A 129,953-nucleotide genomic window follows, 5' to 3' on the forward strand; every position below is an offset into this window, starting at 1 on the left:
GGGCCTGGGGCTCAGCCCTTCATTAAACCCACATTCCAAGGGAAGGCTAAAATTTATCTTTAGAAAACACAATGTGGGAAAGACCAAAAAATTTCATGATCAGAGAATTAACGCTGCTACGAGTGTGAGGAAATAGGCACTTTCACACATTGCTGAAGACGCTGTAAATGGTACTGCAGTAACGATGGCTCCTCTTCATAAGGGCCCAGGAAAGAACATTTTCTAACATCTCAGTACTAGAAACAGTTGTGCCTCACCTGAGAAATTGATTTGTTTTATCAGACATGCATAAATAAAATGGCATGCTTTGAAAAAATGCAATGAAGGACCATTTTAAGGTATGAAATTTAGGTAAGATATAAAATTAAATCAGGAAAATCCAGCCAAAAGCCAAATAAAGCTGTATTTTTATACTGTACAAAAGAAAATTTACATTCTTAATGTAACTAGATACATCTAAGGAAAAATTACACATCTCTCAAGAAAGCACAATATTTAACATCTTAGATATGTTTCTGCATTGCAGACTGATAATGAATTTATACATCTTTATTTACAATAACTTAAAATATTTTTTTCATCGCTGGCAGATATTTACAAGGTCAACAGTGACTACATTTCACATTTCAACAATCAACAGCGTTAACCAGTTCAGTAAGACAATTAAGATAATGGCTTACATGCACCAATAAATATGATCTTAATTGTGCGTTTTTTTTCTTCAGCTCCAAAAAAATGAAGGTTTTAACTAGTCCTAGGTTGACAGGACAGCAGTCAAAAGAGACCATATTTTCTTCATGCCTATCTTATTTAATAATTTTCACCAGCACTATTCTCTGAACACTTGGGAAGTTTATACCAAGCTATAGGTTGATGCTGTTAAGAAAAAAAGAAGAGCTGATCTATACATTCTATATCCTTTTATGAAGCAAACACATGAAAGTGGGATATTTTCTGTTTACTTGTCTATTGTGACAGAGATCAGACTACATAATGTTAAAGCAGTAAAAACTCTCAGAAATTGTCGCTCAGAAGAGCCAAATTATTATGAGAAAAGTAGTGTGAAAATAATCTTTGCACCATTAAAAACTGTTTCACTTAACCAGTTAAACTGCATGTAAAGCCAACATAATTTTTAGAATAAGAATCAAAAAAGATTCACTGTTAAGCAGTTGATGAACTTATTACAAATATTTTAAAACAACATACGGAGCACTGAGCCTATCTCTCGGTTCAGTTTGGATGATAAAACTTTTAAAAACCCCAAAAACCTATATTACTAATTGTTAGAAAGCCAATCTTCTCTTTCCAAGATACCTGACCAATACATTCACTACTTTTTAACTACCACCTGATAAGAAAAAAAATAATACATAGAACCTGTTTGGACCATCAGTTAATATACAATTACACTTCATGTTTTCCAAAAAAATCATTATTTAATAGTTTATGCAAATCCTTTAGTTCTTATTGGTCTATACATTTAAAAAATGAGTATTTCAGCTTTTCTTAACCCAATCGTGTTTTTCTGCAAAGGAATAAAACACTCAGAGTGATCATAAATTATGTAAACAAACATACCATTTTAGCCAATATTATACTTAGTAGAAATAATTGCCATTGCCCATTTAAAAGTGTGCATTTCCATAATTTCCCCCTCACTTTTATTTTCAAAAGCCACAATATCATACAGTATACCAATTTTAGGAATTTCCCTCCTTTTTTATTCAATACTGATGAGAAGAATCCTTAATTTGAGTTAAGGAGACATGAAATTGTGCCATAAGGAATAATATTTGGACTTAACCTTTAACTGGTACTTGTGCTGGAAGCATAAATATTGACATTTTACTGACATGGTAAGAAAACTCAAATGGAATCTTGTAGGTACAGTATATCTATGTTTTAGATCAAACCATCTTTTGATATTCATTTCCCCCAAGGCTAGAAAGCAACCCTTTATGTTAAAGGAGCCTCATTCCTTAACAGTTAGATACCTTAAAAATTACATTTGGTTGATACATTTTCTTTGGTAAGTTTTGTAACCAATGAAGATGTAAAGAATTTCCTCGGATATAAGTAATACTGAGCTGTTGACACTCAAATACAGCAAACCAGATTGATTTCAATTCTGTAGTTGGGGATGGATTGTCCAATTAAGGTCATTTCTCTTTGAAAATAAAAGAATTTCTTTATTAAACCTCCAAATTGTGGTTTTTATAATTGTATACCTCCAGATACACAATTTTAAAAAAAGACTGATTTATACTTTAAGCTACACCTAATTCTATTTTTTTTTGGTAAAATCTATATTAAACATAATAGCATAATAGCAGACATCTGAATGTGCCTTAATTTGTAAGCATTTTCTCAAAGTCCAGAAGCAAAACATAGAAGCTGCATTTCTGTACTATGCTGCCAGCTATTTCACATCATTCCCAGCTTTCTGCGAATTTCTATCCTGAACTGTTTGCTCTTGTACATATTTCTCATGTGACTAATGGCTAAGACTACAAAAATACTGAAGAAATTAAAGTTACCAAAATTTTGTGGTTGTGTGGTCAGGTTTAGAAGGAATGTGCCTATACGGGCAGGGAAGGTTGAGTGATGATGATGACTCTAATTCTAACGGCTTGGGATCACCACACAAATTTCTGGCACTGCCAAAAATCTAATATAGTTTAAGTGCATGTTGGTTAATTCTATGGATAGTATTTCCCATGTATGTTCCATGCTATTATGATATACCCATTAGGTACACAACACAGGTAATACTAAAATTTATGTCTTACATTATCAACATGACCACCCTGGCAATGGAAAACTGGACCAATCTGGTGACTCATGATTTTATCAGCACTGTTAACAAGTTTACACTGCATTCCACCTTCTTGATCTGGCAAATATTCTCATATTTAGAGTTTAAGCTATCACTAATTTCTAGTTGGTTTTCAAACAACTTGTTTCTAAAAAGCACTTTAAAAAAATTAAAGTATTACAAGTAAGTGTCTCAACCGACTTAGTGGTTTGAAACATGACAATAATCATTCAACTTGAAAGATAAGAAGTCTCGTGTTCAGACTGTTTAACATAGCCATAGTATAGAAAAGTTGCTCTAAAACTCTCATAGATTTTCCAACCACTGGCATGACCTATTAAACATTTTTAAACTGAAAAACAAATATGTAATTGAAATACTGATTTTGAAAAAAAGCTTAAAACAAAACTTACTTCGTAATCCAAGATCAGAAATAGAGCCTCCTTGACAGTGTTTGTATAAATAGTGTACTATCCCCTAAAGACAGGTACTAATTATTTTATTTACAAATGAACATGCAGAGAATTAAATGAGACAACTGATTGTCAACAACTGAAGTACTCAAAAATGGACCCATACAAACCTCACAAAGTGAGGGAGGAAAAACACCCCACCCACTTCACTAAAATATTCACACAAATAGTGCAAACGAAACAATCAAAGAAGTTATTCTCAGTATTCCAGTGTCTAATAAATAATTATAATTAAAGTTACTAAGTGGAATTTGAGAACAGAGGTTGGAAATATTGAGCTTATATAGCTGAGACTACTGCATTTAAGATATTTTATATGGTATATACACTTTAAATTACATCATGGTCACCATTCCATTATGGAATCATAAGTTTCACACTATGAACCTTTTTCATTCACATAAGGAAATATTGCTTTTATCTATCTGCTCTAAGCACAAGTAAGGTTCAGTCTCCTTAGAAATTAATGAAATCAAATTTACTTAATCTTTACTTTGCAATACTCCATTGTGCAATATAATTAACTTGCCACCTAGGTGACTGTGAAAGCTGGCTGATTCAAAAATTACTTTAAAATAGCTAGAAACACTGATCAAAGCCATTTCATTGGGTTTATTTTTGCATTTAAATAAATCCTCAGAAATATAATCAACTAGGAAACGGCAGCATACAACTGTTATGTGGCAGAAAATAGTAAGGCATAAATTAGAATAAAAAAAATATATCCTGACGTGTGGTATAGATACCTACATTTCTAACACTTCCCCATCTACGTTTATTACTCTACATTTTTTCTGGATTTAATACTTTTCTGAATGTGCTGTATTCACCAACTACCAGACCAGAACTGTAAAGAAACTGCAGAAATAGAAAGTGTTACATACCACATTTACCATAGTAGAAGTAAAGGGAGGCAGTGGGGTGTTAATATGTATTTGACAGGGGACAGGAGTTTGATTCTGGCTCTGCTTCTTAGTTATGTGACCTTGATCACTTCACAACCTTTTTGAACCTCAGTTTCCTGAGGATGGATATGAGAGGGTGGGTGTTGGGAGACTAGCTAGATTATCTCTAGGGTCTCTTCTAGCACAAACATCCTGACTCTATATTAAACAGGCACAGAGAAGTAATCAGGAGGGTAAGAGTGGAGGTAAGGGTCAGGACTTCAAATTACAACCATTTCCCCCCCAGCTTCACAAAACATTTTTATATTTAAAAGTCTTACTTCTACGTTAGCTTTTCACTTTACATTTTAGTTTGCTTTCTAGTAACATGATTTCAAATTAATGTCACAGAGAAGAGTTCTCAAAACCTTCAGATATTTCTTTGTATTTCTTAATCCAACCTGGCATAGATGGCATCAATTAAATTGTTTTCTTATAGAAAGCAAGTATTTTCTCCCTAACTGGCTTTTCCATAGATGGAAGGTCTTTTTTTAATGTAAGTTAGGAAGTATAAAACAAAAGGTTGTTAAAGGATAAAGTATGAATATTGCTGGCATATATTTGTAACAGCTGTTGTATAGCTGAAAAGTATTTTAAATTAAATGCCAATAAATAATGCGAAGGAATATCAAAAATTTCTTAGAAAATATGACTTTTGGTTTGTTAAACTCATTCCATTTTAACCAAATCTTGCACAGGAAATCTCTTCTAAGACCCTGAATGCAAAAGTTGAACTAAATGAAATGTTTCTTCATTGGGGCCAAATCACATCACTTAAAAGAATGGAACACAAATGTTACAAGGGTCATGAAACATTAATGGGTATGCATACGTACAAAATATAAACATATACACATACACATATACAAAAGAAATCCTCTCAATTGAAAGTTTTTCAAAACCAACTTTTCAGGTGTAACATAAGATTTCTAACAAACCAAAGGGAGATCTTATATTTATTACAGCTTTTGCTGTAATTTGGTATTATTTGGTATTTTTTTTGTGCTTTAACTAAAACGAAATCATGCTAGATTTAGATGCCAATAAGTGCACAACTTGTTAAATTAACAACAACCCCTCAGTCTCCTAAATCAACCAGGTATTTCTGCCATAAACTGACTGACCTCCAGCCATGGCTAAGATCTCACTTCCTGGTAAGTATAATGCTCTTTTCTTCTCATACCTGAAACTTTGCTCTCCTTAGTATGTTATAGATCTTTATACCTCATTTATTTTGGCTGCTTTTAATTCATTTATCTGACATCCCTTAGCTAAATTAAAAGAACTAAGGGATATCTAAAGTATGTCTTTGTGATATATACATATACACACCATATACATATACACATCCACACACATATTTATACAAATCAATAAATCTCTATTTATCAACTTTTACCTTTACCCCAGACTTTGGCAATGCTGTAGATACTAGTTCAGGTTCTAGCTTTCCATTTTCCTGGGAGCTGAAAAATGTTACAGACTACCAAATTCAACCAAGCAATTCATTGTTCTTATAAAGATTCTAACAGAAAGTGCATTAAACAAACAAACAAACAAAAAAAACCTCTTAGGATCAAAAAAAAGAGGAGGGGATTTTTAGATGTGAAAAAAACAAGAGGCATTTTTCTGGTTATTTTATTAACAAAATCTATTGTAACTTTTATTGGTAGAGAGAAAATTTTAAACTTTGTTAATTAGGAGAATACTTTCTATAAATTCAGTATATTTCTCTTTCACGATATTAAAATAAAAATGTCTAAATGTACAAAGCACTAATAGCTCTGATGTCTTCTGTGGAAGGATAACGTATAGCAGTTCAAGTCACAACATTGATTTCAAAAATCAATATATTCTCCTCTATTTCAATCAAGCACTAGAGCCTGAGACCCAGAAGAGGTCATAATGAAATCTTATCCAACCAAATCAGAACTAAAAAATTTTTTTTTACCAATAATGCATTTTTGTAGCCTCTTAGCACAGTTACCAATTATTACTTACACACATTCAACATCTAGCTTACTGGCATGATTTCAAAGTTTTATAAAAATGAGAAACTTTTGGAGATATATGATTAGAAGGTACACAAATTGCATTACATTTAAACACAAAGGCAGTGTGGTCCCTATAGGAGAAATCAAGTCAGTACCCCCTGGTAGAAATGTTCTATAAAAATGTGTCACATTGAAGCATCAGTGTTTTCAGCCAATTATCTGTCCCTGATGTATTTCCTTGGAGTATATGATCTATTAGGAGTTCAGGTCTCTTAATTCAAAATATCTGACTGAATTTAGGTACATCTAGAAAGCAGCTGAAAGGGCTTCTCCAATAGTCTGACATCACAGAAAGTGGGTTGAGAAATCCCTCTCTTTACCTGAAGACGTACTTGTTCTACTTCAGTCATCATCAGCTCACAAAGGAAAAGAAAAAAACCAATCAAAACTTGCTCTCACACACACAATCCCACACAAGATAAACAAAAACCACCCCTTCCCGCCCACAAAACCCCAGCACCAAAGTGTCAATCATTCCTAGGAAATAGAACATGCCCCTTGGATTCTCTGATTTGTTAGTTGTTCAAACTTAAAGGACAAAATGACGTTATGTCCTTGTGGGGAGGAGGGAAGACATGTTAATAATGACTACAGAGCCATTGAGAAAGTGCATTATCAATTACACAATCAATTTAGAGCCCTGCCCTCCGATGGAGGTGGCCACCACTTGATTTAAACACCTCAGTAATTGAACAACTGTGTCCTCGAGATAAAGGAGATGGGAGAAAAAGAGCCACCCTCATTTTAATGAAAAAGTGCAGCAGTCTACCACCTTTCCCCATGCTTCTCAAGAAAACGATTGCACAGACTCAGAGAAGTCCAAAGTCATAGCAGAATCTCTGAGGCACTCCTGGTTAAGAGAGAAAAAAATATGATCCAGTAATCTTCATAGTTCTATAGATTATGAGAACAAACCCGTTTTGTTTTGTTTTTTTAAAAGAAAGCCAAAGAATCATTTCATAGGGATCATATACACCATTTCCTCTAACATATCCTCAGTCTCACAGTGTTGAAACGGGACCGATCAGCCTACGATGGATTGCACATCACCCAAGGAGAAGAGAAGGCATGGAAAATGCAAACATTTTATACTGCTTCACAAACACATTTACAAGGAGTAGGCGAAGGGAAGATATAGGAAGGAGGGAAAAGAAAACCTTATTGCTGTTTCCATACAAAATACAGGATGAAAATACCTAAACTAAATCAAATCTGATTATGATGACCAATATTTTCACAACGTGGGATGAAGTGTCTTTTTGCACAATGAAATGTTCAGTTTAAAAGGTAAGCAGAAAGATGAGAAAGGATGTTAAACTACACCTGGGATATTAGCTGCATATTGAAACTTGGGGATCGAGATTGCTTGTTTAAGGGAGCTCCTGGGCTGAGGAGCTCTTTACCTTCTCCAGCTTGACCTAGCCGGTCTTCCTGTAGACTGATAGTTGAGTATCGATTAGTATTGTTAGCTGCTAAATTAGTAACTCCCTCAGTGCCAACCCCAATGCTGGTACTTGCTTGACTGCCATTTACATAGTCAAATGATTTACTTGAGGAAGCACTGGCTGTCCGGATTAGACTTAAACTATTGTTTTTTGGCACCACCGAGCCAGCAGGCAGGCTCAGGTGTTTCTTCATCGGTGTCAGCTCAATTGAATCTACACTAAGGTCAGCTGGTTGCTGTACATACTGCCTGCGAACTACTGAATCTCGAGGGCTCTCACTGGATTTGATGACAGAGGCTGTTTCTTTATCCTTGGCTGAACGCCCAGTTGCTACTTTCCTTAAGCTTCCCCTCTGAGAAGAGAAGGACGGTTTGGTCCCAACTGGCTGACTGCTGAGGGAAGCCCCTGACGAAAATCCTTCATCTGCATCATTCAGGTTTACCGACTCCTCTCCTCCATTTACACCCTCAGCACCTAAAAAACAAATCAGACAGACTAAGCAATAGCTAAATTAAATAAGCAGCAGCTGTGAATAACAACTCAACTAACTTCATCTCGGGCATTTTTGCTATAGGTTGGCAAAGGCCCTGCTAACAACATTTCCCGTAAATAATTTAGGAGAAGAAACCATAATCTACACAGAATTCTAATGTGTTATTCATTCTGTTCATTTAGCTTTAATTAGTTCAGCTTTTGTAAAACTATCCACAAACGAACTTAGTATACTATCAATATTTAGGCACATAAAACAATTTTAGGTAAAATACAACATTTTGTTATCATAAATCTTTATAATACATCGTTGTCAATTTGAGGTAACCACATCTATTTAAAAAAACAAAATTTTGTCCTCATCTTCCTTAACCCACCATAAAATAGAGCATGCAAAAGAGACTCCCTTTTAATTTCAGCTACCGAGAGTAATGCCCAAAACACATTTATCCCTACAAGCCAAACCCTTTTTAACTACAATAAAATTTTATATTCATTCAACAGCTAACTGCTTCTAAATGGCTTTAAAACCTTTAACATGGAACTAGTAAATTTTCTAACTCTAAACTGAAAAACTCTACATTGCTTCCAATAACTTCATAATTGTATCCTATCTAATGGACATATCTACTCACTGGTTTCCATATTTTCTTCTTCAATCAATGTGAAGAAAATATTTGATTATCAGAGAGCAAGGGTAAGGGAACCAGCAGGAATATTTAAGAAGGATTTTTACTTTCTATATTATGTATTTCTGTAATACATTAGATTTTTAGTGTCGAGATTTATAATTGTTGTCACAAAATACTATAGCGTTCCATTACGTTTCATACAGAAACAAGTTAACAAAGGAATCCTTATCTTAGGATTTTGTAAGAAGGGGAGAAGCATACACAATATATTTAGTTTGGGGTTTCCAGGAAACAGAAATGTTTCAACATAATCCCACACCTTCAATTCTCTTACTGCAAGTATGATCAACATTCTCTTAGAAACTAATACATTTGCTTCTTTCAAAACCTGATAGTGGTTTGCTACCTCATTAAATATGTTTACCAAACTGCAAACAGTTTAATCTGGATCTACATAAAGATATCAATATTACAGTTAAGGTAAAATATTAGGAAAGAATTCTAAACAAATATTTTGAGATAACAGGTTACCTAAGTAAAATACATATGAAATATTTAAATACAATCTTTATTTAACATAGTTCCTGGAAAAATAAAAAGATTTTCTTAGCTATATTTTCTCATATGGATTAGTTATTTCTTTCCTTCAAAAGAATGAAATAGGCTATCCTTAAAGCAAAAGGCACCTTGTTATTATATCTAGCAGTTTAATAATCTTTAATCATCATGCAAAGCCATATGAAAATGCAGCTGACACCATTTCTCTCAACACCTTCTTCAAAAGAAAAGTATATGATGTATCTCAAAATAAAAACTTTAAATTATATTCATATGATATCATCTTAGCAATTTACTTACGATTAGTATAAAGAACTCCAAGATGCCCAAGAAAAGACAGTTACTGGTTCAGAATTTATATCAGTAACATGAAACTGGGAGTGAACAGAATGTATCATTGGGTACATATATAATTAGGAAAGGAGACTGAGAGACTTAGTGCTAGCTTCTGCGTCTTGCCACATGCAGATCTGATGCCCAAGCAATATGGCCATAAAAGAGAAGATGATAACATAAAAGTCACCATGCAAGAGAATCTACTGATATGTTACACACTAAGAAATGCTTTTCAATATAGTAGAACACTGACTATACTTTCATTATAGGTGTTGTCCTCAGTTTAGTAATAATTTTAAATCCAGCTTTAAAAGTCACAAATAAAACATTACTTGACAATCAGGATAAGGGCAGGCAGGTGATGGGCTCATATTCTTCCTTCAATTTCAACATATAATAAATACAATTTTAAATATAAAACTATTTAAAACCATCATACTAGAAAACATGTTTTCTTTTTTTAAAGGTCAATTATTGATGTTAATCCAAAAGCTCCAGCAGACTTCAGAACTACCAAACTTTTCAGAGGTTTTGGTAATTTCCTTCATTCTGTTTAAAAAAACCTCAAGGAATAATAAGGCGATTGTGTGTCCCTACTTTTTTCCTATCTAATTTTCTCCCTGGGTGATAACAATATTCATGATCCAAAGAAGAGACAATCAAAAAGGATTTTTAATGCACTTTTCTGTTCATGTCTGCTTCTCCTTATAAATTTAGCTTCTATTAATATATATATTTTTTACCTTGTTATTAAAGTGGTTTATTTATTTATTTTTTAATTTTTTGTTTATTGCAGTAACATTGGTTTATAACATTGTAAAAATTTCAGGTGTACATCATTGTACTTCTATTTCTGCATAGATTACATCATGTTCACCACCAAATCTTCTATTAATATTGATTTAAAGCTACAATTAATCTAAATTAAAAGGCAAAATAATTTCTGAGAAATTTCAAACACACTGAAGGAACTCATTCCTCTTTCCTTATGGCTACAACCCACGCTCACAAACTGAAATTTTTACCAATGACAGGAGATATTAAAATAGGATATTTTAATATTTAATAGGATATTTAAAAGGAACTACTATTTTGGTTCCTCTTTCCATGTGTATGACTTTTGATGAACAGAAGAAATGTTTCAACCTAATCCCACACTTGCTAGAATTTCATCAAGTGTTAATTAACATAGTATTACATTTATTTATTTATTTATTTTTTTGTGAGGAAGATCAGCCCTGAGCTAACATCCATGCTAATCCTCCTGTTTTTGCTGAGGAAGACCGGCTCTGAGCTAACATCTATTGCCAATCCTCCTCCTTTTTTTTTTTTTTTTACCCCTCAAAGCCCCAGTAGATAGTTGTACGTCATAGTTGCACATCCTTCTAGTTGCTGTATGTGGGACGTGGCCTCAGCATGGCCGGAGAAGCGGTGCCTCTGTGCGCACCTGGGATTCAAACCCGGGCCGCCAGTAGCGGAGCGCGCACACTTAACCGATAAGCCACGGGGCCGGCCCCATAGTACTACATTTAGCACAAATACTGCAAGATTCTTTTTTTTTTTTTTTGTGAGATCAGCCCTGTGCTAACATCCGCCAATCCTCCTCTTTTTTTTTTTTTTTTTTGCCGAGGAAGACGGCCCTGGGCTAACATCCGTGCCCATCCTCCTCCACTTTTATATGGGTCGCCGCCACAGCATGGCTCGCCAAAGCAGTGCGTCGGTGCACGCCCGGGATCCGAACCAGCGAACTCCGGGCCGCCGCAGCGGAGCGCGCACACCCAACCGGTTGCGCCACCGGGCCGGCCCCTGCAAGATTCTAACAATGGTAGTAGGTACACATCAAGTGGCTCATTTAGTCACCAAGAATGTTGGGAAATAGGCTGTTGTTCAGTTTAGGCCCACTCTGGGTTTAACATCTACTCATATACTTAGTTCTATGCCTTTATAGAAGATAAAACTGACTCCTAGGGATAACATAAAGAGATACAGGAAAAATGATAAGGGAGGGCTGCATCTTTCACAGCCATTTACACAAGGATGTCTGTCAAACAGCACCAACTTCTCTGGGTTCCTAGATCATGCACATGCAACACTGTTAAACAAAGTCAGGTCAATCTTGGCAAATGGGCACAGGAACAGAGGGCAGATTTAGAGTCTTACTGAGCATGCTCAAATTTCTAATGCACTAAAGAGCAAGAGACCTCCCTAAGTGGAAGGTAACTGCTTCCTTTGTTTGGTCTTTAAAATACATAAAAATATGTAACCTATTTTAAAAATACTTGCTAAATTTCATGAATTAGTATAAAGGTTCCACAACAGCAATACATTAAATAATTAAAAAACTATTAAGCTACAGTTCCCTCCTTCACAAAGCCAACTCCTATGGCATCACATGTAAAACAGCAAATCAATACTTTCCTATAAGAAAGAATTGTTCTTTTATGGATAGTGGTGGCGGGAGGGGGGGGGGACGGGGGGGGGGGGCTGGCGGCGGAGTGTAAAAAAAAATTTGCATTTTGAGATACCAGCGTTGTAGAAACAAAGATCTACTAGGATACTTGACCTCTAAATAATACATTTCAATTCTGTTTGGGAGCTATATAAGACAATCATCATTATTTACAATAGATGATAAAATGTAGTGTGCCCCAGGATAGACCATTTATAGAGGAACAATGTCAGCAGTTCACTAGTTAGATCCAGGCAACTTGACCCAAAGGTTATAAAAACACAATCAATACCGTTTTATTCTGTCAAAGAGATAAGAAATTCTCGTTAATTGACCACCCTAGGATTAGAGATATATCGACCAGCTCCACTTTAGTCCAATTTCTCAAAAATAATGTATTAATGTTTTAAAACTCCCCTCATATATTTGTAAAGAATAAATTAATATATAAATGAAATCAATTCACATTGGCTGATAAGGCTCATGTCCATTGGGTGCATTCTTCTTTCCTTTCCTAATGTTAGAATAAACATGCTCAGTAATGAAAAATCCCAAGCATTTGCAGACCTGTTGGAGACAGGCCTCTGCCTTGTTAGTAGCCATGCCAAGCTGTTCTTTGATTACACAGGGATGCAGACTCCAGGCCAGCACAAATGGTAACTAAAGATTGTACCTGACCTGGTGCTAGGCATATTGGCAGTGGGTGGGAGGGGTACGCTTTGCAAGGAGGAGCTAATACACCCTGGGGTAGTGGTAACACACACTAGAATGGAAAGATGTTCTGCTTGGGGATAGAGAGCCAGGATCCTTCTCCAGCAACTGCCTCACTGACTTCTGCCTCCTCATCTCTGTCCTACCCTCTGTTGTGGCTGCTGCTGAGTTGGGCTCCGGTGAGCCATGCTCAGGGGTCCTGCGCACCAGCACCTCCCCCTCTTGCACACGTTTGATCCCTAGGTCAGTGGAGCCGTGTTGGATCGGGGAGCCAGGAATACTCGAGTCAGCCTCGTTTGAGAAGTCAAAGCCATCTGGGATTCAACATATAAAATTTTAGTGCTTTTGCGCTGCTCTATTCTTTTCTGAGCATTTGACCCAGGCAGATAAGAGAATGTATATATGCGGATATGATATAAACACAAATGCTATTTATATAGTTACATGTGTGTGCACAGCATGCACACACATAAGGCAGCAGATGAACAATGTGAGGTTTGCAAATGAATAGGACAGAAAAATAGGGATAATTAAAATGGCAATTAATTTCTTAGGCAAGACAGCTTGACTATTCAAGTACTATATGCCTGTGAAATGCTGCTGGATCCAGCACTTATAAAAAAAAAGAAAAGCAAAGATAAAAATTTTAAAAACAATAATCAAAACAATAATCAATTATTTTAGATAGCTTGTATTACACCATTAGTTTGGCCATTTATATAATTTTCTCCCACAATGCTCATACATGCACCTTTTTTTTCCAGCATGGTAAGAGGCCTAAAGAAACTTCTTTCCTATTGTTATTACTAGTTCAAAAAAAGACAAAAACTAACTTGGTCTTATTTTCTATTTGAACATTCATAAAGCAGTCTAAATAAAATCTACTTTATAAAAAAAATACAGATATTTATATTAAAATAAATTCAGGCACTTAAACCACATTTTTAGTGCTATTTTTAAAAACTAAACAATTTTAATTACATAGCGTACTATAATATCACGTGTTAAATATAGTCTGTAAAAACAGTGATAAATTTACTTGAATCCATGAGTGAACAATAGGCATTCTGTACTCACCTTCTCTCCTCCATCTATGGCGACGGATTGAAGCTGTTGTAATTGCAGTCCGAGAAATCCTCGGCACTGTTGGAGTGACTTCCACTTTAAGTACTTTCTGGCCTTCTTGTGAAGAATCGGGAGCATCAAATGGTAATGAGTTTTTCATGGCATTGGCAACCTAAAATGATAATATAAGTCTATACATATTTATACCTAATATACAATTTATGCTTATTCTACACTTCATGTTTCCATCATTTTTTGAATATGTATTTAAAACTTGTACTACAACATATAAAAGTACAATGTGTAACAAATGTTTGTATCTCCATAGTTCTGTATTCTTTTAGGCAGGCATTTTTTTTTTTTGGTGAGGAAGATCGGCCCTGTGCTAACATCTGCCAATCCTCCTCTTTTTTTTTGCTGAGGAAGACCAGCCCTGGGCTAACATCCATGCCCATCTTCCTCCACTTTATATGGGACGCCGCCACAGCATGGGTTGACAAGTGGTCTGTCAGTGCGTGCCCAGGATCCAAACCGGCAAACCCCAGGCTGCCGCAGAGGACCACGAGCACTTAACTGCTTGCGCCACCAGGCCAGCCCCCTAGGCAGCCTTTTTTTTTTTTAATTAATTAATTACTTAATTTAATTAATTAATTAATTAATTTTTTGTGAGGAAGAGCAGCCCTGAGCTAACATCCATGCCAATCCTCCTCTTTTTGCTGAGGAAGACCAGTCCTGAGCTAACATCTATTGCCAATCCTCCTCCTTTTTCTCCCCAAAGCCCCAGTAGATAGTTGTATGTCATAGTTGCACATCCTGCTAGCTGCTGTATGTGGGACGCTGCCTCAGCATGGCCGGACAAGCGGTGCGTCGGTGCGCACCCGGGATCCGAACCCAGGCCGCCAGTAGCAGAGCGTGCGCACTGAACCACTAAGCCGGGGGGCCGGCCCCTAGGTGGGCTTTTTAAATGAGAATTTACCACATTTTAAAAATGTGAGTCACACATCCTATGGATTCTTTGAAGTTTCTGACTTGCAAAGAGAACAAATATTCCAAAGGAAGAAAAACTGTGTAACATTTGAACTGATATAAGAAAATTTAGACTAAGTTTCTGATTCTTCAGATGATAAATAACATGCAAAATTTAACCTCTGACTGAACAAAAAGAAATCTTTAGTCCTTTTTCTCTACGTCTTTGTTTCCACGAGGAGAAATTTTCCCTAAACACATCTGGCATTTTGTCCCACCACTTTCTGCCCTCCACGGAGGAGAGTGAAATATCTGGTTGGAGAGTAACTGCCACTGATTGGTCCATGTTTCTTAACCGGGTAGTGCTAATCTAGCAAAGATTTAAGCTCAAAGATTCTCTCTCCCTTTCCCTCCACTTGGACAAGGACAAGTGGAATGCAGCAACCTGGGTAAGTGTGCCTGCTCTGCCAACTCAAACCTTCTCTCCAGTGGGCTGTCCCAGAGTCTAGACTGAGGGGTGGGGAGTTAAGTCTCTCAATTTAGCCTTTATCAGTGATAAAGATGGTGCTAGTTTCTCTACCTGCCAAGCATTTTATCTATTTATCACCTGGCTCTAGATTTGAATAGAGAAGTGTTATTTATTGGGTTCCTCAGAGACCCCTAACAACAAAGGATTATTCTAGCACTAGAGAATATTAATCTCTTTATCTATATTGCCTTGGAAATGCCACCTCTACTTAATTTATAAGACAAGGAAAAAAGGATGAATTTAAAGAGTCAAATGCAAGCTATTATTATTCTGTTGTAATTAAAAAAATCTTGTTATCCATTTGTTTTAATGTAACCCTTAGAGTAAAATTAGGGATGCTGACGTGAAAAAAGTGAATATCAAAGAATTATTGTAAATGCTACCTCAATAAATTTATAGTTAGCTTAAAATATTAAAAAATGCTATCAAGAAAATGGCTTTAAAAAAAATTGTACTCTCAGGGCCTGGCCTGGTGGCATAGCGGTTAATTTTGTGTGTTCTGCTTCGGCAGCCCGGGGTTCGCCGGTTTGGATTCTGGGCGCAGACCTACTCACTGCTCATCAAGCCATGCTGAGGTGGCATCCCACATAGAGAAGCCACAACTCTACAACTATGATACACAACTATGTACAGGGGCTTTGAGAAGAAAAAAGAAAAAGAGGAAGATTGGCAACAGATGTTAGTGCAGGGCCAATCTTCCTCAAAAAAAAAATTGTAATAAGTATGGCAAGTGAAAAATACATAAGTAATATATTAAAAATACCATTACAAAAGTACTACAAAAAGCCTAGAAAACACAGACAATCGCAAAGAAATAAAATACACCCAGTCAAATCACCTAGACAATGATTAGCATTTTGTATGTTTCCTCTGTTATATCTAGATTAAAAAAATAGTTCTATACTGCTTTACCACTTATCACAAGCTAGCAATTTTCTTTAATATAAAATCTCAAATATATAAGTCCATCAAGTAAATATCATATAACTTAATCATTCTCTGCTGTGGAACATTTGGACTGTTTTGATTCCTTTGCAATTAAAAATAACACTAACGTTGCGCTTACAACCCATTTAAAAAGAAATTTTAAGTAGTTTCCTAGGATATGTTGCTAGACATGGGATAGTGGGTCAAAGAAAACACACACACATTACCAAAGCATTTCTGCAAGAGATGTTCAAAGTTGTGTTATACTGCTACTGGTAACATAAAGAATGTCTTCCTTACTCCACTACTTGATTTCTTTTTTGATTAATCATTTACCTTTTAGAGATAGTCATTCATTGCTTAACAATGGGGATATGTTCTGACAGGTGTCGTCAGGCAATTTCACTGTTGTGTGAACATCACAGAGTGAACTTACACAAACCTAGATGGTATAGCCTACTACACACCTGGGCTATATGTACTAACCTCATGGGACCACCGTTGTATACGCCGTCTGTTGTTGACTGAAACATCGTTATGTGGTGCATAACTGTGTATTTATTTTGTGGAAGAGTATGAAATCTTTTTATATAGAACAAAATATTAATGGACTTTCTTGTCATGACTGTTGAGGATATTTTTCTCAGTTTGTGCACTGCATATTAATTTTGTTTTTAAAAAACTAATGGTTTAGGATTTAGATGTTTATGTGGGAAAAAAAAAATCAATCTTTCTTTAGTGACTTGTCCTATCACTTAAGCTTAGAAAGTCCTCCCTTCTCCAGAAATTTGAGTAAACATTTATAACTTTTCCCCCTTTCTTTTCTTAAAGGATTTCAAAACATTTAGTTCTTTAAGTTATCCGAACTTCATTTTGACACGTGGTAGGAGGAGAGGATCTAAACCAATTTTGTTTTCTCTCCAACAGTTAACCAATTGTTACTGTGGAATAAATCTTTTTCCCTCAATGATTTGGATTGCCTCATATATTACATATTGAATTTTTTTACCCACTAGTGCCCTGTTCAGGCACAGGTGTGTTTAATAAAGAATAAATATAATAACTTACCAGTAGTGGTTGAGAAAAGAGTTCTAGCTGAGCTCTATAAATGATGTCATCAAGGACTTCTTGGCCAAGGTCCCACTGTCCATTATACCTACAGAAAAGCAGATCATTTACTGTCTTTTACCAAATATTTCTAATCTTCAAAAACCTTTTTATTGTTCCAGGTCCTACTCTTTTGGTTCTGAAACAAGATTTTCACATCAAATTTTGCATCATTTCATTTCTAAACTATCCCACTTTTGGTTACAAGAACAAAATGAAGATTTCAAACACTAACATTTATAATAGTTTATAGATGTCTTTTCACATAAATTGGTTTTTATCATGTGTTTATATTTAGGGTAATCTATTCATGAAAACCTGGGTTATTAACTATGCAAAGAGACACAGTTTTCCATAAAGAAAACCTGGCAATTTCTAGACTCTAATTTAATGACTAGTTATGTTATATTTTGGCTATTTTAAAAGTACTAAAAGTACTCTGAACAATTATGTACTGACAAATTGGACAACCTAGAAAAAATGGATAAATTCCTAGAAACATACAACCTACCAAGACAGAATCATGAAGAAATAGAAAATCTGAACTGACCAATAGTACAGAGATTCAATGAGTAATCAAAACTCTCCCAACAGGGCCGGTCCCATGGCTTAGCAGTTAAGTGCGTGCGTTGTGCTATTGGAGGCCCGGGTTCGGATCCCGGGCGCACACCGATGCACTGCTTGTCTGGCCATGCTGAGGCCGCGTCCCACATACAGCAACTAGAAGGATGTGCAGCTATGACATACAACTATCTACTGGGGCTTTGGTGGAAAAATAAATAAATAAATAAAATTAAAAACAAAACAAAACAAAACTCTCCCAACAAACAAAAGTCCAGGACCAGATGGCTTCACAGGTGAATTCTGCCAAACATTTAAAGCAGAATTAATACCAACCCTTCTCAAACACTTCTGAAAAACAGAAGAGGAGGGAACACTTCCATACTCATTTTACAAAGCCAGCATTACCCTGATACCAAAACCAGAAAAGGACATTACAAGAAAAGCAAATTACAGGTCAATATCCCTGTGAGAAATTATACAAAAATCCTCAACAAAATATTAGCAAATCAAATTCAGTAATACATTAAAAGGATCACACACCATGATCAAGCAGGGTTTACCACTGGGATGCAAAGATGGTTCAATATCTGCAATTCAGTCAACATGATATACCATATTAACAAAATGAAGGATAAAAATCATATGATCATCTCAATAAATGCAAAAAAAGCATTTGACAAAATTCAACATCCATTCATGATAAAAACTCTCAACAAAGTGGATACAGAGGGGCCATACCTCAAGATAATAAGGGCCATATACGACAAATCCATAGCTATCATCATACTCAACAGTGAAAAACTGAAAGCTTTTCCTCTAAGATCAGGAACAAGACAAGGATGTCTGCTCTCATCACTTTTATTCAACATAGTAATGGAGGTTCTAGCCAGAGCAATCAGGCAAGAAAAAGAAATAAAAGGCATCTAAATCAGAAAGGAAGAGGTAAAACTGTCTCTATTTGCAGATGACATGATATTATATATAAAAAACCCTAGGGGCCGGCCTGGTGGCGCAGCGGTTAAGTGCAGATCCTGGGCACGCACCGACGCACCGCTTGTCAAGCCATGCTGTGGTGGCGTCCCATATAAAGTAGAGGAAGATGGGCACGGATGTTAGCCTAGAGCCAATCTTCCTCAGCAAAAAAAGAGGAGGAGTGGCACTGGATGTTAGCTCAGGGCTAGTCTTCCTCACAAACATACATACACACATAAAAAACCCTAAAGACTCCGCCAAGAAACTGTTAGAACTAATAAATTCAGTAAAGTTGCAGGATACAAAATTGACACAGTCATGCACCACATAACAATGTTTCAGTCAACAACAAACCGCCTATACAATGTGGTCCCATAAGACTATAATGGAGCTGAAAAATTACTATCACCTAGTGACACGGTAGCTGTCACGACACCGTAGTGCAACATATTACTCATGTGTTTGTGGTGATGCTGATGTAAACAAACCTACTGCACTGCCAGTTGTATAAAAGTATAGCTTTGGGGCTGGCCCCACAGCGCAAGCGGTTAAGTGCGTGTGCTCCATTGCGGTGTCCTGGGGTTCGCCAGTTCGCATCCCAGGTGTGCACGGACGCACCGCTTGGCAAGCCTTGCTGTGGCGGCATCCCATATAAAGTGGAGGAAGATGGGTACAGATGTTAGCCCAGGGCCAGTCTTCCTCAGCAAAAAAAGAAGAGGATTGGCAGATGTTAGCACAGGGCTGATCTTCCTCACACACACACAAAAAAAGTATAGCTTTTAGTCTATACCATCTAGGTTTGTGTATGTACACTCTATGACATTCACACAAAAACAAAATTGCCTAATGATGCATTTCTCAGAACATATCCCCACGGTTAAATGATGCATGACTGTATGCAAAAATCTGTTGCATTTCTATATGCCTAATAATGAACTATCAGAGAGAGAATTAAGAAAACAATCCCATTTATAATTGCAAAAAAAAAAATACCTAGGAATCAATTTGACCAAGGAGGTGAAAGACCTGTACACTGCACACTAATAGTTTTCATATAAGACACTGACAAAAGAAATTGAAGAACATACAAATAAACGGAAAAATATTCTGCGCTCATGGATTAGAAGAATTAATATTACTAAAAATGTCCATGCTACCCAAAGCTACCTACACATTCAATGCAATTCCTATAAAAATTCTGGTAATATTTTTCACAGAAATAGAACAAACAATCCTAAAATTTGTATGGAACCACAAAAGACCATGAATAGCCAAAACAATCTTGAGAAAGAAGGATAAAGCTGGAGGCATCACACTTCTTGATTTCAAACTATATTACAAAGCCATAGTAATTAAAACAGTACGGTATTGGCATAAAATACACAGATCAATGCAACAGAATAGAGAGCTGAGAAATAAACCCATGCATATATGGTCAATTAATTTACAATAAAAGAGTCAAAAATATACAATAGAGAAAGGATAGTCTCTTCAATAAATGGTGTTGGGAAAACTGGACAGCCACATGCAAAAGAATGAAATTGGACCACTTATCTTACACCATATACAAAATTAAACTCAAAATGGATTAAAGATTTTAATCTAAAACCTGAAACCATGAAACTCCTAAAAGAAAACATAGGAGGTAAGCTCCTTGACATCAGTCTTGGTGATGATTTTTTGGATTTGACACCAAAAGCAAAATAAACAAGTGAGACTACATCAAACTAAAAAGTTTCTGGCCCGGCCTCGTGGTGTAGAGGTTAAGTGTGCACGTTCTGCTGCTGGCGGTCCAGATTTGGATCCCAGGCGCACAGCGGAAACAAACAAACAAAAAAGTTTCTGCACAGCAAAGGAAACCATCAACAAAATGAAAAGGCAACCTATTGAATGGGAGAAAATATTTGCAAATTATATATTTGATAAGGGGTTAACATCCAAAATATATAAAGAACTCACACAAGTCAATATAAAAAAAAAATAAACTATTTAAAATGAGCAGAGGATCTGAACAGACTTTTTCCCAGAGAAGACATACCAACGGCCGACAGGTACATGAAAAGATGCTCAACAGCACTAATCATCAGGGAAATGCAAATCAAAACCACAAGGAGATACCATCTCTTAGAATGACTATTATGAAAAAGACAAGAAATAACAATATTATGGCAAGGATGTGAAGAAAAGAGAATGCTGTACACTATTGGTGGGAATGTAATTTGGTGCAGCCACTGTGGAAAACAGTACGGAGATTCCTCAAAAAATTAAAACTAGACTACCATATGATCCAGCAATTCCACTTCTGGTATATATCTGAAGGAAATGGAATCACTATCTCAAAAGGTATCTGCACCTTCATGTTTATTAAAGCATTATTTACAATAGCCAAGACATAGAAACAATTTAAGTGTACACTGACAAATGAATGGATAAAGAAAATATGGCATATATATACAATGGAATATTATTCAATTATAAAAAAAGAAGGAAATATTGCCCATTTGCAACAACACAGATGGACCTTGAGGGCATTATGCTAAGTGAAATAAATCAGAGAAAGGAAGACAAATATGGTAAAATCTCACTTACATGTGAAATCTAAAAAAAAAAAAAACCAAACTCATAGATATGGAAAACAGATTGGTGGTTGCCATAGGCAATGGGTGGAGAAAAAGGATGAATGTAGTCAAAAGGTATAAACTTCCTGTTGCAAGATAAATATGTCCTGTGTATGTAATGTACAGCATGGTGACTATAGTTAATAATACTGAATTGTATATTTGAAAGTTGCTAAGAGACCAGATCTTAAAAGTTCTCATCATAAGAAAAAAATATGTAGCTATGTGAGGTGATGCACGTTAACTAAACTTACTGTGTTAATCATTTCACAATATAAAACATATCTAATCATGTTGTACATCTAAAACTAATACAATCTTACACATCAATTATATCTCAATTAAAAAGTTATCTTTGTTATATTGCTTTCAAATAAAAAGTGTATTATTCATTAAAAGAAGTATTAAAAGAAATTACTATTAGAAAAACAAGATAATGGGTCCATCACAGAACAAAAGATTCAGTGTTGTGCAACTGATAAGAGAAAAAAAGAGAGTAAGAGAAATATTAAATTTCCAAACATTAAGAAGAATTCACCCAATTTCACAGTCCACCTACTTACATGGCATAATAAACCCCGGTGAGAAGTTGCACCATAAATTCGGGATCCAATACTATTCGACCACAGAGTTCTTTCCAGTGTTTTTCGTGTTGCCGTGGAAACCCACTTACACAAACCCTAGGAAAATACAGTATTTATCATATGTGATTTCCTCATTCATTAAATATTTTTGATTTCATATATTTGTTTATTCAATTATTCATTCCTCAAGTATTTATTTATTCAAATTCCTCAAATAGTGACTATGTGCCAGTCACTGTCTTGGGCCTAGGCATACAGCTACGAACAGGCAAACAGATAATAAAATTTGTGCCCCCAAAAAGCATACATTCTGAAGGACTATACCAACAAAGCGACAACTTTTCTCAAATAGCTGTCTCTCTCATAATCATCCTTCTCCCTCTTCACAAAAGAAATGTGTAACTTCACACATCCCAAATTGTATCAGGATGAATTAGTAGGAGATACAGAAATCACAAAACAAATAAAGGAACATTTCAAAATGCTGATGACTGTGAGGCTGTTTTTTTTTTATTTTTTATTTTTGTGAGGAAGATCAGCTCTAAGCTAACATCCATGTCAATCCTTCTATTTTTGCTGAGGAAGACTGGCCCTGGGCTAACATCCATGCCCATCTTCCTCCACTTTATATGGGACGCCGCCACAGCATGGCCTGACAAGCGGAGCCTGTGAGGCTATTTTTAATCAAAGGACCATAAACAATCCTCTATCTTCCATCTCATTAAGAGATGCTTCCAGAAAAGTTATGCTTAATAATTAACAAAAGTTGTAATGTACCTATATTATTTTAATCAATTAATTTGTTAGAATAATTGTAATGGTAAGTGAGTCCAGAAGAAATTTTTCAGTGTTTAATGTATTACGATCTCAGGAAATTTTTAAAAAATTTCAATTTATATATATATATTTTTTGTAGCAGATATGTATAATCAGGTGATGAATAAAAGACCTGCAAGTACAAAATGGCATGATATTAGGATAAAATTATGTGGGTAAAGTAGACTGGAAATTCAAATTCAAGAAGGGCCGGCCCCATGGCTTAGCGGTTAAGTGCGCACGCTCCGCTACTGGCGGTCCGGGTTCGGATCCTGGGCGCCCACCGGCGCACCGCTTCTCCGGCCGCTTCTAGTACATACAGCAACTAGAAGGATGTGCAGCTATGACATACAACTATCTCCTGGGGCTTTGGGGGGAAAAAAAAAAGGAGGAGGATTGGCAATAGATGCTAGCTCAGAGCTGGTCTTCCTCAGCAAAAAGAGGAGGATTAGCACAGATGTTAGGTCAGGGCTGATCTTCCTCACAAAAAAAACACAAAAAACAAAAAACAAATTCAAGAAGAAAAAGGAATAAAATAATGTTAGACTATTAAAGAAAAGCTTGTTCATTTATTCCTCAAATGGCAGATGGTGGGTATCAGATCACTATGGTATTTACGTTATATACATTTAAAATATTGACCCAACAATTACTTGTTTTATTATGTCAATATTTATGTACTGGAAATCATATCATTTGCAATTATTTAAGATAGGATAGAAAATTTAAATATTAACTTAAACGTGTAACAGCCACATAGCTTCTCAAAAGTCTTTAGGGGACATGTGAACAAGAGTTGGAGGACTATCAAAGTTTGTCATCACTTATGTTATTAAGAAGCTATTGAATGTCACAATAATGTTGCCAATTAGAGATTCAGCAGATGTGCTTTAATGGATCAATAATAGTCACTTATAAATAAATTTATCTGGGCCAGCCCCGTGGCGTAGCGGTTAAGTGCGTGCGCTCCAATGCTGGTGACCCGGGCCAGCATTGGAGCTGATCCTGGGCGCGCACCAACGCACCACTTGTCAGGCCATATTGTGGGGGCGTCCCACATAAAGTGGAGGAAGATGGACACGGATGTTAGCTCACGGCCAGTCTTCCTCAGCAAAAAGAGGAGGATTGGCATGGATGTTAGCTCAGGGCTGATCTTCCTCACACACACACAAAAATAATAAAATAAATAAATAAATTTATCTGTAGATAGGCAATAAGTGCTAAAACAATGTACTCTCTTGATAATAGTAACTGGGTTGGAGACAAGAATTTTGTTAGTCATTAATTGTGTTTTGTTAGTCATTAATTGTGTTATCACAGGCAAGTGAAAATAATATACTTATTTTAAGATAATCTATAAAATCAAACTTGCAGCTAATTTAGATTGGCTTTCCCCCAATTAGGAAAATTGAGTTATAAACAGGACCACTTTCTATTCCCAGTAACACAACAGCATGAACTTGAGGAGAGCATTGTGGTGGACAGACCCTTGGGGGACCATGATCCCTATGGCCCCTCCTTCCTGGTACTCACGCCCTGTCTCATCCCCTCCTTGTGAGTGTGGGTGGGCAAAAGTGATGAGATTTCCACGATTCCATGTACATGAATATGTGATTATGTTATATAAGATTGTAGTGGAGGTCTTGCTGGAGTCTCTCTGTCACCCCTTCTCTGCTTTGAAGAAGCAAGCTGCCATGTTGTAGGCTGCCTATGTTGGGAGGCCCACGTGGCAAGGAACTGAGACTGGCCTTCAGCAGACAGCCAATAAGAAATTGAAGCCTTCAGTCCTACAACTACAGGAACTGAATTCTGCCAACAAACATGTATAATTCCTCAATGAAGCCTCAGATAAGACTGCAACTCCAGCCAACATCTTAACTCTAGCTTTGTAAAACCCTAAGCAGAGGACCCAGCTAAGTCATGCCCAGACTCCTGACCCACAAAAACTGTGAAATAATAAACGTGTGCTGTTTTAAGCTGCTAAGTTCGCGGTAATTTGTTATGAGGTGACAGAAAACTAATATAGCATTTAATCTCTTTTTGGGGCTCAGTTTCCTCAAGTAAAAATCAGTTGGACAGGAGGAACTCAGCATTCCTTCCATAATTGAAATTCTGTGATGCTAAACGTCCTCTGTCTCCAAGCATTTATATTACTTAAATTTTTTTTCTGTAGTGGAAATTTAAATTTCAGCTCAGATCTGTCCAAATTATTAGAAATTCTGATTTAGTAAAGATTTGAGGGCCTGGGCCGGCCCTGTGGCTTAGCGGTTAAGTGCGTGCGCTCCGCTGCTGGCGGCCTGGGTTCGGATCCCGGGCGCGCACCGACACGCCGCTTCTCCGGCCATGCTGAGGCCGTGTCCCACATACAGCAACTAGAAGGATGTGCAGCTATGACATACAACTATCTACTGGGGCTTTAGGGGAAAAAAAATAAATAAATAAAATCTTTAAAAAAAAAGATTTCAGGGCCGGCCCCGTGGCTTAGCAGTTAAGTGCACGCACCCGGCTACTGGTGGCCCGGGTTCGGACCCCAGGCACGCACCGACGTACTGCTTCTCCCGCCACGCTGAGGCCGCGTCCCACATACAGCAACTATAAGGATGTGCAACTGTGACATACAACTATCTACTGGGGCTTTGGGGAGGAAAAAAAGGAGGAAGATTGGCAATAGATGTTAGCTCAGAGCCGGTCTTCCTCAGCAAAAAGAGGAGGATTAGCACGGATGTTAGCTCAGGGCTGATCTTCCTCACAAAAAAAAAAAAAAAAGATTTGAACACACAGATACAAACGACACATACAGATAACTGGTGCTATTGCTAATCTTATCCAAAGCAGAGATAGTTATTTGTGAAATATATTCAGAAAAAGGTTCACATTTCTTAAGACTTTCTCTACATATGTCTATTTATTCAAAGCTCTTCAAGTGATTTATAAAAATTAGCATCTAGGCAGTGATTAGGTATATCACTAAACCACCCTAAACTTAAGAATCTTGGCTTAACTTGATGTTCAGCTAGAAAATACTTCTTCTTCTTCTTTTTTTTTTCTGGTGAGGAAGATTGGCCCTGAACTAACATCTGTGCCAATCTTCCTCTATTTTGTATGTGGGATGCCACCACAGCATGGCTTAATGAGCGGTGTGTAGGTCTGCGCCCGGGATCTGAACCTGTGAACCCCGGGCTGCGAAGCAGAGCACATGAACTTAACCACTAGGTCACCAGGCCAGCCCCAGAAAACACTGTAATGCTGAAATATTTTCTAGAAGTCATGATGCATGAGGGATGATAAGGATTCCTACAGGAATGAAAGCTCCCTAAGTTCTGTTTACTGCTATACCACCAGAAGTTAGAACAGATCCTACCATAGAGAATGTGCTCAAAAAACAACTGTCAAATAAATAAATATGAAAGTTAATGATAATTATTCTTCTCACCGGGAGCCCATCCGACAAAGAGACTGGTAAGAGGAAGCAGGCATATACACAATAGCAGAATTATAACACAACATGAGAAAACTCAGGACTTCAAACCTAGAAAAAACAAAAACGAGAGAAAAGGATTACAATTATTTCTACCAGAGACTAGTAAATTATTTCTTCGTTGGCTGGTTGTAACAACAATACCTTACTATTAACCTTCATGATTTCTCAATCAGATTACTGTAATATCTTCCTTAATTATTTCCCTGTTTCCAGGCTCCTTATTAATGAGTTTGGAGACAGAGGACGTTTAGCATCACAGAATTTTAATTATGGAAGGAACCTTGAATTCCTTATTAAAGGTCATATCCCTTACTGCCATCTGTATTTTCTTCCTCAAAAAATAAACCATCATGCTTGAACAGATGACTCCCCTATCTACATTAATCCACACTGTTCCTACTGACTGCATGATAAAATCCAAACTAATCATGGCATACAAGGTCCTTTAAAATCCACCCTCAACCTACCTCTCCAACCTCACTTCCCTCACTGCCTACCACAAACCCCATACTAGATAGTCTTCTTACCACCCCTTGAATATGCCATAATCTTTCATAACTCTTTGCTTTTATGGATGCTTCCCTTTCTTCCTAGAACATACTTTTTCACTTGGGAAACTCCTGCTAAGGTTTCAAGTCCTGGCTCAAATTTTTACCTTGGACATAAAGCTGTTCCTAATTCTCCCAGCAAAAGGAAACTATTCCCTTAATCTGTGTCACTCTAATACAGCATTTATCCTATTAAATCATAATTCTCTGTCTTTACCTCTGTTGTACCTATTTAATAATAAGCAACTTTAGGACAGAGACCCTGATTTATTCATCTCTGTCTCTAGTGTCCAGCACAATGTCTACTACAGATAACTGCTCAATAATTTTTTATTGAATGAATAAATGAATGCTTTCCTAATCTTTATAAACTCTAAGAAAGTGCCTCCTAAACCTGGATGCACATTACAGTTATTTAAGGACATTTTGCAATAATATATTCCTGTGTCTCAACCCAGATTGATCTAGTTAGAATCTCTGAGGGCAGGACCCAGGGAAGTTGTATTTCTTTACTTTTCTTTTCTTTTCTTTTTTTTTTGGTGAAGAAGATTGTTCCTGAGCTAACATCTGTGCCAATCTTCCTCTATTTTGTATGTGGGATGCTGCCACAGCATGGCTTGATGAGTGGTGTGTAAGTCCACGCCCAGGATCCAAACCCGCAAGCCCCAGGCTGCCGAAGCGGAGCATACAAACTTAACCACTACACCACCAGGCTGGCCCCAGGAAGCTGTATTTCTAAAAAGATGTCCATAGTTGATGAAGAGTATATGGAAACTCTTTCTACTATTTTTGAAACATTTTTTGTAAGTTTGAAATTATTTCAAAATGAAGTTAAAAACTGAGTTGCAAGTCTGACTCAGGAGCAGTCACATCTTCAGATCCTTTCTCTTTCTCTATGCTGCTAGGTTTATTAAGATTTATTTTCTGAAAGGATAAAAGAGAAAACACCACCTGGGAACCACCAGGCACATCTGTGGTTTGGGGCAGTGGGTAGGAGGGGGAAGATACCATACTGAAAATAGGAAAATTAAGTGAAACACATCTTATTGGATATTGAGACCTCAAGCTCTCCTTCCACACTTGGCCACCAGAATGCTAGCAGCCAGTCCTCTAATTAACAGACTAGAAGAGCTTTCTCTAGGGAATTTGACCACCTTAAGAGGAAAGACTTAGAGATATGGACTTGGGATGTTCCCCAGCTGAGTGGCTCAGTGAGAAGTTGTGAAGTTCAAAGTCAACTAGCCCTACTAATATGGTCAGAGATTCTCATTTTTTATTCCCCTACTCTTAAATATAAGGGAGAGAAAAAGGATTACCAGACATCTGAGGAACTCCACTAACATGAAAACAAGATCAAAATATAGGGGAAAAAAAAACACAATCTGAAGGAAACAGAGAATATACAAAGATAAAAAAATAACACTGAATAAATCAAATTATCATTAATATTCTCAAAAATATAAGAGAAGTCATTTTTGAAAACAAAAACAAAAACAGGATCTATTTAAAAATACCATTCAGAAAACAAAAACAGCTTTTTGATACATCATTGCAGAAATTAAAAACTCAAGAAAAGGACTGGTGGAAAAAGTAGAGGAAATACCACAGAAAGTAAAGCAAAAGGAAAAAGATATGGCAAATGAGAGAGGAAAGAGGACCACTCCAGGAGTTCCAATATTCAAATAATAAAGCTCCAGAAGACAGATGATAAGAGGCCAGATAAAATGGAGAAGCCTAACTAATTAGCAGGAATAATTCAAGAAAACTGAAAATTTCCTGGTTTGAAGGACATGAGTTTCCGAATCAAAAAGGTCGACTTTGTGCTCAGCACAATGGAGGAAATAAATCCACACCAAGAAATATCACAGTGGAATTTCAGAATACTAGGAACAAAGAATGAAGATAGAGGAGAAGGAAACAGATCCACACAGAAAAAAGACAAAGGGAATTCCCAGGATAAGAGTGAAGGGAAATCCCAAGATAATAAATGTACACCAGGCACAGAAGGCAACACAGTCTGGACTGGAGTAAGTCAAAGGCTCCAGGAGCTCCTTTTTCAGAAAGATGAAGTTAAGAGAATAATGGATGTGAATGAAGACTGGAAAGGAGATTTAGACAAGTGACAGAGAATTTGCAGGCACTGAATTACAAAGCACATGATAAACAAAGAAAAAAAAAAAGGAAAATTATGAACTCCAAGGAAAACAAAAAGGTATGAAGGACGAGTAATCAGTTCATCACAAAGCTCAGTACTGAATAGCTTTGAACGAACCACAGTCAATCATAAAAATGAGAAATCTGAACAATAAGTTTCCACAACTGCAACACACCTACGTTGAGAGGATGGGAGAATGAGAAAGGCAACGAGCTAAATCTTTATCTTTCATAGAGATAAGTTATTAGATAATACCCAAAACTGAAAAATTAAGAAGCAAGTTACTTAAAGATGTGGAGGTAAATATTAAGAGAGTCAGGTAAAAGCAAGATTTCTCAACCTCAGCACTACTGGCATTTTTTGTAGGGGGCTAGCCCAGGCATTGTAGGACGTTGAGCAGCATCCCCGGCCTCCATACATGAGATGTCTGTAGCAGTCTTCCCTCCCATCCAGTTGTGACAATCAAACGAGTCTCCAGACATTGCCAGATGTTCCCTGGGAGGCAAAACGGCCCTGGCTGAGGGCCACTGGTTAAAAGATGTTACATCTGAAAGGAGAATGGAAGGGAGGGGGAGCTGGAAATTGCAGTTTTCCTTAAAAAATTGTATACACCTAATGCATACGTATTTAACTTTGAAAAAAAACCACATATATATATATATATGTACGTGTGTGTGTGTATTCCTGACATAGTTGACTGTACAAAAAACTAAAACACACTGACATCAGCATCATGGCGGAGTGAGCTTTCCCCATTGAACTCTCCCCTCTAAGACACAACATAAAGGACATTCAGGGGCTGGCCCTGTAGCATAGCAGTTAAGTGCACGCACTGCGCTGCTGGCAGCCCAGGTTCGGATCCCGGGCATGCACCGAGGCACTGCTTGTCAGGCCATGCTGTGGCGGCATCCCATACAAAGCGGAGGAAGATGGGCACCGACGTTAGCCCAGGGTCAGTCTTCCTCAGCAAAAAGAGGAGGATTGGCATGGATGTTAGCTCAGGGACGATCTTCCTCAAAAAAAAAAGGACATTCATATTTCAACAGAAGTTATTCACACAACACAGGGGACGTCTGAGGCACCCAGGCAGCCGTACACCCAAGGACTGAGGTGCTGGAATCCCGAGTAAGTGGAAGGAGGTAAGAGGAGCTCCCTTCCTTCCCCAAGGACTGAGACCACGCGGCTCTCAGACGGGGAAGACGGTCGGCTCACTGTGTGAAAACCGGCACTCTCCAAGACCCCTCACAACCCGTGGGGATTCCCCTATGGAGGGAGTGGAACTGTTGCGAGGCTACTTTCAAGAAGCTAGCCCCTCAGGAGAGCAGAGAGTGACGGCGAGGTGAGAAACCTCTGAGATCGGGGAGGCAAATGTAAGCGCCCCTCCCCTACCCGGCCCGCCCAACTAGCACTTCAGCACAGCGGCACATCAGCTCAGCTCCGTCCCCAGAGGTAGCGGCCCCCAGGCGCCTGGGCCCCAACAGCAGGGGCAGCGTGATCGCGCCCTGACCCCACAGGCAGCAGCCCCCAGGCGCCTGAGCCCGACCAGCAGCTCAGGCCCCACTGCACCACAGCCCCCAGCTGCTCTGGCTAGACCAAGCCACGGCCTCAGCTTGCCCGGCTCCACCGTGCCACAGCCCCAGCTCCTTCAGCTGGACCATGACCCAGCCCCAGCTCCTTCAGCTTGACCTCCCCCCGCACCACAGCTCCAGCTGCTTCAGCTTGGCCTGTGCTCAGGCTCCAGCTGACTTGGTGCCAGCAACTTCAGCCCAGCCGCACTCCACTTCAAGCTTCTTTGGCCCAGCAGCACTCCAGCAGCAGCTGTTTCAACCCACCCACACACGAGCCCCAGCTGCTTTGGCCCAGCGGCGCTCCAGTCCCAGCTGTTCCCACACTCCAGCTCCAGCTGTTCCCAGACTTACCCCCAGCAGCCTCCACTCAGCCACACCTCAGATCAGCCAGGGGCCGACGAGAGTGCCCTCAGACTGAGGTGGGCCAGAATACACAGCCCTTGACTCCCACCCAGCGGCAGCAAGAGGAAACTACGACCATATATTTTCAATATGAGGAAAAGTAAGCCAACACCAACAAGTGCTATGCAAAACTATATTAAATCTCCAGACCAAAAGAAAAATGACAAGCAACCAGAAGTCAACCCGGAAAGCACAGAAATGTATAACCTTAATGACAGAGAATTCAAAATAGCCATCATAAAAAAGCTTAATGAAATACAAGAAAATACAGACAGACGATTCAATGAAATCAGGAGTTTCTTCACAAAAGAGACTGAAACTATTAAAAAAAAAATCAGAAATCGTAGAGATGAAAAACACAATAGAGGAGATAAAGACAAATCTGAAAGCTAAGCATCAGAGCTGACAATATGGAGGAAAGAATTAGCAATGTTGAGGAGAGCAATGCACAAATGTTCCAGATGGAGGAGGAAAGAGAACTAAGACTAAAAAGAAATGAAGAAACTCTCCGAGAAATATCCAACTCAATTAGGAAATCCAACATAAGGATTAAAGGCATTCCAGAGGGAGAAGAGAGGGAAAAAGGAACAGAGAACTTGTTCAAAGAAATAATAGCTGAGAACTTCCCAAACCTGGCGAAGGAGGTAGAAATACCAGTGAATGAAATAAATAGATCTCCTAAATATATCAACACGAAAAGACCCTCTCCAAGGCATATAGTAGTAAAGCTGGCAAAAGTCAATGACAAAGAAAAAAATACTAAGGGCAGCCAGACAGAAAAAAAATAACATACAAAGGATTTCCTATTAGGCTCTCAGCCGATTTCTTGACAGAAACTTTACAGGCTAGGAGAGAGTGGAATGATATATTCAAAACTCTGAAGGACAAAAACTTTCAGCCAAGAATACTCTATCCAGCAAAAATATCCTTCAGATATGATGGAGAAATAATAACTATCCCAGATAAACAAAAGCTAAGGGAGTTCATTGCCACAAGACCCCGACTACAAGAAGTGCTCAAGAAGGCCCCCATCCCTGAGAAAAAAAAGAGAAAGGGATTCAGTTTTGAACAAGGAGGAAAATAAGTCAACAAAACCAGAAAAACTGTAGTCCTCTATCAAAATAGATTAGCAAACCCTTAATTATAAAACCAAAGATCAAGGAAAGGTAAGCACCAAGAATAAATATAACCTCATCATGTTCAACACGAACTCACAACACAAGGAGGAGTAAGATGTGACAACAATAACTTAGAAGGGGAAGAGGAAACGGATTGACTTAGTCTAAGGGAATAAGAGGCCATCAAAAAACGGACTATCACATCCACAAGATTTTTTATACAAACCTCATGGTAACCACTAACCAAATAATCAGAACAGAATCACACACGATAGAGAAAGAGAAAACTAAGAGAACCCCCATACAGAACTACCAAACTGAACTGGCAGTCCAAAACATACAGGACAAAAAACAAAAGAAATGCAAAAGAACCGGAAAAAGAGTGATAAAATAACAACAACAAGCCCCCATATATCAATAATTACCCTAAATGTAAATGGACTGAACTTTCCAATCAAAAGACAGAGTGGTGAGAGGGATTAAAAAACAAGACCCAACAATATGCTACCTCCAGGAAACACATCTCAGCTCTAAAGACAAACACAGGCTCACAGTGAAAGGATGGAAGACAATACTCCAAGCTAATGGCAAACAAAAGAAAGCAGGTGTTGCCACACACATATCAGACAAGGTTGACTTCAAGATAAAACAGGTAATGAGAGACAAAGAGGGGCAATATATAATGATAAAAGGGACACTCCATCAAGAAGAATATCACTTTTAAATATATATGCACCCAATACAGGAGCACCAAGGTATATAAAGCAACTACTAACAAACGTAAAAGGAGATATTAACAACAACACGATAATATTAGGGGATCTTAACACCCCACTTTCATCAATGGACAGATTATCCAGACAGAAAATCAATGAGGAAATAACGGACTTAAATGAAAAATTTGATGAGATGGACTTAGATATATATAGAGCACTCCATCCAAACACAGCAGATTACACTCTCTTCTCAAGCGTGCATGGAACATTCTCAACAACAGACCATATGTTGGGAAACAAGACATGCTTATATAAATTTAAGAAGATTGAAATCATAACAAGCATCTTTTCCGACCATAATGCCATGAAGCTAGAAAGCAACTACAAGAAAAAAACCGGGAAAGTGACAAAGCTGTGGAGATTCAACAACATGCTACTAAACAACCAATGGATCATTGATGAAAGTAAGCGAGAAATCAAATCATATCTGGAGACAAATGAAAATGAAAATACACCATACCAACTCATATGGGATGCAGCAATGCAGAGAGGGAAACTCACAGCAATACAGGCCGAACTTAACAAACAAGAAAAAGCCCAAATAAGCAACCTCAAACAATGCCTAACAGAATTAGAAAAAGAAGAACAAACAAAGCCTGAAGTCAGCAGAAGGAGGGAAATAATAAAAAACAGAGCAGAAATAAATGAAATTGAAATAAAAAAAACAGTAGAGGGCCGGCCCCGTGGCTTAGCGGTTAAGTGCGCGTGCTCCGCTTCTGGCGGCCTGGGTTCAGATCCTGGGCGCGCACCGATGCACCGCTTCTCCGGCCATGCTGAGGCCGTGTCCCACATACAGCAACTAGAAGGATGTGCAGCTATGACACACAACTATCTACTGGGGCTTTGGGGGGAAAATAAATAAATAAATAAAATCTTAAAAAAAAAAAAAAAAAACAGTAGAAAGGATCAATGAAACAAAGAGCTGGTTCTTTGAGAAGATAAACAAAATCGATAAACCCTTAGCCAGACTCACCAAGAAAACAAGAGAGAAGGCTCAAATAAATAAAATTGGAAATGAAAAAGGAGAAAATACAACAGGTACCACAGAAATACAAAAGATTATAAGAGAATATTATGAAAAATTGTATGCCAACAAATTGGACAATATAGAAGAAATGGATAAATTCTTAGACTCATACAACCCCCCAAAACTGAATCAAGAAGAAATAGAGAACCTGAGTAGATCAATCACAACAGATTAAAACAGTAACCAAAAACCTCCCAAAAAATACAAGTCCAGGACCAGACGGCTTCTCTGGAGAATTTTACCAATCATCCAAAGAAGACTTAATACCTATCCTTCTCAAACTATTCTAAAAATAGAGGAGCGGGGGCTGGCCTGGTGGTGCAAGCAGTTAAGTGTGCGCGCTCCGCTGCGGCGGCCTGGGGTTCGCTGGTTCGGATCCCAGGCATGCACCGACACACTGTTCGTCGAACCATGCTGTGGCAGTATCCCATATAAAGTAGAGGAAGATGGGCACAGATGTTAGCTTAGGGCCAATCTTCCTCAGCAAAAAGAAGAGGATTGGCATCAGATGTTAGCTCAGGGCTGATACGCCTCACAAAAAATAAAAATAAAATAAAAAATAAAAAATAGAGGAAGATGGAACACTTCCCAACACATTCTACGAGGCCAGCATCACCCTGATACCAAAGCCACACCAAGACAATACTAAGAAGGAAAACTACTGACCACTATCCCTGATGAACATAGATGCAAAAATCCTCAACAAAATATTGGCAAACCAAATACAGCAATACATTAAAAAGATCATACACCATGATCAAGTGGGATTTATACCAGGGACACAGGGATGGTTCAACATCTGCAAATCAATCAACGTGACAGACCACATTAACAAAACGAGGAATGAAAACCATATGATCATCTCAATAGATGCAGAGAAGGCTTTTGACAAGATCCAACATCCATTTATGATAAAAACTCTCAACAAAATGGGTATAGAAGGAAAGTACCTTAACATAATAAAGGCCATATATGACAAACCCACAGCCAACATCATACTCAATGGGGAAAAACTAAAAGCCATCCCTCTAAACACAGGAACAAGACAAGGGTGCCCACTCTCGCCACTCTTCATCAACACAGTACTGGAGGTTCTGCCCAGAGCAATTAGGCAAGAAAAAGGAATAAAAGCAATACAAATAGGCAATGAAGAAGTGAAACTCTAGCTGTTTGCAGATGACATGATCTTATGTATAGAAAACCCTAAAGAATCCATTGGAAAGCTATTAGAAATAACAACTACAGCCAAGTTGCAGGGTACAAAATCAACTTACAGAAATCAGTTGCATTTCTATATATCAACCACGAACAGAAAGAGAACTCAAGAAGACAATCCCATTTGCAATTGCAACAAAAAGAATAAAATATCAGGGCCGGCCCGGTGGCGCAAGCGGTTGGGTGCGTGCGCTCCGCTGCGGCGGCCCGGGGTTCGCTGGTTCGGACCCCGGGTGCGCACCGACGCACTGCTTTGGCAAGCCATGCTGTGGCGGCGTCCCATATAAAGTGGAGGAGGATGGGCACGGATGTTAGCCCAGGGCCGTCTTCCTCGGCAAAAAAAGAGGAGGATTGGCGGATGTTAGCACAGGGCTGATCTCCTCACAAAAAAAAAAAAAAAAAGAATAAAATATCTAGGAATAAATTTAACCAAGGAAGTGAAATACCTACACAATGAAAACTATAAGACATTATTGAGTGAAATCAATGATGATATAAAGAAATAGAAAAATGTTCCATGCACACAGATTGGAATAAACATAGTTAAAATGTCCATACTACCTAAAGCAATCTACAGATTCAACGTAATCCCAATCAGAATTCCAAGGACATTCTTCACAGAAATAGAACAAAGAATACTAACATTCACTTGGGGCAACAAAAGACCCCAAATAGCTAAAGCAATCCTGAGAAAGAAGAACAAAGCTGGAGGCATCACAATCCCTGACTTCAAAACACACTACAAAATGACAGTAATTAAAACAGCATGGTACTGGTACAAAAACAGACACACACATCAATGGAACAGAATTGAAAGTCTAGAAATAAAACCTCACATCTACGGGCAGGTAATCTTTGACAAAGGAGCTAAGGACATACAGTGGAGAAAGGAAAGTCTCTTCAATAAATGGTGCTGGGAAAACTGGACAGCCACTTGCAAAAGAATGAAAGTAGACCATCTTCTTTTGCCATACACAAAAATTAACTCAAAATGGATCAAAGACCTGAAGGTGAGACCTGAAACTACAAAACTCCTGGAGGAAAATATAGGTAGCACACTACTCGTCATCAGCCATTAAGGGATCTTTTCAAATTCCATGTCTACTCAGACAAGGGGAACAAAAGAAAAAATAAACAAGTGGGACTTCATCAGATGAAAGAGCTTCTTCTACAAGGCAAACGACACCGGGATCAAAACGAATAGGGAACCCACCAGCTGGGAGAAAATATTTGCAAACCATATATCAGACAAGGGATTAATCTCCATAATATATAAAGAACTCACACAAGTGAACAACATAAAAACAAACAACCCAATCAGAAAATGGGCAGAGGAAATGAACAGACACTTCTCCAAAGAAGATATACAGATGGCCAATAGGCACATGAAAAGATGCTCAACATCACTAATCATCAGGGAAATGCAAACCAAAACCACACTAAGACATCATCTTACACCTGTTAGAATGGCTATAATCACCAAGACAAAAAACAACAAATGCTAGAGAGGCTGTGGAGAAATGGGAACCCTAATCCACTGCTGGTGGAAATGCAAACTGGTGCAGCCTCTACGGAACACCGTATGGAGATTCCTCAAAAAATTAAAAATAGAAATACCTTATGACCAGCTATCCCACTACTGGGTATCTACCCAACGAACCTGAATTCAACAATCCAAAGAGGCTTATGCACCCCTATGTTCATCGCAGCATTATTCACTACAGCCAAGACATGGACGCAACCCAAGTGTCCCTCGACTGATGACTAGATAAAGAAGATGTGGGATACATATACCATGGAATACCACTCAGCTATAAAAAAAACCAAAATCATTCCAGTTGCAACAACATGGATGGACTGGGAGCATATTACGTTAAGCGAAATAAGCCAGAAAGAGAAAGACAAACAGTGCATGATTTCACTCATATGTGGAAGATAAACCAACACACGGACAGATAGAATTGTTTGGTGGTTACCAGGGGCTAGAGGGGTGGGGGGTGGGCACAAGGGGTAGAGGGATGCACTTATATGGTGACTGACAATAATGTACAACAAAAATTTCACAATAAAAAAAAAAAGAATAAAAAAAAAATTCTCAAAAAAAAAATAAAAAGAAAAATGGACATAGGACATGCATATGTAGTTCACAGGTCAAGAAAAATAATTAGTGAATTAACATATTAAAAGAATTCAAGCCCAGTCATAATTAAAGGAATGCCAAATGAAACAATGTGACATCAATTTTTAATGATCAGATTGGCGAAGACTAAAAAAATTGAAAATTTCCAGTATTGGGGCTTAGTATGAGGAAACAGGCACTTTCAGACTACTAGTAGGACATTCAATTGGTGCACTTGTTTTGGGGAGGGTAATTTGGCAGTATCTACTCAAATTGAAAGAGGAGACATTCTTTAGTGTAGCAATTTCACTGCTAAGATACTTTGGTGCTCCTATGCAAATATATATACAAAAAAACATTGTGTTCCTTGTAATATTTATAGTAGCAAAAAATTGAAAACAATCTAAATTTTAGTCAATATGAGACTGGTTAAAAACTTACAGTACATATACAGAACAGAATACTAAGTAGTCATTAAAAAAGAATGAGATCTCTATATGCTACTAGGGAAATATGTCCAAGATTTATTCTTAAATGAAAAAAGCAAGTGCAGAACAATATGTACAACTGAATTCAGTGTGTATAGGCCTGCATGTGTTTAAGGTTAAATATATGCTTTTGTATGCATTAAAATTTTCTGAAACGACACATAAAACACTGCTAACATTTTAACTATTGAGAGTAGAAATGAATGGTTAGAGAGAAGAGGACGCATATACTCTTCTCTTTGTACTCTTCTCTATTTTCACTTTATACCCTGTTCTATTTTAAATTTACCACATGTATATAATGTTATACTTTGAAAAATTAAAACGAGAAAACAAAAAAGAAACCTGGTAACCAGATGATTTTAATGCAAACCAGTCTGCAAACTGTACTTATGAACCACTATTCTAATATAAATTTTATACTGTGAAATGATTTGAGTAAACCAACATAACTGTATAGAAAATAATTAAGTTGTTACTTTAAGTCAGGATAAGGCTTTCTCCAAGTATTATACAGCACCCTGCTGGCTAATAAAAGACAACCACTAATGATGAATTTCAAAACAGTTAGGACACAAGGGAAGCCACTGCATTTTCTACCATATATGTAATATTGGAAAGACCCATAAAAAGAACTGGAATTCCAGACTGAAGCACTTAATCAAAAGGTCAATGACTATGGCAATTCACTTGATCCTATGTTCCCTCCATAACTCTAACATTATAATCAATAAGATAAGAGTACTATTTTTTTTTTTTTTAAAGATTTTATTTATTTATTTTTTCCCCCCAAAGCCCCAGTAGATAGTTGTATGTCATAGCTGCACATCCTTCTAGTTGCTGTATGTGGGACGCGGCCTCAGCATGGCCGGACAAGCGGTGCGTCCGTGCACGCCCGGGATCCGAACCCGGGCCGCCAGCAGCAGAGCGCGCGCACTTAACCACTAAGCCACGGGGCCGGCCCTATTTTTTTTTTTTAAAGATTTTATTTATTTACTTTTTCCCCCCTAAAGCCCCAGTAGATAGTTGTATGTCATAGGTGCACATCCTTCTAGTTGCTGTATGTGGGACACGGCCTCAGCATGGCCGGAGAAGCAGTGCGTCGGTGCGCGCCCAGGATCCGAACCCAGGTCGCCAGCAGCAGAGCGCGCACACTTAACCGCTAAGCCACAGGGCCGGCCCCAAGAGTACTATTTTACTATGAACATAAAATATTACATAACAAATAATGGTATCACTAACATTTGTTACATGCCAGGCACTGTGCTAAGCATGTTTTGGGCATCACCTCAATTTATTCGAATTATAAATTGGATGAACTTTATTTGAAATGATCATGTGTCATTCACCTGAATGCATTACGGGAACGGACACTGTGTCTGTCTGGGGAACACTTTCCCTATCTAGTATTGTAAAACGGAAGGCATGTAAATCCGCCCTTCCTCCAATATTAACTGGACATGCTAAATGGGGACCATTAAATGGGGACCATTAAGATTGCCTAAACCCATGGGCCGGCCTGGTGTTGCAAGCGGTTAAGTGCATGCGCTCCACTGTGGTGGCCCGGGGTTCGCCGGTTCAGATCCCGGGCGCGCACTGACGCACCGCTTGTCAAGCCATGCTGTGGTGGAGTCCCATATAAAGTGGAGGAAGATGGGCATGGATGTTAGCCCAAGGCCAGTCTTCCTCAGCAAAAAGAGGAGGATTGGCAGATGTTAGCTCAGGGTCGATCTTCCTCACAGAAAAAAAAAAAAAGGTTGCATAAGCCCATGAGGTCATTAATTTGCTGCACAATAGGTCTGTATGGAGTACAGACTGAGACTTGTGGCAAAAGCCAGTAAATGCCACCTAGTGATGACTTCTGGGATTTGCGAACAGAAAATTTCCATTTGTGAGACAACCAGCTTGCCACTAGGCACCAACTGAGACTGCCCCTAAGACTGAAACAAAATAACTCTGAAATCTGTAATACCCATATCTTGGGTGATGTCAGAAAAACATGGCAGTGCCAGAAGAGTTCCATAATAAAATGGAAATGGTCTGTTCAGGAACATGCTACCAGGGCAATGCAAAGAGGTACTCAGAGTACTGATAAGAAGGGAGCCTCTTTTTCCCTAGGGCCAACTTTGGCACCATCTGCCAGATTCTACTGTCACCCAGACAGCACCCTATGAATGGCTCTCTCCTGACCAACAAAGAGCTGTTTGGTTTACGGATGGTAGTTCTAAGATGAACAGACTGCATCCTGTTTGGAAGGCTGCCACTCCGATTGAAGAAGGTAAAAACAAATCAGCTTGGTGGGCAGACTTAACTGCAGGCTGTTTGCCACTATGTTTGGTTTTTACCAACGCATGGGCGGTGGCCAATGGCCTGGCCATATGATCAGGCAGGAGGGCCGTGGAAATCTAGCCTATTAAAGGAGTGCCTGTATAGGGAATAGCCCTATAGAAATCACTAGGAATTTGAGAAGTGCATTAAAGCAGGACATGTCTATGCCCATCAGGACAAACTCCTTCCAGAATCGGAAGGTGACTGGTTTCAATGAGTAGACAGCCCACCGTGCTTGCTTGAGGTGGCCATCTGGGTCCATGAAATGGGCGGACATGGCAGTACTGTGGCAACGCAGATGGGCTGAATTTAGACATATTCCTTTTGCAACCTGAGGCACAAAATGCCAATGAGAAATGTTCTGCCAACAAGAGAGAGACAGACCAGATGGCTATGGGGCAGACTCCCCTGGGGTAAGGCCCTGCACACAGCTGACAGTGGACTGATGCCAGCAACCCCAGGAGGCTACAAATGGGTCCTGACAGGAGCAGACGCTTACCTGCACTGAGCTTTGTTTACCTGACGATAGATCAAATGTTCACAGTACTACAAAAAGACCAGAACACAAGATATTGCACTCGATTAGGAGTAATGGGTAAGGAGATATCCTCAGGGTAATGGTTTGATAAAGAAGTGGAACAAGCAACTGAAACATCTGTTGTCTAAAACAGGGCCGTAGAGGGGGGATAAAGCACAAAGGGCTGGCTTACATGCCTTCATGAGCATGTACTCACACTCAACATAAGGGGGACCAAGGGAGGGTCACTACTAGAGAGATTCCTCTGCTTTTCTGGGGGATTTGGAAAGAGACGAGTTGGGGGGGGACAACGCTGGTATGACTCTGCAATTCTTCCCACGGGGGTAGGATGGTGGCATAACTTTCTTCCCCACATCACCTCAATTTTTTTTCCTACCTAAAGCAGTGGTCTCAGGACGAGGGCTGCAACTGCAGATGTCAGAAGCAGAGATGATGACTGCTAAGCAAGAAACTCTAACTATATCTTTAAACCTTTATGTCAGAATTCCTAAGGGCCTGATGGAGTGGGTTGTGCCTTTACCCCATCCAATAAAATTGGGGTTGAAAGAGAATACAGATGTATTTCCTGATGGTGAGATAGCCCACTAGTTCTGTCCTGCATAAATCTACCCTATATGGATGGGAGTGGACCAAGGGGAGGCACATGTTGGACTACAGTGTATTGCTGCCAGCTATCTAGACCAGCACAGTGGCTGAACCTAATGTCCCTTCCAAAGGTAGAAAAGTTTGGGTACAAATGGAGAGAGGGAGGAATGGTAGCCGAGATAATGGAATTAATAAATGGATTATGCAATGAGGGAAATTCAATACTACACTGCTACCTTGAGAAAGGTGCAGAGCAAGAGACAATATTGTCTCTTGGCTCAATTATATCAGATTCCTGAAAGGGTGAAGCCATATGTTGGCGAGACCACTCCTGCTCTTAGAACCTTAGAAAATCAAACAAAAGCCTGCAAACTTGAGAGGCATTGTTCTGGGAGACACTGTGGTGCTATGATATGAGGATGAACTGGAATAACAGTTAATGACCGAGTGAGACTCTAGTAATAGGTCAGTATCTTTGACTCTTATTTTTCAGGTTACATCTACTGCCATCCTATGATATAGTGTAACGCTGGCATTGTTGGTAAGGTTATAATACTAATATTGATAGTTAAATGTATTACCAAATTGAATTAAAACCTCCTTATGACGAATACTAATGGGAAATGATTGGTCTGAGGGAAGAAGTGGATTTAGCTAATCATCAGCTAATTTCTATCATAAATAGTTCATTAAGTTTATCATAAGGGACAAATAGCAGATCGGGGTAGGGTGGGAAAGCATAATCAAATTGGTATAAAAATATGAAAATGTATGTAGCAGCTTTACGGAACAAATTAGTTATTTCTTCAAATATATCCCTAACTTACACTGGCTCTTCAAATGTTAGGCATATTCATAATGATTGTATTGCTATCTGTGTCTGTCATATAAATGCTATACTAAATGCAGATGCCCAGATAAACATGATTGTTTTTGTTTAAAAGAGCCTTGGCCAAAGGTCAGGGGATGGCCTGTGTAGTCAAGAATTTGGCCTTGCCCAAAAGGGTCTGGCCTTTGCCCCCTGCTAAGAAGTAACCTATGTCATACCTGATAGGATTGTCTTTGTTTAGGATGGGGGCTGGTGACAACAGATCTTAGGGAGAAGTTGGCCACATCTGACATTCTTCCGTGGGGGCTGGCCACACCAGAAAGAACCACCATGTGATTCAGGGTGGGGCTTTGGGTCACACAGTATCAATTGACCTGGAGGCTGAGATCAACCATGTGAACAATCAATCTAATCAATCACGCCTACATAATGGACCCAATAAAAACTCTGGACACTGAGACTCCCTGCGCCTGACTCTATGCATACTGTCACACACTGACGCTGGGAGGGTAATGCATCCTGACTCTGAAGCTTTGCATTTGTAACCCTCCCAGACTCTACCCTATGCCTTTCTCCTTTTAGCTGATTTTAATCCGTGTCCTTTCCTTGTAATAAACCATAACTGTGAATATAACGGCTTTCATTCAGTGAGTTCTATGAGTCCTTCCAGTGAGTTATCAAACCTAAGAGTGATTATGGATGGGAACCCACCAAACCTGCAGTTGGTGTCAAAAGTGAGGGCAGTCTTGGGGACTGTGCATTCAAACTTTGCAGTCTGTCTCAACTGCAGGTAGGTAGGTACTCTCATTAACCCATTCTACAATGAAGAAAGCAAGGTGTACAGAGCAGATAAACTGCAGGAGAGCACAAGCTTCTAAGGTGTAGTGCTAGAACACAAACCCTCATTTGGCTGACTTCATGCCCACATTCTTAGTTTTTACAGTACTTTATTACACAAGATGACCATAACATAGGACCAACCATTAGATAGATGGGTATTTCACTGTATGATGTATTTCACTAGTATGACATATTTAACTTTTTGCCTCTTCTCATACCAAACTTGAACCGAAGTAATTAGTTAACTGTTAAGCATAAATTAATAATTATTACTGTCTACAGTTTTGACCATTACCGGTTTTGTGCAGTGAATGTTTCCCTCTGAGGATGAAGATCACTATAAACAACCCTGATGAGATCATGTTGACACAATGCCCCTTCAGTCAAAGCCATGGATCCAATTGTCGAGGGCTACAAAAATAAGGTGAAGCATGAGACTGTGCCTCTAGAATGAAGTAAAAATCTATATCATGAAAAGATATTTAAATTTGTTTCAACAAAAGGCAGTTTCAGACCATTTCTTCTTCTCTTTCAAAACCTTTTCCATTTTTCAATTAGATACATTTTACAACTCTCTTTGGAAATTACATATATAATATATAAAACTAAAAATATACTGCTTTATTTTTTGAAATATTACGGAATAAATCTGTATTTAGGACACAGAAAAAGAAAAGTCACTGAAAAGACTAAAGGTTACAAATACATCAATTTTAATTTGTTTGTATTTCAGAACACAGAGCAGTCTTGGCAACTGTGTTCAAACTCTGCAGTTTGTCTAACTTCAAGCAGGTAGGCACTCTCACTAATCCCATTCTACAATGAAGGAAGCAAGGCACAGAGAGTTGTAATTATATAACAAACGATATTGAAGACTATGATCAAATGTCTTTTAGTAACATAAATGATTTCTTGTTTCTAAAGTTGGAAGAACTATCCATTCATAAATGTCTCACTATCCTCTACTTTATTTCATAACATCACACAAAGAACTTAATTAAAATCTATTACTCAGAAATATTCTATGCTAAAATAAGTCCTGGCTAAACAGGAGGCATTCTATTTCCAACACAAAACAAAGTCCCAGGGGAATTAATTAAGAAAATAAATAGCTGCATAGAGCTATGAGACAACAGGATATTGTTTGTTGGTAAGAAAATGGAATATAATTTTTAGGCTACTGGTAAACTTTCCTTAATTGCTTTCCTCACAACTTTATGCACTAAAAGCCACTACAGACCAGAAGCTTGATTCATAACATACACCCTTAAACAGAGCAGGCAGCAGGAGTTCAGCTCCACAGGAGTCGTCTGCCCACATGATTATCAGTGTTCTCACATTCTTCAACAAATAAATAGAAGCAAAAATCAGAGGTGTAATGTTACTGAACACCTAGAATGCATCAGATTCCTTTCAACAGAAATAAAATAATTAGTGTTAATATTCTTCTAAGTAGTCAATTTCCTAAAAAATAATAAAAACAAATTAACCTAACATAGATGATTTCTAATTAATACGGAAGACTAAAAAAATTAAAGAATATTTTTGACAATTGATAAAAGACCAATAAAAAAGACTGAAAATGATACTAGGAGAAGAATTAAAAAGAAACAAGAACTAGAGGAAAACTTTCCATTAATTACTTTCTGCCTCTCTTGACAACAGCTCAGTTCTGTATTGCTAATAACAAACATTTACTTTTAAGATGCAAATCAGTAAAGATATGTTGGGAATATTTACCTCTGGTAAGAAATTGACTTTTGTCTCTTACTCAATATAATTTTAAATAATTCCACCTTTCCAGTCTTACTTACCTCATGGTATATTGAAGGCTTGGATAAGGAAGGGATAGTAAAAGATAGAACTTTATTGTTTCCGTCTTTATCAGCAATTTCCTATAGTTAAGAAAACATACAAAGATAATGAAATATTCATAGGACTATAAGAAATAATAATTACTTTTTTTTTTGGGGGGGGAGGAAGATCAGCCCTGAGCTAACATCTGCCAATCCTCCTCTTTTTGCTGAGGAAGACTAGCCGTGGACTAACACCTGTGCCCATCTTCCTCCACTTTATATGGGACGCCGCCACAGCACGGCTTGACAAGCAGTGCATCAGTGTGCGCCCGGGATCTGAACCCGGGCCGCCAACAGCAGAGCGTGCGCACTTAACTGCCACGCCACAGGGCCGCCCCCCAGAATGCATCTCAACTAAAAGAAACTCTTACAATTATTCAGCCATAAACTAATGACCTGAAATAAGCTACATATTAACATAATTAATATTAGTCCAAGTGATTAAAAGTAAGTTCATATTTAGGTAATTTTTACTGAACTGCAAGAAAATTCTCGTGATTTTTCACTTTTTGAAAATCCTTTCACTGTGTCCTTTGTTTGTATCTAGAGTCTCTGACACCTCCTATCTTCCACAGGTTATCAATAAAACTCTGCCTACAGATGCCAGCTATTAGAGGGGTGAAATGCCAGCTATTAGAGGGGTGAAATGTTCCTTCTGTGTCACTCCTTTTCTCTACTGCCTTATTTTAGTCTGTATTTCCTTTACAACTCATATTAGTATACATGACTGGCATAAGATCCATAGAGAGAAGATTGCTTTTAATAGACCTAGAAGGAAGGTGGTCAGAGAGACTGAGTAGTCACACAGCATAAAAAGAAGAAACAACATTAAAAACAACTATCATTACCAAAACACAAACCCAAAAGAACTTGCCTATAGGGCTCATTTCTGAGTTCACTATGTCATAGGAGAATATCAATTATACGTGAACAATGGCCATACCTTTACTTTTGGCAGGAAAATGGGTTTAAAAATTCCCTAGAGAGTTTTTTAACTACTTTGTAGTCAAACTAGTTATCACCACATCTGGGCCACTGTGCCTCAGAGAATGTCTATGCTAAGATGAATGGACCTGACTTAAGTTAGGAAATAAAATTTTAATTTTTATTCCTAAATTTTAAATTAAGCCAAATACTTTTGATTTATACTTGTGTGTGTTTGTGGAGAAGAGTGTTCTGAAATTTGTTTAAGCTGAGGGCAATATACAACTCTCCCTGGAGCTATCTGAAGCAAGGGAAAAGTGCTCGGGAGGAAAATAAGAAAAAAGAGAAATGAATATATAAAAGAAACCCAGTGTGGTAAGAAAAATAGAGAACCACAGAGAAGAAAGAGCACAGGTATCAAGGGAATTAAAAGAAGGCAGAAGCCTGAGGTTATATTTCTGACATATAATTGAACATTTTTTTATAGTACACAATTTTTGAGATGCCAAAAGATAATTAAACCATAGCACCAACAAGTACTGCCAAGAACTTATCAAGCATTCTGCTACACAAAATATTTTTGCTTCATTTGTCCCACTACTGAATTTCATTACACTAAAAAAATTAATAAAAATCATAGCTTAAACATAATCTAAAACACTCAACTCAATTGTTAAATCAGCAAACATTTACTAAGTGCCTGTGCTAACCACTAGAGGAGACATGGTGATATATGGAACAAATTTTCTGCTTTAAAAAAAAAAACAGCCAGGCAAGCTTGCAAAACAGAGAACCTTATACCTAGACCAGCTTTTCATTTAAAAAAACTCAACTTTCATTATGATAATACTACTACTATTAATAATAATAATGATTAAATACCTCAGGCAACATGCTGGATTCTTCTAGTTGTTTTTAATCCTACTAACAACGTTTTATTTCTGTTTTACAGATGAGGCAACTAAGTCAAGATATTAAGTAACTTGCCCAAATTTACAACAGTCAGTAAGTGGCAGGGCCTGGTTTTAAACAAAATACAAGTGACTCCAAACGCCATGCTCCTTCCTTCAGATATATGTTCCAGTGATGGAAACGTTTTCTAACGATTTTTTTAAGAGATAACAGACGAATGAGCACTGGTGCAGACAATAATTATTGTGAGACAATGTTTTGTGAGGTACTTTATCACCTCTCAACTATAAAACTTAACTTTATCATGTGGAGTATTTATTTACGACGAGAACTAAATACACAGAATATAAGACTTCAGAGGGCAGGAATTTTAATACCAATGCCCTAAACTAGGCACCATGAGAAAAAAAACAGAATGTTTAAGGTACTCAAGAATTCCTTAGAAGAAAAGAGTTTCATACACAATATAGTATCAAATATATAATGTTATCAAGTGATTATTAAAAATAAATTAAAAATTTTTTAAACGCAAGACATTCATAAATATTGGTCACATAAAATAATTTGAAGAAATAAGTCATAAAATAGTAACAATGCTATGTTATAATAGTTTCAACTACTTTATAAAATGTATTATCAGCAATTACTTATTAAGCACCTCTGTACTCAATTTAACTAATTCAACTAAATTTTTCAGCAGACATTTCAATTTATTTTTCTCTAAACATTCTTTAGTATCATTTCAGAGGACTTTAAAAAATACTTAAAATTTCCCACACTATCATCTTCAACTTACCAAATTATAAATTCCTAACAGGAGTGCTTCAATGCAACCATTACTCTGTCTGTCTCGGCTAACTGTAAGCCGTAAATAAACCCACATCAATTCCGGCAAGAACTGCAGTGTGAACCTCTTAAGTCGAACTTCAGAGCTACGATAGAGCTCAAATAGCTGGTGGCAGACAGGCTCCAGGAGCTAAAAGGAAAATAAAGTGCATTAGGAAAATAAAGTGCATTAGTCATCTCCATTCTTTTGGCAGTAACTGTGTTTTTTTAAAGGCACACATACTTGTATAATATTTTTAAATAAAGTCTTAATATTAATTTTTGCATATTTTGAACCAATGCAACCACAACCTTAATCTCTATTTATGTACAGAGACTACATATGAAACTGACTAATCCACTAACTATAAGAGTACTTCGTGTCTATATAATATCAACATATCTTTCAATACACTGTACTATTAAATTTATTAGATAATTAGTTCTTTAAACAATGTATTACATATATATTTAGTGAGTTTCCTTTTCTGTTCTTACCAACCCTTACTATCCTCCATTTAAAAAAGTTTTGAGTCCAGCACAGAGGCGTCGTGGTTAAGTGCGTGCGCTCCGCTTTGGCGGCCCAGGGTTCACGAGTTCGAATCCTGGACACACTCCGATGCACCACTTGTCAAGCCATGCTGTGGTGGTGTCCCATATAATGTAGAGGAAGATGGGCACAGATGTTAGCCCAGGGCCAATCTTCCTCAACAAAAAAAGGAGGATTGGCATCGGATGTTAGCTCAGGGCTAATCTTCCTCACGAAAAATAAAAAAAATTTTTTTTAAATTAAAATGTTTCTAGGGCCAGTCCCAGTTGCCTAGTGGTTAAGTTTGGTGCACTCCACTTTGGTGGCCTGGGTTCAGTTCCCGGGTGCGGACCTATACCACTCGTCAGTGGCCATGCTGTGGTGGTGGCCCACATACAAAATAGAGGAACATTGGCGACAGATGCTAGCTCAGGGCGAATCTTCCTCAGCAAAAAAAAAAAAAAAAAAAAAAAAAAAATTCTATTGGAAAAAAATAATTTCAAATGATCTTGTTGGAAACAAACTTTGAATCTATGATTTAGACTATGATTTAAACAGAAGAGAAAGGGATTTTGCAATACATATTTAGACATCCAAAATGCTAGCTAATATTTTAAATACATACAGTAAAACAAACAGATTATTTTTAGGTTTTGGGACTAACTTAAATTCTACTAATCATACCTATCTGAAATATTTTGAAAAGGAGGAAAGTATATAGAAATAGCTTTTTCAATGTTTAATTGGATAAGTTTTCATATATCACACAATATGACTTATGAGGAGCTTGAGGACCCTGAAAATGGAAGAAAACCAACAGTTCAAATAAACCTCCCCCTTTTCCCTAAACATGTACTGCCAATTTAGAATGGTTTTGTTGGAATAACTGCAGACTACACAAAATTGGCTGTGATTTTAAAACGCAGATAAAACACTGACAGGAAACTATAAAATAATGTTAATTAAAGTTTAATGTTAGCTTTTTAAAAAAATGAATACTTCAGGAATTTATACACCTACTTCTATTCCGAATGATTAAAATAACACATACATTTGGAAATCTGCTTGAAAGTAGTTATACACATATGTAATAATCTAACACTCTAGAATAAAGTCACTACTTTCACAATTGTCAGTTAAAAGTCAACAAATCCTATGCTGATTGTATAGGTAATATATTCAGACAAGTTAAGCTTAGCTCTCTTAAGGAGCAACTCTGAAGCTAAAAAAATTTACACACACACACCCTCTAATCTAGTAACTACTAAGCCCTTTTTGTGAAATCATTATCTTAGTATTTAAAATTAAAAAACATTCCAACTCTCCCCTTACACTGAAGTTTAGACCAGTCAGACAATTTGCGCAAAGTCACAGAAGTTAGTGGAGGAGGAAGACACTAGAAGTCAGTCTTCAGACACCAAGGTGACGCTCTCACTGTACCACATTTCTTATACTAGAATGAAGGCGGAGTAGCAGGTGGGCTGTTTAATTACAAATAGTACATTCCATGTAATGTCAATAATGAAGTAATAAACTTTTGAAAATAGTCAACTGCTGGCATCTTTTTAAAGTACTGACATTTGAAAATAGTCAACTGCTGGCATCTTTTTAAAGTACTGACAACAATATTCAGCTCTTTTGGGGAATTAAAGATTGCTGCTTTCATAAATTTATTTATTAAAAATCTATATCCATGTTTCAAATCTACTTTCTTCTTTAGTAAAAGACTCCAAAATGGTCTTCTCTAAGTTTTATTGGCCATGGTACAATTACAATTTGTTTAGGTTATAATGACTTTAACTTTCCCTCCTCAGTAGCAAGAAGTACACTGGCATCTAGGAGAGTATATTTTAATTAAGCATAGCAAAGAAACACAGGGCTGCCAAAATTATTACTCTGTTTTTTTTTTTTAAAAAGTGGGGAGGAGGAGTGACTGGCAATCTAGTAACTTTTAATAAGATACCACTACAACAAAAGACTGTTAAAAACTGCCAATGCTGTTAAAATCTGTTAATTATAAGCACATGTATCATGCCATCATATTTTCAATTTCTCAGTATCATAAATGACTCTGATATTCCCTAAATGGCACTAGCATCACATCAAAATGTGTTAAAAATCACTATCCTCTGGTTAAAAAAAAAAGCTTAAGAATAACTGACACCTTTTCTAAATTTAGCAAATAGTTTTCACATAATTACTGAAAGACAGGCTATCTGATGAACACACTGAGAGCAGTCTGGGTGGACTAATGGAGACTGAAGCCCAATTTGAGTGGGTTAAAGAGAGAATGTGAGGTGAGGAAATGGGGACAAACAGGTTATAAATAAGCAATACTTGACGAATTTCATCTGTGAAGAAGCACAGAAAAATGGGGTAGATAATAAAATAGGAGGCAACCCAAAGAGGGTTTTTAAAAAGTAGAATATGGGGGGCCAGCTTGGTGGTGTAGTGGTTAAGTCTGTGTGCTCCACTTTGGCGGCCCAGGGTTCACAGATTCGGATCCCGGGCGCGGACCTACACACCACTCATCAAGCCATGCTGTGGCAGCATCCCACATACAAAGTAGAGAAAGATGGGCACAGATGCTAGCTCAGGGCTAATCTTCCTCAGCAAAAAGAGGAAGCCCCGTGGCTTAGCGGTTAAGTGCACGCGCTCTGCTACTGGCGGCCCGGGTTTGGATCCCGGGCGCGCACCAACGCACCACTTCTCTGGACATGCTGAGGCCACGTCCCACATACTGCAACTAGAAGGATGTGCAACTATGACATACAACTATCTACTGGGGCTTTGGGGAAAAACAAGGAGGAGGATTGGCAATGGATGTTAGCTCAGAGCTGGTCTTCCTCAGCAAAAAGAGGAGGATTAGCACAGATGTTAGCTCAGGGCTGATCTTTCTCACAAAAAAAAAAAAAAAAGAGGAAGATTAGCAATGCATGTTAGCTCAGGGCCAATGTTCCTCACCAACAAAAGAAAGCAGAATATGGTTGTTTACCATATTCCATTCATCAGGGAAGGACAAAAAATGAATGATGGAGGAAAGAGAGGGGATAATTGTAGAAGCAGTATTTGAGGTGGCTAGGGAAGATGGGCCTACATGGAAGATATGGTCTTTGACACAACCTGGGACACTCCATCCACTGAAGGGCAGCAAAGGCAGGAGAGTGTGGGTAGAGACAAGATGCTGGTATTGTGGTAGATTTGAATGGGAAAATAAGAAAGTTCCCAACTGTTTTTCTTCTTTTTTAACGACACAGAAAGCAAGTTGACAATGAGGAGGAAGGAGGGTAAGAGTATAAGGAAAGAGAAGGTGTAAAATGAACAGTGGGACAGTGTACCAAGGAAGTAAAGCAAGACTGCAAGGCAGTATTACGTGTCCATCTGAGATTTTTAGTCCTGCATTTAAAGTGGAGAAAGCCAACAAAACTATGTTTTCTCCAGGTATGGCCAGCCACTCAGGTACAGGCATGAAGTAGATGAAATGGCTGGGTTTTATCCAGCATTGAGATTTTGCCCAAAGAATATGAACTAAGGGAATGAGAGGCAGAGGAGCTAAGAATGTTTGCAAGGGAATGACTGTAATGATGGACCATAAAAATTTGGCTGGGAAAAGAGAAAAGTGACACACTTGAGAGGAGGCGGCAAGGCAACCAAATCATGAAAAAGTGACAGGGTTAATGGGTTTGACAGAGGTCTCCCCGAAGTAGAAGAACTGCCAGAGTGACTATGGGGTCTGGAAGGAGGGAAAGGAGAAAAATAAAGCAATATGTTGATCTAGAGATTAAAACTTAACTTGTAATACAGGTTGGCCATGATGTGTAATACTAAACTTCCAGAAAATATACTTTCTTAAGAACTTTTATGGTCTTTAAAGCAAAATTGTTTGTAAGATTGTTGTAAGTTTCAATTAATACTATATATGGCATGTGACAATTTTCTGAAATCTTTGTTAACTAAATAATACATTTGATTATGTTTCAGAATATAACAAAATCAGGACTGAAAGGGCTCTCCTTCTACAACTAAAGTCCAGAAATGCTTCGAGATTCTACAGAACTTAACGTTCTGTTTTTCTGAAGTATGAACACACGGTTAGAACCTTATGATATGACAGGATAAAGGAAGGAAAGACAGACCTGTTCTGGCACCTGGCTGATTATAATGAATGCTGGGTGTTGAGTTTGAATCTTGTAATATTTCCATTTCTAGCCATGACAAAGTCTCACACTGTAATATTATGAAGCATGACAATATAAAGTAATGTGAATAATTTTTTTAAATGTCATAGCTTGCAAAGTATAAAAGAAAAAAATGAAACTGATACTTTTATACACTTGTGAGTCCTAATGAAAACGATAGCATTTTAGAATCTCATTTTGTATTTCACTCCTCTTCTAATCAATATTTATTAAGTGTTCATCATGTATATGATAAAAATACTAGATTCTGGGGAAATCAGAAATACAGAATATATGACCACTGCCCATGAAGAGCTTACAATCTAAAGAGAAAGCATACAACAAATAAATCTTAATAAGCAAAGCTTACATGTTAAGACAGTGCAAAACAAGGGGTAGGGAATACACACATTCTTTATTTAAACAGAATTTTGAAAACCCTGACCAAGAAGGATATGCACGTATGTACAATACCACACGTAAAGTTATAAAACATCCATAAATACACAGCAAGAGAAAAAGAAGCAAATGAATCCTGCAATTGCTGCTACAAATAGCAACAGGTGCAAGCCTGACTGAGAGCCAATCCAAGTTCAGGAGATAGGGAAGAAAGAGGTCAGTAAGCAAGCTTTTAGTGACAGGACAAAAATGGAGATGCATTTTAAGTTAAGCTGCTGGTTAGGAGATGATTACCTGAACTTCTTCAAACTCACTCCAGTACACAGCAGAGGCACTCTTGGAGGCTGTATCTGGGAAGATAAGAAGCTACTTTCCTGTGTGTTCCTTTCATTTTCATTTAAAGCACACATGAATCCAGTGGTGATAAAACTGTATGTCATCCTATTGTGTTAATGGAAAGATGTGTGTATCTTGCATAAATTAACATATAGATTCAATAGCTGTATTTTTATCCTTCTATGACAAAGCTGAATAATAGGAAACTCTTATTCTAAGTTTATTGATCTTCACTATTTAGACAAAAAATTGCTTTCTATGATCATTTTCAAGCTAAATTTACAAGCAGCATCATTTCATGTTTGTTACCAGTTTGAGTTCACTCATTAGAGTGATTATATGTAGTTCTATATTGTCAGGAAAATAACTCAAACAATACTTAAAATAAATTTTAATCAGTGTATAATTAAAATTTGGCTTCCAGAAAAGGAAACATTCCAAAACAGGAAACAGAAAAATTTCAAAATTAAATAAAGACAGTCACTCAAAATCAAGAATCAAAACATACTGTCCTTGACAGCAACAAATTTGATCGAAACATTTAAAAAATATGAAGAGAGAGGGCATGGGGAAAGCCAAAGCAACTATCAGAATGAAAAGCAGCAGAAAGAAAGTTTTCCAGTCCCAAAAGGATTTAAAAAAAACAAAAAACAAAAAAAAAGAGGGAAAACTAAAAAACTTACATATATGTGTTTCAGTACACATAGTTCATTTTATTATGTTGAAATTCTTTTTCATATAAACTCTCCTACCTCATTATTCAAATCTTGAATAACTTTATAGAGGGCTGGTACCAGTGTTTTCTTCCGGTGTAGAGTTGCTGCATAATTGGTGATCTGAGTGTCAGGTAATGCCTGAAAGAAACATCAAAGGAAAACAAAAGTGAACTTAATACTTGAGAAGTCAGAAACTTTATTTTATGTTTTTGCTGAGGAAGATTCACCGTGAGATAACATCTGCTGCCAATCTTTCTCTTTTTTTGTATGTGAGGCGCTGCCACAGCATGGCCACTGACAGAAGAGTGGTGTAGGTCCAAGCCCAGGAACTGAACCTGAGCCACTGAAGCGGAGCGCACTGAACTTAACCATTAGGTCACCGGGGCTGCCCCAAGAACTTTATTTTACATGAGTCCTTCTTGAAAAGATTTATAATTGAGTCAACTAAAAAAAGTACAAATAATTAATACAAGAAATAACCATGCAAGTTAATAAAACGAGTTGGGATGTTATATTATACAATTCTTCTAACTATTCGACCATGAAAAATTATTAGAAATCACACATTATACTGAGATTTGTTGAAATGGGTCACCTTAAACTAGTCTTAAAAAAATAGTATAGGGGGCCGGCCCCGTGGCTTAGCGGTTAAGTGCGCGCACTCCACTACTGGTGGCCCGGGTTCGGATCCCGGGCACGCACAGATGCACCGCTTCTCTGGCCATGCTGAGGCCGCATCCCACATATAGCAACTAGAAGGATGTGCAACTATGACATACAACTATCTACTGGGGCTTTGGGGGAAAAAAAAAAAAAGGAGGAGGATTGGCAATAGATGTTAGCTCAGAGCCAGTCTTCCTCAGCAAAAAGAGGAGGATTAGCACGGATGTTAGCCCAGGGCTGATCTTCCTCACACACACACACACAAAAATAGCATAGGATATATTTTAATTCTTGCATTTTATGTTTACAAAACATTAATTTCCATAATGTTCATAAATTATACAGTTTTCAATCAAATCGATGTGATTTTTAATTAGAGCAAATAAAAACATAAGGCACAATTCTATGTCTGCCTTATTAAAGCTTGGAGGCTTCTCCTCTTATTCAATATATTTTAAAATTTATATATCCCCTCATCAATCTTAACTATTTTCATGTTTACATATCTTCTAGCCCTTATTCACATTGGTAACTTTTTTTTTTTTTTTTTTTAGATTTTTTATTTATTCAGTTTTTTCCCCCCAAAGCCCCAGTAGATAGTTGTATGTCATAGATTCACATCCTTCTAGTTGCTGTACGTGGGACTCGGCCTCGCGTTGGACGGAGAAGTGGTGCCTCGGGGTGCTTCCGGGATCCGAACCCAGGTCGCCAGCATCAGAGCGCGCACACTTAACCGCTAAGCCACAGAGCCGGCCCACATTGGTAACTTTTTAAAGAGTCATAATTATAGAAACATGTCATTTCAGATTTTGCCATTTCTACTTCATATCATAACATTTGCTTCAGTTTCTCCACAGAACACGTTTACTGTTTGAATTACTGACATACAGAATCAAAGGACACATTCTTATCCCCAGTCCAATTTACCTTGAATTCTGATAACCATTCTTCTACAACACCACGTTCAGATCCCAGCATCTTCTTTTACCTTCTATTCCTCTTTTATCTCTGAAAGGAATAAAGCACTGAACTTGAAGATAGCATTACTTACAGAAACTACCAAAGGTAAATGATGTGTGCCTTTCACTAAAGGAGAAACTCATCTAGTATATATTTTAGATAGGGAGGTTTACTTTTAGACTAGAGCTCAATTAAAACAAAATTGTTTTTAAGAAATAAGTTATATTTTTAATGATACATTTGAAACCTATTTTCCTAATGCCTTTATATTCTCCCCAACAACTATACTTCAAAGTGGCAAAAACAAGTTTACAGAGAGAAATCAAACTGCACGTTACCCAAGACAAATGCACATTCTATGCCTGAACTTTACCAAATATACAACTGGAATAAGTAACGCATCATAGAGCAAACCATGTGACAGATTATAAATCACAAAGATAGAAAAGCTAGAAATCGAGGGTCATATATTCAGCAAACTGCTTATAAACATATATATACTGCACAAAATAAGGCCTTTGAAGAAGGTAGATTTATATGTTTTCTAAAATGGAAAAATGTCTAAGTAAAAAAAACAAGTTGTACAATAGTATGTAAACTGTAATTCCACTAAAAAATTATATAAAATGTGAAAAAAGCCTAGAAGCATATATACACTAAACAATTAAGTGTTTGCCTCTGAGACAAGGATTACTAAGGATTACTTACCTTATTATTTATAAGGATTATTTATATTATTATAATTAGGTAACTTTGAATTATAAAAAAATAAAAATAAGCATATATTATTTTTAAAGTGAAAAAGACAATAAAAGGTTTTTAATTTAAAGCTCACAATGGGGGGCCGGCCCCGTGGCTCAGCGGTTAAGTGCGTGCGCTCCGCTGCCGGCGGCCCGGGTTCAGATCCCAGGCGCGCACCGAGGCACCACTCCTCCAGCCATGCTGAGGCCGTGTCCCACATACAGCAACTAGAAGGATGTGCAGCTATGACAGACAACTATGTACTGGGGCTTTGGGGGAAAAATAAATAAATAAAATCTTTAAAAAAATAAAAATAAAAAAATAAAGCTCACAATGTAAGAACAAGAGGAAATAAAGAACTTCTTGGGGGAAAGGTAAATGTCTTCAAAGTAACTGAAATGAAAATAATTTTATGAAAAAGACAGTATCTCCTAAGAGTGTGTCAAAATTCACACTAAATTTCTAACTAAAAAAGGAAATCAGATTTTCTAATTTTTCCCCTCAATTCCAAAAGGATTTTTAAATATCCCTATATAAAGCACTATACCAAGTACTATGTAAGCAAAGAGTACAAAAAGGAGTAAGCTATGCCCCTTGTTTTCAAACAGCAGAAGTTCTTAAGATACACTGATGGATTTATTCAAATAAATTGCAAGAGAAAAAAGAGATAGTAAGAAAACCTACAGATTAAAAGAGATGTTAAAAAAAAATTAGTAGCCAAAGTATGAATCTTATTTGGACTCTGATTCAAACAATTAAAAAGAACATGACACAACTGGAGAAAGTTCAACACGACTGATTATTTGATGGGTATTAAATTAAGGAATTATTATAGTTTATTTTTATATTTGATAATGGTATTATAGTTAGGTTTTGAAAAATAATGCTTATCTCTTTAGAGATACATACTGAAATATTTATTGGTGAAATGATGCCTGGCATTTGCTTTAAAATAATTGGAGGGGCAGGGAGCCAAAGGAGGAGAGTGCACTGGGTACAGGTGAAATACGACTTTCCATAAGTTGATAACCCCTCAAGCTGAGTAACCAGTACACAAGTTTCATTCCACTATTCTCTCTACTTTGTTAAAGGTTTGAAAGGCACTGTAAGGGAAAAAAAAAGGATTGATGAACTAACACTACACACAAATCATAATATACAAGACATAAAGCAACGGTTCTTAACCTTTTTTGAGGGAGGCAAAAGCAGAAGGTCACAACCTCCTTTGATATCTGAACAAAACTATGAATTCCTACTTCAGAAAAAGATAAATATGAAGCCCATACAAACATAATTTTGCAAACAATTTCAGAGAGTTCACAGATCCACTAAAGCCCATGAATAGACAGGGACTCCCAAGTTAAAAACTCTTGCTGAAGAAATGAGACTTTTAAAAGTAACTTCAAAAAGTAGAGTACAACTACACAACCAAATGATAATGTCCCTCAAAGAAGTCGTTTTGTACGGTTCCTATATTTATTACAATCACCCTTTTTTTCTTTCAAATACCAGTTAAGCGGTACTAAATACTCTTTAAAACCTAGTTCTTCACCTAAAAATGGATTCCATGATATAACTATGATTACTGTGCACCCTACGAAAATTACACCTCAATAAAAAAATTTTAATTACAAAAAATAACAAGCCTGGATCCATCAAACACTATAACTTCGTTAAGAACAACTGTCTAAATATCCTAAGGTAGTTGTCCCTGGAAGCTTCTCAGAACTCAAGAAAGCAACTGATCAAAAAGCAAAGGAGCGATTCAGTCAGAAGCTCATTGATCCATTCTATAAATATTTCTTAAGCACCAACTGCATGCCAGCCATTATGCTAGGAAATGGAAATATAATGGAAAACAAAATCAGATGAAGACTCACTCTCATGGAGCATTCATCTACAGGAGACTGAACACATCTTTGCTGAGATGAGGAATAAGAAGGAAAGGCACACAAAAGCATAAAACAAGGGAACCTAACATTGATGAGGGAATCAAAAGAGGCTTCTCTGAGGTAGCACCTAAGTTGAGATATCAAAGATCAGTAGAAGTTAAGGGGAGTCGGGAAAGAACATTCTAGAAAGAGGGAACAGCCTATATAAAAGTCCAGTGGCAAGAAAAAAAACCACAGGAAGTTGTTGAATCTGAAAGAAGATCCAAGTAGCCAGGAGCACCGAAAGCAAGGGGCAAGCACTGAGCGTTGAGAGGCAGGCCGGGACTGATGGTATCAACAGGACCTTCTGGTCCACATTAAGTGTGGAAAGTGACTGAGGATTTTAAGCAGATGGATAACAAGATTCAGGGTTTGAAAAGTTCACCTGACTAAGATGCAGAGAAAGGACTGGTACCCCTTTCAGAGTGAGCTACAACTTTCCCAAAAGTATGAAGACTAAAAAAATTCCAGGCTTGCTGCAGTATTTGTTGTTGTTTTTTTTTATATAATTTTATTTATTTATTTTTTCCCCCAAAGCCCCAGCAGATAGTTGTATATCATAGCTGCACATCCTTCCAGTTGCTGTATGTGGGACGCGGCCTCAGCATGGCCGGAGAAGTGGTGCGTCAGTGCGCGCCTGGGATCCGAACCCGGGCCGCCAGCAGTGGAGCACGAGCACTTAACCACTAAGCCATGGCGCCGGCCCACTACAGTATTTGTTCTGTGAGTTCCTACCAACTCTCTGGAAATTAAAAAACCTGAACAGCTACTTATAATAAAAATCGTTTTTATTTACAAAGTACCTGAAAAATAAGCAAGCTAGTTCCATTTTTACTAAGCTTCAAATAAAGTATAAAAAGTTAAAGTAAAGCCCACAGTAGTTTCTCAGGAAATAATTTTTTTAGGGATAAATTCACATCTTGATCTCCCTTTACTATTTCTCTTTCCTCCCAAGTCTCTTTTGAAGAAAAACAATAGGGGCTGGGGCCAGCCCTGTGGCCTAATGGCTAAGTTCAGCACACTCCACTTCAGCAGCACAGGTTTGGTTCCTGGGTGTGGACCTACACCAATTGTCAGCAACCATGCTATGGCGGCGACCCACACAAAAAATAGAGGAAGACTGTCACAGATGTTAGCTCAGGGCTAATCCTCCTCAAACAAACAAAAAAAAAGATGAAGACTGGCAACAGGGCCGGCGCCATGGCTTAGCGGTTAAGTGCACGCGCTCCACTACTGGCGGCCCCGGTTCGGATTGTGGGCACACACCGACACACCGCTTCTCCGGCCATGCTGAAGCCGCATCCCACATATAGAAGGATGTGCAACTATGACATACAACTATCTACTGGGGCTTTGGGGAAGAAAAAGGAGGAGGATTGGCAATAGATGTTAGCTCAGAGCCGGTCTTCCTCAGCAAAAAGAGGAGGATTAGCACGGATGTTAGCTCAGGGCTGATCTTCCTCAATAAATGGAAGGAAGGGAGGGAAGGCGGGAGGGAGGAAGAGAGGGAGAGAGGGAGGGAGGGAGGGAGGGAGGGAGGGAGGGGGGGAGGGAGGAAGGAAGGAAGGAAGGAAGGAAGGAAGGAAGGAAGGAAGGAAGGAAGGAAGGAAGGAAGGAAGACTGGCAACAGATGTTAGCTCAGGGCCAATCTTCCTCAGCAAAAACACCCCAAAAGTGGCTGTTTTGTTAATATCATTTATAACACCTCCTCCTTCTATCACCTCATCATCTCTGATGAGTTTGTGGACCACAAGATTAAAAGGAAAAACAGACTGAATTTTACGTCCTCTTTGAGAAGTTCTCCAGCAAAGGAGGTAAATACTTTTGATAAATTTATTACCATGTAAGGAAGAAAAGCACAATTTCATTGTAGTTGTGTCAGAAAGGACTTATTTTCCAAAATAAACAAAATAGGAACTTAAAAACTCCTATATCTCTATTGTTGTATATTATTTATTTTTATTTTTTATTTAGTGGAAAATTAAGAAGCTATTCCTGCTTTGTACCTCAACTGTTATCTCTATAATTTTATAAATATCTTTAGCTACAAATATGAATAGTTGATATTAAATTACTAATAATTTTAAAATATTTATTATAAATCATATATGTCTGTAAAAAAAGAAACTTAGAAAGCCCAACCACTGACCCCACCCACGAAGATGAACACAGTCAACCATTCTGTATGTATTTTTCTTCCATATATATATTTATGTATATGCATGTATATATGCATATGTGTATGGATATATATAGTTTAAATATAGTTGTGTGTTCACCATTCAGAGTATTGTACAACATGCTTTTTCAATTGTTAAAAATATATGAAAGACCTATACAGCTATCTCATTCTTTTTAACAGCCATAGAATAATTGCAAGTATAATCCCATAACTTATTTAATTACTGATACACACATAGATTGTTTTCAACTTTCTCATATTACAAAAAAAAAAAATGCTGCAATGAACATCGTTCTATACATTTAGGCATTTGTGCTGTTCTCTTCTGTAGAATAAATTCTAAAAATTTGTAATTTTGTATTTGAAATTTTAAGGTCACAGGATACAAATGTTGATAGCATATACAAACATAAATAAATTCTCAAACTATAATCTGTTATATATTTTTAAAAGAACATATGATTGTCACATGTACAGAAAATTTCTTCCTGCTCTATTTATAAAGCATAGCAATCTAAATAAATCTAAATATAAAAACCTCAGTTTTCCTATATTTATTACTATGATATATATAACTTTTAAAACTAGGACAATAAAAATCAGTATCAGAACATTTGAGTGAGTACCTATTGCCAAAACACTAAACATTTAATACACAGAATGCTATAACGTATTGGAAAGGGACATGACAAAAAGATATCACAATATATTTTACTTTATTTTAAAAATCACTTTGCTTGCTTGGTTAAGGCTGGAATCTTCTGAAGTTAAAAACCACATTTAAAGTTTACTCTTTAAACAATTTGGAAGCTATTTTAGAGTGTGATATGACATTAGTTTTCATTTGTTCTAATACATTGTTTGCATGTCCATTTTTTTCCTAACTTGAAATGCTATTTTTATCATCTACTAAAAGTCTTACTATATTTGTAACTATTTTTGAGCTATTTTTCCCATTGATTTTGCACCAGGACTACAATGTTTTAATTACTATGGCTTTATAATGCACTCCAACATATAATAGTTAAGTCCTATCTTAATTCTTTTTCCTAAAAATATTTCATTATTACTGCCTGCTTCATTCTTTCAGATGAATATAAGACTTATATTGGTAAGTTTCTTTCCCACACTCCATCCTCATGGGAATTAAATTTACAAATTAATTCCAAATAACATCTTCACAATATTGAGTTATCTCACAGAGAAGCATGACATTGCTCTTTATTAAAAACCCTCTTTTATTTATTCTATTTATTTATTTATTTTATTTATTTTTCCCCCAAAGCCCCAGTAGATAGTTGTATGTCATAGTTGCACGTCCTTCTAGTTGCTGTATGTGGGATGGGGCCTCAGCATGGCCGGAGAAGCTGTGCATCGGTGCGCGCCCGGGATCCGAACCCGGGCTGCCAGCAGCGGAGCGCACGCTCTTAACCACTAAGCCATGAGGCCGGCCCTAAAAACTCTCTTTTACATGTCAGTATAAATTTTGCATTTTCTTCATATAGGTCAACACATTTCCAATTAAGTTAATTCTTAAGTAATTTATATTTTCTTGCTGCAATTGTGATTCTTTTTCAGTATGTTTTCTAATTAGCTATTGTTACACAAACAAAAATAAACATTTAAACATGTTCATTTTAAAAATCAAAATGAACAAGCTTTTAGACAAATATTTAAAATACTGAAAATGGTTTAAATCAAGACTTCCATGTTTTGGGAAAAACTTATAAACTAATAAGTGATCTTTTTGCTAACTACAAGGGGTTGGAAGATTTTTTTTTGCTGAGGAAGATTCACCCTGAGCTAACATCTGTGCCGATCTTCCTCCGCTTTGTATGAGTGTCGCCACCACAGCATGGCTGACGAGTGGTGTAGGTCCACACCTGGGATCTGAACCCACAAACCCAGGCCGCCGAAGTGGAGCACGCTGAACTCAACCACCACGCCACAGGGCCACCTCCAGAAGATTTTTCAAAGAGAAATGGACAAGAGGGGCTGGCCTGGTGCCGTACTGGTTAAGTTCGCATGCTCCGCTTCAGCCACCCAGGGTTCGAGGGTTTGGATTCTGGGCACAGACCCACGCTCTGCTCATCAAGCCATGCTGTGGCAGCATCCCACATACAAAATAGAGGAGGACCGGCAACAGATGTTAGCTCAGGGCCAATCTTCCTCACCAAAAAAAAAAAAAAAAAAAGAACATCAGCTGCTTTTAAAATCAAAAAGAAACTCAAACATTATTTTTAAAAAGACACACACATCTTTTAAATCTGATACATATCGCCTCAGAATCCCCATCTGCTATAGGGCCCAGAATACATATTTTGAAAAAGCTCTCCAAGTCATCCTGATGACCACCCTTCAGTTAAAAAAAAAAAGTATCACAAACAAGTTAAATTTCTTATTTTAAATTCCTATCTGATCTCTCCTATAACCACAAATTTGGCACATCAAATCACTTTAGTTTCTACTAATACCATTTTTTAAATAACTGCAAGTTAAATACCTTTAAACAGAGAAATATAATGGTATTAATAATAATTATAATCAAACACTATCATGTTTCCTTAACTCTATGATGCTACTAATTTTAAGACAGTAATTTATTAACAAATTTAAGTAGAAAATAAGAAACAATCCTTTACTAAAATGAAAAAGATGTTTAACTAAAGGACGAGAGCATAAGCTTATCCACATAATCCCCTTACATTATCCTTTCCATTTCTGGCCTCCTTTGGTCTTTATACTAGCCACTTGGCACTCTGATTATGACTGGACTAGACTCAATTCAAATGTCACCTCATCAGAGAAGCCTTCCCTATCTATTCTACTAAATTGACTCCCCCTAGTTCCTTCTCTCTCTAACCCCTATCGCTCTGTCCATTTCCTTCATAGCATTTAGCAAAATCTGTAATTATCCTATTTACTTGTTTACTTACTATTGTCTGTCTTTTCCACTACAATCTGTACTTCACAGGGACAGGCACCGTATCCCAAGCGCTGGGCACACAGCAGGCACTGAAACATGTTGATTTAATTACTCGTGCTCATGAACTCAATTTATTTAGCACCTTTAGCAAGGTCAGTTTTTTTTTTTTGTTTTTTGGGTTTTTTTTTCCTGAGGAAAATTAGCCTTGAGCTAATATCTGATGCCAATCTTCCCTGTTTTTTTTGCTTGAGGAAGATTAGCCCTGAGCTAACATCTACCTTATACGTGGGTCGCTGCCACAGCATGGCCGACGAGTGGTGTAGGTCCACGCCTGGGATCCAAACCTGTGAACCCAGACCCCCAAAGTGGAAGGTGCCAAACTTAACCACTACGCCATGGGGCAGGTCCCAGCAATGGCAGTTTTATTTTTGGCCATAACAAAACTTTCTGCTGGCATTTTCTACTTAGGTTTAATAATTTTATTTTTCCAAATTAAATATAGATAGAAGTTAACAGCTTCTTTAAAATTCACCCAGAAACTTTTGACAGGTAGATATTCTCCCAGATGTATGAATCAGTCACACCAACTTCGCCCAGGTCTGAAATTAGAGACTGAGAGATCTGGCAATTTTGCTGTCTTTGAATTAACTGGCATGTCTTGGGCAAACTTCTGCTGAGACAATTGTTTAGTGCAAAGCTGTTTTATACCGTACCATTTTGTAGACATTTTAAACAATTAGGAATGGAAATTCAATTAAAAATTCAACCCCATGTGGTGCTACTAATATTAACTGAAATGACAACTAAATAAATGAATACACAAAGCTCAATTCTCAAAATACCAAATATTGAAGACTACTGATATTTCATGGTTGCTGAAACGTTTATTTGGATAAGACACAACCTGATTTCAAAAATGTTAAAATGTGAAAAAAAAAAGTGTCTTAAAAAGTGAGGGAAAATTAAGTTATTAGTGAGCCTATTGAGTATAGATACCATATTGGCTGTTTTCTACATTTTATCTGATTTAAATGAGAGGCAGTAGAATCTAATGGTTTATAACAGCAGCTCTCAACTTTCTGTCTCAGACTCCCCTTTCACTCTTACATTTAAAAAGTTTATTAATTCATTTACAAAAATAGTAAGTCCATTACATGTCAACACAAATAACATCTTTAAATTAAAACTTTATTTTTCCAAAACAAAAACAAATTAGTGAGAAGAGTAGCACTGTTTTACATTTTTTGCAAATGTAATAATTGTTTCTGCATTCAATCTGTTGCTGAAAAACTTCCCTGTATATTCATCAGAGATTGACAGTGAAGAAGGCAAATACTGTCTTAGTATTAATATGAAAAATAGTTTTCACCCCACAGACCCACTTCAAGGACTCCCATGACACACTCTGAGCGTGGACTCTGGAGCCAAATTGTCTAAGTTTAAGGTCACTTACTCTAGCTATGTTTAAAACCTTCTTACTCCCTTTTTAGCTATACTTAAACCCTCTGTGCCTCACTTCTCTCATTTCAAAAAGAGGGACAACAGCAGAACTTACTTCACGTAGTTATTGTGTACTAGAAGAGTTCTTCTCGCAAGGTAAACACTATATAAGTGTTTGCTACAAGTATTATATAATTAATCTTCACAACAGTATGTACTAAGAAGTAGCTTCTGTTATTCGCATTTATTAGATAAGAAAATTAAAGTGTAAAGAGGTTGAGTGATCCACACAAGGTAACACAGTTTAAGTGACAGAACTCGGATTTGAATTTAACGCCCACTCTAAAAGCTATGGTTGAAAAAGGCACTATGTAACCCAGCCCCTTTCTTATAGCTCATTCTACTCCTCCCACAGCTTTCTATGTTCTGGCCATACTCTCCTTTCAGTTTCTCTATGGCCTCACGCACACCTTCACCTCAGGGCATCTGTGTAGGCTGTTCCAGCCTGGAATGCTGCCCTACTCCTGCTGTTTAAATAGCTGGCTCCTTCCAATTGTGGTGGTCTCAGCAGGCCTTTCTTGATCACTTTATCTAAATAGCAGCCCTTTCTCCCCTCTCCAGTATTTTCCATTCCAACAACTATGATTCATTTCCTTCCTAGAGCTTTGGATTTTGTACCTTGTTTATCAGATCTTATTACTTATTGATTGTCTATCTTCTCCACCAGATTTTAAGTTCCATGAGAACAGGGTCCATTTCCGTTTTGCTCACATTTGAGTGCTCACTATGCACTCAAAGCTAACAAGCATACTATGATATCTGGACATATGGCATGTACTTAATGTATACAGCACCACATAATGACATTTTGGTCAACAACAAACTGCATATACAACAACGGTCCCATGAGATTAGTACCATACAGCCTAGGTGTGTAGCAAGCTATACCACCTAGGTTTGTTTAAGTATACCAATTGATGTTTATACAACAACGAAATTGCTTAATGATGCAATTCTCAGAACATATCCCTGTCGTTAAGTGACGCATGACTCTATTTACTGAATCATGAACCATACTGCTCATATGATCTTAGACAAATCACTTAAACCCTTTGGGTTTCAGTTTTCTTTTACAATGATAAGTTACTTTCTAAATCTAAAATCCTATAAATATATTTTAGTACATTCCTTTGAAAAATAGAATAGTACTGGTTACAGAGCAATTTTGTAAATATTTATTTCCTAACTAGGCTCAGTATCTTTTAGTATCTAGAGGTAGCTATGAACACAGTTGTAAATACACTGCAAGTTTTCTTTTTATTTAAGCAGACAACATAGAATTCTGAAGATAGCTGTATATTACACCCATCCCATCACCTGGTATATAATTATTTTATTTATTTATTTTTTTGTTGAGGAAGATTGGCCCTGAACTAACATCCATTGCCAATCCTCCTCTTTTTTCTGAGGAAGATTGGGCCTGGGCTAAGATCCCTGCCCATCTTCCTCTACTTTATATGTGGGACGCCACCACAGGATGGCTTGATAAGTGGTGCATAGGTCCATGCCCGGGATCTGAACCTGCAAACCCCAGGCTGCTGAAGCAGAGTGTGTGAACTTAACCACCATGCCACCAGGCCGGCCCCTAAAAACCCTATTTAAAAGCAAAAATCAAGCTGATATTCCAGGATGCAGCTTGATTCAGGCCCACACTGCCTCACTCCTAGGGTATGTTTAACAAAGTAAAGAGGATATCACAGAAAATGATTATCTTTTTGGTGACCATGGTAACGGCAACCTTTATTAGCAAGACTTGACTACAATGTAATGAACAAAATAATAAACTGTTGGAACATGATCTGAAGGAGGTCAATACCTATCTACCAGGAAGCAAACTCATAGTACTTGTGCAAGTACAATAACCTCTCCATTCTACATGGGTAGAAACTGTGTCTTAGCCGACAGTCAGCATATATCTTTTTCAGGAATTGTCCATTTACAGAGAATCAGAATATAAGAGGCAGTACAGCCTAATGGTTAAAAAGTATGGGCTCTGGCTCTAGACTGCCTGAGTTCAAATTCCAGCTCCCTGACCTACAAGCTATTGTGTCCTTGGGAAAAGTACCTAACTAATCTGTGGCCTCAAATTCCTCATTTATAAAATGGTGATGATGTAAGTACCTATGTCAAATATTTTTTTTTAAAGATTAAGTAAGTTAACATATCAATGAGAAAACTATGATAACTGCTTTCAAGGGTTTCTAGTGGAACAAAATTATTGGACAAACAAAGCTATACAATTACCAGGACAATATATGAGAGAGGAAAAAAATGGTTTCGCTACTGCAACTTTTCAAACTACGTCAAAAACTATGAAGATATTTCAAGGTAGAAGTCTAAAACTTAAGCACTTAAGACATGCTGTTATTATAAATACCAAATTCCCTAAGGAAAAACCTAGAGCTATACTGTACAATACAGTAGCCACTAGCCACATGTGACTATTTAAATTAAAATTAATTAAAATAAAATAAAATTTAAAGATTCAGTCTCTTACTTGCACTAGCCACATTCCAAGTGCTCAGTAGCTAGATGTGGCTAGTGTCTCCCATACTGGACGGCACAGATATAGAAGACAAGACACCATCGAAGAAATTCTATTGGACAACAATGATCTAGATGTAGCCAGATAATACAATTATGCTGAGTAAATTTGATAATTCAATAACTGTAAAGTTTAGGCAACAAAAAGGTTAAAAGACACAACTTTTAAAAAGGAAACACTTCCAAGAGTAAAATTCAAAGGCAAAATTAAGATGTGATCATCTGAAGTCTCCTAGGTAAAACTGCTTAATAAATAGAAGCTACCCACCAAAGATTACCAAAAATTCTAACATGTCTAACTGTATGGGAAATTCATTCTTTATCCTTTAAGTTAAATTCTATAATTTTACCTCTGTTCTAAGATCAGTTTTCTAAAGGAGGAGGTGGCACAGGAATGCGGCAGAGTTCAAGTGTGGAATTCATTTGTTGAGACTCAAATATTTTCCAACTGTATAAAAAATGAAAATGAAAAACTGTGAAATATTGAGGTAACATTCTCAAGAATATAATACAAAGGAGAAAAAACAATTTTGATGACATTTATAATATAGTTTAATTTAAAAAATAATTAGAGATTCAAAAAATTTCTATAATAACTAGTATATACCTGTGTACTATTATCGAACCTAATTTAAAAAACAATAGATTTGGAAACAGGAAGTCTGAGTTTTAGTTTCAAATTTGTCATTAATTATTTCTTTTTTTTTTTTTTTTAAAGATTTTATTTATTTATTCCGCCCCCCCCAAAGCCCCAGTAGATAGTTGTATGTCATAGCTGCACATCCTTCTAGTTGCTGTATGTGGGACGCGGCCTCAGCATGGCCGGAGAAGCGGTGCGTCGGTGCGCACCCGGGATCCGAACCCGGGTCGCCAGCAGTGGAGCGCGCTCACTTAACCGCTAAGCCACGGGGCCGGCCCTCTCATTAATTATTTCTAAGACTTTGAGCAGGTTATTTAAAATTTGCTGGAACCTCACTTGAATAATCTATAAAATTAAGTCCTCTACAGCCAAAAATTCTATGACTCCAACTTTTGAAACACGTTACAGTGAACACATACACACGTGCAAACAATTGTTAAAATTTTAATATGTAGTATACAACCAAGCTTAAATAATAAGTATCAACGGCTATAAAATCATTTTGGGTGAGTTTCACAGAACTGAAAATTTTATCGTTTTTAAAAAGAACACAGAAAATGCTATTACTTGAATTTTGGGCACAGAAATATATTAAAAGTTTTCTGATCCGAGAGAATCATTGCCAAATTGCTAAAAGTATACTTTTCTCATATAGTATACTATATACTGATATATGGTATACTATATATTATTATTACAATAGTAATAACTATTGTCATGCAGTTGCTGACCACATTACATTCTACCTCTTTGATTCAAAATTGTATCATGACTTTGAATCTAAAACACCAAAAGAAAATTAACATTTTAAAATATGTTCATTACAAAATGTGGGGTTTTTCTACTGCAATAAAATTCTCTTGGAGTTAAACTACATTATCATTATAAAATCTCCAATGTTTTTCACACTGAAGATGTGTCAGGACCTCCTATTCCAACCACAGCAGCTGACTTTTTCTCTCTTACATTGGTCAATCACAGGAGATTTTTTGTGTGTGTGTGTGTGTGAGGAAGATCAGCCCTGAGCTAACATCCATGCCAATCCTCCTCTTTTTGCTGAGGAAGACTGGCCCTGAGCTAACATCCGTGCCCATCTTCCTCCACTTTACGTGGGACGCTGCCACAGCATGGCCTGACAAGCGGTGCGTTGGTGCACGCCCGGGATCCGAACCCGGGCCCAGCAGCGGAGCGCGCGCACTTAATCACTACGCCATAGGGCCAGCCCCGACATGAGATTTTTATTTCATGAGAAGTTCTGCAGTAGGGGAAATAACTTGAAAAGGACTAAGAGAATATTTCTGGAAAGATACACAGGAAACCAGCAACACTTTGCAAAGGGGCACTTGATGTCAAGGAGACTGTGACTCTTTTTGTACCTTGGGAATTGTGAATGATGAAGACACTACCAGATTTTGAAGCAGTGCAGGCAGGCAGACTTCAAAGCTACACTGGGAACTCCTGTAGAGCTAGGTCTCCGAAAGTCTCTTAGAGCTAAAAATACAGATACTCACGAGGCTCTCCATTTAAGAAGAAGAAAAAAAAAAAACCAACAAGGCAAATGATAGGAAACTGAGTTTTATTAAATTTGAACACAGCTTTACAAGAGCTCAATCCCTGATTAATTGGAGGCAATGAGCCCCTCACTCATTTAAGCAGGAGAAAAGCAGGAGAAAAAAATGGGAACCCTGTTGGGAAGGTAACACTGTCGGAAGCCTCTACGGTTCTTTCATATACAAAGGGTGGCACACAATAAAAAATTACTAAACATGCAAAGTTATAAAAATATGACCAATAATTAAGAGAAAACTAGACAAGAGAATCAGATCCACAGATGATCCAGGAATGGAGTTAACACACAAGGACAATTATTTAAAATAATTCTTACATATTAAAGAAAACAGAAAAATGGACAAAATTGATAAAAGATGGATAATTGCATCAATGAATTAGGACCTATAAAAATAATTAAATAGACATTCTAGAACTGAAAATACAATACATGAAATTAAGAACTCAATATATTGGTTTTATAGTAAAGTGGACATAGCAGACATAGGATTAAAAGATAACTCAATAAAAAATACCAAAACTATAGCTTGATGGAAAAAGGTAGAGAAAGAAGACACAGGGCCGGCCCTGTGGCTTAGCGGTTAAGTGCGCGCGCTCCGCTGCTGGTGGCCTGGGTTCAGATCCCAGGCGCGCACTGACGCACCGCTTCTCTGGCCATGCTGAGGCCGCGTCCCACGTACAGCAACTACAAGGATGTGCAGCTATGACATACAACTATCTACTGGGGGTTTGGGGGGGAATAAATGAATAAATAAAATTATAAAAAAAAAAAAAAAGAAGACAGAAAGAAGAGTAGAAGAGAGAGGAAAGGGAAGCCAGGGAGAGGGGGAAAGATGAGGAGGAGAGGTTTAAGAGAAATGTGGGACATGCTCAGAATGTCTAATAGCCACGTAACTGAAGTCCCAGATGAGAGAAGAAAGAGATAAAAGCAATATTCAAAGAGAGAATGACAGATTTTTACAAAACTGATGAAAGAAATCAATTCAGAGATTCAAGACATTCTGTCAATTCCAAGTGGAACATATTCAAAGAAAACTATATCTAGGACATCATAATTAACTAAAAAAGGAAGAGAAAATTCATAAAAGCAGCACAGAAAAAAATACAGTTGATCTTCAAAGAAACAATAAGACTGATAGCAAATTTCTTAACAGAAAAAGCAGAAGCCAGAATATAACAGAATGACATAGTTTAAGGTACAAAAGAAAATAACTGCCAATCTAGAATACAATAACTAGCAAAAATATCCTTCAAAAATTAAGGGGGAGGAGAGGATTCTGGGAAGATGTCAGAGTTGAGGGCACCAGGAATCTGTCAACATCTCGATAACAACCACACTCACAGAATCTGCCTGATGTAACTATTTTGCAATCCTGGAGTCTACTGAACGCTTGCAACCTCTATGGAAGACTTGTGGTTTTTAATTTTAATTGCAATTAATTTTGGTCACTTTCAACTCTTAGCACAGTAACAGCTACCCATCCCCCATCCCCAGCCATGTGGCAGGCAGCTGTGCACATGTTCCTGGAGCAGCTTGCAGGCACAGGGTGGACAAAAAGAAGCCTGTCAAAAAAATATTGGAGGGCCGGCCCATGGCTTAGCAGTTAGGTGCGCGCGCTCCGCTGCTGGCGGCCTGGGTTCGATCCCGGGCGCGCACCGACGCACCACTTCTCCGGCCATGCTGAGGCCACGTCCCACACACAGAAACTGGAAGGATGTGCAGCTATGACATACAACTATCTACTGGGGCTTTTGGGGAAAAAAATAAATAAATAAAATTATAAAAAAAAAAAATATATTGGAGATGTGTGCTCTGATCGCTGACTGCTGATTCTGATCACAGAGATACAGACAAAAACGCAGGAAGCCACTCCCCTCACTGCTGCAAGCCCCACTGTTGCATCTCCCCTCACTGTTGCAAGCCCCACCTCTCCTGCTTAAGTGACTTCAGGGGATTTAAGGAGTCTGTGCCCATTTCACCCCTCTTCATTTTTCTCTTTCCCCTTTTGGGAGCTAGACACTAAAGATTAGGACATTAAAAAAAAGCTGTATATAGAGGGAAAAATAGAAAGTAACCACACATGCCCAGAATGCACATAGAAAAGACCTGAGAAGACCTCAAGTTTAAACCTCAGGCTTCCCTTTGGCTCAGAGACAGCCTACAGTAACAACAACAAAAAACAAAAACAGTAACAAAAAACAGCAAACCCTGGGGAAGCGCAAAAATCTGACTTCCAGAGTTACTACGTTATTAGATTCAAAAGTCCAGCACTCAATAAAAAAATCACAAGGCATATGGGAAAACAGTGAAAAAAAAACAAAACAAGAAAGCATTGAGGAAACTACCTCAATATAATAAAAGCTATATATGAAAAACCCAGAGGACATCACACACAATGGTGAAAGACTGAAAGATTTTCCTCTAAGATCAGGAACAAGACAAGGATGCCTGCTCTCATCACTTCTATTCAATGGGTATGCTTGACCTAACCAATACTGGTACACACATAAAAGAAAACTGATACATTCTGCTAATATGAGAGAAAGTAGAATTTAAGGCAAGAATCATTACTCCAGGGGCCGGCCCCGTGGCTTAGTGGTTAAGCGCGTGCGCTCCACTGCTGGCAGCCCGGGTTCGGATCCCGGGCGCGCACCAACCACCGCTTCTCTGGCCATGCTGAGGCCGTGTCCCACATACAGCAACTAGAAGGATGTGCAACTATGACATACAACTATCTACTGGGGCTTTGGGGGAAAAATAAATAAATAAAGAATCATTACTCCAGATAAAAGGAATATAACGTAGTGATAAAGGGATCAATCAAACATAAAGATATCACAATCATAAACTTGTATATACCCAATAATAACCTCAAAATAAATAAAGTGACAATTTACAGAATTAAAAGGAGGAACAGTGGGGCCGGCCCTGTGGCGCAGCGGTTAAGTGCGCGCGATATGCTGCTGGCGGCTCGGGTTCGGATCCTGGGCATGCACCGACACACCACTTGTCAGGCCATGCTGTGGTGGCATCCAATATAAAGTGGAGGAAGACAGACACAGATGTTAGCCCAGGGCCAGTCTTCCTCAGCAAAAAAAGAGGAGGATTGGCATGCATGTTAGCTCAGGGCTGATCTTCCTCACACTAAAAAAAGGAGGAACAGACAGATCCATAATCATACTCAGAGAGACCTTAATGCCTCCCAGTAGATGATAGAAAAAGCAACAAAAATCTGTAAGATCTGAACAATGCAATTAACAAACTTGACGCAAAGGACCTATACAAAACAGTGTACCCAGCAACAAAAAAATTCACATTCTTTTCAAGGGTGCAGGGAACATTAATCAAAACTGACCACATACTGGGCCATAAAGAAAGCCTCAACACACTTCAAATATGATGATGCCATTCAGAGTATGTTCTCTAACCACAACAAAAGTAAGCTCGAGATCATTAACAACAATAACTAATAAATAAAAATCTAGAAAAACACCAACTACCTGGAAATTTAATATTATACTTCTAAATAACCTATGGGTCAAAGAAGAAACCAAAACTGAAATTAGTAAATATGCTGAACTCAATGTTAAGGAAGATATAACATATTAAAACTTGTGGGATGTAGCTACAGCCTTAATTGCACGTGCAGGAAACATGTCTAAAGCAAAGACATAGTTCCTATATGCATATAGGAGTTTTAGTTAACCTGGTACCTTGCAAAGCTAAGACTGCCTGTATTAGCAGAGAGGCTGAAAAAAATCAATGGTCCAAGCTTCTATCTCAAGAAGCTAGAGAGAATAGCAAACCAGGAAATAGAAAACAAGCATACAATAGAAGAAAAAAATCAGCAAAGCCAAAAGTTGGTTCTTTGAAAAGATTAAGAAAATTGAGGGCCAGCCCCGTGGCTTAGCGGTTAAGTGCACACGCTCTGCTACTGGCAGCCCGGGTTCGGATCCCTGGCGCGCACCGACACACAGCTTCTCCAGCTATGCTGAGGCCGCGTCCCACATACAGCAACTAGAAGGATGTGCAACTATGACATACAACTATCTACTGGGGCTTTGGGGGGGAAAAAAGAATTAAAAAAAAAAAAGAAAATTGAAAAACTTCTAGTAATACTGATTAAGGAAAAAGAAAAATCATAAATTACTACAGAATTTTTAGACATCAAAAACAGAATAATACAATAAATTCTACACCAATAAATGTGACACTTAGGAGGCCAGCCGGGTGGCATAGTGGTTAAATTCACGCACTCCGCTTTGGCGGCCTGGGGTTCGCAGGTTCAGATCCTGGGCACAGACCTATGCACTGCTCATCAAGCCATGCTGTGGCAAATGTCCCACATATAAAAAAAAATAGAGGAAGATGGGCACAGATGTTAGCTCAGGGCCAATCTTCCTCAGCAAAAAGAGGAAGATTGGCAACCGATGTTAGCTCAGGGCTAACCTTCCTCACATGAAAAAAGTGACACTTAGCATGAAATGAACACATTTCTTGAAAAATACAAATTACCAACACTGAAAGAAATAGATTATCCAAATAGCCTCATAGCTATTAAGAAAAGGAATCTGTTATTAAAAATCTTTCCATAAAGAAAATCTCAAGTACAGCTGGTTTCACCAGTGAATTCTTCCAAACAACTAAGGAGGAAATAACACCAAGCTTGTAGAAAGTATTCCAGAGAACAGAAAATAATCGAAGACTTCCTAACTCTTTTCAAGAACCAGTGTATCCTTGATGTCAAAAAATGACACAGACATTACAAGGAAGGAAAATCATACACTAATCTTTCTCATGAACACAGATGCAAAAATATTAATGTATTAGCAAATAAAATCTAGCACTATGTATAAGAACATATATAAGAAAATAATTTATTTCAGGTATATAACAGAACTTTAACTAGGAGAAAAATATATGATCATCCAAAAAGGTACAGAAAAAGTACACAAAATTCAGTAACCATTCATGATAAAACCCTTTGGAAAACTCATAAAGAATAGCCAAAAAAATCCTACAGCAAGTGTCACAGTCAAAGGTAAAATACTGAAAACATACCCTCTGAGGTTGAAAACAAGAGAGAGATGACCATTATCACCACTTCTATTCAACACTGTACTGGAGGGCCTAGCTAGTACTTTTCTTAGTCAAGAAAAAGAAATAAGAATAAGGATTGAAAGGAATAAATGTCATTATTTACAGATGATATGATTATTAACAGACAATATGAATACATACCATGAAAATTCAACATAAACTAATTTTTAGAATTAATAAGTGAATTTATCTAGGTTTCTGGATATAAGGCTAATATACAGAAATCAATTAGATTTCTGTAAACAAGCCATAAATTTTTAAAAATACAACTCCCAACAGCATTTAAAAAAAAAATTTAATAGGGCCGGCCCCGTGGCATAGTGGTTAAGTGCGCGCACTCCACTGCTGGCGGCCCAGGTTCAGATCCCAGGCGCGCACCGACGCACTGCTTATCAAGCCATGCTGTGGCGGCATCCCATATAAAGTGCAGGAAGATGGGCATGGATGCTAGCCCAGGGCCAGTCTTCCTCAGCAAAAAGAAGAGGATTGGCATGGATATTAGCTCAGGGCTGATCTTCCTCATAAAAAAAAAAAAATTAAAAACTAGGAATAAATCTAACAGAAAAAGTGCAAGATCCCTATACAGAAAACTAGAAAACTTTTTTTTTTTTTGCTTAGGAGGATTCACCCTGAGCTAACATCTGTTGCCAATCTTCCTCTATTTTGTACGTGGGTCGCTGCCACAGCATGGCTGACAAGTGGTGTAGGTCTGCGCCCAGGATCCGAACCCGCAAACCCAGGCTGCCAAAGCGGAGCGCACCAAACTCAACCACTACACCAAGGGGTCGGTCCCCTAGAAAACATTTTTGAGAGAAATTAAAGGAAGTTTAAATAAATGGAAGGATATACCATGTTCACAGGTTGGGAGACTCATAGTAAAGATGTCAATTCTATCCCAATTAATTTCTAGTTTCAAAGCAATCTTAATCAAAATTCCACTCTTCTCCTTTTAAAAAGAAATCGACAAGCTGATTCTGAAATCCCTATGAAAATTCAAGGAGCCAAGAATAGCCAATGCAATCTCAAAAAACGACAAATATTGGCGGACTCATACTCCAAGACATTAAGACCTGTTATAAAGCTACAGTAATTAAAATTGTACAAGCATAGTAATTAAAACTTACCAGTGGAAAAAGAGAACCTAGAAACAGTCACATACAAATAGGATTACCTGACTTATGACAAAGGCAAATTGCTGTGCAGTGGGGAAAAGACAGTCTTTTAAATAAAAGATGCTCGGGGCCGGCCCCGTGGCTTAGCGGTTAAGTGCGTGCTCTCCGCTGCCGGCGGCCCGGGTTCGGATCCTGGGTGCGCACCGAGGCACCACTCCTCCAGCCATGCTGAGGCCGCATCCCACATACAGCAACTAGAAGGATGTGCAGCTATGAGAGACAACTATGTACTGGGGCTTTGGGGGAAAAATAAATAAATAAAATCTTTAAAATAAATAAATAAATAAATAAATAAATAAATAAATAAATAAATAAAAGATGCTGGGTCAAAGACATCTCTATGAAAAATAATGTATCATGATCTCTTTTTTTTTTTTTAAAGATTTTATTTATTTATTTTTTTCCCCCCAAAGCCCCAGTAGATAGTTGTATGTCATAGCTGCACATCCTTCTAGTTGTTGTATGTGGGACGCGGCCCCAGCATGGCCAGAGAAGTGGTGCGTCGGTGCGCGCCCGGGATCCGAACCCGGGTCGCCAGCAGCAGAGCGCACGCACTTAACCACTAAGCCACGGGGCCAGCCAATGTATCATGATCTCTAACCCTTCACAATTCACAAAAGTAAATTCCAAACAGAATGCAGATCTAAATGTGAAAGTAAGAAAAAAACAAAAACATAACAAAATATCTTTGTGTCCTTGAAGCAGATAAACATTTTTTAAGAAACACAAGAAACACTAACCATAACAACAACAAAAAATAGATAAATTGGACTGTATTAAATCTGTCATCAAAAGACAGATTAAGAGAGTAAAAAGGCAAGCCAAAGACTAAAAGAGGATATCAGTAATACATATGCCAAATACCTAGGGAGAGATCTGTGATTGCTTGAGGTGGGAGTTGGAGCAGGAAAGCTATGAGGTCCTGGCGCAAAAGGCCAGCCTAAGACTGAGATTGAACCCAGACAATATCCTTATCCTCAATCACGAGCCTCATACAGGGCAAAGAGGAAAAGTGTGAAGAGAGAACGGACTTCTACTTCTGGACAAGACAGAGTGATAGAAACTGAACTTAGTCTCTTGCTTGACATAATCAAAAAATGGAAAAAAAAAATATGATACACAGGTTTTCAAGATACCGGACACAGATAACGAAGAACAATGAAGTTGCCCCACTCCCTTCCTTGAGAGAGTTTCCAGGCTGCAGTGCAGAAGGGAACCGCAGGTAGAACCTGGCCAACTCCCCGAGTTAAGGAGGTAGAGCTGCGAGTCCAGGTAGATCAGCGTATTGGTCTACCACAGGACAGAGTAATGGAAAAGAGAGAGCAATACAAAGAAAGAACTCTGAAGATCTATAGAGGGTCCCCCTCTAATAGTCAGATGATAACTTATGAGCACATATGTGTGTGAGAAAACTACCAGAAGACAGGGAAAGAAACATCAAAAGAATTAGAAGTTGCAGTGACCGGAACTCACACAGGGCCACAAACAGCACCTATTCTCACCAACCAGACTGAGAATTGGGTCAAGTAGATAAAAGAATCCTTTCTAAGTAATGGGGAATAATTAGCCCTATAATGAACACAGCTTCAGTACTGCCTAATAAATCTTATTATCAAAACCTGAAAGGATCACACTGTTTTCCAAGAAGTTAACTGCATCCCAGCACAGAGCTCAAAAATATTTATAGCAATTCAAAAATATCCACAACATCTTAAGGTAAAACTCACAGTGTCAAGTAACCAATAAAAAAATTACCAGGAATGCAAAGAATCAGGAAAACGAGATCCATAATGAAAAGAAAAATCGATTACTCAAAACTGACCCAAAATTAACACAGATGTTACAATCAGCAGATAAGGACTTTAAAACAGTCATTGTTAACTATAACATTCAAAACAGATGTTAAAAACAAAAGGCCTAAATTGAACTTTTAGAAATAAAAACTATAATGTATGAGGTAAAAAATACACTAGATGGGAATAATGGCACATTAGACACTGCAGAAAAAAGATTAGCAAACTTGAAAACACCAACAGAAACTAGTAAAAATGAAACACAGAGAAAAAAATTAAAACAAACACAGCATCAGTGAGTTATGGGACAACTTCAAGCAGCCTAATATGTGTGCAACTGGATTCCCCAAACTAGAGGGGAGAGAGAAGGGGACAAAAAAAATTTGAAGAAACAATCGCGAAAGAAATTTCCAAACTGGATGAAAACTATTAACCCATAGTTCTAAGAAGTTCAATGAACCCCAAGCACAAAAAACATGAAGAAAACTACACCAAGTAGTTTTAACTAAATTTCTCAAAACTAGTGATAAAGAGAGTATCTTAAATACAGGTGTGGGGTGGGGGGGAGACACATTATGTACAGAGGCACTAAGATAAGGATGACAACATGATGCAAGAGAGAAGACAATGAAGCAACATCTTTCAAGTATTAAAAGAAAAAATCTGTCAACCTAGAATTCTATAAAGCAAAAATATCTCTCAAAAATAAAGTCAAGGAGGGGCCAGCCCAGTGGCGTAGTGGTTAAGTTCGCATGCTCTGCTTCAGCGGCCTGGGGGTCGCAGGTTCAGATCCCAGGCATTGACCTACGCACCACTCATCAAGCCATGCTGTGGCGGGTGTCCCAAGTAAAACAGAGAAAGATGGGCACAGATGTTAGCTCAGGGCTAATCTTCCTCACAAAAAAATTAAATTAAATTAAAAAATAAAGTCAAAACAAAGACTTTTTCAGATATACAAAAGCTGCCTTGCACTACCAGAAGTGTTAAAAGAAGCCCTTTGGGGAAAAGGAAAAGGATATCAGTTAGAAATATCGATTTATGCTAAGGATTGAAGAGAATCAGAAATGGTTACTAGGTAACAAGGATAAATATGTTATTTTTTCTAATTACTTTTTTCTTATTGTTATTTTCTACAGATATTAAGAGGAAACAAGAGAACCTTATGAACACTTTATGCTAAAACATTCAACAACTTAGTTGACATGGACAAATTTCTTGAAAGAAACATATCACCAAACCTCACTCAAGAAGAAACAGATAATGCCAATAGTCTTCTATCTGTTTTAAAAATGGAATTTGTCATTAAAAAACCTTTCCACAAAAAAAAAGTGTGAAGAGAGACCACTTCTGTGTCACAAGTGGACAAGAATGGCTGAAAGTTGAGGGTAAAGCATGAACACTGAGGAAATCCCTCTGAGAACTAAATTCTCACCCTAACACAACGCAACAGCAACCTACCATTCGAGAACTATGAAGTCTGAAGCGCACTGAAGGTAATGATAGCAGCAACAAACCCAAACCCAGCTCAAGTCCTGATCAGGCTGATGCAAATCCCACACACACTAATGGCCAGACAGAAGTGTACTCATTTTCAGGCATAAATACAATTTACCTCAGTCTCTACTGTTCTACACACAATATTTGGCACTCAATAAAAAGTTTCAAGACACAAAAACAACCACCTATAGTCAAGAGATAAAGCAATCAAGACTAGACTAAGAAAAGACCCAGTTCCAATGTTGGAACTACCAGACAGGGACTTTAGAATAACTATGATAACAAATTAAAGGGTCTAATGAAAAAGCTGAACAACACATATGAATATATGGGTAATTACAACAGAGAGATGGAAACTATAAGAAAGAATCAAATGGAAATGCTGGAAATAAAAAAAAACAACACTGAGTCAGAGATAAAGAATTCCTTCTCCAGGCTCATCAACAGACTCCAACACAGTTTATGAAAGAATTGATTTTAAACTTAAAGATAAGTCAAAAGAAATTATCAAACCTGAAACACAAAGAGAAATAAAATAGTGAAAAAAAATTTGCAGATCATCCAAGACCTATGGGACAATATCAAATTGTCTAACATTGTTTTATTTGAATTCCCAGAAAGAAAAGAGAGAAAATAGGATAAAAGAAACACGAAGGGAAAATGGGTGGGAATTTTCTAACAACAATGAAAGACATCAAACCACAGCTCCACGAAGCTCAGAGAACTCCAAGCAGGATAGATACTCTCCTATCAAAACAAAACACCAGCTAGATATGTTATAATGAAACATCTAAAAACTAAAGATAATGAGATGTGAGAGACTCAATGCAGTATTTGCAAAGGAGATGATTTCAACCCATTTCCACAAATCTTAACCCTTCAGCCAAAGTACAGAAATGTCAGAAGTTACTGGAGAACAGGAGAGGATGTTTTGGAAAGGGTTATTGAAACGCCATGAGTCCCATCTTGCACCAAGGAGTAAGTATAGGTGGTATTACCTCCTGACTCCACGTGTAATAAGAAGGAACTTCAGGGATACTACTCAGAGATCTTGACATATGTCACCAGCAGCTTGAAGGATACATTAGACTGGTGTGCCTCACATTTAGGAAATCTAAAGGGCAAGAGACGCTAGCTACCTACTTCATGTCAGAGTAAAAAGAGCTTACGGATATGTTGAAAGAGCATTCCCAGAGTGCGTCAGTGAAGACTGCACAAATGTTTACCGTGGACTAGACAGGGTCCAAGTGGAAGAGAGAGAGAACACTGCCAAGAGAGGTTGATCACAGAAAGAAGCAGATTTAAGCTAGCAAAAGAAAAATCAGTGAACTTGAAGATAGGTCAATTGAGATTATCTAGTCTAAGGAACAAAAGAAAAAAGAATGGAGAAAAATGAACAGAGTCTCAAACACTTGTGGGATACCATCAACCATACCAACACAAACATAATGGGCCTCCCAGAAGGAGAAGAAAAAGAGAACAGGATAGAAATAATATTTGAATAAATAATGGCCAAAAGCTTCCCAAATTTGATGAAAAACACTAACCTACAGATCCAAGAAGCTCAACAAACTCCACTATGGATAAACTCAAAGAGCTCCACACCTAGACACATAATGACCAAACTGCTGAAAGCCATTTAAGTGTGTACTGTGTAGTTTGAATGTCTGGCTAGTTTAAGATTTTTTTAAATTAAATCCTTCTGGATGGTTCCAAGAAACAATTTCAGATTTCATGGAAGGAAGTATGCTTTTTCTGAGGTTAATGATATGAGATCGAATCTCAAGAATGAGAAGCATACATGCAAAGAACGCAGCGGAGAAAGAATATGAAAACTGAAGTTGATGCCTTTATATCGACTAAGTTATTTGGGTAGAGCATAAGAATCAAGGCAAAATACAAGTAACTAATCTTTCTGTTTACCTCACATCTCTTTCCCAGTCCCCTTACTTTTCTACTCCCAGAAAACAGCAAGTAATTTATTCCCAAAGAGGATGAATAAAACATTAAATCCTTCTGAAAAATAGTCTAGTATAATTTCATCATACAGGAATTTTCTCTATGAACATATTCTTCTACTGATTTCACTATTATAGAAACTTGTGAAAATGTCTCTTTTTAATTGATAGATAAAATTTTAAGCATATGCATAAGTAAACAGTATAATGAACCCCCATATACCCTGAGCTTCAATAATTATGAACTCAGGCCGGCTCCGTGGCTTAGCGGTTAAGTGCGCGCGCTCTGATGCTGGCGGCCCGGGTTCGGATCCCGGGCATGCCCCAAAGCACCACTTCTCCGTCCAACGCGAGGCCGAGACCCACGTACAGCAACTAGAAGGATGTGAACCTATGACATACAACTATCTACTGGGGCTTTGGGGGGAAAAAAATTAATAAATAAAATCTTTAAAAAAAAAAAAATAATTATGAACTCATAGCCAATCTTTTTTCACCATATTCCCCCAGTTCCTCCTGCCCCCAATTATTTGAAGCAAATCCAGGATATCATTTTAACTGTAAATATTTTAGTACATATAGCTAAAAGATAATTGTTTTTTCAACATAACCACAATATCATCACATCTAAAGAAATTTAACAATTCCTTAATATGATCAAATATCCAGCCAATGTTCAAATTTACAATTGTGTCATTTTTAAAAAACACTGTTTGAATCAGGATCCAAATGAGGTTTACGTATCAGGATTGGATGATATGTCTCTTAAATCTCTTTTAATCTATAGGGGTGTGCATGTGTTTGTCTTGTTGTAATTTATTTGTTGATGAAACAAGAGTTACTTACATCAGCCTGAAACAAATTATGCTTGTTAAAGAAATAGTTATTTACCACTTCCACGTCTGGATTTTGCTGATTGCACCTGAATGGTGATTTAATATATTCCTCTGTCCTCGGTAGTTCTGGTCAAATTGTGGTTGGACATAGCAGTTTGACCAGATTAGGTTCATTTTAGGGGAGGAAGACCACTGGTGGTGTGTTCTTCAGTCAGAAGGCTCATGTCTTGTCACTTTTTGTGATATTAGAAGCTCCTGGTGATCAATGCTTAGGGATCTTTAGGGATTACAAAATGGTTATAATCTAATTATCATTCCTTCTTCATATAATTAGTTGGAATACTTCTATAAAGAGAAACTTCTCTTTATCTAGTATTTGGTTACTTAGCAGTAGCATTTTTATAGGAAAGATGGGATAAATGCTTAGTTTCTTCCCCTTTATTTGCCAGTTTTCAAATTGAGTTGGTTAACCAGCATTCTCTACAGATAACCAATTAGTTTTGCTTTAAGTATCATTATAAACTCATGGGCTAAACATACTCGATATGTTTCAACTCACCACAGTTATTATTCTTAGTAATACTCATATTGTCCCATCTTTGCCCAGTGGTAGCTTTTTCATGCTTGGCTTCTGTGCAGGAAAGAGTTAACTCAGCAAGCCTGGGTGTTCAAACCTTGCACATTACGAAGAAGGGCCTGTTTTTGTCGCCATTGGCTAGTGTATTAGTTTCCCAGGACTGCCATAACAAAGTACCACAAACTGCATGACTTAAAACAACAGAAATTTACTGTCTCACAGTTCAGATGGAGGTTAGAAGTCTGAAATCAAGATGTCAGCAGAGCCATACTTTCTCTGAAACCTGGGGAGAATCCTTCCTTGCCTTCTCTAGCTTCTGGAGTTGCCAGCAATCCTTTGTATTCCTTGACTTGTAGATGCTCTCTTCTCCTCTTCTTATAAGGACAGCAGTCATATTGGTTTAAAGGCCTGCCCTACTCCAGTATGACTTCATCTTAACTAATTACATTTGCAATGACTCCATTTCCAAATAAGGTCACATTCTGAGATACCAGGGGTTAGGACTGCAACATAACTTTTTGGAGGACACAATTCAACCCACAACAGGTGGCTCCTGGGAACTGAACTCTTGAAATATTCTGGTAAAAGTGTTTTGCATGCTTGGGGCCTTGAATCACATGTACCAGTTTGTCTAGATAGTTTGTGCACTGTGATTATGGTAAACATCTGCTTTCCTTTTGGAGGTCTAAAACTTCAGCAACTGTGGCCTGTGTGACTGACCACCAATAAAAACCCTGGACATCTAGGCTCAAGTGGTCTTCCCTAGCAGACAACATTTTCCATGTGTTGTCGTAACTCATTACTGGAGGGATTACATGCATCTTGTTCAACTCCCTGGGAGAGGACTCTCGCAAGCTTACACCTGGTTTCCTCCAGACTTTACTCCATATGCCTTTTGCTTTGCTGATTTTTATCACTTCACTGTAATAAACTATAACTGTGACTATAATGACTTATGAGTCATTCTAACAAATCACGAAACCTGGGGGTGATCTTGGGGACCCCCAACACAGCTCCTAAGCCCTTTGAACATAAACCTTGTAAATGATGATAGTCTCCCAGCTGCCCGCTAGAATAAGAAGTCCAGGCTCATCTTGTACATTTCCTGCCCTTGACCCAGGATCAAATATCTCTCCAAGAAACCCTGGTTCTTTTCAGTGGGAAATAATATTTGGAGACTGCATTCTGGATGCTAAAGAATGGGCATGCCTTAAATACAACATATTCCAGGAAAATACGCTGAATTTTAGAATAAATCTTTCAAATACTGAATAAACGTTTAACGTACCTACTATTCACAGAGTCGAGGAAGGCAGTAGCGACAGTTTGGTGGCATTTTTACCTCTAAAAAAGTTCTCTTCCTTACCTAGTTAACTGACAAAGTTCAGAAAAAGCTCTTCCTGAAGGCAAAAAATATTTGAGTTAATCATTTTTAACTATAATCCAGAACCGCAACGAGTAAAAAGTGAAAGCAGGAAACTAGATAGAGGGGGATGGAACAGGGGCAGGCATCTAAGTGCCTAAATATTTCTTCATTTCTTCTTATTGTCACCACTATTACTTTTTGAATAGTACTAGAAAAGTCCTGATGTATTGTTTCTAATTTTAAATACAATTAAATGTACATAAAAGAGCTTATCTTTAGAATTTAGATTTACAAATTTAAAAAATTGCTAGTCAGGGGCCAGTCTGGTGGGTAGTGGTTAAGTTTGCACGCTCTGCTTTGCCAGCCTGGGGGTTTGCAGGTTTGGATTCCAGGCACGGACCAGCACACCACATATCAAGCCATGCTGTGGCAGCATCCCATATACAAAATGGAGGAAGATGGGCACAGATGTTAGCTCAGAGCTAATCTTCCTCAGCAAAAAGAGGCAGACTGGCAATGGATGTTAGCTCAGAGCCAGTCTTCCTCACACACACCAAAAAATAGCTACTCAAATCTGTCGATCTTTTTTTCTTTATAGTATTGTACTTTTTGTTTTTTTAATAAACATCTTCCCTAGGCTGAGGTTATAAACATACTCATCTGTATTTTCTTTCTCCTTAAAGATTTTGTATTATTATAGGTATTATTTTATTAGCTAATACTTGTATAGCATTTATTATATGCCAGGCACTATTCTAAGCATTTTACATAATTCATCTGCTATTTACAACAACTCTATAAGGTAGGTACTATTATTATGCCCATTTTATAGATGAAGAAACAAACAGGCACGGATAGGTTAAATCACTTGCCCAAGGGTACACAGCTAATAAGTGGTGAAGCCACATCTCTGTTGACCTAGACCACAAGAACTCTGAACACCTTCCCAACCCACAGGATATTACACGTGTTCATTACGCTGAGAACATCATGCTTGTTTTACCTGGTCAGTAGAATACCTTAGAAAGATACATGCATGCCAGAGGGTGGAAGAATCACACAAAAATTTAGAAGCCTGCTATCTTGATGAAGCCTCTAGGGGGCCTAGTGGTCTGGAGTATGCCAAGACATTCTCTTCAACGTGAAGGACAAGCTGCCATAGCTCAGCCTGCTACCACCACTTAGAAAGAAACATGGTGCTTGGTAGGAAAAAACTGGTGGGAAATTCTGGAAATAACATAAACCATATTTTAGAGTGCTGCTCTGCCCCATCTCCTGAATAACCCATAAAGCCGCCAGTTTTAAATGGGGCCCAGGACATGAAAAGACAGTGTAGCAGGTCAATGCGGTAGTGGAAGATACTCTGCCATTTGGGCCTTAAGATCCACCAAACTCAGTGGTGTTTCCAAGTGTCTGTGGTGGATGATAAAGTAGCTGTATCAAGCTACCAGCAGGCCCTGCTAGGAGAATCACAACACACAGAGCCCTACAGCGAGCAGGATTTCCCAGCCTTGGCACTACTGGCATTTTGGTCACTCCTGACATTGTGAGGGGTCTGTCCTATGCATCACAGGATGTTTAGCAGCATCCCTGGCCTCTACCCACTAGATGCCAGTAGCACTTCCTCAAGTTGTGACAAACACAATGTCTTCAAACATTGCCAAATATCCCTGGGGAGCAAAGCTGCCCCTTGAAAAGCACTGCTCTAGAATAAAGTTATGCCCTCTTCTGCATATGAATCTACTTTTGAGCAAGAGCTCCTTGCTTGGCTTCTGGGCCCTGGGAGAGACTGACCACAGGGCATCAAGGTGACCATGTGACCTGATCTACTCTTAAGAACTGGGTGTTCTGATCCCCCAAGCCATAAAGTTGGATGTGCTAGCAGCATTCCTTCATTAAGTGGAAGTGATAGTGTGTGTCAGACATTAGCTTTTCCTCTCCTTCAGGGCACATGAGAAGACTATACTTCCCTACCTTCTTTAAGTCAGATGTGACCTCATGACTTGCTCTGACCAATAAGTAGAAATGATTCCTGTGAAGCATTTAATTGCCAATATGCACTCGCCAGCCTGTTCTTCTCTTGCCACTAAGATAATAGACGCAGAGACAAATATAGAGATGCAATGCTGACCCACCATATGGAGAACAGCTACCCCGGAGCCACCCAGCCTTCCAGCAGATCTTACATGAGAATAAACAAATCTTTTTTTTTTTTTAATTTTAAGTCATTATTTGAAGATTGCTTATTACCACTACATAAGCAGCTAATCTTGACTACAATGGTTATATATATGATGAGGTTAGAGGAGGCCCTAAAAGCACAAATAAAATGGCTCAGACACTTATGGCACTACTTCTACTGAACGTCAACTCTCTTTTACTCTGTGGCCTTGCAGAGTTCCCTATGATCAAAGAAAGAACAAAGAAAAATTAAGGCCCGGTTTACACACGGGTCCATATGATATGCTGGCATTACCCCTACACAGAGATGGCCCTGCAGGACAGGAGAAAAGGGAAATCCTCCCAATAAGCAGATTTTCAAGCAGTTGTATCTAGTTGTTGACCATGCCTAAAAAGAGAGATGACCAGTGGTACAGATCCATGTTTTGGCTAGACAGGCTCTGTCACCAGTACTTGCTCAATATGCTCATGAACAAAATGGCCCTGTAAGCAGGAAGGGTATTTATACCCCGGCTCTACACAGACTTCCCCTCACCAATGTGAATCTACAATCCCATGATATGCCAGGCTGTCTCACACCGCCATGCATTTTCTTAAGCTACTCTCCTCTCTGGAATGCCTTTCATCTACCCTCTGGCCTAGCGACCCTATTCTTCTTTCAAGACTCAGACCAACCAGTCACCTCCTCTAGAAAGCCTTTTCTTAGCATACCACCCTGTATCCATTCAAGTGATCCCCCTCACTCCCAAGTTCTCAACCTAGAGTCCATACCCCCAGGGATCTGTGAATAAAATTCATAAACTTTGATGGGAAGAAAATTATATTATTCTATTTTATAAATGAAATGTATAATTTCATTTGATTATGAATGTAGGCAAAACAAAACAAAAAACCACAGTACTTTCTGTGACTTGGTACACTGATAGATATCATAGGTATTTTCATAACAAATTACAATTATTGCAGACATCAAAATATCATTTATGTTCATCACTACTTCACGGCACATGTCTCTGGTTAAAAAGCTTCTGCCCCAGAGCCCAGCCCAGTGGTGTAGTGGTTAAGTTTGAGCTCTGTGCTTTGGTGGCCCAGGGTTCGCAGGTTCGGATCCTGGGTGCAGACCTACGCACGGCTTGTCAAGCCATGCTGTGACAGGCATCCCACATATAAAGTAGAGGAAGATGGGCACAGATGTTAGCCCAGGGCCAACCTTCCTCAGCAAAAAGAGGAGGATTGGCAACAGATGTTAGCTCAGGGCTAATCTTCCTCACCAGAAAAAAAAAAAGCTTCTGCCCCATCCTGGATAAAAATGTTGTTTCCAACAACAGTCTCTCTTCTTAAAGGCATACAAAATATTGAGAGTGATTCTTTCAGGACCTCTTTCTCTTAGCTTTAGAGAAGGGAAACAGCCCTCATCCCCTCCCTTCAGGAAGCAGAGAACAGCTGATGTCTTTCCAATGATATTGCTCTTCCAAAGGGGTCACCTCCTTCTCACCATCTTAAGCCTCTTATAAATGGATGGAGCTGGCAGAATCAAGTGGTAACTAGTCCCAACAGCCCACAGCACTTAATACCTTCTGTTCTCAGAAACCTGTGTACAGGTTTATTTGTTCTATTATTAAACCATAACTTCTCTAGGGCAGGGAGTATGTCTCAGTTGTGTTTGTATTTCCAGTTCCTAACAGGGCCTAGCACATAGTTAGCACTTAATTTGTGTCCACTGAATGAAGTGCCTAACAGCAACAACTGGGCAGTCAGCAGCAGACTCAGGAGAGAAGACAGGGAGCAAGCATGGCAAAGACTACCCATTCCTATCCAATATAGATCCTTATCTCCACCCCCACTAATCTAGTCTATATGCTCAGCTAAAAGCCATTTTTGAATCTTATTTATAGCTAAGTATGGCAGAATGAGTAAGTTCTGGACAATGAGATGAGAGGAAATACCATATGGGGAATTCTAGAAAGGATTCTTAAATGATGAGAGGTGTGCCCCTTTTGTCCTCTGCCTTTCTTCTTCCTTCCTTCTGCCTAGAACATGGATGTGATGGCTGGATTTCCAGCAACTATTCTGTGATCTTGAGAATGGAATCCACATACTAAGCATGGCAAAGGAACAAGTCAAGGAGCCTGGGTCCTTGACAACTCTATGGAGTTGCCATATGAGTCCTACACTGCCTACTTCTGAATTCTTTTTCATAAGACAAAGAAATGAACTACTATCTTGTTTAAGTGATGGTTATCTCTTATCTCTGTTTCTAGCAGCCAAACACAATTCCTAACTGATAAGGTAGGAAAGAGAAGCCAGCAACAAATCCATGCTCTAGCAAGACCAAATTATATGAAAATAAGAGGTTAGGAAAAATAAACATTTTAATGGAAGATGTTAAATCCGCTGTTTAAACCTGTTTAAATGAAAAAAAAAAAAAAACAGTCACCTTTCAACCTTTCTACTTCCTTCAGGTTTTCAGGAAACACTGCTGTAACACAACAATCAGATAAGGCTGATTCTCCCACATATTGTGCACACTATTCTACTTCATAAAGATTTTGAACCTGTCCTTCCTGGCTTGCCATTTAATTTTTTTTGTACTTATGGGTTTTTTTGCTTGCTTGCTTGCTTGTTTGAGGAAGACTGGCCCTGAGCTAACATCTGTTGCCAATCTTCCTCTTTTTTTTTTTTTTTCTCCCCAAAGTCCCAGTACATAGTTGTGTATCACAGTTGTAGAGTTGTAGCTCTTCTATGTGGGATGGCACCTCAGCATGGCTTGATGTGGGGTGAGGAGGTCCGTGCCCAGGATCTGAACAGGTGAACCCCGGGCCGCGGAAACAGAACGTGTGAACTTAACCGCTACGCCACTGGGCCAGCCCCATACTTGTGTTTTTATTATTTAATTTAATTTAATTAATTTATTTATTTTATTTATTTTTTTGTGAGCAAGATTAACCATAAGCTAGCATCTGTTGCCAATCCTCCTCTTTCTGCTGAGGAAGATTGGTCCTGGGCTAACATCCATGCCCATCTTCCTCTACTTGATATGTGGGCGCCGCCACAGCATGGCTTGACAGCTGTGCGTTGGTCCACACCGGGATCTGAACCTGCGAACCCTGGGCTACGGCAGCAGAGCACGCACACTTAACCACTATGACACCAGGCCGGCCCCTTATGTTTTTATTTTTATTTGTTAAGTCTCAGCAAAACTTTTCACAAATTCTTATAGTGATTGTGTCATTTTTTTGGAGTGTTTTTCTTTTTTTTTTTTTTTTAAAGATTTTATTTATTTATTTTTCCCCCCAAAGCCCCAGTAGATAGTTGTGTGTCATAGCTGCACATCCTTCTAGTTGCTGTATGTGGGACGCGGCCTCAGCATGGCCGGAGAAGCAGCGCGTTGGTGCGAGCCCGGGATCCGAACCCGGGTCGCCAGCAGTGGAGCACGCTCACTTAACCACTAAGCCACGGGGCCGGCCCCTGGAGTGTTTTTCATCCTTACATTAAGAAAATGAAAATCTGCTCCCTCTATGGACTACTGTTATGGACTGAATTTTTGTGTCTCCCCAAAGTTCATATATTGAAATACTTACCCCTAATGTGATGGGCCTTTGGGAGGTAATTAGGTCATGATGGTGGAGCTCACATGAATGGGATTAGTGCCCTTATAAAAGAGACCCCAGAGAGCATTCTCACCCCTTTTGCCATATGATGATACAGCGAGAAGACAGCCATCTCTGAACCAAGAAGTGGGCCCTCAGGAGACACAGTTTGCTGGCACCTTGATCTCGGACTTCCCAGCCTCCAGAACGGTGAGAAATAAATGTTGTTTAAGCCACCCAGACTCTGGTACGTTGTTATAGCAAGCCGACCTGACTGAGACAGAGGTCTTTTTCTATTTTTCCACTCCCTTGAATTTGGACTAGCTTGGTGAGTTGCTCTGACCAAGAGGATATAGTGGAAGGACCATTATATAAGTTCCAAAGCCTAAGCCTCAAAGAGGTCTTGCAGCTTCCACCTTCCCCCTTTTCAGAACACTATCCTGAGAATGCCATGTACAAATGCCAGACTAGTCTACTAGGGGATGAGAAGCCATTGAGAAGAACTGAAGCATTTTAACAGATGGCCAGGACCAACTGCAAACATGTGAGTGAGGACATCTTGGACCTTCCAACTCAGTCAACTCTCCAGGTAGATTCAGCTGCATGAGAGAGCCAAATGAAGCCAACAGAACTGCTCAGCCAACCTACAGAACCATGAAAAATATTAAACCTTTTTGTCCTAAGTCATTAAGTTTTGGGGTAGTGTTTTAGGCAGCAATACCAAACAAATAAACTTTAAAATAACAATACTTAAAATAGTAGTTTCTTGAAGGTGAGAAAACCACCTTAGATTTTTCTGCTTTTATCTTTGATTCATCTATTACCGTATCCTGGAAGTCATGCTGACTCCAATGCTTCATTCCACTATGATTAAAAAAAATAAATTAGTATATGAAAATCTAATGGAGAGCCATTAAAGGATTTTGTGTGAAGTGACTAATATGTGATAGGCACTTTAGAAAGAGCTCTCTGGCTGCGCTGTAGAATGGACTAGAGGGAGTAAAGACTGACAGCAGGATGACCAATAAGAAGACTGTTGGAATGGTCCTAGTGAGAGGTCTAGTAAGAGGTTAGAGGCCCAAAGCATCACTGCTGCTGCTGCTGCTACTGCTATTATATTATTTATATACGTATGATGCATCAAGTACTGTAATAAGAACCTTATTTAATCCTTATAACAACCCTTTTAAAAAACTTTTTATTTTGAAATAATTATAGACTCACAGGAAATTCCCAAACTATGTGCCAGGAGGTCCTGAGTACCCTTTGCTCAGTTTTCCCCAATGGTAACATCTCGCATAACTACAGTAAAATACCAAGACCAGGAAACTGACATTGGTACAGTCCACAGAGGTTATTCAGATATTATCAGTTTTACAAGCACTCGTGTGTGTGTGTAGTTTTATTATAATTTTATAACATATGTAGATTTGTGTAACTACCACCACGAGCAAGATATAGAACTGTCCCCTTGTAGTCACCCACTGCCCTCTCCCTGATCCCTAACCCCCAGTAACCATTAATATGCTCTTCATCTCTATAATTTTGTTATTTCAAGAATGTTATATATTGGCCGGCCCCATGGCTTTGCGCTTAAGTGCGCATGCTCCACTACTGGCGGCCCAGGTTCGGATCCTGGGCGCGCACAGATGCACTGCTTCTCTGGCCATGCTGAGGCCACGTCCCACATACAGCAACTAGAAGGATGTGCAACTATGACATACAACTATCCACTGGGGCTTTGGGGAAAAAAAAAAAAGGAGGAGGATTGGCAATAGATGTTAGCTCAGAGCCGGTCTTCCTCAGCAAAAAGAGGACTGGCATGGATGTTAGCTCAGGGCTGATCTTCCTCACCAAAAAAAAAAAGAAGAAGAATGTTATATAAATAGAATCATATAGTATGTAACCTTTTGAGAGTGGCTTTTTTTCACCTGAGACCCATCCAAGTTTTTCCATGTATAGATAGCTGATTCTTTTTTATTGCTGTATAGCAGTCCATAGTAGAAATGTGCCACAGTTTGTTTAACCATTCACTTGTTGAAGAACATTTTGTTTGCTTCCAGTTTGGGGCTATTAGGAATAAAGCTGCTATAAATACTCATGTACAGGTTTTTGTGGGAATATCAAGTTTCAATTTCTCTGGAATAAATGCCCATGAGTGCAACTGCTGGGTTGTACAATTCTGTTTTTAAAGATAAAGAAACTGAGGCTATAAATGGTGGAGCTGGGATTCTAATCTAGACAGTCTGCCTCTAGGTCCTAATTCTTCACCCTATTTCTAGTGGTTGTAGAAATTGAGAGAAGTAAATGAAATTAAAGAGGATAGAGTCAAGAGAACCTGGCATTGCTCAGATGAGGGGTATACGAATAAAGTGTCAAAGATAACACTGTGTTCCAGCTTCAGCACATTAGATGATAAAAGATAAAATACGAATTCAGTTTTAGACATACTGTAACTGAGAGATCTATAGGTCATTCTCATCTAGCAGGCAATTAGATTTATAGAATAGGAACCAGAGATCAAGAAAAAGCTCGGGATTAGAGACATAGATTTGAGAATCATCACGTTTAGATGTAATTGAGTAAATAAGATCAGAAGGACAGAGTACAGAATGAGAAGAGACTTGACAACAGAACCTTGAAGAACAGAAACATTCATTTCCTCTAGTTTTTTCCCATAAACAATAAAACAGTAGGTACTGTGATAGACTGCAAATTCACATTAACTTTAGATTTTACAAACACTTCATGTCTACTACATGAGTTTAACAATCATCTTATAAAGTAGAAAGGACAGCAGCATACTTTCCCCTCCCAACTCCCTTTTTCATTTAAAAAGAAAGAACTACAAAAGGAATACATGCTTATTAAAAACCCTCAATACTACTCTGTATGTACTTTACTGGTGGATACATGTCACTATACATTTGTCCAAACCCATATGATGTACAACACCAAGACTGAACCCTAATATAAACTATGGACTGTGGGCGATAATGATGTGTCAATGCAGGTTCATCAATTATAACAAATGTACCACTCTGTGGAGAATATGGATAATGGGGAAAGCTATGTATGGGGGAGGGATACATGAGAAATCTCTGTACCTTCCACTCAATTTTCCTGTGAACCTAAAACTTCTCTAAAAAATAAAGTCCAGTAAAAAAAAAAATGTAAGCCTCAATATAAAAGAATATGCAAAAAGCATAAATTTCACTCCTCACTCAGCATCCAACTCCCTCCACCCATTTTTCAAAAAATATATGGGAAAAGGAATTTAAGGAGATACATTGACAAATCTTAGTAGCTAACAATAGTCTATACTGATTAAGAATCAAGCTCTATCAAGAGTCAAGGATTATGTCAATTATACCTCAATTAAAAAAAAGTCAAGGATCCATAATGCCAAAGGTGATAAATTTGATTCCAACATTTTTTGGAGTTCAGTGTTTTACAAAAGAACAAAATTAATGGGCCGGCTCTGTGGCTTAGCGGTTAAGTGCGCGCGCTCTGATGCTGGCGGCCCGGGTTCGGATCCCAGGCGCGCCCCGAGGCACCACTTCTCCGTACAACGCGAGGCCGAGTCCCACGTACAGCAACTAGAAGGATGTGAACCTATGACATACAACTATCTACTGTGGCTTTGGGGGGAAAAAAATGAATAAATAAAATCTTTAAAAAAAAAAAAAAAAGAACAAAATTAACTATTTTGTAGCCCATGCTTTGCCATTCAACAAATTAGTGCCACTTACTATATGACTACATTTTTGCAGTTATATTTCAAACCTAGAAAGAACTATATTTCTATAAAAAATCAAAGCGACAGCTCTTAATATATTACATAATTGAGATTTTACTACTTTCTCCAAAATTAAAGTCTACCCATTTACTTTTTCTCATACTTGTCTCCATGGCAGACAGACAACCAAACAGAAAGTCTAGATTTCATAAAGACGAACCATGAATTTCCAAACAGGACCCGTGTCAAAGTCACCACGTTCACAATTCCAAGTTTTAATTTGTATTATTGAGTGAATGTTTACACAAAAGATAAATGTACATCTTCATCATATCATAGCAATGTTGCAAAAAGACCTCTTATCAAGAAAACCTCCAATTCTTATTTTCCAATTCTAGAACTAGATAGCTTTCAGAGACATTAAGAGAACAAGATATGAGTAAATATCTGTGTAAAGCAGGTCTGAATCAAGAAAGAAATTAGCCTGGTTTATGGAAAGCAGCTAAGTGCCAAGAAAAAAACTAATCCAAACCAAAACATTCAGCACAATTTTTATTTCTGGCAACTTTAGCTCCTGGCTAGAAAATTTATCCCAGCTATGACATTCAATGATGAAAATTTATTGAGCTATAAAAATATTGGTAGATTTGGCAGCCCTTTTTCTCAAGCTAAAACTACTGTTACTGGTTCACACAAGTGTGAGAGCCTTTAACTAGATCAATGATTCTAAAGCGGAAGCCAGTGGTGAACCACTTCACATAGGGGATTTTTTTTTTTCTTCAAAATATATCTACCTCCCTTCATATTCCCCCTACCACAAATATTCTGAAGGGAAGGGGAGATGATATAATGGATATGTGTGTGTGTCTTTTTTTTTTTAACTCCTAGATTATTCTGATATATATGTAACTCTCCACTTTCATGGAGAATTCCTGAATTATGGTCCAACTCTATTTTTTAACACTGTATTACAGCAGGCAAAAGGAAAAGAGCTACAGAGTGACAAGAGCTCAGTAGAAGGCTCTGCAGGTAAGCGGCTGTGAGCCACCTTCAGAGCTTTCTGTGCCAGCTCCCATCAGAATCCATTAAATTACAGTTTGGACAATGACAAATGGTCAGCTCATCATCCGGAGAAAAGCACAGTCTACTACCCAGATAAAAAAGCAAAAAGAAGCTATTTTGGACATCAAAAAAACTAAGAAGTCACAGAAAAAGGAAGACAAAAATTCCCCTGTTCTTGAATTGAAAGAACAATAACAAAGTATTATTTTGTGTGGCTGATAACTTGTTTGGAGACCTTCTGCCCATATTTTATCATTTTAGTTTTTCATTATGTAGCATTGGTTTTTCTATTATAAAGCTCAGTCAAGCTGAAAATCTTAATCATTCTAGAACTCAATAAACTACTATATGATGCCAAAACTGTGTATTAAAAATAATCAAACAAACCTAAACCCATATGCATGTCAAGACAACTTAAGAGTCGGATTAAAAACAAGCTTTCAAAGTCCATTTTAGAGCAAACAATTACACTTCTTTACAGCTGTTGTTTCAAATTCCTTATAAACAGCTCCAATACTGAAACGTATCAGAAAAGATGGCTTCTAATGATGTATAAGTAATCAGCCAATTATTATTATATTCTAATTTGGACTAGTGTTTCTTAAATCACTTGGTAATTTCCTGCTCAATGTTCAACTTCACCGAATTCTACAATGACACCTACTGGCCATTCAAAATCAGCCATTAGTTCTCTAAGACAGCTCTAGTAGGCTGGTTATATAAGAAGAAACATACATACACACATAGAGACAGGCAGAGACACACACACACCACCCTGCACGAAAGCAGAGATTTGTTCACAGGTACTCACACTATAGAATTGCATCTAAAATAGAAGCAGAAGTATTCTTTATGACTGAGATAGTATTATTCTTGCACAAAAATAAAAAGAAAGAATGAAACACCAAGTATCAAAATTTTTATCTGAAGCATTGATAAATATCTCAGTACTCTTAACACATTTCGGAACTAACAAATGCTAACGCGATCTACCTCTCTTTACCAAAGAATATTTAGAGAAAAAAATGAGTTTGTGATGCAGGTTCTGGGATATACTAATATAAATTATCATTAATAGAAAAAAATCACATCTTAGGAAGGTTTTCTGACATGCAGTATTAAAATAAGCTCAGGAAAATTATACACTTGCTAATACTACATTAGTCCTTATCGTCTAAGCTAAAGGCAACATTTCAATCAGCTTATGTTTTAGCAATTTATAATGCTTCTTTTAAAACTGTTTTCTAGGGCTGGCCCGTGGCTTAGCGGTTAAGTGCGCGCACTCCGCTACTGGCGGCCTGGGTTCAGATCCCGGGCGCGCACGAACGCACCGCTTCTCCAGCCATGCTGAGGCCGCATCCCACGTACAGCAACTAGAAGGATGTGCAGCTATGACATGCAACTATCTACTGGGGCTTTGGGGGGGGGGGAGAATTGGCGGTAGATGTTAGCTCAGAGCCGGTCTTCCTCAGCAAAAAGAGGAGGATTAGCATGGATGTTAGCTCAGGGCTGATCTTCCTCACAAAAAATAATAATAAATAAAAAAAACTGTTTTCTAGCAAGCTACAAAATCAAGTTTTTAATGTAGCTTGTCCTTCCATAACATATACTGAACGGAATTCCTATTTTAATTCTACATTTCATTGTGCAATGAATTATAAAAATTTAGAAAAAAATGATAATTTACAGTTATGTCTGTAAATATATTTTACCTCAGTCGGAGAGATCCAAAGAGCATACTTTTTAAACCTAAGAAATAAATAATTCATAAATACTTTCTCAGACTTACAGAGCAAATTACTTAAAAGTTGACTCCCCCCCCCCCCAATTCAGACCACCACCTTATTTTCAGTTTCTAATATCCACAATGACTGGGGGCGGGGGGGGGGGCAGGGGACGACAACTAATTTTCTACTCATTTTCCAACTTGCACTTACCTCCTACAATAAATTTTTGAGGCTCTCCACTTTCCTGAAGATCAAAAAAAAAAAAAAGTATTTGTAATCAGCCTTGACCCTCAAAACAAATAAATTCGTGAATTACAAAACGTGAACTGGCCACGCTCATCTCAAACTAACATCTCTCTCAACCCAAGTCCATATTTGGGATGAGCTCTTCGTGACTACTCTGTCCTTCATGCTCCTTCGCCCACAGAGCCTGCCGGGGGAGAAAACACTCAAACCAACGAAGAAACTACTCTGACACACCAATTGGTTGCAAGACCTCCTCTTCCAGGGGGGACAACCTAGTTGTTCGGGTAAATAGCCAAGGATTACATAATGGCTAGCCACAAAGAGTTTCAAGGATCCTACGGCCAGGAAATATCTTCCCTCTCCGCTCCCCCTGCTCACCCCAAGAAAACGCCCCAAGAAGCAACCCCCGGGGTCTCTCGCAGGTGCCTGCAGTGCCGCGTCCTCCTCTCTCGGGGCTCCGTCCAGGGAATTCCTCCAGCCCTCACGGCGCCGTCGTGCTCCCCCCTCCTCTCTCCGCCGGCGCCACCGCAGCCCCCCACGCCCCAGGCCCCCAGGGCTCAGCCTCCACCCGCCCCAGCTGCCTTCTCCTCCTCACGACCCTCCCAAGCTGCGACCTGGTGGACGAGAGGTTCCGGAACCGCCGACACTCGGCTACCGCCTTCGCGGCCCAGCCTCGTCAGAGCCCCTCTAGAGCTCCCGCAGCCCGGGAAGGAGGAAACCCCTCCTGACCTAGCACTCTGCGTCCCCCAAACACAGCGCCGCCGCCTACCTGTCACCTCGCTGCCTCCGGCTTCTTACCGCCACCGCCTCCCGCAGCAGCCTGCCAACTGCAGCGCAACAACCCGCCCTCCCATTGGGCGAGCCCACGCCCCAACAACAGCCTCGCCTACTGGCTGCAGCCTCTCCGCGGCCCTCCCCTCTGTGCAGGCTCTAAAGCTTCCGGTGTCCGAGCAAGGCAGACATCGTCGCTTCCCCGGCCTTCTGCCCTCCACAACTTGTCTTCCCTCAGTCAGACTACAGAGGCACAGATGTGCGGAAAAAATGCCGACTCCCAGCCTCCTTCATGTCACCTCCACCTGGTCCAGGAATCTGTGACCCAGTCCCGGAACGTTACGTGGCTTCTCTGCTTTCCTGCCGTAAGGTACTCGAGGCGACAGCTTCCGTTTCCGGTTGGCTCCGGCTGCCGGGTTGAACATTGAGTGTCCTGAGAGGTCAGAGTGCTGTCAGGTAAAGTAGAAAACTGGCGGGAGATCTTTGGGAATAAGAATGCGGCTCTATGCTGGGGCCTGTAGCGAGGGAGAGACTAGATGGAGAAGGAAGATGAGGGTGTGTGGCTCAGGAGGGCAGGAGCGCGAAGGACCGGCGGCAGAGAACTCGGAGTCCGGGGCCGCGAGGGCTGGCCGTGGAGGACGCCGTGAGCACCCTGTGCTTGAGTCCAGACGCCCTTCTCCTCCTCGGGCCCCGCGGCGCCCTCCGCCCCGTGCTCTGTGTACCTTTGGGTCGGATGACGGCAGAACAGCCCCCACATCGAAAGTTGTAAAATAGCAGTAACAGTGCTGTCTGTCTCACAAGCAGGTATAGTTTTAAGTAAGGTTTTTCTGGTATGAATGTTAATGACACGATGTTAAAGGGAAGAAAGCAGGGCACAAAGTCACATCCATTTTTAGAGTGGTTACTGTTTTTAAGTTGCACGTACGTGGGTGCGGGGACTGGTGAGGACGCTAACAGGGATCGAGGTCACTGTCTTTTATTTTCTAAGGCTCTCGTGGTATTCCTAACTTGAGAAGTGAGGGGAGGTCCGGGTATACACGTCAAAGTCCTGGGTAAACCGTAAAATTACGTGTCGTGTGAGTGGCGTTACCCTTTCGTTCCCTTCTTGGAGAAAACAGGCCGGCACCTCCCCTGTGCTGCAGCCGGCCGGCTCAGGGGAGGTCGACCCCCGCCAGGCCTGCGGGTTCGCGCCAGACGTAGGCAGGGAGCTTTTAAAATTTCGTGATGACACGTTCGTTCTCTGTCGAACTGATTTCCTTGCCGTTCCTGTTGGAACAGCTCTGACGCTGAAATAAACAGCCGATGCTGAGTCCTTGGCATGATTTGTCACTTTGTCTAATTTTAGTTCTTATTGTGAAGTGCGCGGAACAGAAGGGTGTACAAAACATAAGTACATTTTAAAGAATTATAATTAAGCAAACACTTGTGTAACCACCCTTCGGGTTGGGAAATAAAGCATTGCCAGTAATAGAATATGTGTTCTCGACAGAGGGATCACCCTTCAGGGCGGTGAAAAGTGGTTCTGGGGCCCGGGAGGGGGGACGGAAGACATCTTGGATAACACAGTGGTCTGTGCCCTCCAAAGAGCCGCAGTACGTAAACAGGTATACGTGTATCTGCTATTAAAATTTCATGGTGGGGGGGGCGCGGTGAGAACATGATTAGGAAAAAAAAGTCTAGAAAAGCTCCTTTGGGGTACAATAATTAAAAACAGGTTGAAAAACACTGCCTTAGTGGCTTCCCGTGTGTTTCTGTGATTCCATCTCCACGAAGAGGTAACCACTATCATGACTTGCGACAAGTATTCGCTTGTTTCACTTGAACTTTTCCTTCTATGATGCATTCTTAGCCATATTAAAAACATTTAAAAAATTAATTTAATAATATATTTCATCTAACTTAGTATATTCAAAATATCATTTCAAGATGTAATCAGTATTAAAAGTTAAGGAAATATTTTACATTTTCTTCATACTGTCTTCAAAATTGATGTATTTTTCATTTACAGAATATGTATCTGAGTTTTAATAAATATAAACACTTAATCTGTGTTTATATTTCATAAAATTTACAGTTAAAAAAGTAAATTTGTGTGCCCAAATTGTTTCAAACACTTTAAAATTTTCCAATAACTGATTTGAGAATCTGTTTTGAAATTCAGATTAATTAAAATTAAATAAACAGGGCCGGCCCCTGCCTTATCGGTTAAGTGCGCGCGCTCCGCTGCTGGCGGCCGGGGGTTCAGATCCCAGGTGCGCACCAACGCACCGCTTCTCCGGCCATGCTGAGGCTGCGTCCCACATACAGCAACTAGAAGGATGTGCAGCTATGACACACAACTATCTACTGGGGCTTTGGGGGGAAAGTAAATAAATTAAAAAAAGTTAAAAAAAGAAAAAGTTCATGTGATCATATGTATTTAAACAATAATACTGCATTTTAAAAGAATCTTCTGGGGAAAGCAGGTAACAAAACTGTACAACATTTTTGTTGTGCATATTTATGCATTATGAAAGGACTAAAAAGAAGGAAACAGCATTGCTTAGAAGTTAGGAGCAAGGGCTCTGCAACCAAACCACAGGGTTCAAAACCCAACTGTACATTTACTGTTTTTGTTACCTTCAGAAAGTTACTTAGCTGCCTGGAGCCTCATTGTTTTCGTCTGTAAAATGGAGATAACAATCATAATTTAAGTTCAAACAGTTGCTTTAAGAGTAACGCAGTTAATACATGTAAAGCACTTTAGTATAGTGCACCTGGCACATGGGGCGCAATCAACGTTTGCTCTTATTATAATGAAAGGAACTGGGGCCGGCCCGGTGGCGCAAGCCCGTTAAGTGCGCGAGCTCCGCTGTGGCAGCCCGGGATTCGCCGGTTCCGACACCGACGCACTGCTTGTTAAGCCATGCTGTGGCGGCATCCCATATAAAGTAGAGGAAGATGAGCAGGGATGTTAGCCCAGGGCTAGTCTTCCTCAGCAAAAAAGAGGAGGATTGGCATTGGATGTTAGCTCAGGGCTGGTCTTCCTCACAAAAAAAAAAAAAAGGAACCAAGTAGTAAATGGTTATCTCTTAGTGGTGGGATTACTGATTATTTTTCTTTTTACATTTTGTATATGTGTATTTCCTGACTGTGAACATATACTATTATGTAATAAGACACTTTTATAAAATCTCTTAACTCAGAATTTTCAAGTATTTATATTGGACTCTCTCTTTAAAACATCAAATGTTTTATCTTAAAACATAAATAGTAAATTTGTATTAGTTTACTTAGTATTTGATATCTACTATCTGCATATTTTCCCTTTATGTTAATCTTTTCCTATAGACATGGCCCATGGACACGAACATGAACATGGTCATGGTAAAATGGAACTTCCAGATTATAAACAATGGAAGATAGAAGGGACACCATTAGAAACTGTCCAGGAAAAGCTGGCTGCACGAGGGTTAAGGGATCCATGGGGCCGGTAAGAATAATTAAGTAATTTAGATAGAATTTTTCATAAAGCATAAGTATCTATGTTCCTTTTCAATGTTTTCTCTATTAAAAATCATTGAAAATGGCTTTTTACATTAGAGTTTTTAAATCATCTTTACTGAAGTATCATTTACATAGAGTAAAATTCACCCATTTTAAGTAGATAATTCCATGAATTTTGACAAATGTATGCAATTATGTGACCACCATGACAGTCATGATACAGAATATTTCTATCATCCTGAAAAGTTCCCTCATGCCCCTTTGCACTCAGGGTTATCCTACTCCTGGCTCCCAGCAACTATTGATCTGCTTTCTGTCTCTATAGTTTTGCCTTTTCTCCAATTTTATACAGTTGGAATTATACAATATGTGGCCTTTTGTTCTGGCTGTTTTCACTTAGCATAATGCTTTTGAGACTTATGCACATTGTTAACTTATATCCATAGTTTCTTCCTTTTTTATTGCTAAGTAGTACTCCATTGTATGCATATATCTCAATTTGTTTACTGTTCACCAGTTGATGGCCATTTGGGTTGTTTCCAGTTTTTGCCTATTATGAGTACAGTGGTTATAACCATTCAAGTACAACTCTTTGTGAACATATGTTTTCTTTTTTTTTTTTTTTTTTTTTTGAGGAAGATCAGCCGTGAGCTAACATCCATGGTAATCCTCCTCTTTTTGCTGAGGAAGACCGGCTCTGAGCTAACATCTATTGCCAGTCCTCCTCCTTTTTTTTTTCCCCCAAAGCCCCAGGAGATAGTTGTATGTCATAGTTGCGCATCCTTCTAGTTGCTGTATGTGGGATGCGGCCTCAGCATGGCCGGAGAAGTGGTGCGTCGGTGCATGCCCGGGATCCGAACCCCAGGCCGCCAGTAGCGGAGCGCGCACACTTAACCGCTAAGCCACGGGGCCAGCCCCAGAACATATGTTTTCATTACTCTTGGGTACTCCTAAGAGTGGGATTTCTGGATTGTATGATAAGTGTATGGTTATTTTCACGAAAAACTGCCAAACTGTTTTCCAAAGTGGCTGTACCATTTTGCATTCCCACCAGCAATGTATGAGAATTTCAATTGCTCAATGTCTTCATTAACACCTGGTATTATCAGTCTTTTAATTTTAGCCATTCTAGCGAATGTGATAGTAATATCTCTTTGTGGTTGTAATTTGCATTTCCACGAAAACTATGCTCATTAGAATCTTTTCGTGTGCTTATTTGTCATTTGTATATTTTCTTCGGTACAGCGTCTATTCAGATCTTTTGCTCATTTTGTTTACCAGGGTATTTGTCATCTTTTATTGAATTATAAGTGTTCTCTCTATATTTTTTTTTATTTATCTTTTATTTATTTATCATTATTTTTTTTGTGAGGAAGATCAGCCCTGAGCTAACATCCATGCTAATCCTCCTCTTTTTGCTGAGGAAGACCGGCTCTGAGCTAACATCTATTGCCAATCCTCCTCCTTTTTTTCCCCAAAGCCCCAGTAGATAGTTGTATGTCGTAGTTGCACATCCTTCTAGTTGCTGTATGTGGGACGCGGCCTCAGCATGGCCGGAGAAGTGGTGCATAGGTGCACACCCGGGATCCGAACCCGGGCCGCCAGTAGCGGAGTGCGGGCACTTAACTGCTAAGCCACGGGGCCGGCCCGTAAATGGTATTTTTAAACTTTAATTTCCAATTGTTCATTGCTAATAAATAAAAATACAATTGATTTTTATATATTGACTTTGTATCCTGTTTTCTTGCTACATTCACTTTTTAGTTCTAGCAGATTTTTTTTTACAGATTCCTTAGAGTTTACTTCATAGATGATCATTTTGTCTCCAAAGACAGTTATTTCTTCCTTTTAAATCTATAAACTTTTATATCTTTTTCTTGCATTATCACACTGGCTAACACTGCTAGTATAATGTTGAATAAAAGTGGTGTAAGTGGACATCTTTGCTTTGTTCCTAACTGGAGGAAAGCATTCAGTCTTTCACCACTAAGTATAATGTTAGTTGTAGGGTGGTCATAGATGCCCTTCATCAAGTTGAATTTCTCTTCTATTGCTAGGTTACTGTGAGTTACTATTCTTGTTATTTTTATTAATGGGTATTGAATTTTGTTTAATGCTTTTTCTGCATTTGTTGAGATGCTCACATAGTTTGTGTCAAATTACTTTTATTGATCTTCAGATATTAAACCAATCTTGCATTCCTGAGGTAAACCCTACTTCATGATATATTATCCTTTTCGTATATTGCTGGGTTCAATTTTCTAAAGTTTTGTTAAGAATATTTGCATAGGGCCAGCCCCGTGGCTTAGCGGTTAAGTGCGCGTGCTCTGCTGCTGGCATCCCGGGTTCGGATCCCGGGCACGCACCGACACACCGCTTCTCTGGCCATGCTGAGGCCACGTCCCACATACAGCAACTAGAAGGATGTGCAGCTATGACATACAACTATCTACTGGGGCTTTGGGGGAAAAATAAATAAATTAAAAATTAAAAAAAAAAGAATATTTGCATCTATTTTCATGAGGGGTATTACTCTGTAGTTTTCTTCTTAAGTCTTTGGTTTTGATTTCTAAATTAGATTTGATTAGCTCTCATATTTTCTAGTTAGTCAGATTTTTAGAGGTAAGTGTTTTTTGTTCTTCATAACATGATTTTTTCTACTCACTTATCCTTACCTGTGACAGAAGACTTTTTTCACTAGAGCTCGCTGACTTCTGTTCAGGAAATTCAGAAGAAAGATTGCCAGAACAGGAAATCAGCCTTCTTTTTTTTTTTTTTTTTTTGTGAGGAAGATCAGCCCTGAGCTAACATTGGTGCCGATCTTCCTCTACTTTATATGGGACGCCACCACAGCATGGCCCCACAAGCCGTGCATCGGTGCACACCTGGGATCCAAACCAGGGCCGCCAGCCTCAGAGTGCGTGCACTTCATGGCTATGCCACAGGGCCGGCCCCAGGAAATCAGTCTTCTAAAGTTTAGGCGGCTATGACAGGGAAAAGCCATGATCCTCTTGAATAGTAATAATAATATCAAGTGTTACATACTTTCTGTGCCAAAATAGATTATACATTACCCTGTTTAATCTTTATAATAACACTCTAAGGTAGATAGTAATCATCACTGAGTAGAAGAGGAAGCAGCCCTGACAGGTTAAGTAACTTGCCCAAAAGGTTGTGAATCTAATATAAGTGTCAGAGCAAAGGTTAATACCCAAGTCTCTAATTTCCTCTTTCCATGATGCTGTAAGGATTAATATGAGCAAAGCCACACCACTGACCTGTGATGGATAGGCCAAAGTGAGTCTTGCATTTGAGAATTCTGTAAAATCCTGAGTATTATGACTGAAATGTGAAACCATCAAGTATTTTTTCTTGTATTTTATATGTGAAATGTGGGCATATAGACCTAATTATCTTATGCCACAGAAAGATTTCTATTGTGGTCCACTTAGATTATCTTATATAAGGTTGCATTTAAGTCTATTAAAAAGATGAAAATTAAATATATTTTACTCAATGTATATAAGTCACGTGTGATTATGATTTTTCCCTTTTTTTCCTCTAGCAATGAAGCTTGGAGATACATGGGTGGCTTTGCAAACAATGTTTCCTTTGCTGGTGCATTGTTGAAAGGATTCAAATGGGGATTTGCTGCGTTTGTGATAGCTATAGGGGCTGAATATTACCTGGAGTCCCAGAATAAAGATAAGAAGCATCACTGAACATAATACCTGGAAGTATATTAGTGGCTTCTTAACTCGCTTATAAAAATAAGATTTCTTCACTGTAGCCTACTTGTCTGTGTGTTTGTCCCTTAAAGAATACTAGTAAAATTTAATAAAGTAAGAAGACATGTGCCAGTCTCTTTTTGTCATTCTTTAAAAAAAAAAAAGTGTCTCAAACCATATCAGATTTGGTTTGGAATACATGGGGGGTTGAGTACCAGCAGCAGTGCATTCTGCATATGGCAGACAGCCAGCATATATTTAAACAAATGGATATGTTCTAATAGGGTTTTTTGTTTTCAAAATTGTGATAAAATTTACCATGTTAACTGATTTAAGTGTATAGTCAGTGGTGTTAAATACATTCATAATGTTGTACAACCATCACCACCATCCATATCCATAACTCTTCATTTTTTAAAACTGAAAGTCTATGCCCATTAAACAATAACTCCTCTTCTCCCCTCTCCTCAGCCCCTGGCAACCACCATTCTACTTTCTGTCTCTATGATTTTGACTACTCTAAGTACCTCTCATATATAAGTGGAATCATACAGAATTTGTCTTTTTGTGACTGGCTTATTTCACTTAGCATAATGTCCTCAAGGTTAATCCATGTTGTAGCATGTGTCAGAATTTCCTTTCTTTTTAAGGCTGAATAATATTCCACTGTATGTATATACCGTGTTTTGCTTATCCATTCATCCATCAGTAGACGCTTAGGTTGCTTCCACATTTTAGCTGTTGTGAATAATGCTGCTATGAACCTGAGCGTACTTTAACAGATTTTTAAGTGGGGCTTGGCCTTGCTGCTTTTACCATCCTCTGCAGGTGGTTTAGAGGGACCTGGATTATACTATAAAATACTTGCTGCCCAGTTCTGGTTGACATATCGACATATCGTGTTCATTTTTCTTAAGTGTGATATTTTCTACTCTTGCCTTAGTCCTCATTGTTCCCATGTTGTAAAAAATTTGATATTTTCTTCTGTATTTCTAGCAATAAACTAGACTTTCCCCCCACGTCATTGAATTTTTAAATTTTAATTAAATCTAAAGTTGAGCCTTAAAACTCAGCTTGTTTAAGAGGGGTAATATTTTTGCTTGAATACAAAGCATATATAAGACTGCTGGGTGATTTGTTTCTTTGTAAGTTTCTTTGTACTATAAACTTGAGAAATCACTAAATAGATGAGACAGAGGAATTCCTAAAAAGCTGATAGTGGTAAATGGAATGTGGTGAGACTGAATCATAAAAAGGACTCCATGCAAAAGAAGATAAGGAAAGAGTAAGGAGGAACAGAGAGCAATAGGATAAAGAAATAGCAAGATAATAGATTTGACCTTAATCATATCAATAACTATATGAAATGTAAATGGTCTAATATGTAGACTAAAACATTACAATTAAGAGACAGATGTCAGCTTGGGCAAAAAAAGCAAGACCCAACTATAAGCTGTTTACATGAAAATCTTTTAAGACGCAGGGTAGGGGCCTGCCCTGTGGTGTAGCGGTCTAGTACGTGCGCTCCGCTGCTGGCAGGCCGGGGTTTGGCTCTCTTGTGCGCACTGAGGCTCCGCTTGTCAGGCCATGCTGTGGCGGTGTCCCATATAAAGTGGAGGAAGATGGGTACAGATGTTAGCCCAGGGCCAGTCTTCCTCAGCAAAAAGGAGGATTGTCATGGATGTTAGCTCAGGGCTGATCTTCCTCACAAAAAAATTAAGTAAAATAAAAATTTTAAAAAAGAAAGTAAAAGTAAAAGAACAGAAAAAGCTACACTGTGCAAACACTGATGAAAAGAATATTGAAGTGACTAATATCAGGCAAAAGAAATTTTAGAATAAAGAATATCATAAAGAGGGACATTTCATAGTAATAGAAGAGTCAGTTCATTAAGACACAAAAATCTTAAATGCATACGCACAGAGCTTCAAAATATATGAAGCAAAAACAAGTAGAACTAAAAGGAGAAATAGGTAAATCCACAATAATAGTTGGAGATTTCACCACTCCTTTCTCAGTAATTAATAGAAAAAGAAGAGAGAAAATTAGTAAGGCTATAGAAGACTTGCATACCACTCTACTAACTTGATAGAATGTAGACCAGTCCCCCCAAAACAGTAGAGCATTCATTCTTTTCAAGTGCACATGGAAAATTTACCACAACAGACTATGTTCTTGGCCATAAAACAATATATTTAAGAGGACTGAAATCACCCAAAGTATATTCTCAGATAACAAAGAAATTAGACTAAAAATAACATCTGAAAAGTCCACAAATATTTGGAAATTGTTTGCTTGATACATTTATGGTAGAGAATAACAATAGTTTTGCTCTCCCGTCTTAGAGCTGATATTTCTTTTTTTTTTTTGTGAGGAAGATCGGCCCTGAGCTAACATCTGCCAATCATCTTTTTTTGCTGAGGAAGACTGGCCCTGGGCTAACATCCATGCCCATCTTCCTCTACTTTATATGGGACGCCGCCACAGCATGGCCTGACAAGGGGTGCGTCGGTGCGCGCCCGGGATCCCAACGGGTGACCCCCGGGTTGCCGCAGCGGAGTGCGCACACTTAACTGCTTGCGCCACCGGGCCAGCCCCCAGAGCTATTTCTTATTCATCGTAATTTTTTGCTAGAAGCAAGGAGTGAAGTTTTCCTTACATTTTGTTAATTTGAAAATTGTTGCCTGAATTCCTTAGGAGCTGCAGTGCATACAAACCACTGTCATCTTAGCTGTTGCCGTTACTTGGACTAGAATCAAGAAAATGTGGTATTCGTTGTTAAAATGTATGACCAAAGTTCCATTGGAAATAAAGCTAATTGTGTGTGTGCTAGCCTCATAATAAGCACTGTAGATGATTATATGTTAAAGTATTGTTAGCTCCATTTTGTATGTCAGGCAAGTCCATAGGAAAGTAACAAAGCCTAAGATGGTACAGCTAGTAAGTTCCAGAGTTAGATTTTGAATCCAGGTCTGACTCCACAGCCCGTGCTAACCACTGTGTTGCATTACCTATCATGTTGTATGTGATAAGTACTGTAAGATGCCATAAAATTATCCTTTTAGATCTTTTCTCAGAGCTACTTTCTAATTATGCTTGAAGTAAACAGTAGGGATTTTTTAAAATCTAAAGTATGACATGTATTATTTCATGAAAAAAGAAAATAATGAATACAGTAATTTTACTGTATGCCTGTACTTTGAAGGGAACTCAGTTTTGATACACCCAATGGAACAGATTCAGACATTTTTTGAAAGTATCATGAGGACTTCAGGGGACAAGGTGGCATAGAAAATGTATACAAAGACAAAAACATGGAAAGAATAGGAATTTATCCATGTGAAGGGTTAATATGGTGGAAGAAACAAATTAGAAAAAAATGAAAAAGGAAAAGAGGTTGCAGGATATTGGCATGATGGAAGCCTAGAGACTCGCAGAACTTAGTGTACAACAGGGTGTATTTACAGTCATCCACTTGCTGCTTCAATTGAATGTAGACCTTAATGATACTGTGGAGAGGAAGGTACTTCATATTGGGTTTTAAAGGAAATGCACTGTCAGTCTGCATATTAATGTAAATTTGTTTAATTTCAGAGAGAGAGGACATTGGCAAGGCCTGCTTAATTAGGGGCTAGACAGAAATATTCTAGTAGAAATAAATTGAGTCTTACCCTTCATTTTTCTCTTTCTCTTCCCTATTACTGATCATATTTGCCATTTTTCTTCTTAAAAATTTGGTTATCAGAGAATAGTCTCATTTTCTAACATGATGGTCCCCCAAATGGGATACACACAACTCAGGGAATGTGCAAGACCATTCATTGGAGTGAAAGAGAAAAATATTTAAACATATATATATATATTTATTTTCATGTTTAATAAAAATAAAATTCAATTTTGCTAATTTTAAAGTACAGAAAGAAAGTGGGGTTTTCCCTCACTTGGTGGATACCAAGTAGTCACAGAATTTATGGTAATTAAGTTATCCTGAGGGGAAGGTGGGAGTTCTGCCCTCCAAAGGAGAGAACAAAGGGACTTTTCAGCAAATTGCTACAGACTGTACTTTATATGTACTGGGTTTGTGGAATTTATATCTGCTAGTTTCCACTAACCTTCGTGAAGTTGATAAGTGGCTTAAAAAGATTCTTACAAAGAAACTACTGATTGAAGTTAATACCCGATAATGCAAGAACAAGCAAACAAAGAAAATAACAGAGCTATGAACTCTTGTTACCAAGAGTTCAATGTAACTCTTGAACTTGGTTCAAGAGTTTCAAACTCTTCAAAGAAGAGTTTACTTTACAACACCAAGTAAATGCAATGATCTAATCATGAAAAAATTCAACCAAAAAAAAAATCAAGAAGACTGAAATATGGATTGGACCCACTGTCAGTACGATGAACCTTGCCCTAAGAGTGTATTGATCTGATATACTAACTGATAGCATGTGGTCATCATACTTAGCAAAACATTTAAAAATATGTTTCATCTTTGTCTTAATTTCTAAATTTGTGGGGTTTTTTTATGTGTGTGTGAGGAAGATCAGCCCTGTGCTAACATCCATGCCAATCCTCCTCTTTTTGCTGAGGAAGACTGGCCCTGGGCTTACATCTGTGCCCATCTTCCTCCACTTTATATCGGACACCGCCACAGCATGGCCTGACAAGCAGTGCCTTGGTGCTCGCCTTTGATCCGAACCCAGGCCGCCAGCAGCAGAGCACCTGCACTTAACCTTGACGCCATGGGGCCGGCCCCTAAATTTGTGTATTCTTAATGTATATAGCTGATAATATTTACATATTACATATAAAGTGTTAAGACAAAGATTGGGATTTAACGTCATTTCTCCTCACGATATTCAGCTGTCATTAAAAAATAGTATTCAAAGAACTCACCAGAGTTTTACAATGTTTTTTTAAATGTATAGTTTATTATATAAAACCCAGGTAATTTAGCAACAAAAATTACATGTTATTTCATGATGACCTCTTAGTTGCAACATGAATTTCAAAATTTGATATAATCCTTATGGGTCCTCAGGATCTCGAGAGTTGCAACTTATTCAAAGTAAATAGCTGTGCTGACGAGAGTGGGATCCTCCAGTTGAGTCCCAGTTTACCTCAGTATCAATTTGGCGGGTTGGCTGCGTTTGTTTTTATTTTTGTTTTGGGTCAGAAAATCATCTTCAGGGGCTAGCCAGGTGGCGCAAGCGGTTAAGTGCGCACGCTCCGCTGCAGCGGCCCACCCAGAGTTCGCCGGTTCAGATCCCGGGCACTCACCAACGCACTGCTTGTGAAGCCATGCTGTGGCGGCGTCCCATATAAAGTAGAAGAAAATGGGCAGGGATGTTAGCCCGGGGCCAGTCTTCCTCAGCAAAAAGAGGAGGATTGGCAGATGTTAGCTCAGGGATGATCTTCCTCACAAAAAAGAAAAGAAAAGAAAAGAAAATCATCTTCAGAAACTCAGAGACTAGTGCACCCAATGGAAATTGCATTTACCTGCCAATGATTCTATTAGAAAGGATCTACTGCAAAAAGGAGTTTTATTTTAATTTTATATATTATATAGAAATATATACTATATATTTTATTTTTATGTAGTATTACATTGTTATATGTTATAAATATTATACATATAATAATTATTCAAAATGCTAACTCATATAAAGATTAAATTATTAAATGCCATATGTTGTATTAGATTGAACTACCTTTGATACATATAAACAATTTAAAACACGGCTCCAGCCATCAAAAAAAAGACAAAATCCCTTGTCTCAAGATCAGTATTTTTTTGTTTAATCTCACATAAAAAAAATGAAGTAACTCTTTTGAAATGTGGCCGCAAATTACAAAACTAACTAAAAAGAATTTTAGTTCTTGCTAAAGACTTATGTTTCTGGGAATCCATTACGAAATAAGAACATTATGTACACTTAAGATATAAATCACAAGGTTTTGTGCCATTTGGAAACGTCATATATTTAAATTTCGTGTTTTAAAATTGAAAGAATAGTTCTTGGCAATGTTCCAAACAGTGCTCTTCAAAGCAAGTTATAGCTAAAGAGAAATGTTTTGCTTTTAGATTTTTACCAATTTTAATATTTGTAAATTATCAATTAAATCTCATTATAACTAAAGTATTTAGTACCCCGTTAAATATTCTGCCTACTCTAATTTTAATCACTCAATTCCCAAACTGAGTTTGGAAATAACAGCATTTAACTTACATTTTCCTGCTGATTTGGTAACTAATCAAACATCTTTCTAAATTTACTTATTTTAAATACATTGGTCAGACATTTTTACCTCATTGTCAAAGAGCAAAGAGATTTTTAAAAATCTTTGCATTATACATTTAAATGAATTACACAAGTGAATATTTTGTGATTATAGCTTTTCTTGTGCTATTTGTAAGATATATTTTATTTCATTTATTCTCTTGCTACAAAATATCCAGGGGAAGCGCTAACTGTTCAGGGACATAGTACTGAAGGCCAACTCTGTGGTTCACGGTAACCATGGCAATAACTGTCCTAAAAATAAAGAGAGACTGTGTCAGCACAGATGGGGCCATCTTACTGAGGAAGATTCAGGTTCACAGGCAGTGGTATCACCTGGCCAGGGGAATCCCACGTAATAGTAACATAGCACAAGAGCGCGAGAGTTTAATACAGATATAAAGGCTTAAAATTAGATCTTACATTTGGACCAGACTTTCTAGTGAAACAATTAAAAACTAAAATTATATCTGTAAACGCTAAATAAGTTCTAACAAGGAAACATGTCACAATTCATATATTTAACAAGATAGAGATTAAACTCAAGGTATTAATTCCTAAATACATGATCTATAAATACTTCCTTATATTTGATCTGGCATTATCAGCAATTATAATTCTAATATATCAATTTCTACATTTATAAGTAAAGGAAAGAAATTTTTTATAGCCTTAAACCCTATACATATTTCTATTATAGCATTCATCATAATGTGTCATAATTATTCATTTACTTGAAGATGGGGACTGTACTTGCATAATAGGTGTTTAGGAAGTGTCTGTTGAATAAATGAATTCATAATTAGACATCTAAAAATACAAGTGAGGTAATAGAGATGGTTTGTCACAGATTAACACCTCATTTATGAATCTATAAAGATATAGTGGAAATGAAGGATTGGGGAGACTCACGTATTTTCCACTAAGAGGCTTCGTAGGTTCCAATTGCCTATCAAAAAACTGAGATCATTTACAAAAGACCTGTGATGGTGACCTGGGCACATATTCCGAGATTGGAAGGCACGTCCCCAATCCCACGGCAAGGACATTAGAACTGAGCTAGGCCTAAGCTTTCTGAAACACGCTGTATAACCTTCCCCTACTTGTTGATGAGCTGGTGATAAAAATACTAACCATCAGAGGTCAAGACCAATTTCTGCTAAACGCAATCAATTACTCTGTGGCCACTGTGTGCAATAAACATTAGTCCTTTAGCACATTGGTCATTTTTTGTTTTGTTTTCTCAAAATTACAAGGAATGGAAAGAAACCCTGCATGCAAATAATGGGGCGTGCTTGCCCAACCCTCCTCCAAGGCCCAAGTCAAGGAGCAGCTCTGTGGAGCTGCAGCTAGGAAAGAGGCTGACATTTCAGCTCCTTTTCCTCAAATAGTATTTTTTCACTTAAATATTTGGTGGGCACCTCCTATCTACCAGGGGTCTTCATTGCACTAAGGATACTTCAATGAACAAAACAGACAGATTTCTCTCCTCTTGGTACTTACACACTGACACAGGATGGCTATTATTTTTTCTTGATGCTGACTAATAGGACTTCTCACTACCTGGCAGGCACCAGAGACATTTTGTTCACATGCAGTATACTTTGCAAACCAAATATTTTTTTTCTAGAACATAAATCTGAAATTGTAGTTTGGATCAGTGAGTTTTAATTCTTTTTTTTTTTTTTTTTGCTGAAGAAGATTAGCCCTGGGCTAACATCTGTTGCCAATCCTCCTCTTTTTGCTGAGGAAGACTGGCTCTGGGCTAACTTCCGTGACCATTTTCCTCTACTTTATATGTGGGACGCCTGCCACAGCGTGGCTTGATAAGCGGTGCATCGGTTTGCACCCAGGATGTGAACCTGTGAACCCTGGGCCTCCGAAGTGCAGCGCTCGAACTTAACCACTATGCCACCGATCTGGCCCCCTATACTTGCTTTATTATTCTCCAGCAGGTTATAAATTCTTGAAAATCTTACCTTATTTATCCTTTAATCTCCACACAGTGCCTTACACATGGTAAATGTTCAACAAATATTTAATTTGGATTTAATTATTTTCTTTTTAATTTTTTTTTTTTTTTGTGGGGAAGATCAGCCCTGAGCTAACATAGTGCTAATTCTCCTCTTTTTGCTGAGGAAGGCCGGCTCTGAGCTAACATCTATTGCCAATCCTCCTCCTTTTTTTCCCCAAAGTCCCAGTAGATAGTTGTATGTCATAACTGCACATCCTTCTACTTGCTGTATGTGGGACTCGGCCTCAGCATGGCTGGAGAAGTGGTACGTGAGTGCATGCCCGGGATCCGAACCCAGGCTGCCAGTAGCAGAGCGCGTGCACTTACCACTAAGCCACGGGGCTGGCCCTCTTTTTAATTTTTTAATTGATATAAAGCATTATATTAGTTTCAGCTGTACAACAGAATGATTCAGTATTTGTATATATTGCAAAATGATCACCACAATAAGTCTAGTTATCATCTGTCATTATACATAATTACAGAATTTTTTTCCTTGTGATGAGAACTTTTAAGATTTACTCTCTTAGCAACTTTTAAATATACAATTCAGTATTATCTATAGTCACCATGCTGTACATTATATCCCCATGATTTATTTATTTTATAACTGGAAGTTTATACCTTTTGACTCCCTTCATCCTTTTCCCCCACCCCCACCCCACCTCTGGCAACCACCAATCTGTTCTCTGGATCTATGGGCTTGGTTTTTGTTTGTTTGCTTTTAGATTCCACATATAAGTGAGATCATACAGTATTTGTCTTTCTCTGTCTGACCTATTTCACTTAGCATAATGCCCTCAAGGTCCATCCTTGTTGTCACAAATGGCAAGATTTCATTCTTTTTTATGGCTGAATAATATTCTATCATGTATATATACTACATTTTCTTTTTCCATTCATCTGTCGACGGACACTTAGGTTGTTTCCGTATCTTGGCTATTGTATATAATGCTGTAATGAACATGGGGGTGAAGATATCTTTTTGAGTTAATGTTTTCATTTTCTTCCAATAAATATCCAGAAGTAGAATTGTTGGATCATATGGTAGTTCTATTTTTAATTTTTTGAGGAATCTGCATACTGTTTTCCATAGTGGCTGCATCAATTTACATTCCCACCAGCAGTGCACAGGGTTTCTCTTTTCTCCACATCCTCACCAACACTTATTTCTTGTTTTTATGATAATAGTCATTGTGACAGGTGTGAGGTGATATCTCATTGTGGGGTTTTTTTTTTTTTAATAATTTTATTTTATTTATTTATTTTTTTCCCCCAAAGCCCCAGTAGACAGTTGTATGTCACAGCTGCACATCCCTCTAGTTGCTGTACGTGGGACACGGCCCCAGCATGGCCGGAGAAGCGGTGCATCGGTGCGTGCCTGGAATCTGAACCCGGGCCGCCAGCAGCGGAGCGCGCGCACTTAACCGCTAAGCCACGGGGCCGGCCCTCATTGTGGTTTTGATTTGCGTTTCCCTGTTGATTAGTGATGTTGAGCATCTTTTCGTGTACCTGTTGGCCATCTGTATGTCTTCTTTGGAAAAATATCTATTCATTAATTCTAGTCTTTAATGAAGACTTTATCACAATTCTTCGAATTAGTGTAAATTCTCATTTAAACTGCTTATACACAATTACACCATTTTTCTTCCACGGTGCTTTGTGGAAAGGAAACCATCAATAAATATTTGCTGAATTTTTTTTTTTTTTAAAGATTTTATTTTTTCCCCCCAAAGCCCCAGTAGATAGTTGTATGTCATAGCTGCACATCCTTCTAGTTGCTGTATGTGGGACTCGGCCTCATGATGGACGGAGAAGTGGTGCCTCGATGCGCACCCAGGATCCGAACCCGGGCCACCAGCATTGCAGCGCGCGCACTTAACCACCAAGCCACAGGGCCGGCCCAATATTTGCTGAATTTAATTGAAAATGTTTAAAGTAATTTTACTTACATTTTTTGATTTTTTAATCATTTTTTTATTTATTTGCTGAGGAAGAGTCACCCTGAGCTAACATCTGTTGCCAGTCTTCCTCTTTTTTCCTTGAGGAAGATTAGCTCTGAGCTAACATCTGTTGCCAATCTTCCTCTATTTTGTATGTGGGGCACCGCCACAACATGGCCACTGACGAGTGGTGTAGGTCCATGCCCGGGGAACCAAACCTGGGCCGCCAAAGGGGAGCACACCAAACTTAACCACTAGGCCATGGGGCCAGCCCTCAATTTTTATGAGGGCTATAAGTTCCACTTTTGCTTGACCACCTAAAATCAATTCCTTAAAAAAGAAAGAAATAAAAGAGTAACTGAGGAAATAAAAGCACAACCATTAGGGGACCGGCCACATGGCGTAGCAGTTAAGTGCATGCACTCCGCTGCTAGTGGCCCGGGTTCAGATCCCAGGTGCACACCAAGGCACGGCTTGTCAGGCCATACTGTGGCGGTGTCCCACATAAAGTGGAGGAACATAGGCACGGATGTTAGCCCAGGGCCAGTCTTCCTCAGCAAAAAAGTGAGGAAGATTTGCATGGATGTTAGCTCAGGGCTGATCTTCCTCACACACACACACACACACACACACACAAAGCACAGCCATCAGATTTTGAAAGAGTTTCATAATATGTGACTTTTCTATCCCCTGCATACCACCCTTCTCTTTTAAATCAGAAATCTCCATCTTGATCAAACTAGGTAATTTCACCCAATTCATGCATTGATCTCTCCTTTTTATCAACTTGTAAGCATTTACCATACTTGCTTCATCTATTACATCATTTCTTTCCCCTTGCCACTACCCTTTAAGGTCAATTGATTATTCTTGCTAAGGATAATGAAGAGCATAATGAAAAGTGTAATTCCAAAATGTGACAAAGTCTAAAATAATGGAGTGGCTTGCACATGCAACTTTTGCTGAGATATGTAGTGGGTTTGTGTGGCAGCCTGGGCTGTGTGAGAGGTGGCCTGAGTATGTTAATGATACAGTGGGGTCGACCTGGTCGTGTAGATTAACTTCTGTGCTCAGGGCCCTACAGTGTCTATAGGCCACAGGAAATACTGAGACATCTGTTCACTAAGTGACGGACCACATAGACTTAGCTGTGGCCCCACAAGAGTTCCACAGCTCACCATCTAGCAACTGGTTGAAGCCCCAGGCTATTTTCTCCAATTTGCCGCATTTCTTTTCACTCCCTGTCTTACTTACTAGAACTTAATTCCTAACACAATTGTAACAGGTCCCATCTCGTCAAGCCCTCAGCACAAGCTTATACCTAATTAATGATTTATCTCTCTCTGCTTTGCTTGACTGCTGTCTTGCCGTGAAATGTGAACTCTTGAGACTAAGACCAGGTATTTTCATCTTTATTTTCTCACTCCTTCCCTCGCACTCCACTCTGGGTCCAGATGTTCACTAAAATAAAAATAAAGTTGTGTTTCAGAACTTCTTTAGTCTTAGCCTCCTTTGGGTTCCTAAAGCTGCACCACCCATTCTGGTTTATTTTACGGTTGTGCACATAGGCGACACATGACTCTACACAGACATTTAAGCATTGTTTATACAGCAGAAGTGTGTCCAAGTGTTTTTGACAAAGAGCAATATGATCAGAAATCCATGTATGTAGAAGGCTAATTTTTATTTCTTATTTTTTTTATTTTTTTGTGAGGAAGATCGGCCCTGAGCTAATATCTGCCAATCCTCCTCTTTTTGCTGAGGAAGACTGGCCCTGGGCTAACATCCGTGCCCATCTTTCTCCACTTTATATGGGACGCCGCCACAGCATGGCTTGACAAGGGGTGGGTAGGTGTGCGCCCGGGATCCAAACTGTGAACCCTGGGCCGCCGCAGCAGAGTGCTCGCACTTAACCACTTGCGCCACCGGGCTGGCCCAAAGGCTAATTTTTTAATGACAACTGTAGAAGCAAGCAATTCCAAAAAATTAACTTTTGCAGTAATACAAAAGATGTCCAAAAATACTTTATTCAACTTTATTTATACAAAAGTGCCTTGTCATACAGTTAGTATTTGTGCCAACAGTACTAGTAGTTATTGCTCAATATTGAATGAGGCAGCAGAATACAGGTATTTCTCATAAGGCATATTTGATGTGAAGGCATGTTTCAATTCAGGGTCCAGATTCATATAACAGATGCAATTGAAATTCTCAACTTTCAACTTGATGAAACTTGCATAGCACTCAGCTAGATCCCAAGATTGCCTAGAGTTTGGCCACATGGTCAGAAAGTTTAAATTATTTCTGGAAATTTTTTTTAATTGGGATATAATTGACATATAACACTGTATTTGTTTTAGGTGTATAACATAATGATTTGATATACATATATATTGCAAAATGATCACCAGGATAAGTTTAGTTAACCTCCATCATCTCACACAGTTACAATTTTTTTTTCATCCGTTGAGAACTTTTAAGATCTATTCTCTTAAAATTTTCTAAAAAATTTTCGCAGGAAAACTGATAGGAATGGTGTTGGGCCCATCTGGTACAGGTCCTGAGTGCTGGGGCAGAGGGTGTTTACTAGATCAGGTCTGGAGAGAGTGCTGAAAGCCAAAGTCAGAAAATCCTGCCCAAATGGATTGTGCAAGTAAAAAGGACATGAGCATGGGTTAAAATTCAAGAGGATTGCCAAGCCAGGTCTGCTAAGAAAATAAATGGTACAATCTGGATAGCAAATTGTAGGCTGTCTGGATGAAAACTGGTGACAGCTGATATTGCCTGAGGCTGGATTTCATGTTTGAGGGCTTATCTGATTCATTGAAAGAGTCTGGAATGGAGCAGACACTAAACTTCATAATTTGGCAAAGTTCCAGGGATGCTGTGTCTTTCGCACAGTCAATTCCTGTCCAAGGGGGAAGTTATGGGACAGATTGACAGGTCAGTCATCTCTAGGGGAATATCACTAGTTTTTGGTAATTTATCATGTTATCTGGTGTAGTTTTATTCATGTTTCTTGTACTCGGGCTTCATTGAGTTTCTTTGATCTATGGGTTTATAGTTTTTATCTAATCTGGAGTTTTCAGCCACTATTTCTTCAAGTAATTTTTCTGTCCCCCACATCCTTCTTCAGGGACTCCACGTATATTAGGCTGCTTGAAGTTATATTACAGCTTCCCCGATACTGTTTATTTTTTATTTCAGTGTATTTTCTCTCTATTTTGGATAGTTTCTATTGCTATGTCTTCACATTCACTAATCTTTTCTTCTTCAGTATCTAATCTGCTGCTAACCTCATGCAGTGTATTTTTCACCTCAGACATTGTAGTTTGCATCCGGAATTTCAATGTGGGTCTTTTTGTATCTTCCATATCTTGACTTAACATGCTCAATCTTTCCTCTATCTTCTTGAACACGTAGAATATGGTTATAGTACCTGTTGTAATATCCTTGTCTATTAATTCTATTTTCTGTGGCATTTCTCGGTCTGATTCTATTGATTGATTGTTGTCCTCATTATGGGTTGTATTTTCCTGGTTCTTTGAGTTTTTGTAATTTTTTAATTAAATGCCAGACATTGTGAACTTTACCTTGTTGGGTGCTGATGTTTTTGTATTCCTATAAATATTTTTGAGCTTTGTTCTGAGATGCAGTTAAATTATTTACAAATAGTTTGATCTTTTAGAGGCATCCTCTTAAGCTTTGTTATATGGAACTAGAGTCGCCTTTAGTCTAGGGCTAATTTTCCCCCCCTAGTCAGTGATAGGTGAATTATAAGATTTTCTACTCTGTCTAGGGTGAACTTGAACTATTCTTATCCCTATGTGAGCTTTGAGAATTGTTTCCTTTGCTCCTTTCAGGTAGTTCTTCTGCAGACTTGGATGGTTTCCTTCATCATATGCACCAATTATTATCCAGCTGGAAACTTGAGAGGGCTCTCTGCAGATCCCTATAGTAGTCTCTCTGTGCAGATCTCTCACCTCTGGTACTTCGCCCTGAGAACTCTAGACACTTTGCCCTCCCTGGACTCTGTCTCCTCAATTTAAGGAGATTACCAGGCTCTGCCTGAATTCTCCCTCCCTGTGCCATGCCTGGAAACTCTTTCCAGGCAGCAAGCTAAGGTAATCATAGGGCTCCCCTCTCTCAAGGATCACCGTCTTACACTCTTTGATGTTCAATATCTGAAAACTTGTTTCATACATTTTGCCGATGTGGTTTTTCAGTTGTTTCAAGCAGGAGGGTACCCAGGCCTTGTTACTACATCTTGCAGAAGAAGAACTTGTAAAGCTAACAGAACCACCAGTGGTTGCGTGGACTGCATCTGAGCTTCTCCACAGAGATTTACACGGCATTATATTTGCAAAGAATAAGGCAGTCCCAGAAACCTTATTCATTCATTCATTCAGCAAATACTTATACACTGTGGCAGAGATGGCTACCTCTCCACTAAAATCTGCCCCCTTTCCATATTATGGAATTGTCCTTGGGAAGTGGCTGCCAGGCCAGGGACTATGATTTTCTAGACCTCTTCAGCTCATACACACACACACACACACACACACACACACGCTTTGCTTCTCATTTGTGGCCATATGTCTAGTTTTCACCAAAGGAAGTGACTGGAAATGAGGCGTGTCATTTCTAGGACAAGGGTTTTAAGAAGCAGGTATGCCTTCTCCACACTCTTTCCCCTTCTTCTGACCAAATGCTGAGGATAACAAGTCCCCTGGGAAGCCAAAATATGAACAGAGTCTCAGTCCCTGAAATCACTGCATGGAGGGTAGCTGCCTGCCAGAAACACCTGCATTGATTAGCTACGTGAGGACAAAATAAATTTCTTTTGCGTTAAGCTACTGCTATTTTGGGGTTAGTTTGTTAAAGCAGTGAGTGTTACCCAAGCAATACAGGGACCTACTGTAGGCCAGGCACTGTGCTAAGTGCTGGATGTGCAATGAGAAACAAGGGCATCACGGTCCCTTGTTCATGGATCTTAAAGGTTAGTCAAGAAGGATAAAAATAAACGAGGAAGGGCCGGTCCCGTGGCTTAGCGGTTAAGTGCGCGTGCTCCGCTACTGGCGGCCTGGGTTCGGATCCCGGGCCTGCACCGACACACCGCTTGTCCGGCCATGCTGAGGCCACGTCCCACATGCAGCAGCTAGAAGGCTGTGCAACTATGACGTACAACTATCTACTGGGTCTTTGGGGAGAGAAAGGGAAAAAAAGGAGGAGGATGGTCAATGGATGTTGGCTCAGAGCCGGTCTTCCTCAGCAAAAAAAGAGGAGGATTGGCACGGATGTTAGCTCAGGGCTGATCTTCCTCACACACACAAAAAATAATAAACAAGGAAAGAAATAGATATATAGTCACACCCTGCACAGCACCTCCCTGGTTCATGTCTTCCTAGTAGAATGCATCTTGCTTTCTAATACCTAAACTTCAGAGAATATATTTTTCCCTTGATACAGTGTTTTGTGTTTTTTCCCCCACTAATATTCGTATAGGAAATGTTTATATTTATATTCTCCCCAAACTCGATACCACATTTTAAAACAAAATGATGTAGGGGCCGGCCCCGTGGCGTAGCGGTTAAGTGCGCAGGCCCTGCTGTTGGCAGCCCGGGTTTAGATCCCGGGCGCGCACCGATGCACCACTTGTCAGGCCATGCTGTGGCGGCGTCCCATATAAAGTGGAGGAAGATAGGCACAGATGTTAGCCCACGGCCAGTCTTCCTCAGCAAAAAGAGGAGGATTGGCATGGATGTTAGCTCAGGGCTGATCTTCCTCACACACACAAAAAAATGATGTATATGAAAAATCTTGCATTACATTTCAATACAATTGTCAGAATATCAGAATTGCATATTAATATTTTTCCAACTTTTTATTTTCAAACATTTCAAATCTGAAAACCAGAAAAATTTAAGGAATACACATATACCCTTCACCTAGAGTCACCAATTGATAACATTTAGCCAGATTTATCTCTCTTTCTAGACACAAACACACACACACACACACACACTTTGCTAAACCATTTGAAAGTAACTTGCAGGCATGATGATACTTGACCCCTAAATTCTTCAGGACTTATCTCCTATGAACAAGAACATTTTCCTACAGGATCATAATACCACTATCACATCCAAGAAATTTAACATTAATACACAATATTATCTAATGTACAGTCTATGCTAAACTCCTCCCATTTATCTATAGCTGATTTTATTAACTTATTATCCCTTTATCTCCAAAATAACTCTTCTTCCTCCTACCCCCCAATAGTCATATGTCCTTTCCAAAACTAAACCAATCCCAACTTAATCTATAGATTCAATGCAATCCCAACCAAAATCCCAGCAAATTATTTCACGGATATCGACAAACTGATTCTAAAGTTCACACGGAGAGGTAAAAGACCCAGAATAGCCAACATAATATTGAAGAAGAACAAAGTTGGGGGACTTATGCTACCTGACTTCAAGACTTGCTATAAAGCTACAGTAATCAAGACAGTGTGGTACTGGCAAAAGAGTAGACAGATCAATGGAACTAAATAGAGAGGCCAGAAATAGATCCCCATAAATACAGTCAACTGATCTTTGACAAACAAACAAAGATAATACAATGGAGCAAAGACAGTCTCTTCAGCAGATGGTGCTGGAACAACTGGACATATACACGCAAAAAATTGAATCTAGATCCTTACGCTTTTCAGGAAAATTAACTCAAAATGAATCACACACTTAAATGTAAAACTATGAAACTCCTGGAAGATAACATAAGAGAAAATCGAAGTGAACTTGGGTTTGGCAATCACTTTTTAGATACAATACCAAAGGCATGATCTATGAAAGAAATAATTGATAAGCTGGACTTCATTAAAATCAGAAATTTCTGCTCTGTGAAGGACAATATAAAAAGAATGAGAAGAGAAGTCACAGGCTGTGAGAAAATATTTGCAAAAGACACATCTTTTTATTTTATTATTATTATTTTTTTTAGTGAGGAAGATTGGCCCTGAGCTAACATCTGCCAATCCTCCTCTTTTTTTTTGCTGAGGAAGACTGGCCCTGGGCTAACATCCATGCCCATCTTCCTCTACTTTATATGGGATGCCACCACACCATGGCTTGACAAGTGGTGCAACGGTGCGCGCCCGGGATCCGAACCGGCGAACCCTGGGCCGCCAGAGCAGAGCGCTCGCACTTAACCACTTGTGCCACCGGGCCGGCCCCTGCAAAAGACACATCTGATAAAGGACAGTTATTCAAAATATAAAAAGATGGGCCGGCCCCGTGACTTAGCGGTTAAGTGCACACGCTCCGCTACTGGCAGGCCGGGTTCGGATCCCAGGCGCGCACTGACGCACCGCTTCTCTGGCCATGCTGAGGCTGCGTCCCACATACAGCAACTAGAAATATGTGCAACTATGACATACAACTATCTACTGGGGTTTTGGGGGAAAAAAAAAGGAGGAGGATTGGCAATAGATGTTAGCTCAGAGGTGGTCTTCCTCAGCAAAAAAGAGGAAGATTAGCATGGATGTTAGCTCAGGGCTGATCTTCCTCTCTCTCACACACACACACATACACACACACACACACACACACACAACACAAAATATAAAAAGAAATCTTAAAACTTAACAACAAGAAAACAAACAACCTGGGGCCGGCCACGTGGTGTAGCAGTTAAGTGCGTGTGCTCTGCTGCTGGTGGCCCAGGTTCGGATCCTGGGCATGCACCGATGCACCGCTTGTCAGGCCATGCTGTGGCGGCATCCCATATAAAGTAGAGGAAGATGGGCATGGATGTTAACACAGGGCCAGTCTTCCTCAGCAAAAAGAGGAGGATTGGCAACAGATGTTAGCTCAGGGTTAATCTTCCTCACACACACACACACACAAAACAGACATGGAGGAAACTTAAATACATATTACTAAGTGAAAGATTCCAATCTGAAAAGGCTACACACTATATAATTCCAACTAGGTGACATTCTAGAAAAGGCAAAACTACGGAGACAGTAAAAAGATCAGTGGTGGCAGTATTACTACATGAGGTGGGAGTAGGGGGCATCTCTATTCCCGACATGGCCACCTCTTTGGTTAACAACAGGCAACAGGCCTCTCCTATAGCCTGGGCTCTAGAGTTAGACTCCCTGGTTTTGAACCCAAGCTCTGTCAATTATAACCTGTATGACTTTAAACTCTGGTTACTTAATTATTCAGCCTCTCTAAGCCTCAGTTTCCCCATTAGTAAAATGGGGATAATGGTCCCTACCAGAGAATTACATGAGTTGATGTGTATAAAGAGCATGTTTGTATGCCCAGGATAAACTAATAGCTAGCACTTACTGCATCCCTACTTTCAAGTGGCGACTCCCCTTGTCAAAGTATGTTTGCAGACCCCAGGAGCGGACAGGTGCATGATAGATTCTCCTTGAGCCGTAGGGGAATAGCTCTATCTCTAACTTCAGTGTTAGGCACTGAAGCAGTATGTACCCTCTTTGGTGTCTGACTTCTTGCACTTAACACAATGTTTTCCTCCCCAACTGTTTATTGTAGAATGTTCAATCATAAAGAAAGGAAAATCAGAGTCCCCGAGCATTTACTTTGTGTTGGGAAAGGGCTCCTCACTGTGGAGCGACAGCATGGAAGGTGGTCATCACAAGTAAGGAACAGCAGCAGTATATGGCAGAAATGCCACATCTGTTCCGAGGCTTGGCCTCCATCTGTGTCAGCATCTCCCTTCAGGCCTGGGACATTGCTGAACCAGCTGGTGACCTTTGGGCTTTGATGATTTTTCTCTCCTCTGACCTTGGCTGTCTCTCTCTGTCACACTCTGTACTTAACACATTCCTTTAGAGCTTCATGAGGCAGACAACAGACAGACAGAACTCCAACAGACCATCGGATAAATCACGTGGACATGGAAACTGGAGAAACATAGTAGAGGGATGTATAATCATTAAAACAAGAGATAATTAAATCCTGGTTGATTAACAGAAGAGGGTCAAGGACAGAAGCAATATTTAAGGGGCAAACAAAGGAAAGGAGGTCTATAAAGAGACTGAGAAGGAATGAGCACAGAGATGGGAGGTAAATCTGGAGCAAGTTGGGTCCTAGAAGCAAAGGAAGAAAGGGTTTCAATAAGAGGGGCAGGTCAAGAGTGTCCAGCTAAGACGAGGTATGCCTCCTATTCGTGTTGGATCAGGAAACCCATTAATCTTTTCCCACTCCACCTTGGCAGCTCTGGCAGCCAGGCCTCTCATCTGCAGGCAGGAGATTGGAAGGGTCACCTCTGCTAAATCTGACCAACTTAAAAGGAAAACTTTGAAAATACTGACAATGGAGGTTCCCCAGGGGAATGGCTCAGCCAGGTCACCCACTGAGATACTCAGAACGCATTAGACCCACTCAGGAGCTCAGAGCTTCCAATCCACTTTTATTTGCCTGTTTTTTAAAAATCAACTTTACCAATGTATAATTTACATAAATAATTACACTCATTTTAAGTGTATAATTCAGTGACTTTTGACAAATGTATACTCCCATGTAACTACCATCCAGTCAACCTATAGAATATTTCCAAAAGTTTCCTCACGCCACTTTACAATCAGCACATCTCCTCTCAGGCCACCATTGATGTACTTTCTGTCACTATAGATTTGCTTTGTCTGTTCTAGAATTTTGTGTAAATAAACCATACGGTATGTACTTTTTCTGTGTCTGGATTCTTTCACTTAGCACAATGTTTTCTTCCTAAACCTTTTGTTATAAAAAAGTTCAATCATAAAGCAAAGCTGAAATAATTTTTTATTTTTTTATTTTTTATTTTTTAATTTTTTTGTGAGGAAGATCAGCCCTGAGCTAACATCTGTCGCCAATCCTCCTCTTTTTGCTGAGGAAGACTGGCCGTGAGCTAACATCTGTGCCCATCTTTCTCCACTTTATATGGGACGCCACCACAGCATGGCTTGACAAGTGGTGCGTTGGTGTGCGTCCGGGATCCGAACCCCAGGCCGCCACAGCAGAGCGTGTGGACTTAACCGCTACGCCACGGGGCCGACCCCTAGAATTTTTGAAAAAAATGTTTTCTGTAAAGATTAAATGATTTGATATTTATTTATTTATTTATTTATTTATTTGCTGAGGAAGATTCACTCTGAGCTAACATCTGTTGCCAATCTTCCTCTATTTTTTATATGTGGGACGCCTCCACAGCATGGCTTCAGTGGTGTGTAGGTCTGTGCCTAGGACTGGAACCCGCGAACACGGGCTGCCGAAGCAGAGCGCACGAACTTAACCACTATGCCACCGGGCCAGCCCCTTTGCTTTTCTGACTGTGTCCTTTGAAGCACAAAAGGTTTTCATTTTGAGGAAGTCAACATTTAACTGTTTTTTTCTTTCGTTTATCTATGTGCTTCATGTCATATCTAAGAATCTTTTGTCAAATCCAAGATCATTGTTTTACTCCTATGTTTTCTTCTAAGAATTTTATATTTTTACCTCTTACATTTAGGTCTTTGATCCTTTTCCAGTTGATTTTTGTATATGATCTGAGATAGTGGTCCAACTTCATTCTTTGGCATGTGGAAATCCAGTTGTTCCAGCACCATTTGTTGAAAAGACTATTCTTTCCCCATTGGATAACTTAGCACTCTTGTTGAAAATCAGTTGACCATACGTGTATGGGTTTATTTCTGGACTCTTAATTCTATTTCATTGATCTATATGTCTATTCTCATGCTGGTACTACACTACTTTATACTTCTTTTGTTAAATTTATTCCTAAGTATTTTATTCTTTTTGATGCTATTGTAAATGAAATTGTTTTCTTAATTTCATTTTTGGACTGTTCATTGCAAGTATATAAAAATAAAATTGGTGGGCTGGCCCAGTGGTGCAAGTGCTTAAGTGCACGTGCTCCCCTGAGGCGGCCCGGGGTTCGCCGGTTCGGTTCCCGGGTGCGCACCGACGCACTGCTTAGCAAGCCATGCTGTGGCGGCGTCCCATATAAAGTGGAGGAAGATGGGCATGGATGTTAGCCCAGGGCCAGTCTTCCTCAGCAAAAAGAGGAGGATTGGCAGATGTTAGCACAGGGCTGATGTCCTCACAAAATAAATAAATAAATAAATAAATAAAAATAATACAATTGGTTTTTCTATATTGATCTTATCTCCTGCAACCTTGCTGCACTTATTAGTTCTAACAGCTTTTTAGAAGACTTTTTTTTTTTTAGGATATTCTTTTTTTTTTTTTTTGGTGAGGAAGATCAGCCCTGAGCTAACATCCATGCTAATCCTCCCCTTTTTGCTGAGGAAGACCAGCTCTGAGCTAACTTCTATTGCCAATCCTCTTCCTTTTTATCCCCCAAAGCCCCAGTAGATAGTTGTATGTCATAGTTGCACAGCCTTCTAGTTGCTGTATGTGAGACGCGGCCTCAGTATGGCCAGAGAAGTGGTGCGTTGGTGCGCACCTGGGATCCGAACCTGGGCCGCCAGTAGCGGAGTGCGCACACTTAACCGCTAAGCCACGGGGCTGGCCCTAGGATATTCTATATACAAGCTCATGTCATCTGCAAATAGAGATAATTTTACTTTGTCTTTTCCAGTTCGGATACTTTTTGTTTCTTTGCTGTGGCTAGAACCTCCAGTACAATGTTGAATAGAAGTGGGGACAACAGACATCCTTGTCTTGTTCCTGATCTTGGGGGGAAGGCACCTAGTCTTTCACCATTAAGTATGTAGTTAGTTGTTGATTTTTCATAGATGCCCTTCATAAAGTTGAGGAATCTCCTTCTATTCCTAGTTTGTTGAGTGTTTTTATCATGAAAAGGTGCTGGAATTTGTCAGATGGCTTTTTGTCTATTGCAATGATCATGTGAATTTTATTTTTTATTCTATTATATGATGTATTACATTAATAGATTTTCAGACGTTAAACCTATCTTGCACTCCTGGGATAAATCCCACTTGGTTATGGTGTGTAATTATTTTTATATGTTGTTGGATTTGTTTGCTAGTATTTTGTTGAGGACTTTTGTATCCATATTCATGAGATATTGGTCTATAGGATTCTTTGCCTGTGATGTCTTTGTCTGGTTTTGGTATCATGGCAATAAAGGCCTCATAAACTGAGTTGGGAAGTGTTCCCTCCTTGTTATGGGTTGAATTGTGATCCCCCTCAAATTCATGTGTTGAAGCCCTAACTCCTAGTACCTCAGAATGTTACTATATTCATAGATAAGATCTTTAAACAGGTGATGAAGTTAATATGAGGCTATTAAGGTGGGCCCTAATCCAATCTGACCGGTGTCCTTATAAGATGAGAACATTTGGATACACAAAAAGACACTAAGGATGTGTGCATACAGAGGACAGACCATGTGAGGACACAGAGAGAATGTTGCCATCTGCAAGCCAAGGAGAAAGGCCTTAGAAGAAACCAAATTTAATGATTCCTTGATTTTGGACTTCTAGCCTCTAGAACTGTGAGAAATAAATTTCTGTTGTTAAAGCCACCTGTAGTATCTTGTTGTGGCAACCCTACCAAACTAATACACTTCTCTTCTGTTTTTTGGAAGAGTTTGTGAAGAATTAGATTTAATTCTTCCTTAAATGTTAGGTAGAATTTACAAGTGAGGCTATCTGGGCGTGTTCTTTTCTTTGTGGGTAGATTTTTGATTACCAATTCAATCTCTTCACATTTTATAGGTCTACTCAGATTGTCTATTTCTCCTTGAGTCGGTTTCAACAGTTCGTGTGTTTCTAGGGATTTGTCAATTTCATCTAGGTTATCTAATTTGTTGGTATACAATTATTCATACCGTTCCTTTATAATTCTTTTTATTTCTGTAGGGTTAGTAGTAATGTCCCCTCTTTCATTTCTGATTCTAGTAATTTGAGTCTTCTTATTTTCTTGGCCAATCTAGCTATAGGTTTGCAATTTTGTTCACCTTTTCAAAAAATTAGCTTTTGGTTTAATTGATTTTTTCTATTGTTTTTCTGTTCTATATTCCATTAATTTCCACTTTATTCTTTATTATTTCCTTCCTTTTGGCTGTTTTAAATTCAGTTTTCTCTTCTTTTTCCAGTGTCTTAAGGTAGAAGTTTAGGTTATCAATTTGAGATCTTTCTTTTTGCTTAATACAGGCATTTATAGTTGTAAATTTCCCTCTAAGCAATGCTCTAGCTGCACTCCATAAGTTTTGGTATATTCTGCTTGATTTTCATTCATCTCAGAGTATTTTCAGATTTTCCTTTTGATTTCTTCTTTGACCCACTGGTTACTTAGGTGTGTGTTGTTTAATTTCCACATATTTGTGAGTTTTACCAATTTTTCCTGTTTTTGACTTCTAATTTCATTCCATTTTGGTCAGAGAACATACTTTATATTATTTCTATCCCGTTAAATTTACTGAGGTTTATTTTATGGCCTAGCAGATGGTGTATCCCGGAGAATGTTCCATGTGCACTTGAATGTATATTCATGTATATTGATAATATATATTCTGATATTGGATGGAGTGTTCTATAGCTGTTAGGTCTAGTTGGTTTATAGTATTGCTCAAGCCTTCTGTTTCCTTGTTAATTGTCTGTCTAGTTGTTCTATCCCTTATCGAAAGTGGAGTATCGAAGTTTCCAACTGTTACTGTTGAATCATCTATTTTTTGTTTATTTCTTTCAGTTTTGCTTCATGTGTTTTGGTGTTCTGTTATTAGGTGTAAATATGTTTATAATGATTATATCTATCTGATGGATTGACATTTTTATTGTTATAAAATGTCTTTATCTCTAGTAACATTTTTTGTTTTGAAGTTTATGTTGTGTGATATCAATATAGCTACTCCAGCATTCTTGTGGTTGCTTTTTGCATGATATATCTTTTTCCATATTTTATTTTCAATCTATTTGTATCTTTGAATCTAAAGTGTGTCTCCTATAGATAGTTAGAGTTGTATCATAGGTTTTTCTTAAATCCAGTCTAACAAATTTTCCTTTAGATTGGATTATTTAATCCATTTTCATTTAGTGTTATTATTGATATAGCTGGATTTGCATGTGCTATTTACATTTATTTTCTATGTCTCGTGTCTTTTCTGTTCCTTTATTTCTCCTTTCTGCTTTCTTTTACATTACGTGAATATTTTCTAATGTAGCATCTTTTTTTTTTTTTTTTAATGAGGAAGATCAGCCCTGAGCTAACATCCATGCTAACCCTCCTCTTTTTGCTGAGGAAGACCTGCCCTGAGCTAACATCTATTGCCAATCCTCCTCCTTTTTTTCCCTTTTTCTCCCCAAAGCCCCAGTAGATAGTTGTATGTCATAGTTGCACATCCTTCTAGTTGCTGTACGTGGGACGCCGCCTCAGCATGGCCAGACAAGCAGTGTGTCGGTGTGCGCCCGGGATCCAAACCCGGGCCGCCAGTAGCTGAGCGTGCGCACTTAACCACTAAGCCATGGGGCCAGCCCCTAATGTAGCATCTTAATTTCTTTTTGTGTGTGTGTGAGGAGATCAACCCTGTGCTAACATCTGCCAATCTTCTTCTTTTTTTTGCTGAGGAAGACTGGCCCTGGGCTAACATCTGTGCCCATCTTCCTCCACTTTATATGGGACACCACCACAGCATGGCTTGCCAAGCAGTGCATCAGTGTGCACCCGGGATCTGAACCGGTGAACCCCGGGCTGCTGCAGTGGAGCGTGCACACTTGCAGCACCGGGCTGGCCCCAGCATCTTAATTTCTTTAATGATTTTTCACTATATATTTTTGAATTATTGTTTTAGTGGTTGCTCTGGGGTTTACCACATACATCTTAACTTATCAGAGGCAGCTTCAGATTTATACTAGCTAGTCCCGGTGATATATAGAAATGTTACTCCTACATAGCTCCATTCCCTTCTCCACCTCTTTGTGGTATTAACATCAATTAACGTTACACATCCAGCAATATACTCTTATAATTATTACTTTATCATCTGTAGTCATTTCCTTATCCCAATATAGCTTTGCTTCCACCCCAATCCTTCGTGCTGCTACTGGCAAATATATTTCACATATATTAATTTCTACATATTATAGGCACAACAATCCATTATATTATTTTATGAAATTGCTTTTTAAATCAGTTAGGAGTAGGAGAAAAAATATTCATTTATACTGTCTTTTATAATTATATAATTACCTTTCTGATGTTCTTTGTTTTTTGGTGTGGATTTGAATTACTGTCTGGGGTTACTTGCTTTCAGCCTGAAAAACTTTTAGTATTTCTTGTAAGGCAGATCTGCTAGCACAGATTCTCTCAGTTTTGTTTATTTGGGAAAGTATTTCACTTTATTTCACCAATCTTATTTTGAAAAGATAGTTTTGTGCATATAGGATTATTGGTTGAAAGGCTTTTTCTTTGAGCACTTTGAATATATTATCTCATTGCCTTCTGGCCTCTATTGTTTCTGCTGAGGAGTCAGCTT

At 38.5% G+C, this 129,953-nt stretch overlaps 2 protein-coding genes across 11 annotated transcripts; one reads left to right on the forward strand and one right to left on the reverse strand.

Annotated features, from left to right (window-relative positions):
- Positions 1-384: 384 nt before the first annotated feature.
- HYCC2 (hyccin PI4KA lipid kinase complex subunit 2) lies at positions 385-97,234 on the reverse strand. Of its 9 annotated transcripts, none has more exons than XM_087435575.1 (16): positions 97,023-97,234; positions 96,218-96,251; positions 95,993-96,029; positions 83,709-83,742; positions 67,550-67,647; positions 55,343-55,423; positions 53,789-53,890; positions 47,566-47,745; positions 44,892-44,972; positions 43,373-43,488; positions 26,494-26,589; positions 22,224-22,340; positions 17,468-17,555; positions 13,990-14,149; positions 13,059-13,226; positions 385-8,208 (listed from the first exon to the last, which is right to left on the reverse strand). In XM_087435575.1, the coding sequence occupies exons 6-16, from the start codon at positions 55,391-55,393 to the stop codon at positions 7,607-7,609; spliced, it is 1,761 nt and encodes a 586-aa protein (XP_087291701.1). In that variant the 5' UTR covers positions 55,394-55,423; positions 67,550-67,647; positions 83,709-83,742; positions 95,993-96,029; positions 96,218-96,251; positions 97,023-97,234; the 3' UTR covers positions 385-7,606. The 9 variants fall into 9 exon arrangements, with proteins under 9 accessions (XP_087291701.1, XP_087291700.1, XP_087291699.1 ...); XM_087435574.1 differs by having other exon boundaries at positions 83,631-83,742; XM_087435573.1 differs by lacking the exon at positions 83,709-83,742.
- A 156-nt stretch (positions 97,235-97,390) lies between these two features.
- NDUFB3 (NADH:ubiquinone oxidoreductase subunit B3) lies at positions 97,391-104,366 on the forward strand. 2 transcript variants are annotated; one of them, XM_004426788.3, is made up of 3 exons: positions 97,391-97,480; positions 100,355-100,496; positions 104,076-104,366. In XM_004426788.3, exons 2-3 carry the CDS (start codon positions 100,357-100,359, stop codon positions 104,230-104,232), a joined length of 297 nt encoding a protein of 98 aa, XP_004426845.1. In that variant the 5' UTR covers positions 97,391-97,480; positions 100,355-100,356; the 3' UTR covers positions 104,233-104,366. The 2 variants fall into 2 exon arrangements, with proteins under 2 accessions (XP_004426845.1, XP_087291716.1); XM_087435590.1 differs by lacking the exon at positions 97,391-97,480 and adding an exon at positions 98,514-98,628.
- The last annotated feature ends 25,587 nt before the right edge of the window (positions 104,367-129,953 follow it).

The sequence above is a fragment of the Ceratotherium simum genome, chromosome 9, assembly GCF_057802395.1.
Source record: "Ceratotherium simum simum isolate JZ-2026a chromosome 9, ASM5780239v1, whole genome shotgun sequence".
Classification (NCBI taxonomy): Eukaryota; Metazoa; Chordata; class Mammalia; order Perissodactyla; family Rhinocerotidae; genus Ceratotherium; species Ceratotherium simum.

Excerpts from the sequence above, each read along its gene's own strand:
- HYCC2 (XM_014784728.2), bottom strand. The coding sequence starts at position 55,393 with ATGCTGGGATCTGAACGTGGTGTTGTAGAAGAATGGTTATCAGAATTC. Across the intron at positions 53,891-55,342 it reads AATGGTTATCAGAATTCAAG|GCATTACCTGACACTCAGAT; the intron begins GTAAATTGGACT and ends TGTTTCTTTCAG. Across the intron at positions 8,209-13,058 it reads AGCAGCAGCCACAACAGAGG|GTGCTGAGGGTGTAAATGGA; the intron begins GTAGGACAGAGA and ends TTTGTTTTTTAG.
- NDUFB3 (XM_004426788.3), top strand. The coding sequence starts at position 100,357 with ATGGCCCATGGACACGAACATGAACATGGTCATGGTAAAATGGAACTT. Across the intron at positions 100,497-104,075 it reads TTAAGGGATCCATGGGGCCG|CAATGAAGCTTGGAGATACA; the intron begins GTAAGAATAATT and ends TTTTTCCTCTAG.